Source organism: Strigops habroptila, chromosome 5 (genome assembly GCF_004027225.2).
Source record: "Strigops habroptila isolate Jane chromosome 5, bStrHab1.2.pri, whole genome shotgun sequence".
NCBI classification, from domain to species: Eukaryota; Metazoa; Chordata; class Aves; order Psittaciformes; family Psittacidae; genus Strigops; species Strigops habroptila.
The window spans coordinates 34,862,084-35,006,262 of NC_044281.2; the positions used below are offsets into that span (position 1 = coordinate 34,862,084).

At 42.6% G+C, this 144,179-nt stretch overlaps 2 protein-coding genes and 3 long non-coding RNA genes across 5 annotated transcripts; 2 read left to right on the forward strand and 3 right to left on the reverse strand.

The window, feature by feature from the left end:
- Nucleotides 1–30,675: 30,675 nt before the first annotated feature.
- Nucleotides 30,676–67,536, reverse strand: LOC115609053. The gene is made up of 5 exons (XR_003991720.1): nt 67,388–67,536; nt 65,293–66,718; nt 56,359–63,194; nt 37,039–37,042; nt 30,676–30,686 (listed from the first exon to the last, which is right to left on the reverse strand). It is a non-coding gene; the product is annotated as an uncharacterized LOC115609053 (long non-coding RNA).
- Nucleotides 67,537–67,566: 30 nt separating this feature from the next.
- ADO (2-aminoethanethiol dioxygenase) lies at nt 67,567–70,673 on the forward strand. Its single transcript, XM_030488736.1, has one exon. It carries the CDS (start codon nt 67,621–67,623, stop codon nt 68,371–68,373), a length of 753 nt encoding a protein of 250 aa, XP_030344596.1. The 5' UTR covers nt 67,567–67,620; the 3' UTR covers nt 68,374–70,673.
- A 1,684-nt stretch (nt 70,674–72,357) lies between these two features.
- On the reverse strand, nt 72,358–75,070 carry EGR2 (early growth response 2). Its single transcript, XM_030488563.1, has 2 exons — nt 74,656–75,070; nt 72,358–74,309 (listed from the first exon to the last, which is right to left on the reverse strand). The coding sequence occupies exons 1-2, from the start codon at nt 74,831–74,833 to the stop codon at nt 73,078–73,080; spliced, it is 1,410 nt and encodes a 469-aa protein (XP_030344423.1). The 5' UTR covers nt 74,834–75,070; the 3' UTR covers nt 72,358–73,077.
- Nucleotides 75,071–76,190: 1,120 nt separating this feature from the next.
- LOC115608980 lies at nt 76,191–80,259 on the forward strand. The gene is made up of 2 exons (XR_003991703.1): nt 76,191–76,415; nt 79,218–80,259. It is a non-coding gene; the product is annotated as an uncharacterized LOC115608980 (long non-coding RNA).
- Nucleotides 80,260–95,492: 15,233 nt separating this feature from the next.
- Nucleotides 95,493–99,017, reverse strand: LOC115608365. The gene is made up of 3 exons (XR_003991516.1): nt 98,939–99,017; nt 98,401–98,546; nt 95,493–95,698 (listed from the first exon to the last, which is right to left on the reverse strand). It is a non-coding gene; the product is annotated as an uncharacterized LOC115608365 (long non-coding RNA).
- Between the last annotated feature and the right edge of the window lie 45,162 nt (nt 99,018–144,179).

The following is a 144,179-nucleotide window of genomic DNA, read 5'->3' on the forward strand; positions in this document are numbered from 1 at the left end:
AAGCATGTGGTCCGGGAGGCTTGGAGAGAGTTCTTTGAAGAGAGAAAGCACTGTGTTTCAACTGAGACACCCACCTTCTGCTCTAGGATGATGTACTGACAATGCTAGAGTGCAACAGGCTGCTCTGCTGGTTCCGTGAAGACAGGAAAGCCTAGCTGTGGACAGCAGATGCTCCATCTCCTCTCTTCCACCTCCTTCCAAACAAAGTAGGGCCCACAGCACTGAAGGAGACTGCTGCTTGTAGCAATAACCCACACACTATGGTAGCCTCATCTATCTGAAGATCCATAGAGCATTACTTAGGCTACATGCCCACCACAGCATCTGCCCACCACAGCATCTGCCCACTCCTTATACTACAAGGGCCTCCTAGAAACACCAAGCATACTGATCCAAAAGCGATTTTCATTCTATCTCAGACTGCAACAATGCCAGCACCATGTCCACCCTCCTAAATGCACTCAGCTCATCAGTTAACCAAACACACTTGGAATCTGAAGGGCCAGCAAGGAAACAGGATATCAATTCTGACAGCCTGAATTTTAGCAGTCAAAGATAAAAGGAGGATTATAGAAAGAAAGTGAAACATTTCAACATACATACTTATTTTACAGGTCTGTAAATTGCATTAATCTGCAAATTTTCTCTACAATTGGCCGCTTCTATGAAATAAAACTTAGTTCTGGTGAAAAATAATATATATATAGTGCGACGCTCTGTGCATCATTCATGGAAAATGAGAAGGTATTCAGTGCAGTGGGAAAGGGTCATCTTCTGAATACTACAGAACCCATAAACACATAAAAGTTACATTCAGTTATAAGTATTAGGAAATACACATAAAAAGGAGACCTCCCACTGAGATGGCAGAAAGCTCAAATTAAAAGAAGAGGGAAAGGACAGTCATGGATATTCAGGCACACACTTCTTGTGAGCTCTTCCAAGAACAGGTCGTTTCAAACATACCTCCCCATGACAGGAATTTGCCAGGTCCACAGATAAATTTCTCACTCTTGGACAAAGCCATCCACGTTGGAGAGACTGTGTGGTGGGCAGCTGGCAACAGGAGCACCAAGACAGTATGTTATGCCCTTGTTGTGTCCTACTAATTTTTTATTATCAAGGAGTGCTCTCCTTACGCAGAGTACATGAAAAAACATGCCTGTACAGCAAGGTAGATTCAACCAAAACCAACAGCAGAATGCCTTTCCAAAAAATATGTTCTTTCCAAATATTTTTTACTCTCTTAGTAATTATACAAGTTCAGAAATTAACATAACATTGTGAGGTGTTACCTCAAGAAGTATATATACTTTGGCACTTGTGTTGTGTTTGTATAAAGCCTTGCTGAAAGTTTATGGGTTTTCTGAAATGTGCCATAGGGTAAATCTCTGCTTCAGTCGCATTCCGTTTCTCTGTATGGGAAACTAAACCAAAGTTAGCACTCTACAGATCCGAGTATGATAATCACCAAGTGGAAACTCATCATGTTTGGGAACCCTACACATCGCCCCTACTTTCCAAGACATGCTTTGCTTGGTCCTGGCCAGTCATGGGAAGACAGAAAAATATATATGGTCTGACTTGTCAGCCAGTCAGTAAACCATGTAAAAAAGTCAACCTCCTTTCCCCCCTCATTTATTTCCCACAAGCCTCTCCTATAACCTTTTCCCTCCACATACCCCAAATATTTGAAAGCCATGGTCTTCCCATGCTATTGGATTGCTTGTTTTTTGAAATGACCTCTAGTGTGAAAATGCTTCACAACATTATAACACAAATGAATAGTTTTAGCCAGTCCCCTTCAGTACATATGGCTATTTCCCTCATGTCAATGACATTAATTTAAATAGAAGTTGTTATAAAACAGGAAAAAGGTTTTCCTAGTAAGGTGTTAAAAAGCCAATACCACAGCATGTTCATTTTTAATTACATTCTGTATGTGGTCATTTCAGACATGCTGGAAACAGAGGAATTACTCAATTAACTTTGTTAAATATATTACAGCAGATATATTTACAAATATATTCATGAGACATTGCCACAAATTTATACAGCAGAATGGAAGCCATCAGTTAAAAGGAAGGAGTAGATACTAATCCTTGTGATGGAAAAGCTATTTCAAAATATGAACTCAACAACATCCTCTTCAGTATGTAGTTACCAACATTCAGTATAGCCTTCCTGAATCTGTAGCAAACCTAAGACAACAGCTCAGAGAAGCGTGTAATTATATATTTCATATCAAAAGAAAGGCTTACTCTGAAAAACAATTATAATAATTAGACATTAATACAGACAACTATGTCCATGTTCAGCCCTGGAACAGGTTTGTGCTTGCTCAGAGCTTTCAGATGTGGTGCAAAGGCTGGAGGAGGACCACCATCACTTTGGAACAACAAAAAGCAGGAATTAATAATCCAAGTCCCTAGACTTGAAGTCCTAGACGTGAAGTCCAACCTGACCAACAGCACAAGGGAAAAGGAAAGGGAAGATACAGTAAAAACGTCTTTCAGATCTAACATTTCACAACTGTAATCCAATTTCAGTGCTTTCCGGGGTGGCATATCCACCTAACCTCATCTACCACACCTGCCCATCCAGCCTCATCACATCTGCAAAACACAAAGTCAGCTCTGTCCACTGAACCTGCAGAACACTTAGCCTATGGGAAAGACTGTATCCGAGCACAAAATAAAACTGAATTTACGTTCAAGGAGTCAACACAAGGAGCAAGAACAAGAGGCTTCCAAGCTTTGTGCTTTCCATAGTAACAGCTTAATTTATGAGCTTACCTGTAGCTGCCATACAGTTTGGAGTTCGCTGAAGATTCATAGCTGACCACACATTTCCATCACAGAGGTTCTGTTCTCTTCTTTCTGGGAGCAACAAAAGACGGAGGCCATTTGGAGGACTTTATTGAGCACACATTTCAGTCCTTTAATAAAAGAACAGGGGGAGGGAGCAGAACAAGGGGAAACAAAGCCAGACTTAAATCAGCTTAATAATCTCCAAGCCCATGTGTCTACACCTTTGCATACATAAAAGCAGTATAAAGATGCCATACTAACTGTAAATGGTGGCCAAATCAATAGAGAGTATACGGATCTACATAGGCAAATTCTCAGGGAACTGGGCTTCTTGGCCCAAATATCTTGTTGTGCTGCTAAAACAGCTGATATTCAAGACCACAATGACATGAAAATATCCTGATTTAATTTGGATTTGGCCTTGGTAATCGGCCTTTATCACCAGCACAGCAGGACATAAGAAAACTTACTTAAACAATTAAGTGACCAATGAAACATATTCCGGTCTTACTTTTTTTTTTTAGTAGCCTCTTTATGAAGAAGCTTATAAGAAGCCCTGAAACAGGTGCTCTTAGCGTTTATTATACATGGTTTGTTTTAAGTTTAGGATTTTCCCGTGCTAAAAGTGATACATCTTGTCCACTGAGGCTGCTGCAGACCACTGAGGAGCTAGTGATAGCAGAGTTTTGCAAGGCACAGCACTGTGCTCCAAGGATGTAACTTACTGCCCAGTAGTCTCTCCAGAGACTACCAAGGTGTTTCCAAGGCAGAAATTACCACCTATTTTGCTTATGTGCAGGTTTGGAAGTCCTTTTCCCACCCTTCTGTAAGTGACTTACATTCAAAAACAGAGTCTACACTTCTATCTATATTCAACCCAGCAGCTCTCCAGCAAGGTCCCTGCTAACAGAAGCATTGGTGAGCACCACAAGCTCAGCCTCATCCCAGTGGTCTGCCTGAGGCAGCTGGGCAGGGAGCAGCACCTCCTCAGCTCCTCCACGGGGCAGATGGGGAAGGAGAACAGCCAAAAGCACATTAGGAGAATTGAATTTAGATCTCATTGAGACTTTAAAGCAAACATTTCCAGAAAGGAGAGCAGCGGAGAGTAACATCTACATACACTGCCTGGCCTCCAGCCGTGCCAGCACAGCCATGCCCACAAGGCAAAGGCTGCCCGACCATATCCACACCATGCTCTAAGCCATGACAGCAGCCTGGAACAGCCACAGCCCGGCTGCCGTCTCCTCAGCCCCTCAGGGTAGGAGTGCCCTGCCCACAGCCCGTTTATACCGACAGCCCTGCCTGCTGGGAGGACCCAGCCAATCCTGTCACAGAGCAGGGGAGGTGGTGCCCTATGGCTGCAGAGCAGGAGGCCCAGAGCCCACCCGCTGTGGGGCTGCCTTCCACTGCCTGCCAGCAGTGGGCATGTGAAAAGGCAGAAAATTCCCCCCAAAACAGAAATTAAGTTGTCTGCGTGCGCCCGAGGGAATAAAATAGTCCCTGTGGTTACTGGGAAAGGGGCGCTCTGCCCAAATACACAGGAGCCTGCTATACTCTCTCACTCTGCCCAAATACACAGGAGCCTGCTAGGAACATCTCAACTCCAACTGAACAGTGATGGAGGGGGGGAAATGTATAACAAATGGGACTTGCAAAACATGAAGGTCTGGTCTCCCATGGGTGGGCCCCTTCCCCTCCCAGCTGCTTGAGCCGTGGGGAGACCTCGGGGGAGAAAAAGAGCTCCACTTAAGATAAATGGCTTCACTCAAGCTGTGGTGTTGCTGGTAGAGCCTGTGTGGTCTTGCAGAGAACAGTGGCAAGAAAGGGGAATTGAAAGCCTTGGAGGGGCTCTGGAAAGCCACCTTCTCCGCAGGCTGGCAGCCAGCCAGCTGCTCACTCACTCTTGCACAATCACTCCCTGTGGCCAAAAGCACCCAGAAAGGGCAACAGGCAGCAGACGGGGGTTGTGTGGGCATGGAGGTGTGAGGTCACTGGGTCGAGGAGGGAACCAGGACACCTCCCCTTCTCCATAACCCCCTAGGACACCTCAGTCCATGGCTACACCCCATCCTCCCTGCTAGCACTGAGTCACCCCTCAGAGCATCCTCTCTGCAAGTTGACAGGGTCAGAGGCAATGGCCAGTCTTCTTTAGTGACATTCCATCCCTAAATAAGTTTTCACCACAGAGACTGCCTCTCTCTTTCATCTCTCATCCCAGGAGAAGCAACATGGTGGGGCTCCAATTCCTGCCTGTTAGCTCAAGCTAAAAGGAATAACTATAAACTAAGAATAAATACTAATTAACCTGAATCTTTTTTCATATCGTGATCTGAACCAGACGCTATATCTATCTTTAACTTAAGGCTGCTTTGAGATGCACCCTCTATCCGCAGCAGGCAAAAATAAGATTCCTGCTTTTGACAAAGTTAATTGTGGGCCTCAACAAGTCACATTTCTTGGCAATACTTACCTTTAAATGCTGTGAACTCATGAGGGTTTGAGAGGCCATGTATTTTGAGTGCCTCCAATACAGCAAGTTTTGTGATCAAGGAGCATTTAATCCAGCAACTTTCCCACATCCTGCTGGAAAAAGAGGTGAGTTACTTCTCACAGTGTGGACAGCTTTTGCGGTGCACACAAGCGTTGAATAGAGGCTGTCCCATAAAATCCAGCCAAAGGCTGCACAGGAGCACAGCTGAGATTTAGCCCCCAGTGCAGAGGAGAGTGGGGTGGAAGGCATACTCAATCTCCTGTTGAGCCTGTTAAAGTCTATATTTGGGCTTTATATGGGTTCTAGTATCAGAGAGAGAAAAATAGAACAGGGTTAAAAACAAAGATTTATTTCCCCAAGTATATCAACATTTTCAAAGCTGCTTTGTTTTGATTTTTTTTTTTTTTTTCCTGGGAATAAACAGTGTACAGCTGTGAAGAGCTGAGCCAACAATAATAGTTACCTTTGCTCTCCTAGAAAAAAGCCCACAAGTGTATGCTGAAGGAAAGAATGGCAGCACCATCCCCCAGGAGAGCCTGAACAGCCATTTGGTAGCCAAAACCACTGAGGATTAAGTACCATTCCACCTTCTTGGCAAGTCCAACCACCATCTACCTCCTCTCTGTGTCTCGCAAAGTGGTGGTGTTTCCTAAGGTAGTAAGGTACCAAGCATGCAGAGAAAACCATATAGGACAACCAGTTGTTACCTCATTCTTACCAAAACTGATAGGAATTATATACCAAAGTTTTTTGAGAACCCTGCTAAATTTAATGACTAAATTGTTCTTAAGTCCTTCTATTTAAGATGTTGGCTGGCTGTAAATGTCCAAAGGTACCTAGTCAGTAGGAAACACTGGCCAGAGTTTAAGCTATGTAAACAGAGTCCCAGGTGCTCATGGGTATTCTAGGCATGTAAACCAACCTTCAAAAGTCTGGTCAAGAGTCCTTTCCTTGAACTGAAGGCTTATATTCTTAGATGAGTCCCATAACCAAGACTCCCATTGTAACAAATGCACAGGCATCTCTTTTCCTGGATGTGGGTGGTTTTGATGCCTGCACTAGTTATAAGAAGCAATGTCCTGGAGAATGTGAAATTTAGGAAGATGAGTAATGTACGAAGTGTGGAGGCAGTGAGAGATGATCCACATATTATGTGCTTTTATTTAATAATTTATAAATAAATATGTGCTTTCCCAAACTGCCCCTCAGCTTAGCAATTATATGTTGCCTGTTTTCTTGTCAGTGCTGTTCTTTTAGAATAACAAACTGTTCCCAAAGCCTCACATACAGAGTTAGACAATCAAAGTACTGTGTGTGGTTTTCCACTTAATTCATTCAGTTAGCTGCAATTAAAACAATACAATTCAAAGCCTTGTATGTTTCTCTGAAAAAATACAAAACTTTAGTTGTTACTATTAATACATACAACCTACAAGAAAGAGTTAACAAAGCCCCTTTGTCTTCCCTGTTGTAGTCATTTTCTTATCCTTTTCTGTAGATGCCCTGGCAGTCATCAATATTTCTTTCAGTCACTGTTCTTCAAAAGACATACGCTTTTCATTCAACTGCACAGAAAGAAAAGGAATTCAGTAGGCCAGATTCCCTTGGTGATCAGATCCACCGCAGCCGCCCAGGGAGGAATCAAGGTGAAGGTGCAGCAGTCTCATCAAGAAGAGAATTGAACTTATTTAGAAGGGAAGAGGTCACCATTTTAGCAGGCAGAAATGAAATTTCTGTTCAGATTTTACCTAGATATTTTACCTAAATATTTCATATTTCTGGAAAAGCAGCATCTTCATGGCTACTGATCTCTACTCACCCACTTAATATAAATGACATACCAAGTTTTAGTGGAACTATAGAGCCATTCCTTTTATGGTTTATGGGGCTTCACTAATGAAACCTGATGACAATCTAATTAATATTACACCAGTTCCACCAGTGCCAAAGAGAACAGAGGCTGTATCTTGCCCCACAAGAAAGTGATAAGCCATCCTAATAGAGCAGCTGTGACTGTCTCCCATACCACCAAGCTCCTCCAGTAACTGGGCAGATTTCCATCAGCCAAGAACACACCCAGAGTGTGCAGTGCTCAGCAGCAACATCCCTGCAGTCTGAGGATGCACTGTGTTTGTCCAAGTCTTACAATGTTCCCAGAGCTTTTATGAGCAGGGTACGTGCCAACGCTGTCCCAAGTAGAAGACTACACTCCTGACATGCTACTATTTGGTATGTTAATTCTGTATTTCAGCTCTAACTGTTGACAGAGGCTTTGATTCAGCCTACTCCTGCAAGAGAATAACAAACTGCTGATTTGGATCTGTAGACTTAATTATTATCCCACCAACATAAATAAGAATTTCATGTAAGCTCAGTTCCTGAAGAAAGAACTATTGTGCCTACTTTGATAAGATGGTATGAAATCTATCCAAACATTTATCAAACTATGTGAAATCTTACTGGAAGAATATGTTCTGAGATTTTGTGAATAAAATCCCCCAGGAAGCAGTAACACCAAAATGTGTGTCAGAGCAGAGACTCAAAAAGTTTGGTCCAAGGGGAATTCATAGCTCATCTAGTGCTCACCTTTATTCCTTTATCCTAGTACACAACAGCACAAAAAGGGGATGGCAAAGTAAAGAACCAAAACCAGCATTTCCTTTCCAGAAAGGCAGAACTCTCTGCCAAACCCAGCTACAATTACAGAAACAATTTCCATTATTTTCCTTCCTTCCAGCTACTGTAGTTCTGCAAAGATGTTACACAGTGATGAATGGCAAGAAAGGCAATTCACCAAACAAGATACTTATTCCAAAGTTATTCTTACTAAAAGAAATGCTAATATCATTCTCCTGGCATATGACTTTATGCTTAAAGAATCTTGCAATTTGCATATAATCTGGGTGAAAGAAATCTAGTTGAAAGACCACACCTCCAACTATTGATGAATGTTTCCAGCAAATCTAACAAAAAAAAGCCCCCAACCATCTCTGCTTGGCACATGTTTTTTCCAAATGTGTTTTCTTAGCTTAGGTCACTATGACAGAGATAACACTAGGCAGATAGCAACTGTATGTGTTCTGTAATAAAAATACTTTTCATAAGGCATTTCAGAGAAATTGGATTACTAACAAACTTTTTATAAAGTTAAACTTATTATCAATGAATACCAAGGATCATGTTATTACAGTAAACTATATACAGTAAGGCACTGTCCATGAAATCAAAGAGATATTTCGTATCACTTTAATATACCAACATTATCAACCAACCTATAAATACCAACAACATTTTCATTATCATCTACATTTAACCTTCTTTATGCTTCCAAGTGCCCTTATGTCCTATACCTGAAAACATGCAATTTAGCTCCACAGAATAACTCCAAAAATCACATCAAGGAAGTTCTTTATTGGTTTCACTCAATGACTTCCAGACTAAATCTGCTCTTCTATATACACAGTAAAGGCTTTCTGTAAGTGTCTAGTCTAAAAACACACGGTTGAAGTTAGTAGATCTTTTCAATCCAGCAACAAAGGACCATGCAACTGGAACGCAGCTAATAACTCTGATGATGACATATATACTGGAACAAAAATCAGTGACAAGACCCTCAGTATGAGAAGAATAAAACCATATTTAAGAATTAAAAGAAGATTATGGAGCACACAAAAGCAATATGTTTGTATATGAAAGCACCTCACCTTTCAGACATTTGGCTTCACTAAACTCCCAAGTATCAATGCAAGAATAAGCATAAATGCCAGAATGCCAAGGTAAGGAAGAGGCAGACATTGTAAATCTGTTCACGCTAGTATTCCAGATTGGTGCTAAAATAAGAGTTATGAGCTACATTCATTTCAAGTAAATATAAGAATATCTATACTCAGTTCAGGCCTTCTTTAGACATCATCTACTTGGGAAGAAAGGAAGAAATTATGGCTTCTGTAGAACAGCAGTGAAAGTGACAGAAAGTGACAGAAAGTGAAAGCAAACAAACTCTGGCCCTTCTTCAGTTCAAGTAAAGGAGAGTTATGTGTGTGAATCCCTTAGGGTGACATTCTATCCAGCCTAACATGGCTGCACTTACCCACACTGCAAGCTCCCAGACCAAAACAGTTGCCTCAAGCCTCCAGAAGAAAAATGGTTTCACAACAATATACTGTTATAAATAGAGGTTGGGTGGACAAACTTGCCACCTCTCCTTGTAACAAAAGCTTTCTTACTTAAAAGTTTGCTGGCAGACATGATCTATACCAGTCACACCAGAAGAGCAATAGAAACTTAATAGTGACATTTCAGGCCCATGCATCTTGAATAGTTTCTGTTATGAATGGATAAATATTCTCCAGGCCTACTAGAACAGGGAAACAAAGAGGAGCAAAAGAAGCTCTGGAGTTCTTCAGGGTTTCTGAAGAATCTCAGCATTTCCATCTAGCTTTCCATTCAAGTATTTCTACCTTTGGTTATTGATATTAAATAAAACCATGGATGGACTGAATAGTAATAAATCAGCAGCAGCTAATAAAAGTAAGCTAGACAACATTGCTATATATGAAAAAGTAGATTCGTCCCTCAAGCACCAATGACAAGAGCAGAAAGAAAAGCAGCAGATGCGTGGTGATGCAGACCATCAACCGGGAAGGACTGGCAGTTGTGTAAATTCTGTGGTTTGGTCCTGCAGGTTGAGGCTTCAGCCTCAGGTCCCAATTCCTTACCACGAACCACCAGAGATCTTTCTGAGTAAATGCAAGACCAGCTCCTTCTCAGCAAGACTCCATCAAACTTAAATATCATCCATGCAAAAAGCCTCCAGCTTAAGCATCCAGCCATGGGCATGGTTGTTCAGCACAGCAATTTGTAGGCACGAATCAGCTGGAGCACGACATAGCTGAGACCGAGACCCATTCAGTCTGACAACCAGAGAAAATCCCCTGACCACCTCCCATCACCTCAGGCTGCCTGTCTTGTTGGACAGCCCATCGGGAACACAGCTCAGCTGCCTTCTCTGAATCAGACACAGAGGACTGCAGATTGCTTAATATTGCCTGTATTCCAGGAGCATCCTGGAGACCTTAATCATGCTAATCAGGTATTGGAAGAGGCTTACCAGGAGAGTGGTGGAATCACCATCCCTGGAAGTGTAGGTGAGGCCCTCAGTGATATGGTTTAGTGATGGACTTGGCAGTTCTGGGGTAATGGTTGGACTTGATGATCTTAAAGTCTTTTCCAACCTAGCTGATTCTATGATTCTATTATTCTATGATTCTGTGATCATGGCCCTTGGCCATGCTCTGTTACGCACTTTCCATACACTAGGCAAAACGCAGCCTCTGCATGTTAGGGCTACTCTAAGGAAGGCCCGTCCACTTCTAGCAGTACCTGAAGAGCAGCAGCTTTTCAACCACTCCATGCTCAAGGATGGCCTTCCCAACATGTGAACAAAGCTAACAGCCTCTGTTTCTGAACACTGGGAATAAGGCAAACCTTTATGAGCACCAGTGGCCAAAACCACTCAACCTGTTGACACTGGGAGCTAGGCAGATGAAAAGCCACATGTGGGGCAGCCTCTGCTTTGCATTTTGGTACAGATGTACACAAAAAAAAAAGAGTGAGGGCAGAGCTGAGACAGTGGGAACCTTGGAGAGTGCGTCTGTTACTTGAAATCACACTAAAGCACATTACAGATCTGTTAAATCATTGTGGCTTACCCTGTATTTCAGAGTAAATTAGTAACTTTTCAGAGGGAGTGAAGAAAATACCACTCCACTTTTAAATAATGAAAATGCTAAAAAACCTACACTTAACAGCTCTAAAACTGCAGCAAGTCACCCACCAACACCCACTCCTCTTGTCAGCAGGCTTTTTTCAGCTTTGCCTATTATTTGTGTCGAGCCAGAGATGTTTAATGTTTGCTGTGCTTATCTGCTCAACTTTCAGAAGCCACAGATGTTACAATATGTACCTGTGCCACTGACCTCTTTCCCCATAGCATTTTGATCTAAATAAATAACAAACACAGAGTTTCCAAAATCATTTGGATTCACTGGCTCTGAGTGCATAGCTGTAAAAAATCTGCTTTAAGATTAACATCCAATTTTATTCATGCCTCAGGCTTCACCACAGCATCTATTTTTGTAAGATTAACAGCAAGATCCCAGTTCTCCAGAAATGTAAAGAGTAACAGCCAATTGTAAAAGGAAGATGATGTTTCCTAACCTACCCTTGCTCACATCCAGGAAGGTACATTTTCCTCGCCTTTTCCATGGTGGGTGTAATTTCTATTTGCATTTTTGCACCCACAACATGCAGCATGTATATTAGTCCTTCTGCCTCCCATTAGCTGAAATGCATTTCTGATGAAACTGTGGGTGCCAAAAAATACTAACATGTGCAAAGTGTACCCTTGACAGACAGCTTTTACTCTGGAGGAGTTAAGAAACAGCCATCTTCCTCTACCTTGCACAACAGCATTTTGAATCATCTAACTTGATAATACAAGTATAGAAAATGAGCACTTGATATTTCAGCTAATCCATTTGAAATGAATATACATGAAAACACTTAATTTTGAACATGGCAATTGGAGGACAAATAGAGGGTCATTTTTAACCTAAACAGCAGAAGAAAAGTTGCTTTGGATAGTGCCTTTGTTCTATCTGTCAATTAGAGCTATTGCATCGCTGTCAACTTGCACTCCTTTAGTTCCAGCTTTGCTCCACCCAACACAGATCTGTACAAATCAATTGTCTCTCGCAACATGCACTAACCACTGGAAACTGAAATTAATAAACTGTGAGAAAAGCTGATTAATAAAGCTGACACTCCTCTGCCCAACAACTCCGGGTTTCTCCCCTCCAGCTAGCTGTTTGAGATAGGCAGGCAAAGTGGTAAAAGATTATCAAATTGCAACTGTCATTCCTGACAAAATGCATCTCAATGCTGGAAGGAATTTTAGGTTTTAAGCTAAAACACCACCCCAAAGGGTTCCTCAGAGCCTGTCAATATCTGTACCTTGGATGGAAAGCTACCACTGAGCGCAGTGTGTCCAACATATAGAACCTGCCACAAAATTAAGTTCTTCATAAGAAAGCTCATCTCAGTCTTGATTGGTAACAATAACAAGGAGACAAGATGAGACCATCAGTCTCAATTGTGAAGACAATGTTTTCCTCCCATATTATTCTGTCTGTCATGTTCCCTTCAGGTTCCAAAGGAATCCCTGTCTCATACATCATTATTTCCCACAAAGCTTGAAAGCCTTCGGGGGGGTTTCTTCCTGCCCACTGTACCAGCCTTGATGTCTGAGTACCTTCAGAACAGTGACAGAGGCCTCTGCCAGCAATAAAGGGGAACATCTGCATACCAATTACACTGCTGAGCGCTGAAGAGTTAAAAAAAAAAAAAAAAAGAGGGGGGAAAGCCTTGAAAGTAAATCTGAGCCAAGTTCTAATTAATGCCCTAGGCCCCGATTCACCACAGCACTTAGGCATGTAGTTAACTTTAAGCATGTATTTAGTTCCAGTGAAGTCAAAAGACAGCATCGAAGAGGCAAACTACATTAGCACAATTTAATACTCTTTGGGCTAATTAATCAACCATAAAAATTAACTATGAGAACTGTATTCCTTATTTCCCTTGTTGTGACATTTACAGATAAAAATACTTGGATGTGGCTGGAATAAACAAAAAGCACTACCTTGTTTGCCTGTCATGGGCTGCTCAGTCCCACAGCTGTGAAGGCCAGTCCCAAAGAGCAGCTAAAGGAACTGAGCTCTCTGCACGTCACAGCCGAATATCTATATCTTTTATGTGATGGCAGCATGCAGGCACAAAAAGCACAGCCCTTGTCCTGAGAAGCAGTAATCTAAGAAATTAAAAGTATTGATAACAGATGAGCAAAGCCATCAGGCAGTGGATGGCATATCAGAGACGTCTTTTCCTTTTCTCTGCAAAGAGGCATTTTTTCACTGCAGTGCATCAGCATCAGTTGTGATCAGAGGTGGCAAGGAAGGGCAGCAAACAGGGCTGGGTAACTGAGGAAGGCTGAGGGCAGATGCAAGTTTGGAGACAGAACTTGTGAGGTTACCAAGAGAGGAACTGTTAGGCAGAGCTGGCAGGAGAGGAGCAGTGCTGATGTCTAAAGCACAGGCAGACTGGAGTGTGGTCTAGCCCCAAATGTCGGCAAGGTCTAAACTCTCCTCGATTTCAGTGGAGCAGGACTGAGCCCTGTAAAAAAGAAGCCCAGAGTGCAATCTCCAAGTAGCTGAATAGTCCTGGAGACAACCAGACCTTTTCTCCACTTGGTAAGCACAGCATGGTGAATGCCTGCAAAAACTGCACCAACAATGTGCAGGCTAGATTTGGCCTGAACATGGTCTCCAAGGGCCAAATATGACCAATTTTCAAGCTCCTATTGACTTCACAAAGGCATGTGTACTACTAACCATTCTGTAAATTGGAATACAAAGAGAATAGCTGGCTGATAAGGGTCTTCTTGCTTGGATTTCTGCAAAAACGTAACTGTGGAAAGTTTGCCAAAATGTCATTAATGCTGTACATGGGCCTATAAAAGCTAGTAAATTGAAAGCAGGGGACATAAAACTCCTGGCTGACAACACCTCTTTATCTCATCCATTATGAAAACAAAAAAGAACAAAACCAATCCCCCAGCCAACTAAAACACAATGAGCATTAAAGAAAGTACCAGTGCAGTTTTTCAGATTAACTTTGGATTTCCTTGCTTTCATTGGTTTAAGAGGTCTATTGTTACTCTATTGGTTTTTTTAATTGCTGATACTAAAAATTCTTTTATCTTTCAAAGACCTTAAAGTCTGTTATATAAATACATAATTAAAGCCTCTTTCAACTGGGTATAATTTACTCTATAGTTTACAACAGCTGCACTAGAGCCATTACAGTTTATCATTTAAAAGCCTAATTAGGGGCTTCTTAATTAGTGGATCCTTCAGTCACTAGACTGTGACTGTGTAAAAGACGCTTGGCAGCTATCGCATGTTACAAATCTGCATGAAATGTTTGCGTGAAAACAGGGTGTGTACGAGCCCCAAAAGATATTCATTGTCCCCACAGGTCAGCCCATCTGAACATGCAAACCTCCATGCTACATCTATACCCTCCTCTCTAAGTGCACGGCTGGTCTGCACACAGCCTTTCCCTTGTGCACATATTGGAAATCACCAGCACATCCCGAGGCAAGCCCCCAGCCTAGCTGAGCTGACCTGATATGTAGTCTATTCCGATGTGACCATTCTCATGTTCAAACACAACTGAAAGAGAGGATGGAACTGTGCCCACTGACTACTCAGGCTGTCTTTCACATGGCTTGTCAAGTGCTTTCTCTAGCAAATGCAGCTCCTTGCTGCTGCCACTCTCTCAGCTCTGCACCATGCTGGATTCAGCGGGCAGTTCTTCTGTGGTGCCCAAAGCACTTGCATTACCAGAAGGAAGAAGAGGGGAGCCAGTTACTGCCTTTCATTTTTAGCCACCGACATGTATTTCTCGTTAATCACCACCAAATTAGCAGTAACTGAGATTCTAAGTGCAATATTTGCCCAGAGAAAGAACTCTTTCATCCTTCCCTGCATGTGGCATAGTGCAGGAGAGCAGCTGGTATAGTCTATAGCTACTCTTAACAGGAATCACTCACCAGAACGAGCCTCATATCAGCTTGGGGCTCACAGGACCCACTGCTCAGTGAGCAAAGAGCTTGTCCAGACCATACTCTGGAAGACTAGTGGGGTTTTGTTTTCACCTGCATGTAACACAGGAGCTGTGTCGTTACAGAGGGTCAGATTTGGGGCCTGCCAGCATTTGGGAGCATTGCTTTAAACAATACATGAGCTTTATTGACTGCAGGATAATATAAATCAGCTATTGAAAACCTGTATCATTAGTGCTATTGCTTTGCAGTGGTAGATAGCTGCAGTAATGGATAGGCCTCTCTATCTCATCCTCCCACTGGTAAGCAACATATACAGGACTGATCAATAACCTGCTCTAAGTTACTTGTAGACATGTCAGGTGCAAATATCTCCCTTTCTCAAAGGTATTAAAGACCAGATATTTTTGCAAAATTTAGGCCAGGCAAAAAATTGCTTTGGATGAATTTTTGTAATGGCGGAGAACAGCATAACCAGATCCACCCACCTTGTTACAAGGAAGTTTTAAATAGTAAGGAAATGACTATATGCATGTATTACTTTGCAGGGTCAATAGCTCAAGATGTTCCTTTGCAACAGGATAGATTTCTATTTGAAAAGCATTTTCTGTAACATCCATGTTGCTGAGGATCCTCTGTTTGACAGGAAATAACTAGATTATTTCCTCATGGTGTTGCCACTACCTTCTACAGCTGAAATCCTAAAATACCTTCAAAATCAATACCAAAATCCACTGCCATTAATAGGCCCAGTATTTAATCCTATTGTGTCACAGCATATTACCCACTTAATTTAGTGTTGCCAAATTTGAAGTCAATTGAAAACCTACAGGTCACAGCCTTGTTTGCCCATGGATCAGTGCAAAGGCTAGAGAGGTGTTTAAGGGCCTTCCCTGTGTAAAGATGGCGTCACTTTTTCTCCATCATCGTGATTTCTTTCCCCTATCCCACTCTCTGTGCCACTTGCATGCACACAGAGGGATTATATTCAAGATTATAAAGCAGGTCACAGAGGAGCTGAAGGTTTCACAGATATTATTATGTTACAGCTTCCAAGGATGTTCGTGGGCACACAAAGCTGCAGATGTACATTGTGTCCTGGCCTGCTGTGGTACTGACATCACAGCAAGACAGTCTTTTCAGGGGAGAACAGACAAACAGGAGCCAGGGCTTTCTGAAAGGCGAGTTGTCGCCTTTTGAAAATCCTTGTGGCAAGCTGCCTACGGACTCAACTGAGAACTTCACAGGGACGTCATATTTCTTTGAGCTGACCTTCCAGAAAACTTTGCACTCCAAATTCCTGGAAATCCCTGCACCCTTAACTAAGCACCCTTTTAAACAGGTCCTTGTTGTGCAACACTTACACTGTGTGGCCAGTAAGTTCAGTGGCATCCAAGTGATGCCATGGAAATGATTTTATCTGACTTCATTTTGCATTGACTTCTGTGACACAAGAGCAGGGATGGCCTTTCAGAAGAGTAACATAGTGGCTGGGTTCAGGTAGCCACAGTCATAAAGTGGAGGTGAAAACCAAAGCCAGAGGAGAAAATAACATCATGGCAATATGCTTTATTTTCAATTACTTCTACCCAATTTGCCCACTGGCCTCAAGCAAGTACCGTGAACCTCCTTGTCTCTGCAGCAGGGCAGACATGCTGCACCCCACCATGGAAAATGCTGGGAGAGCAGAGCAGCCAGCAGCTCAGTGAGGCCAAGGACCCTCTGGAGTGCAGGGCCTGCAGAAGCTGAGTAAGCATGGCACTGCCACAGCTCCCAGCAGTGCAGCTCACCACCTCAGCTCCCTCAGCACCTGGGCACCATGGCTGGAATCCGAGCGGCACTTAGCCCACCGCTGTCCTGGCTGACCCGCTCCAGCCCCAGGGCTGCTGCCTGGACCCTTGGGTTCAGAAGAAAGAAATGGATCCTTCTGGCAATCCCTTTTTATGGGGGCAGGATCACGGATTATCATTTTGTGTATTTCTCAGCTGCTCTCCCCCCCCCCCCCTTTTTTTTAATAAATGAAAACACACCAGAAGAGCTCAGCGTCTTCTTTCAGAACTTCTCTATTCCACTGACTTGTTCCAACCTCCATCACAGCTCTTCCCTTGTCAGCAGCTGTACCACTGCGCTATACCTCTGCCCACGCACAAATGCACTGGTTGAAGGTATGAACTGGAATCTCTCTGTTAAAGGAACAAGCAGGCATCCCAGAGACTGACACAGCTGCTATTTGCATGTAAAAGAGGAAAAGAAGGTGCATGACTGAGCCCAAATTAGCATGAGCAAAGCCTCCCAGCACATTTGCAAACTACAGCTTGCACAATGGTGCTAATAGAGGTGCACACTTTCCTCACAAAGATTTCTACCTCAACCATAAGGAAACTTGGCTAACAATGGTTCAAAAAATTTAGCATCACACGAGCTTGTAAGCCCCTGTTTTCCTAAAATTTAGAGAGTACTGGAAAAAGAGAAACTTGGTGGATGCAGGGTGAGCTGGATATGCCCAGGTTTAATTTCATGTCTACTTCCAGCTTGATTCATGAAGCTGGCTACCTCAGCGAGAACCATATTTTCTAAGGCCTCCATCACTTCTGTACCCCTAGATTTTTGAATGTCCAGGAATATTCACAGTTCTCGGTGCATCTAAAAATGACAACCAGATTAAGCAGGGCAAATGCAGATCTAATGCTTCATGTCTTATTTCCACCTTTCAAGAAATGAGTAGCATTAATCTCTTTTTCAACATCAGTTCTTTCAAAGGGATGCTGTGGAGATTCATTTATGCCTGCAAAGTCTTGCTGAAGATGCACATTTAATAAACTATAAAATTTCTGGATTTTAACACAATCTTTGACTCTTTGTCTGGCTATGTACACACATACTTAAGCATCCATGCCTGTGCGCACACCTACTGGGTCATAAAAAAGAGAATTAGATGTCTCAGTAGACTATCTAAGCAGTGTAATTTTAGTAAGAACTGTCCTCCAAACCAAACAGCATTTTTGAGGTCTTGTTGCAGAGAAGCTATAGACTCCTTTTACTTTATCATCATACTTTCATGGAAGCTGTTGTAACAACTCAGTGCCCCCACTATTTCCACAGTAGGTTTAGCTTATCTAAGAGGCTAGAAAACAGTAAATGCAGACATTAATGGTAATAAAAATCAAAGCTAAGCCCTACATGAAGAGAAACAAATTCCAAAATGAAAAATTCGATTACACAGTACCTGTCTCCTGTCTTGACTTCCTCATTATACGTAGAAATTAACCCTGTCATTAAGTACTTTGATCAGGCTGTAAATAAACAGCTTATAACGGCATGAAATCTACCACAGCAAGCAGGCAAATGAACAAGGGGAGAAATACTGACATTTGGGGCTGCTGTCAGAAATCAAGTGCTCCTACTCCCTTAGGGCCAAACTGCTAGAGTAAATGGGGTTACTCCAAGGATTAATTGCTCCCTTTTGGTTCTCACTACTTCCAGAAATTTTCAGTAATAATATCTAAGGGGCTATCATTTGGAGATCAGTAGCATCGTTTTAAAATCTTTGAGAGATTTGTAAGTTGGGCTGTTGTAACTGCTCTTAGGCTAAAACTTGGTACAGAAATTCCCAGCCCATGATGGAGCTGAAGCAGTATCCCCTCTTTAAACTGTTCTGATGTCAAAAGAAGAAAAGCATTATTTAAGTAGGAATAGTTATTATAATCTATCTACTCATAATTAAGACACCAGAGGAGAGACGCGCATGGTCAAATTGGTCCAGGTGTGCATTGCTCAGAAATGAGGAATAGCACCATTTCACATACTCTGGCGCCAAACATTTGTCACTTAAATTTGGAGAATTTCCATGCACTAATACATATTATAAGCAAGATTTCTGGGCAATTGAGGGGTTTGTTTATTTGTCAGGATTTTGGAGCAGAAGTTCCTTTCTTTTGGGATGCATTTAAAGCAATGTAACTTTACTTACTTATGATACTATCTAAATTCTTTGCACATATAGACTGCTACACAATCAGAGGTAGTCAGGCCAACAGGGTCTCCTCCCAGCTCTGCCCCTGGCCTGCCACGAGTTCCTTGCCATCTCTGAGCCCTGTTTTCAAGCAGCTATGCTTCCTGTTGGCTCTTCCCACCCCTTTGCTCAGGAGACCCTCAACACGGAGACGGACTGAGCATGGCCAGGTACAACATCCACCCCTGAGCACTGCCTGGGGAACACTCCATTTTGTCTGGAAAGCACAGCTCAGATGCTTGCTCCTCTCCTCTCTGCCTTCTTAAGTTAGCTGCGGTGGGGTTTCTGGTGAACTGCCAAGTACAGCAGGCACAGACATAAGGGAGAAATCCTGACCCAAAAGAGGCAAAGGCAGTTTCCCACCATCTTCAAGATGGCCAAGATTTTACTTTTAACATCCTAATAAAAGCTTGGAAAAACACTAAGCCACCCTACAGATTATTTGTTTCTGTATGCATTGCTGAACATATTGCAGAACAGACATTATTCCCAGGAGCACTAAAGTCCAGTATTTCCTCTGCTTCTCACAATCCATTCTTTTATCCCATTGCTAAAATCAGCTCCAGGATGTTATAGCAAGACATTGTTCAAAACAGCTATCACCACAATTCAGACAAACTCAGTCCTAGACAAAATATCTCAGGCCAACATATCAGCCAAAATATCACAGGCACCGTTGAGCCTCCCAGCATACTGCTCTCTATAAAACTGCATAACTCTTCTTACTCATGCCCCACATACCAGTTGTGTGCTCACAAAAATGGTCCTTTCCAGATCCACAAATAGTCAGACACTCCTTTCTGTACAGTCATGCCAAGAATGCAACCATGCCACACCAATATGGGTATACACAGGCAAATAATACTAGATAGACTTGGAGGCTTTGATCTCAGGTACAGAGGGGGTGGGCACTTTGAGGTAAAAGTGAGAGGATGAGCACTCACCAGCTGGGCAGAGATCAGAGGGCTCATAGGAGATGGGCAGCAGGGAGGAAAGGCACCCGCAGAAGGCAGTTGCAGAGGGTGGAGATAGCTGGAGCTAGCATTTTTACGTCTGGCTTTAATGAACCAGACCAGGTTCTTTCAGCACATGTGTAGTCCCTAGTAATAAAGCAAATCAGACATTTCTTTTGAATTTGCAATTCTTGTTCCAATTCATTTACGTAAGTTTTGTTGGGTATTTTGCCTACACTAAAAGTTGCAGAAGAGTGTGCCTGAAATTTCTAGCAAACCTAGAAGTGCCTAACAATCATCTGGGCTGCAACTGCACATTACATATACCAACTACCACATCATTATCATTTGACACTTTTATAATATGTCAGCTTCCCTTCTAAAAATAAATCGCTATTATTAGCAATTTTATGTAAGTAACAGCATGCCAGGGATTTCTCATAGGTCCCATCCCTGAAGAATCCCCAGATTCATCAAGGCAATCAAATCTCATCTGCGCAGTCTTCCAGTGATTACTCTTTCATTCACTTCTTCAGCAGTCTGGAGTTTGGTCTTGCTCCTGTTGAACCAAATTCAGCCTTCCTGGTGAACTGCAGCATGCAGAGCAGATTAAGGGCTCCAGTCCTCACTGAGCAAGAAATTTTTAAGCATGTCTTACCTGTAAGTGTATGTGTTGCTTCAGAAATCAATGACATCACCTAAATGTACAGTCAAGCAGGTTGTTAAAACAACTCTCTGTACAGCTGGTGCCATAAACTGGGAAAACTCCCTGGCACAGCTTTGGAGCTGCTCTAGAATAACTCACGAGTAATGTACATTGGCACTGAAACTTGTCAGTCAGAAAAAGCATAAACAAGAAGAGCAATAGCAGCTAGAGGGACACTGCTTTTCAAAACACACTGAATGGCTGTTGGGAGGCAAGACCTGAGCTTTGGTTTAGGTTTAAAACTGAACTTGGGAAGGAAGGTGGCTGCTCAGAGACCCAGCTGTGTCACAGAGGGTATGTGAAGAAGCTGGCCTACCTAAATGACTTTCAGGGGATGGTAAAAATTGTAGTTAAGATGAACCAAGTTTTATTAAAGGTTTGCTTTTACTAAATCTTTGTTCCTGCTGTTAAACTGGATTTAAAGCAGTGTGGTAACTTTATTCCACTAGTAACAAATCCCAGCCCAAGAGAACAGCATGTATCCAAATGCAGTTGGATCTGGCAGGTAGGAACGTCTGGCTGCAGAGTAAGGAACTATTAAGGAACAGTATGGCCCTTCCTCGCAGAAGGTGAGGCTTGGGGCCAGACTCTCGCAGATAAAACCAGGACAGTCAGCACCTGCAGCTGCCATTGAAGTTAATGGGAATTGCTGGTACTCAGCACCACAGAGGCTTTGTCTCTAGGAGAGAAATTTATGATTTATCAGAAGCTCATTGATTACAGCAGGAGTCTGCCACAAACTGTGGGAAAAGACACACCCTTGAAAGGAACCTAAGTTCTCAGTCCTCCCCTTGGAGTACATATATACCTAAGGGCTTCCCTGTATAAGATGATGTACGAACAGCAGCCACACATCTGAGAAGTTGGTGTCTCGGTACACCCCCAGCATTCCCACCAGGAAAACCTCTCCAGACAGTTGCAGATTAAACCCAGGCTATGCGTAAGGAGAACATTGTTCTGACAGGTCCAGGCCTTCCTGACAGCAGGCTGGGATTTCTGGCTAGAAGAACATAGGCTTGTTGAAAAGCATGCTAAATGCAATTACCTTCAGGAGGCAATAAAGCCATACACATACGTCAGGAAAGCCATACACAAAGCATTTCCAGACCAGAATCAGAGAATGAAAGCATGAAGTTCCTCAGTACAAGGTCTAACTCTCTTTCATATCTGCAGGCTTCAGAGGTGCTGACAGGTAAAGAGCATGGGTATCTATAACGTCCCTTCTCAGCAATGTTTATCCTATCACTCTGTCATTGCTCCTCTGCTAAACAGCCAGAAAGTCATGGAGAAATATTTCTTTCCCATTTCATCTGCACATGCTCTCCAGAGATTGAATAGTAAAGAAAGCAGAAAGGAAAATATAACCACTTTCAGAGGCCTGTCTCTGTGACAGAAGTTCCAATTTCTTCATGAAAAGCAATGTCATGCCTGCTTCCACTCAGAGACATCTCTGCTGAGATGCCTACTCAAAGATGCACGAATCCTTTGGGAAAAGGGCCTGGTTGCCCTCTCATTTTCCCTGCAGTCTGTATTTGCATTCTTCTGTTTGCTGGCTAGGATAATGTCATGCCACAGGTTTCTTAACAAAAGAAACATCATTGCTAGTAGCGTAGAGCAGATCTTCAGTGCCTGTAAATGGACAGCGCTCAGCTGAATTTCTTGGATTGCCAGTTACTTACACAACCCAAAGATCCTGCATAACTTCCAAGCCACTGCTTTGCATATTATGCACTCTCTTCCTCAATGAGATTAGGTGTCATGATTTAGAGAACAGAGTGAGTAAGAATTGATATGGTTTTAAACTGGACATCTTTGCTTCCAATGTATAAAAAATATTTTTTTAATTTGTGGCTTGGACACTTGTTCTCAAGTAAACGGCCTAACAGAAACTAAAGACTTCACTGATCTGAAATTGTTGGCAGCTGGTATTTAAAAAACTCTTCAGAGGGCACCTGACAAATTAATTCATCTTTGAAGAAAACTTCTTTTTGGGGGGAGTCAGAGAATGTTATTCAAGTAGTTGATAGAACAGACGTGTTCAGGATTTTCCCAGGAAATATGTGAAAATTCACCAAATAGCTCCAGAAGCAGCAGACTGCTGCAGCCAGGTTCCCTATTCATCTTTGCCCAAAGGCTGGATTCCTTGGTATGAAGAAGGCACAAGCCATGGCTGATATTGCCCTGTACCTGAGACTCTCACAACATCTCTCTTCCAAGTGCTTTTCTCCACAGCCTCTCCTCTCCTGGGCTTATCTCCATTTTCTTCCCTACCTTCACGTATGCATTGAATTTGGCCAAAAAAGTATTTCCAACCACCTGTCATATTTGGATTAAACTTGTTGGGATATCCAAAGCTTCATAGCAGGAAGGGCACACTTGCACTGGAGGCCAGATTTTAGTGGCATGATGAAAACTCCCCCAACTGTTCAGCACCTGCATGGCTGTAAGCCTGAAGAAGAGCTTCGTCACACCTCCACAGTACCAGGTGCTCCAAGGTGGGAACCCACAGTAAGGAGCACAGTGCTGGAAAATCCTGTGCTCTAGAGACCGCCTCAGCCCCAGCCCAGTGCTCCAGAGCAGCTGTATACTCCAGGGCAGCTACTCCAAGCAGTAGAGTAGGAACAACCATCCCCTGCAAACAAAGGCCCACTTCTTACAGCAGCAACAGGCTGAAGCGAAGCACAGGGCACTTTCATATGGACAAAGGTAGGGATGGCATTCCCATTCTTCCTTTTAATGCCAATATGCAAAACCCAGCTACCTATGAGAAGATTAGACCTTATCCAACAGGCGACTTACCTCCTCTTGACAGCTAAGCTTCCATGGTACAGGCAGCACATTAAATGAGATTTCAATGTGGGCAAGCAGGAGGCCAGACACAAGTTTAGAAGTAAGGGAGTTTATTTCTTACTGACCAGCTTGATAGCAGAAGTGCCATGGTCATTCTTTCTAATTTCAGGGACCTTTTAAATAAAGTTCCACTCCAGAAGCCAAGCATGAAAGGAGAGGAATGAAAACTCTTTGATAGATAAGATATTACAAGAGACTGTCAGAATCTTGGTAGGAGAATGAAGTAACGCTCTGGATACTGTCATTGAAAACAATAATGAAAGAGTACACCATTTTCTTAACTGAAGTACTATCAAATCTATGTTACTGCCACACAACATATTTTTCCTCCAAAGGTGCCAATTTCAAGCTATGACTATTGATCTCTATCTAACACTCAAAATTAACTGCGCTACTAAGGAAAAGTGGCACCAAATCGTTTGAGAACATCAAACAGTAAAAAGCCAATGGGGTCAAATCAAGGTCAGATTTTGATGAGTAAGGTGTCAGAAATTTAATCCATTTTGTCTAAGATAATGTATAGAGCCAGTATTGGGGGTTTTTTTTCCCTTTCTTTTCTGTAATTTTTTTTAAGCCAGCTTCTCTCAAAAATATCACAAAACCAGACCTCAACTTTTTTTATGAACTTTTTTCCATGACTGGAGAAAGAAAAGATTAAATGGACTGAAACACAGATGGCAATTATGTCTCTGTTTATTTCCTAATGAGTCACAAGATTATTTTTTGCCTTCTGCCACATCATTTCAGAATACAAGAAAACCTTACCTTGAAGGAGACTTGTGGAGACAAAATAACACTGTTAAAAGTCCCAGTCCAACAAGATACATATAGCATTTAAAAAAAAACAAACCCAAACCTTTAATCACAAGTGAAGTCTCATTCACCTAAACTCACATTCAGAAATGATGGGTAAATCTGTTCCACTAGCTGAGGAATATGGTGGCTATCAAATTCGATAGTGGTCTCATGACAAAATATTCAACAGTTCTCATAGTGACACGTTGCATTTACATCTCAGCATTTAGAGAAAATTAAGTCCAGAAATATGGCTAGAAAAGGCTCCCCCTCTGCCTTCCCACCAGAGCCTGTGATGCCCGTGCACTCTAACCACCTCCCATTTGAGTCCACACACCCCCTGCCTGCCCAGGATACCCTGCAGCCTCAGAGACTAGACTGAACTCGCATCCAAACTGAAACCCGCAGCCAGGAAGCCTGGCTGCTTCCCACACTAGAGGCAGTTCAACTACGAGCACAGTGACCCAGCGCTGGCTGGGCTCTCAAACTTGGCTGTGGCCACTTTCTTTTAAAACTCAGGATGAGTAACTGATTTGATAGTGGCAACACTGTCTGCTTCTCATATCACAGTCTCGTAATTAGCATGCTCTTGAAAGGAAGCAGAAGATACGTATTCATCAGTTCAAACCCATGTCTCTCACCTCCTCAGAAAGTGCCTTAACCACAGGGCTTTGGATAGGGGACTCCTCTCTTATCCTACTGAAATCATGCAACAAAAATTCAGGCTTAAAACCTAAGAGAGCTGAATCTTCAGCCCAGTGATTAGGACACATGGCTGAAAGAGATGAATCCTTTATCTGATGACTTTTCATATGTTTTAGGCAGTAACTGGGGGAGGATAATATGAATTTGGATCTTGTCAGGAAGAGTCTGAGTGTGACCTCCCACCTCCTACCAGAACACAAAATATGCAAAAGAGGATCCATTTTAAAGGGAGAGCAAGACACACGCTCCTCTCTAAAACAGTGCTACCTCCCTGCTGGAACACACTTGCTTTCCACGGTAGTAGGTAAAAAGATCCCTATTCAGGTGATGGCTGGTGCTTCAGAAACACCCATATCCTCAAGGTATTTCTGTTTCCTGGGTCTAGGGTTTCCCCCTTCAGCATCTGGGGATTCCTGCAGGAATAAGGGAGCCTCAGGCTCATCTGTCCCAAGGCTCTTTAAAGGCACGTACAACTGATGTGGCAAAGATAGGGCACAGTTAGGTTGAATAATTTGTTACCTAAAAATGCTTCTGACAGATGGCAAGGCTGTTCTGGAATACTGTGAACATAACAGATTTTGGGACAGGGTGCTGAAGAGAACTGATTTTAGTGAAAAGTTGGATTTTTATCAAAATGACCTTTTCACTCCAAATGCCTGCTTTGCATAGAAAATTGCAAAGAAATTTCCCAAATTCAATAAGAAATTGTTCATCCCAGCAGTTTACTGGAGTTACAGCTTGGATGTCATTTTGCTTCATAGACAATTTGCTGCCACTGAACTCCACGTCCAACATGCATCATTGCCAGATGTTCCCATGATGTATCACAACAGCACAGGACAACAGAAAACCCTCACTCACATTTAAAAGAGCCCTGAGTTTAAGGAAGAGAATGGGTCATTTGCCTAGAAGACCTCCAAGTTCCTTAATTTGACGTGGAAAACAGTTGCTTTTACCTTGTTCACTCCACCCCACCCTCCCTCAAAACCCCACAAGAAATAAAATATTCCAAATCCATTCTAATTACCAAGACATTTTCAGGCTACATTCCTAAAGAAATGAGGCTTAGTTGTTGGCACTATGTGTCCATTTATCTGCCCAAAGATCAGTTCTGCATCCCTTCCCTTCCTTTCTCCTCAATGCCTTTAGAAACTACCCGACAGACAGAGAAGGGGAAGGAACTGTGAGTGCTGGGTGGGAAGAGTAGATATAAAAATCTTTGGTTCTGTTTTGATATTTTGCAACAAAGTACAGATCTACATGGCAGATCAGCAAGTCTCTGAGATTTGAGAGGAAACACTGCCAAAAGATGGTGTTTCTTTTCCTTTAAAAAAGAAGTTGAAACAGTTTATTACTAGGTGTTGTATCGCATCTGAAACTTTCAGTTTCAGTACTTACTTGTGTGACGTATATACCAAGTGGAGAAGGATCTTACTAAAACCTTCCAGGATGAAAACCTTCATGCTAGCCAGTCTAGACATTTTCTAGCAAATACAAAAGTGGGATTAGATGGTGCTGCTATTCTGACTCAAATGAACAGGACAATTAATTGAAAGAAAAACAACCTCTTGAACAAAATCAAGCAAACATTAGCTAAACCCAAGCTTAGTTTGAGATGGTGAAATGCTACAATACAGATTATTGAGGTAAATCCATTAAAATTCCAAGAATTTTTAAAAGCATGTTTAAAGCATGTATTATAGTATATAGTCTTGTGATTATGTTGAAACTTTTTTTAAGTTTTAAGTAAGAACCTAATTTAGCTTTCTAAATTAGGGTGGAAACCAGTCCATTGGCTTCTCCATGGTACTTAGCTTTCTGTATATCTATCTAATAAGCTAAGAGCTTACTTAATTTTTAGTGTCTACTTAGTCCCTTAGCTTACTTTGGGCTCCTTTTCTAAAACGTTTTACTGGAGTGAGATGAAAATCACTGATTTCTGACACCATCGCATAGCTAAGAAGAAGAACCATAGGACATGTGGCACAGCCTTAGGGAGATACATCTGTCTGCCCAAGAAAAGGTTGTTTTGTTTCTTTTTTTTTTTTTAATGGGCTTTTAATATATATTTATTTTTTCCCAATTCCTGGTAATTCTCCTCGCTTAGTTTCTACATACATATTCCACAGAAGAGGTAAAGGTTACCGGTGTATTAATACTACTCCTGTACAATGCTCTATGTTTTCAATTAGGCTTACTCCCACAATGATTTCCATATCTAGCCACTTACTCTTCTTACTTCTTGATAAGTGATGGCCCCTATCAGGAAGTCGGGGGTGAGTCTGTTACTGCTTTGAGTAAACAGCTTAAAGGTCATTTGAGATGTTGGCTTTGACACTGTGGGTTCAATAGCCACCCACCATAGCTGTAACCAGTAAGCTGAGATTAACCTCAAGGAAAGGCCTTTCAGTGGGTCCTGTCATCTCTTCAACAGAACAACTCACCAGTGGGCACTTAATGGTGGAATGAGGAAAATCCTATGAAATTCCCCTCACAGACACCTGACAGAGGCATTTCATCTGACATGAGGATCTAAGTGCTAAGAACTGTGTTCGCACGGGTGCCATAGTTCTCCTAGCTAGTGCTCAAGGACCATTTAATGAGATTTTCCACAGCAGAAATGAAAGCAGCAGAAGACATTCCAACTACATGTACACAACTGACTTTTGCAGGCATGGCTATGTAAACTAGACTGTGAAGGGGTAAGACCCACAGCTAACATTGGACCCCCACTTTGGGTGTCCACCAGCATAGCTGTTACACACAGAACACCACCACCCAACTTAGACTTCTGCAAGTATTGTTTCTTTCCTTCTGCTCCCACAAGATTAATTAGTAGGAGGCATAGCTTTGCCAAAATAGATGCATCCATTGCTGGAGCCTGTTGCCAGTACACACCATCAGTGTGCTTCCATAAGTAAAAGGTCATTATACTACTGACATGCCTGGCCACCTTCTCCCACATGCCTCTTCATCATGAAAGCAGGAAGACAGACAGGTTCAAAGATTCTATCATCCTGCAAAAGGGGAAGAGCTGCATGACTAGATCTAAGATCCAGAGCAAAGGCCAAAGCGCCCACAGGGCTGATACAGCAAATATGCCTTGCATTGACCCCTCTACAGATTGAGCTGTGTGTATTCCATGAGGGGGACCACTGCCCAAGATAGAATCCAAAGTACATTACAAAATGACCACTAAAGACCTTTCAGAGAACTTTACACAAACAAAGGACATTTTCTTCTGAAAATTAGGTACTTCAGGGTCCTAGGCTCTTGTTTCAGGCATCTGAAGATGATCAAAGAGGGTGGAAGAGATGACTCTCACTGAAGTGGCATGTAAAAAGTTACTGTGGATTCAGGCCCGCAAGACTCTATTCTGATACTGCCTCGTGCCTCATCTCTCTTCCCTCGCACCAGTGTGCCACTAAGTGTAACAACTTAATGGCAAGGCATCTCACTCTTCACCCTCCCCAGCCTGAACACAGTACCTCCAGTAACTGAGGCACTGTTGGGTCTTGCAGTGTCAGATCATACACCCTGCTGGAAGACACTGTCTGTATCTACTTTACAAAAATGGATAAGGCATGGCACAACCCAACCCTCCTTGTTCAGCTAGAGAGATAGGTCTGAGTGTCGTCTATACAACAGTGGTGACTGTTGGTAAAAAAGAGATTTACCCAAGTGAGGGGACAGGTTGTGCTGATAAACTATCTCCACTTTCCAGTTAAGAGAGGTACATGCTAGTACATATGTTCTTAAATATCTACACAAAGTGCAGCTTGTGTCTTTTGTCTTTGTCTCTTTGCTGCGTAGGTAACAAAAATTAAAAAAAACAGGCCACTGAAGAACAGCTAAGGGAAGACAGCAAAAATATGCATATACTTCAGAGATGCTGCTGTCTTCTCAGAGCCAGACACCCAGGCCCTTTGCTTCAAGATACACACATGGCAGTAGCTACCAGAACATCCTGATCTTCCTTTCCACCACAATTTGTGGTATCCAGCTATATCTATTGTGACCTCAGGCATTTCTCTCAGATACTCATTCAGAGTGGCATTATCATGGAGGTGCTAATAGATAAAAACCACTTGAGACCACATCCCATTGCTTTTTCCTTCCCTCCCTCCACTCCACAGCAAACAGAGCTCAAGGCTTCAGAGACCTCCGCAAACGCAGTCAAGCCCAACTTCCACACAGCCCTATATGGTATTGTATAGGCACAGTCATAGCTATTTTCTCCAGACACGGGGCTTCATTTTCCAGTACATATTTTTCACTTTGCGCTAAACAGACAACAGAGTGCGAAAACTCCCTTTTTTGGGTTTGACATTATCGTACATACAAGAAAACCATCTGCAGTTTTCAGCTTCAGCTTTTGCTCCAAGTTGGGATCTTTCAGTTACTTTCCCCAATACATTTTCCAGCCCAGACACTAATTCAGTCTACTCCCTGCTCCAGCTGCTCTCCTGTTCTGTAAGTAACATCTGCTTTCTAGCATGGTGCAGGAGTCACTAAATAGCACCTGGGCAGAGTGCTTATAATCCCAGGATGCCATATTAAAAAGCAGGCTCCTAGAATCCAGTACTTACCCAAAAATGACAAGCGCATGACAGCTGCACAGCCCCAGCACTGCGCACTCCTGAAGAGTAGAACAGCACAGGTGGGGCTTTGCTGCAGTCCGATATCACAACCTGTCGTATCTTTCTAGTTAAAGGAATCTGGGTAAAGAAAACACAAGCTGTATTTAAGCAATAATACCTTCTGGGAATGTCTAGCAACAAGTGTTCTGAGGAAGGAGATGTGCCTCTGGCCCTTACCCTCACCAGTCTACAACTCCCAGGCTGACTAAGTTAAAATAGCTGGCTTGAAAGTCGTAATTGCTATTCTCAGCAGTACAATCCTTTTTTTTTTTTTTTTAATGTACTTTTTAACATGCTGCAAAGTTAAACATGGCTTGCATGTTACCATGGATATAATTTCATGTTTATAAGACTGGTCTTTCCTGGCAGTGAAATGCCTGCATGGGAACAAACAGCAAAGCAGAATTTTGTTTGGCATTTGCTCCGTTTATGGTAACAGCTAAATACTTTTTCTATTAACAAGGTTTTGATTTTACTGGAGCTTCTCTAGGAAGAGAGTTACTCTCATTGCCATTAACACATTACAACTCATCCTCCAGTTTGTGTGAGCAGAGCCCTGAACTCAGTGGCACTATTCATGAAATCAGGGCCACAGGATCAAGTCCCAGCATGTTTACGTATCTTCCATGGCTGATATTAGACAGCATACAGTACACGAAAACATGCTACATCTCTGCCTGATGAAGAGTCTACTCCAAACCCAGAGTGCAGGGGCTGAGCTAGAACTAACTTTTATTTAGAGTAAAACCATGATAAATTCTGACTAACCTCAGGCAGTGAAGTTAGGTTTTCATTTGAGGAGAGGTGCAGTTTTATTCCACAGGGTCCCAAGAAAAATCTCCTAAATTGAATTGCTAAATTCATTCATATCAATTTGAAATCAGCTACATTTAAGCAGAAAGGCTAACGGAATAAGAATAAAATCCAGACTGGCAGGAAGGTGTTACAAGTTTAGAACACCTAGTCTAAATGCCTCTGTCACATCCACACCTACTTATCCATGCCCACATCTATCTACAAAACTGTACATCCACTCCTAGCCCTACTGAATAACTTCTGTGGCAGAAGTCTTCAGTAGGACAACATTTCATCCCTCAGTGAATAAGCCCAGGAACAGCACTTGACTGCTCGTTGGTAATGTGTAGGATTGCAACAACTCAGCTGCTATTGCTAGAAGTTCTGAAAATAAGATGTAATTGCGCAGACTAACCTGGGGATTACAGCACATCATGCCCCTCCAAATCATGCAACCAGAGTGTTTACCTGTGTCTGCGTGTCACTGTCATGAAAAGTTCTATGTGTCTATTTTGGTATCAGAGATATGTATCAGTCAAACTTGACTTCAGCTTTTGAAGTGGGTGGAGAGCAACACCACCCCTTTCCTGTGCTGAAGTCTGCAGCAAAATTGCATTTTACTCACAAACATATCTGTAGTTCTGTTGTGTTCTGACTTTTTAGAAAAATAATCTCATTGGACAGACACCACCAGCAAGTTTCTCCACTCTGTGGAGTGTCTTCACAGCCCTCCCACATAGTGAAAATGACTCAGACAAAACTACTAAATTTAGGGCATTGGTATTCTATGTGTTACGCTGGTGTTCATACAAGTAATGCCTTAAACAGTAAATTTCTGAATTAAACATTCAGGCATCTCTTCTGTGCTGCATCTGCCACTGAAGCAGAACGGCAATGAAGGTGGGCTGAGGAGGAGGTTATTTGGATCGTGATTCGGGTTGTGTTTTGGCTAGAGCTAAATGTGAATTTGAATGAGGTTTTCATATACTTTTAGAGATATCTATTGACCCGATATCATGATGTTTGATCTCAAGTGATGAGATCGTGCAAGATTAGCTGCCCTTGGGAGATTCCCTTCATCTCAGGCAAGAGACTGCAGGCTTTGACTCACAAATGGGGATGATTTCTCTCAGGATGACTAGACCAATTCCCATCTCTCAGCATCTAACTCACCCATCTCTCTGAGGTTCCCCTCCTGCAAGGATGGCTCATGAAGCAGCTGCTGAATTGCTGGTTGCAATTCCATGCAATCAATTAAATTGGTACTTCTGTAATTCAATATAAAACTACATAGAGTTGTTGCAATTTTATAATTAGCAAATCACCCCGTGCTTCACAAGCAACCGCCATCCCTGCAGCAAGGGCAAGGCGCTCTGTAAGACAGCACTGGTGGCCTTTGTCTATCTGGACTTCTGCAAAGCTTTTGACAGAGTGTCCCACACATCCTTCTCTCTAAACTGGAGAGATATGGATTTGATGGGTGGACTGTTTGGTGGATGAGGAATTGGCTGGATGGTCACATCCAGAGGGTAGTGGTCAATGGCTCAGTGTCGGGATGGACATCAGCGACAAGTGGCGTCCCTTGGAAGTCCATATTGGGACCAGTACTGTTTAATACCTTCATCAATGACATAGTGGGATTGAATGTGCTGTCAGCAAGTTTGCAGATGACATGACGCTGAGTGGTGCGGTTGACACACCCAAGAGATGGGAAGCTATGCAGAGGGACTTGGACAGGCTCAAGAGGTCCATTGAGGCCAAGTGCAGGGTCCTGTGCCTGGATCAGGGCAACCCCCAGTATCAATACAGGCTGGGAGATGATGGGATTGAGAGTGCCCCAGAGGAGAAGGACTTGGGGGTACTGGTGAATGAAAGATTGGATGTGAACTGGCAATGTGCACTTGCGGCCTAAAAGGCAAATTGTATCTTGGGCTGCACCCAAAGGAGCATGATTCTGCCCCTCTACTCTGCTGTGGTGAGACCCCACCTGCACTGCTGTGTCCAGCTCTGGAGTCCTCAGTACAGGAAAGATATGGACCTGCTGGAGAGGGTCCAGAGAAGGGCCACAAAAATGATCAGAGCACCTCTCTTATGAGGAAAGGCTGAGTTGGGGTTGTTCAGCCTGGAGAAGACTTCAGGAGACCTTATTGTGGCCTGTCAGTTTCTAAAAGTGGCCTATAAGAAAGATAAGGAAAGACTTTTAGCAGGTCCTGTTGTGATAGGACGAGGGGTGATGGTTTTAAACTAAAGAGGGGAGACTCAGGCTGGATGTGAGGAAAAAATTCTTTACAATGAGGGTGGTAAAATACTGGAGCAGTATTTTACTGCAATATTACTGCCCAGAGAGGTGGTAGATGCACCATCCCTGGAGACATTCAAGGCCAGGCTGGATGCAGTTCTGGGCAACCTCATCTAGTTGAAGATGTCCCTGCTTATTGCAGGGGGTTTGGACTAGATGACCTTGAAAGTCCCTTCCAATCCAAACTATTCTATGGTTCTATGATTCTGTGATTAAAGGCAAGAAGTTTTACAGCTATCACGCACAAGCCAGGGCTTTGCAGAGACATGGGCCGTGTGTTCACCACCCAGAAAAATGGACAGCAAGCCCCTGGCTGTGCGGGGAGCAGGAGAAGCAATGAGAGGGATGGGACAAGAAGGGGAAAGGGTGAAAGAGGAGTGCTAAAGCACCTTCTCAGTTAAGGCAGTCTTTCCTCCCTGCTTGCCTAAAATTGCCAACAAATCAGTGTGAGATCAAAGTCAGGCCAGAACCAGGCCAAGAGACCATGCTCTCCTTCAGGCTGACAACACCACCTGCTGAAGCCAGCAAGAGTTTTGTGTGGGTATCTCAGGGCAGGACACAGAAGCAATGACTCATCTATGAAATGAACTTTGCCTCCTTATCTGTTTGCCAGATGTCTCCAGAAGGGCATGGTTTTCTTAAATATTTTTTGGGGTTTTTTTAACTGCTGAATAATCTTTACAAATATAGTTCATGATATGCTACCCAATTAAAACCATGCAATTGCTAGGAGCAGTATGAGCTGTTTACACTGCACATTTCCATCCCATGCTCTTCCTTTGTTCCTCATCGTTGAAGCATAACTTTCATAAAATTAGGTTCATGCAAAAACATTTTCAGATAATCTGCTGTAGCCTCCAGAAACGCTTATGCTGGTCTGATGTGCAGCATTTCAACCTGGGAAGCTGGGCATCCTTGTCTAAAGTTCTGCAGAGCAGATAAAGAATAATTCTTTTCAGTACAACACAGAAGTCATACACCTGCCCCGAGGAAAATTTCTACAGTACAGTGTTTATCCTTGTCCTGACTTCCACCTGAGAAGCAGGGATCTTAAAAATCCCCAAAGTGTCTTAAAAATTCATGCCTAGACCCGATCTGGAGGGATTATTTAATCTCTTCCCTTGCTCTAAGGCAGAATAAATAACTTTGATTATCTTTGAAAAGTACTTGTCACCCTTGTTCTTGCAAGATTCAGTCTAGAAGATTCTACTTTCTCCCTTAAACAATCTGTACTGTGATTTTACTTGTGCAATTAGAACACTTTTCTTAGTGCTTGAGCCTTGTCTCTTTACCTTATCACCTCATTAGGATATTTATCCAGCCAGGCAACTTGAGTGGGTCAAATTACCCAGTTTTATCACCCACATTTTGACTGGGCACCTAGTCAGAGGTTATAATGAAAGATGATGCTGAAAGCCAAGATCAAGAGAGATATCAAGATCAAAAGAATATCTGTATGATACCTACTGCATACTCTTTTTTTACTTAACTAGCTGCCCTATAAACTGGAAAATTACATTAGTTTAAAAGGTAGATGTCCCATCCCTGGAAACATTCACTGTGAGGTTAGATGGGGCTCTGGACACCCAGATCTAGTTGATGTCCCTGCTCATTGCAGGGGGTTTGGACTAGATGAGCTTTAAAGTTCCGTTCCAACCCAAACTATTCTATGATTCTATGCACTAAGTCCTCCTTAGTAAGACTCAGCTAAAATAACTTCATAATAACTTCTACCTTGTGAAACAGAGTTGCCTCAGTATATCCCAAGACGATGATACATTGAGGGGTTTTGCTATATTGCCTTTCCATGCAACACCCAGATAAAGTGTCCATTGCCACTGAGGCTTGGCTACTAAGTGCTTCAAAGAATCACTCAAAACATCTTTCCAGTCCTCCCAGAGCGGTGGCTTAAACTACACTCACCTGTCAAAGAGATTCTGTTCTTTTTCTAACTTGACCCAGACAAGTCTGTCCCTCCTTTTTTCCACACCTTCAGAACAAGCATAGATAATGCTTCTCCATTTCTCCAAGCCTGTCATTCCATAGTGAGCTGTACAAATACCACAGCCCTGTGACTTATCCCAGCAAATTTCTAATGTGCCTGTAAGTATATAATTTAATTCTATGCTACAACATCAGGTCCTTTCCATTTTTCCCACGTTTGTATTGACATTTTCCCACTTTACCTTCCAAAGGTGTTTCTGTAATATTCGCTCTTTTAAACTTTCCAAATTTTTTCTTCTGTGTTTCTTAATTTTTACTTACCTAGGTAACTTTTGCATTGGCCTCTTTCAAGCTGAACGTGAAGCCCTCTTTTCACTAGGCTGGTGTATGGTGCAATGTGATGGACTCCTATTTCTTCATCACCTAAGTGCCAACTCTTCCCAGCAGGCCTGCGTAAGTACATCCACTCATGTGGAAGGGAGGATGTCCTGCCAACCACACCTGAGAAATTCTTACCCTTACCTTCAAAATCTGACATTAGAAAGTGCCAAATATTTTATTTCTGCACTTTGGATGAAAAAAAAAATGTAAGTGGTTTTATATTCCTGAATTGAAATATTTCATTTCAATGAGTTGAACCAAAGCAAAATATTTTGGGTTGGCATCAGTCTGTCTCATCTGTCTAAAGCAAGACTCTCTGACCAAGCTCCTTCCCATGATCCAGCACTACTGCAGTAGATAAGAAGGGGGACTGCAACACACCCTTGGTTAGGTAATACAGAGGTGGGGATGGATGAAAGAAAAAATCAGGATGTAATGTTAACTGTCCCCAAAATACCATCTGCAGTTCAGACAGATGACTCGGACTTAATATTAAGTAACACACAGCAATCCAGCTCAACAAACTGGTTTGAAATGGATCAAACTGACTAAAAGCAAAATATTTCAGTTATAACTTCCTGGTGAGTCCTTGAATCTCAACTTCACAGAAACTTTGCATAAAAGTCACTTCAACACCAAGTATTTTTTAACAAAATATAATTAGCAACTGTGGAAATAGATCAGTCATCATGACTTGCTGCACAGGAAGATCAGAATACTGATTCATACATACTTCATATACATTGAGTTACTTCAGAAACCCAGTACTTTTACATCTTCTTCATACCATGACAGTTCGAAAGGAAGTCTTTGCTCTCCAATGGCTTGCACATGATGCGAAGTGATGCTGATCATGAGAACAACCAGAAAATTCTTTTGAGCCAATTAGATGGCACCAGTCACAATGCCATTAGTCATCCATTCCTCAATCTCAGGAGAAGGAACCAAAATTATCATTCATCTACTCCTGAAGCTGCAAAGACACAAGGGAAGTGTACTATTTCCCATTCTTATTGCAATCATCAGCACACAAAGTGACACAAGCTGCTATTTTCTGCTCTTGTTCTAGACGAACGGTGGTTACTCTCTGTGCAGGTTCCAAAAGAGAGACTTTGATCTCATTTAACTGCTTCATTCTCTTTCTGTTCTTGCCTGATCAATATGTGACCAAGAAAGGAAACGGGACCAGAAAATGCTATACAGTAAGAATATATACAGCCTGATGCCATTAGACTCTGCAGCTTGTAAAGTGACCACAATATGACTGCTGGTTAGCAATGACAGTGACAGAGGAGAGAGAAGTGGTAATCAATGGGTGGAAAAGTGCACACACAAGAAAAATCTCCCAAAAAAGTTGATAGTGAAGCATCAGGAGAGGTTAACTGCAGAGGGTTCAAAGTGGAGGACTTTAAGAACAGATCCAAGAGTAACACTGGAACAGAGAGACAAACTGCCCTGGAGTACCCGATCTAACAAATCACACATCAAAGTCTTCAGGCTGCTGAGCTCAATGAGATACATGCCACTTATCTCAGTAAACTGAGAGGCAGGTGAAGTCCAGGAGGAACAGATAGGCAGGAGATGATGACCAGACCCTATGTCTCCACAGCAGGATGATTTGGGCATTCCAGAGATGCTGGTGTAGCAATCTAGCTTGCTTCCACTCAAAGCAAAAGACCAGACTACCTAGCATGCCTGGTGAGCACAGAGACCTTTGCATATCATGTTGTCCCAGCATGAAAGGTACCCTTGAAACACTCAATAGCTACATACATCTCCAAGGCACAGGCTGGCCACCTCTTTAAGTCCCTCCAACACTTTGTCACTGGAAGACACAGGTAGTGAAAAAGAGGATGAAAAATCAGAAACATCAACCCTTCTGAGGGAGGTGTAAACAGAACAAGTTAATGGCAAAGTAATATTCTAAAGAAGCTGAGGAAATATCTGTGGCTTGGGAAGCCCAGACACCTCCAACATATCTCGGGAAACTCTGCCCAGGTTTTCATGGCAATTGCTCCTCTAGGAGCCATTTGGTTCACTGACCAATTGAAGGACTTTATGGGGTAGATCCTCAGCTAGAGCAAACAGTGCTGCTACTTTCTAGAAGCATAGTGATTTTGAGCAGGAGACAATTATGCTACAGATCTCAGAGTGGCAGGGAGGTTCCCTCAGGGGAACTACATCTGGCAGATTCACAGTGAAGGGCAATGTTATCCACAGCATGGAACTCCAGTTCAACAAACAAATTTGAAACTGACTATAAGTCATGTTAACAGATGGCACCAAATCCAAGTGGCAGAGATCACAACTACTTACATTTTGCATTTTGTCCTTTTTTTTGGTGTGTGTGTATGCTTCAGCCAGAGAGAAACAGATTATGACTCAAGATGTTAAGCTAATTAAACTATAATATACTAAAAGAAGATCTGGCTGTGTTGATAAATCTGGAGTGTGGTACAGCAGGATTCTCCTCTGTAAACACTGAGATACCTCCCCAGGATTTCTCATAATTATGAAATAATTCAGATTATCTCCAGAAGTAACTTTAGATTTGAATGCCAACACTAGAACTAAAGCATGCCTGAGACAGACAAATGAGATACTCTAAACCCATATTTATGTATGTATAAAAAGATGATGGAGAGGGACAACTGGAATAGTAATTGTGTACTGCAGTTGTTGCTAGACCTTACCTTTCTACAGACAGCTGTACTGAATCCAGCTTCATTCTCTTCAAAAGATGGTATCTAGAACTTCCTGATTTGTCTTTCACACTATGCACTAGAAATAACTTGACCACAATGGAACAAAACTCACGGCAGCCCTCTTCTTCCCAGAGAAAGAGAGATCTTCCATAAACTGTAAAGATACATTTTTAACTATGTTCCAGTGCTCATTTATAACAAATGTCTGTTTGCACCATGCTAGCAACATAAAAGGTCTCTAACTCTGAGGTGGCCCCTGCTTTGCCTGATATAGTAAAGCAACACTGATCTAAGAAGTATTGATGTGTTCCACAGGAAGGGGAACAAACTTTCAGTGCAGAGCATCTTCACACCAGTACACTTTTATCTTCCCAATAGGAGAAGCCCTTCAATAAAGAAAACTCCAGCCTCTAACTGACCTAGATACACTGCTGGCATGAGGAAACCAGGAGTGAGGTTTTTGACAGATGAACTTAGTCTGAACTCAGCCCACCTTTCATTAGACTTTAAGATATTTCCACTGTAGCTGTCTATGTACATCCTTCCAGAAGCTACAGCTGCCCTCGCACAGTCAGCAAAACAGAACCTCTATCCGTGTCCCATCATGCAAGAGATGCTCACTGAAGATGAGGCAAAGAGAAGCTTTAGGCATACACAGTATGCTCAAGCATCTGTAGCACATTGATCTGTCTGTGGGCAACAGCTGCCTTTGCAGACATGCAGCACTCCAGGCTCTTTTTATGCTAATTTGCATCTAACTACTGCTAATTGGAAATTAAACTCACACTTCCCTGGCTCTGAGCAAGAAAAGCATGCCTCTTTGGCCTAAAGTTAATGCCTAGTCTAGGCTAATCGTCCCAGCTCTCTCCATCGCCAGCAGAGACAGTATTGCTAGATGATTCACTCTTACATACCTGATGAATCACTCTGTCTACCTTCAGTGATGAGAGAGAAACAGAGCACCCATACACTTTGCTTAGACTAGATATCTAGCCTTCAGTCTGCTCAAGTAGGAGATTCCTACCTGGATGGTCTTTTCTTTTGAATGTGTCCAATGGACGAAACAAATGAAAAAGGAACTCAAACTGTGGCTTCTTAACACAATAACCATATAAAACTATCATGAAAGCAGTAATTAAAACCCACTAATATTAATGACAATAACATAAAAGGTAACTTCTGTAGAACTCAACTGCTGTTCCACATGAAACTCAAGTGTGCCACAACCTACCTGTGTGTAGATGTGTATCACACGTCAGTATGAAGGCCACTGCCCAGTCACATGTTGTACATGTTTTCAAACAGAGAAGAAAAGAAGCCATTAGCCCAAGGGTTTAGAAAAGAGATCCCTTCTGCGTGACCTTCGTACCTGCATGAAACTTTGTGTTGAGGTTAACACAAAAACCTGTAACCCTGCCCTTTTAACATAGCTTTGATTTATTTCCTTGGCTTGGATTCTGCAGTACTTATAACCCTCTGAGAGAGTCTGCTTGGGCCGAAGCTATATAGCTGAGAAAGTTGCAGGGAAGGACAAGGCTCTGTCAGTACGAAAGCAGCTATACTCTTTCCTGCTGGTTGCAAAGCTCTTGCAGGGGCATATCAGGCAGGGCAGCATTGCCTGGAAGCAGACGTAACCCAAGGGATCCACAACATTGTACAGAGGTACAAGATTTGCACGCAGTGACCTTGTGCTCCAGTGATCTTGGAGCAGCTGCCCATTTTGCAGGGGGGTTTCTGCCATGCTCATGAGAGAGGGCAGTTTGAGCTGCAGTGGAATAGGCCCAGGGACAGGATCTGAACACCCAGCTGTCTGGTATGACATGGCCCTTTATCTCCTGCAGGTGAATGGGATTTTGTGCATTTTCATTCTAAACACATAAAGCAGGTAGCTAGATGAAATATGGCACAGTCAGGCTCTGAAAAGGCTTCTTGTAGGTGTGGAGACTGGCAGAGACATACATCATTCTTCATTTAACACTTCATTGATCATTGATTTGTGGATTGTTCTCCCTCTGAAAAATTCTAACTATTCTTTTTAAATGGGAATTTTGACCAGAGTAATTGAGATGCCTTTAAACATAGATTTGGCATAGAGACTGCAATGGCAGTGAGATACCAATCTGGCTGGGCTTGTACCTACCTTGTGGCTGAAGCAGAACAGCAAATGCCTATGTCAGATACAGCTGGAAAGAAAAAGGGTTTTTATTTGAGTAAGCAGAGTCAGGCAGCCAGGCACTGACTGCTCCACTCAGGGTCCCCAGGCTTAGGAGAGCATCCCTCATCAACCAGCTTTTAAAAGATCAGTCACATTCAAGCATATGCCACCAACTGAAGTATGCTTATTATGCAAATAAGAAGGGAGCACTTGGAGAGCAATACTTACAGCAGTTTGTCCTGCACAACTCCTTATAGCATCCTATTTCCAAGGCTTACCAATTAGCCAGGCTGTCTAGACCAAGTTCTGTATGTGCTGCAGACAGATATACCACAAACCAAGAGAAGCAAGAGGACACTGTCTCTTCCCTTCAAGTATTATATAAGTACGAAAAATCAGTGTAGGAAAGATGGGATAATATTATCAAGTGTACATGACATTCGTGACTCACGCCTAGGACAAACATTGCAAACACATAAGTTGACTTTGTTTTCACTTGGTCCACATTTGACCTTGCAATGTCCATTCAAATAGTAGAACAGCTACAAAATGATCATTCGAATAACATTTTTCCATTGATAATATGCTCCCACACTTAAGTTAACCAAACTTTTAACTACCTTTTAATCTAATTTTTCATTCTGGTATAATACCAGAATGGTAGGGAAAAGAAAATATTATATATTTGATATAAACATGTATTTTAATAATTGACAGCACATGTCAAAGTCAACAAATCACAGAGCTTGGACAATGCAATATAATGCATGTTTTCATTCCATGTTATTGGTTTCTTAATTTAGCAAACAGGGGATATTTGACTGCATTTAAAAAAGGAAGTTAGCAAATCAATACTAAATTTTCTGTAGAAGGGAGAAGCATAAAATTACTCAAATTACCACTGAAGAAAATCTAAGCAAACTGGTGTCACAAATCAAGCAATTATACAGAAAGAAGAATTAAATCTCTTAAAAAAATATTGATTTATGATACTGTGTCAAGTTTGGGGCCTAAATATTTGCTATCTTGCAGCTTCTATTCCTTCAACACTTAGATTAATTTTATTCATGTCTTTCTAATAAAGGGCAACTCAGCTAAGTCCAAGTAGCAGACAGTAAGACAATAAATACTCTGTTACATTTGCCTCTCTCCTGAGAAGTAGAGAGCACATTTTATGTCAAATCATTCCACGCACAGAGAACACTGCAATAGTGGACACATACGACTTCACCACGGATTACAGGATTCTACTCATGTGTATACCCTGGAGCAGTCTAATAAATTTAAATTAAACTGCCATCAAGTAGACAGGGGCAGTGTTCTTAGTCCTGCCCTAGAGTACAGCAAGAAACATACTACTCTATGTATTGGCCTTATTACTGCACTCTTCCTGTCAAGAAGCAAGTTTTCCTAAATACCAGAAGCAGATAGAGAACTCTGAAGTTTTAAATCACTAATCCTTATGCTTTTTCAGCTGGACATCAGCAATGACCATTTCTTCAATAACGCACAGTGAAAAGGGTTGGTGTTTTCACTGCAGGACTCTAATCTGATAAGGAGCCAGGATTGAAGCCAAATCTCAGCAAAGAGAAAGAAGAAATAGTATGTCTTCCTCTTTTATTTTTTTCCTCCTTCCTCTGCACAGAGCAACGCAGAACATTACTAAACTGGCCTCTACTTTAAGTTCAGCTCACAGAAATAATTCTTGAAAGCCCATTGGTGGAGAATCTGTTTCCTTCTCCTTTCAGGTTGAAAAGGAAACTTTTTGTGAGTTTACTGTAATGGAGTGTTTGTCTGTATCAGAAACAGCCTGACCTCTCCAGCCACAAGATGAAATACCAGCAGCCCACTCTGTCACTAGTTCACTATTAGGAAATTACATGGGAGGAAAGACACAACATGAAATTCACAGGGAAAAAAAAAAAAAAAGAGAGAAGAAAGAAAGAAAAAAAAAAAAAAAGACATCAGCAGTGGTGGGAGTGAATGAACAAGCTTAATGACAAAGCCCGTAAAAAGGAAAATACCCTCTGGCCAATTGATAATAAAAGGTTATTTGAGGCAAAGGGCCAGATCCTGAGCAGTGTAAAGTGGCCCAGCTTCCCCAACCTCAGCTAAGCAACAGTGATTTATAGCAGCTGCAAAAAGCCCCAGGAGACAGAAAAACCCAGCTATAAAAATGGAATTGGGGGCCCACATTTTGAGAAGCTTCCACTCACTTTTAGCACCAGACTGAGGTACAGAGGTGACTCTGAGGGTTTGTTTCTGTGGGGGAGTTCCTGTGAAGTAAGCTAAAGTGTGAATTTACACTGCATTTACTGCTGGGTCTTTAAGTAGGCTGTAAATTCATACCCTAGCCTATTTTGCAGGGATTTCCCCAAGTAGATAAGCCCTAAATTTGCCTCCTAATCATGGAGGCAGACAAAATAAATAGATGTTTTCAAAACTGCAGACCCACACAAGAATCTCTCTATTGCTTGTAGGGGCAAGCAGGTACTGGATAGCATATATTGTTTTGTTGTCCTGCAAGTGCTTGGTGCCCTTCTTTCTTCTATTGACACCCAAAGCCCCCCTCCAATCATCTCTCAACATCCTTCCATTTCAAGAAACACCTTCGAAATCCTGGCCCTGTCCCAGCTTCATGGCAGATTTCCATATCTTGGCCCCTATTTCCTCCCTTCCCCATTCCAGTTCCACATTTGGAGGTCCATGTTCTCCTTACCTACTTTCCCCTGACCCTCTGGGGGAGCAGTAACACTGTCCTGGTGCAAAGCAGTCTCATTCTACCAGTTTCTTGCCTCTGAACCAACCTAACCATGTTCTGCCAATTCATGCCTCACCCATTCCCTAAAGCACTGGATCCTCAGGTTAACGGATGCCCTCTGAAACCTCCTTCAGAAACATAAGATTAACTCTATGCCAACAAATGCCAAGAACCTGGGCAAGATTGCTCACACTTTCTTGGCTGAAAGATGCTTTTATATGCAGCCAAATGGGAGGCCAAAGGCCTTCAGCAGGAGACAGAGGAGCAGAAATTGTGAAGGTACATAAATACCAGAGAACAGCAATTGCATCAGCAATGTGACACAAGTAGAAGAGAAGGTGGATACTCTGGAAAGATTCTTCTGTGTGAATTATTCATTGAGCGGAAATAATTTCTCTTTCTTTTTCATCTTGCCCCGTTCAGAAAGAAAACTGCATATCTGAATATGGGATATCATACAGTATTCTCCACATATGGTTCAGCACTTGCTTCCCACTCCCAAACAAGACCTTCAGACTGGGCCAGTCACATTAGAAGAAAGAGTACAAAAAGATGGGGTTTTTTTACATTCTGAAATGTGAAAATCTGAGGTTTCAGAGATGATTACGGATGTTATGTTGGTTTTACATCACTGACTTCAGCAGTGCAATCGACCATCGATTCCAAAGCCACAGCAGCAAGGAGGCTTACCTGCTCCCCTGTGGGCTGGCTCCAGACATCATATGTCCACTACAACTAGTCTCAATCTCATGCACAGCCAAGATGACACAGTATTAGTACCAGGTGGAGCTGGACAGAGAGTCACTCTTCAAGTCACAATACACATAGCAATGGCTGCACCAGGTCCCTCCTGATTGCTCATTCAAAGGCTGTGCTAGAAAGTAAAAAACACACCCTACGTGATCATGTTATGAAATGTTGTTTTATTGCACATATGCAAACTCAGGCTGAACTTCCGCTGCGAAGACAACCTTAGTTCAGACACTTCACAGTTTCTGAACGCTTGGTGACCTGAATATATGTTAATCAACCTGAATGTTATTAGCATACCCATACACTGTGTCCTGCATTTTGGATGCCCTGTACCATTTTAAAAGTACTGGTGTTTCAAATGAAGGATGGCCCCCCACAACTAGCTTTCGTCAGCCTACAGCCTCAGGCAACTCATGCAGAATCTGAGATAGACAACAAATGACTGGAGAACAGGGAGAAAATTATGAAGATATGGAAGAATAGTGTAAAAAAGAAAGCAGACAATGAGGGTCTCTGCATGAAGAGGGCTCTGAAACAAACCTGTACATACCAGTATTTCTCTCTGAGGAACAACAGGAAGACAGAGGGTGTGAAGGGAGTAACGCTGTGTTTTCATAGAGGTAAACTGTAATAGGTTTCCTTAGGTCTCAAACCTATTACAGCTATATTTTTTTACTCATATGATATATCATTTGGGATAATGTATCTATAAATGTATGAACTTTTGAAAGAATATTTTATGGTTTTAATTTTCAGGGTATAATTTCTTTTGTTGTAGCTTCCACAGGCTATAGATTTCCTGTCTAACATTTCTCTCTTGGTTTTTAAAACTCCAGAGCCAAGCTTCTCTAAGTCCTTACTGAGTCTTCCACTTACACAATAACAGGGATAACCACCAGCATATTCCCTAAAAAAGAACATCTCAGAGAATTCAGTCATCAGAAAGCACCCAGCAAGGCAAAGGAACAAGGCCCTTCACATTAATTTAACAACCTACTATGCCTTGAAATCATTGCCAATACTAATCTGTTTATGTAGCAACTAAACAAATGTATATGAGTTTCCTATGCAATAACACACTGATTAAACCTTGGAACATTTTCATCAAGATATGTCTCAAACAAAAATAAGACCTTATTAAACCTCAAAGGAAAGTCTACACAAACACACAGCATCAAAAAGCCAGGAGCATGTAAGATTTTGGACAGTTTTAGTCAAAATTCAGTGTTTTCTTGTCAATTGTTTCAGTTGCAATGTTTTCAGAAGCATAGAGAACTGTCCTTTGAGAGCCAACCGGTAAAAAGAGCATAGCTGTCCTTCTCACACTGTCACATAGTAGGGAGGCCTCTATGCCCTGCTAAATGTAAGAGATTTTAGAAAAACAAAACCAGGAAACAAACTGGGATTTGGTCAAGAGTTCATGCTGGCTGAATCACTGTGGTATGGAAACCACCAGCTCCAGAGATGGAAAGTCCGGAGCCATTCATTCCTTCAAAGAAACTAAAAAGAAAAGAAAAAAAAGAAGAAAAGAAAAAGGCATTAAAGATCCATTTTGCTTGCTGGCAAGCTCCCTCAACACCTGAAACACAGGCAAGGCTACCTACAGATAGGTTCCTTGACCTTTTTCCTCCTCATCTCCCTTCAAGCACAGCCAGCAATTTGATCTGCACCACAGTTTTTCATGTTGGGTGTAGTGAGACTTGTTTAAATGTCACTCTCTGATTCAACATGTAGAAATGCCACAGGGTCATGGCACTGCTTCTTCCCTCCACATCCTGCACCTATTGCCCTCTTCTGCCTTTCCCCAGCAAAAGGAAAAAAAATTTACATACTTTACAGATTGAACATGGCCAGTTTCTAAGTAGAGATCCATTCAGTCTGCTCTGGGTTGCCTTTTGTTATGTGAGGGCTTCCAAGGAAATATTGCTCAGAAGCAATTAAGGCCAACTGTTCTTAGACAAAGACCCACAACAATCAGCATATTTAGTGAGGCAACAGAGTCAGTTTGAAAGAGGCCTGGAAAATCTTAACACTGTTAAAATTTATCCTCACAACTGCTAACGAGATCTAGTAAAGATGTTTGTGTTCTGCTCGTGCATTTTATTGTCTTTCATAAGGCAAAATCTTATTAGCAAATCATTTTAGCAAAGCTGAAAAGCCAAACTGTTGTTATGCCCATTGCTTGTAGCAAGGATAACAGTTCTGGACAATAACCCATTGTCCATACATTTTTTGCTTTCCTTGTTTTCAAAGTACTGGCATACATAAAGATGCTATACTTAGGTATTAATACATTTGTCTTGGCTAATCACGTTATTTGACATAATCCTACCACTAAAGCTAAGAATCCTATCAGCTTTCTGGTAATGTTCAGACTCACCAGATCGCTCTTTCTGCGGCAGCCTTTTTGGCTGTGCTGGGTGGGATGACCAAGACCCCTAGCAAGAAAAGAACAAGCTGTGCTGCAGAACAAGAGGAGAGCTAGTCCACTAAGTAAGCATCGTAAGCTGAGGAAACCCAAGATAGTTCTGCAACATATTTCCTTCCACAGACTTATCTACATCATTTATTCTCCCTGTGCCTCCGCTCTGTAAAATGGTACTTTTATATAACAGGCTCTGTGAGAATAAATACAGTATGAAGTGGCACACTGACAGGGAACATGGAAATACCTCTGAATCTATGATAACTCCTCATTACCCACCAGTCATATTTAACACTCAGAAATGAATGATTCCAGAGAATGTTACAGTGGAAGTGACTCACAAAAGACTGAAGAATCAACACTGCTTCCTGAACTGAATTCAGTTTTGTGAGTGTAAGTTTTAAAGGGTTCATTTACCATAGTGATTCCATTTGGAAAGCAGTCTTTGAAAATTATAAGCAGCTTTCTACAGTGCAAACCACCAGCTAGCAGCAATGTTATTTCACAGCACTGGTTGCAACGACCAAGGAAGCCTTTCAACACAGCAAAGCATGTTCCAGGATGTATGGAGAAAAAGATCTATAAAAACCATGCATGAAAACTTGGGATTCTTGTGCATTACTTTTGCCATTTCTTAATGGAGCTGGTGTTACAAAGTGCTTCTAGCCCTATCAAAATTTCACAGGCAACACGTCAGGAGGGAATCTACCCCGAAATACTAAATCACGATAACCTTTAAATAGGCACCAACTTTTCTGAGGATTTCTTTATCCTGAGGAGAAAACAGATAATGCAAAGCTTTAGCTAACTTCACTGTCACCTTGCATATGTCTACAAGGCATTTTTGTCCCCCCTGGAGGGAACTTACTCCGTGGGTAATGTTATTTCATTGGACGAAGCCATCCAACAATCCTTCTTTTAAGATGTATGTCAAGGGAATTGCGTCTTTTTTATTTTTTTAAACACACCTACACAGCCTTGCATCAGTCATTCTCCCTTTCTCTTTCCTGGAGGGCTTACCCTGCACTACAGCTCCTGGTGACCTCACCAGATGCTGCACCCCTTTGGGCTTTCACTGCCCTCATCCACACACTGTCATGAACTAGTGCACTCTGAGTATTCCCTCTGCCCTGTCCCACATCACTACTCCCACCCTAAAGCTTGGCAGGTTGCACTTACATTAATGTTCAAGTTTGGAGCAGCAGCGTGCTGTTGAAGCTAGCCCCTCCAACGCCCGCTTACCGTGCTTTGCTTTACATCACAGAGCAGTCCCTGAGCATGCAGATGAGATTCCTTTCAGATGCAACTAAGCTGGAAGAGGTACCCCGGCAGCACAGGCAAAGCACGCATCATGCGGTCCAGGGGACCTCGCTAGACCTGCAGCTCTCCAGGCTCACTCCTACTTGCTACTATACTTATTTGTGGAGAAACTGCCCTAGAGCATCAGAAGTTCATTTTCCTTCAGGGAATCTCAACAAACCCTTTCTACTCTGTACAACCACCCAAATCCCACATTGCCCATCTCCACCTTCCCCAAAAAGCTTGATGCTTGTCTTTTCAGATATTTACCCAACCAGCACCTCCAGTGGATCATATTTGAACTGTTACCATTTTGGACTAGTCTTTGTTAAAACTGTCATCATTTAGGCCCTTGGTCACCTGCCAGTATTCTGTCACCCCCTTCTTCATTTTTTCACCTACTTCTATTCTTTCTTTCTTTCTTTTGGACTTTCTTGTTCTGTTTTATTATTTTAGTTACAAATAAAGCTTGAACTCATCACTAACACCAAATTAATCTGAAATAATTCCTTCATCTTCTGTGACTTCTTTGTTTTCATGTGACTGAATTTCTATCTGAAGAAGTTCTGAACTTCTACCAGTGCAAACTGGAACGTCACGTTTTCTATAGAGAAATCACCTTCTCTTATTTCTCAGTTAGCTGCAGCATAGTCTTTTTATTTGTGGGCCAATCCAGGACCCGCTGAACTGAATGGAAGGACCTCAGCTAACTGGGAACAGGCAGTCCTCTACATGCATTAATGAAATCATTCAAACAACTGATACTGTTTATGATAAATTTCATGACTATATGACATTCAGAGATAACCATGTATGTTCTGTGTCTTTTGTGAATTCATTTTTCCTATTACACAATCTGAGAAAATACTGGTTTTGTTCTAATGTAATTTTAAGAATCAAATTTATATACAAGACCTTTAGAAAACAGAGACCCACCTCTAAATGCAAAGAACAAACATTTGCATTACCTATTCATATTAAAATATGCAGAAATTTCCAAAGTATTCAGTCAACTTATAAATTTTTATAACTTCTTCAAATTGTTAACATTTTTTTAACACACAGCATTATTTCAGCTTTGTGGAAGGCTCAATAACAATCTTTCTGGTCTGAAGAAAAGGAAAGAACATTATAATAAAGAATGCAGAATAAATAAAAACAAAACAGTACAAGCCGTACATCCACACATACAAAGACAACTTTCATGGTGAGCTATAAGGAATTATAATAACACAATGTGCTGCATGTTGATTTCACCAGTGAAAAGAATTTCTCCAGTTATTGAAGACTTTCCTGGCAGAATTTCAGAAAAAAAAAAAAATAAATCTGACATTCTCTCAATCTGACTTCTGTGCAATGCAAGTCATGCACATTTTAAACACCGTTGAATAATACCGCCTTTCTTCTGCAAACTGTTAACAGCTGTAGAAACTATTATAGCCTGCTTAAAATCATGTCTCTGTAGTCAATACTCTCCAGACACTTAGCAATACTAAAGCTATTCCTGGGGCTAAACTAGAATTGCTATGTGAATACGAAGTTTGATTTATGTTGAAATGAAATAACAAACATCTGATCTTTCCTTTTTAAAATAGCCATTCATATAAACACAAGTATCAGCTGCATAACTAGAAAGTGATGTACCGAATTTACAGAAATTAGACAAAGGGAGACCACCCACAGTCACCTTCAAGAAGAAAGGATTTGTCAGAGGGTGAAAGATTGCTGGTGAAGATACTTTGCCCAGTTGTGGCTACCCTAACGTCCTCATGGTGAGGCTATAGTTTAGGATAGTGATGTTTCGTTAATCTAGTTCTTAAGTCTTCTGAAAGACACAAAATTGATCAGCAGTCCAGTACCATATCTTGGCGATGCTCATCATCAGCTGCTCTCAGACTGATAACAGGCACGGTGGACTGCCCCATAAATTCATCCAGACGCACCCAAGAGGAAGTCCAGGTCTCTCTGTGCCAATGTTATTCTTTCACATCCCAAAGCACAGGTGGGAACAGGAGAAATGCTCAGTTGCTGTTCCTCTGACATTTTTGAAATGATGATTGCGAAAAGAGAGGAAAAGATGCAAGCGGAGCAAGAGCAAACCTTAAAATACATTTAAAATTTCAGATATGTTCTATGGATTCACGTACATTACTAAGATGTGCTGAAAATGCAGGTTTGACTCCTTGCTGCAACAAACTGCTAACAATGTTCCTTTATGTTTTTATCTATCTTCACCTTTCAAGAAATGAAAACACAAAAGTAAATACAATAAGACTTGTGGAGGGTTTGTGATCTCTGCTAAAGATAGCAATTAATTTGACCAGTAACAATAATAAAGTGAGGGTTAGGCTAACTTGAAGTTAAGACACTGTTCCTCCAGAAGAGTACCATAAAATGATCAGGAAGATTTTAACAGCCTCAAATTAATGCTCCAACATGTTTTTAGATTAATTTTAACTCTTCAGCTGTTAAGGTATCCGGAAAGCTGAAAGATGAGCTAATTGTTCATCTCATTACTAGTTTTTCTTCTGTCAGTAAATTACCTTTCTAAAGCATTACATTTGCATCTCCTAGTCAGAGCTCTTGGAGAAGTTTCAGGATCCCCACGTTGCACAGGAATGCCTCCACCTTCTCCAGCACACATGCAAGCACCAGAATAGCCTGTCTGCCCTTCAGCTGCCCCAGATTTCATAAAACAGAGCTTTCCACACACAGTCCCAGTGCTTGGCTGGGGAAAATGCTACCCAGTCATGCCTGTGGCAAATTCAGTGTTGCTTTCCAAAAAGCTGCTGTTACTAGTTCCACCAGCTAACCTTCACTCTAGGGACAGCTTTCACTGAAAATGCACATGGACCAGTGCAGCTGCCCAAGGACAGGAACTCACGCTCACTAAACCTTGCATTGCTACCACTGCTGTAATGGGACTGTGCAACACTGAGGACTCCAGAGGCAAAACAAAGCTTGAAATTCCAAATGCAGACCTAACACACAGCAGAACTGCTGTAATTCTCTCTGCTTTTGGGTCAAATTCAAGTCTTGAGACCACCATTATTTTTAGGAAAACTCCCCTGGACTTGGCTCAAGACCCCACTTCACATATACACAGGCCTATGCCAGGCTGCCCCCAACACCTCTGCTTTTCTTCCTCCCTACTCACTCTCTCACTCCCTCTGCTTTTCTTATTCCTTTTGTTCTTGTGTGTCTCCTTTTCTTCTCTGTGCTTTGAGCCTTATCCCATACTGCCCACTGGGCTAAGATCCCTCTCCCTGGGAGGGCTTTGGATGTCATGCCTCCATAAATCTGGGATAACACTCAGATTCAATGGGAGTAGAACTGATCCATATCATTGGGTCTCTCTTGCCAAGTGTCCTCTGCCATTCCTCCTGCCTCTCTGATCAGTCTCATCCTGTCTTTACCTAGTATTTGCAACTCCACTCCCTTCTTCTCCTTACCTGTTGGGCTACATTTCAAATTTGCTAGTTTTGCCATACCTAGACTGAGCACTCCTACAGGCAGAGTACAAAGTTACTGGATTTTTTTTTTCCTTTGTCTATAAAATGGTGTGCTATTTAAATGTTTTCCTATAACAAGGGAAAGAGGTGATCTGTTTAAAACACTAAAGCATGTGGAAGGAAAAGGTGTGCACATAACGGGGAAGAAGACCCACTATTTTCTTAAATTTTAATAGGTACCTAAGAAATAACTTTTTTTTCCTCAAAAACACTGACCATGTACAATGCAAAAAGATATTGTTTAGGGAAAAAAAAAAAAACAAACCAAACCAAAAAAACAAACAAAGAAAAAATAACCCAACATAAAAAGGCACTGAGGTTTCTAGCAGCCATCATATCCTCTGGCCTGGGAATTTCAGCAGCGATCTGACTCTTAATTAAGCACAGTCACAAGGCAATGCTGCAATGACTGTCCGCTGGGGACTGCAAATGAAGAAAAATTGATGTTCAAATCAACCAACTTCCAAAGTCCCACATGTCAGACGAGGGCAGCAGGCAACCAAACAGCCTTACAAAACTTAGACAGTAAGTACAAATCAGGCAACTAGGAAATTCTCACAGGTATCCTCTTAACCAACCTGATTTGCTAAACTCAATGGTCAGTAATTCCATTGAACAGAGTAAGAAAAATTAGGCTGTGGGTTACAAGGGCAGATAATTTACAATGGGAGGTTCACAGTGGACCACATGGAAAAATAAGCAGCTTGAACTACAGACAAGCTTAGAGAGAGGGTGAAGCAATGGCTATTTTGAGAATCCCTAATGGGCCCAAAACAGCATTCTGCTACAGAGTGCTAATAACATACATGAAATGCACTAACAGCTGCGACATAAGCAGAAAAAGTCAAATAACTTTTCAATAAAAAAACCAAATTTCAAGTGATTTCATCCACCACAGAAGAGAAATTAAACAGAAAAATCTCCAGCATGAAGGCACACTGTAAATGTGAGAACAGAGCTTCCCAGCGATGGATCAGGAAGATCTGATCCTTGGCACTAATTCTGGAACAAGAAATCTTTTAGACAGTTACCTCCTTACCTGCCTATGTGTAGAAAAGTCACTGATAACTGAAAAACTCTTAAGCAATTTTCTGTGATGCTTTTCTATTACAATAATTACACATTGGCTGCTGAGAACTGAACGGTATCTGGTGTCATTACCCTAATACTTGTAACTATCCATCCAGATCTTCACAGTGCGCCTCTCATAGTGGGGAGGGACGATGAATACAGGGCAAACAATACCATTAACACTTCCAATTTTGGCTGGTATCGCTGTGTTAGTACAGTCCACAGGCAGGTGCTATCATTTATGACAAGCCTGTTGGGTAACAGTGACAGGAATCTGTCAGATGCTGCCCACACGTGGGCCGTGTCCCGCACAGCATGCTGACCTCCTCCTGAGACGTTTCATTTTAAAATTCTGCTGAACATGTTACAAGTACCAGCTGGCAATGTGCGATGTATCGCAGAGAAAGGGAAAGGCATAGCGGTCAGGACAAACCAATAGGGAAATAACCTGCCAGGGCAGCAGTGGGCTTGCCGGCACACGTGCTTGTGCTTGGTTGGAGAAACAGTTGGATCTTTGTGACAGAGGGACGCTTGGCCCATCAAACAAGGCAGTGTGCAAAGGCACCTCTGCACTTCTTGTGCAACTCTCTGACTGCAGTTGCCAGAAGATTAGTGCTGTCGTAAAAATGACTTTAAAGCAGCCTCAGGCTTTGCAAAGAACAAATGACAAGTGCCTTTACTTTCACAAGATTGTATCCACACCATGTGCAATCCTTTTCCCCAGGAAAATGCCCTATGCCAATGCATAAGAAGATGCATGTTGAAGACCTTTGACATTGCCTCAATACAACCACACAGACTGCTGTCTGATCTCCCCTTGTACAAGGAAATTCTGAGGGACCTACGTATTTCTGCTTTCTGCCTTCTTTACACCACTTGAGGTGCAAAGCTGATGGACATGACCAACCAGTTAGACTTCCTAGGCAGGCAATAAAATATTGGAGACTCTCAACTAGCAGAAGAGTCTTTACACACACAGCCAGGACAGCTCAGAGCACTTCTGTTCCCATGCGAGAGGTTATCAGACCCACAGAAGAGCTTTAAACTTTAAGCTGTTATTGGACTACCCACCAAAGCCTGTGAGACAAATGCGTGTGCTCCCCCTCCCTGCCTTGCTGCAAGCAAGCTCTCCACTGCCAGGGAGGGATTGATTGGAAAGGTGGCGATACCTTCAGCTACCCAAATAGGTTTGGGTAGCTGGGAGCTTGGGTTCAGTACGGCATGCAGTGACATAATTCCAGTATTATCTCTTTAACAAAAAGCAAAAAGCCTCTGAAATTATTATTTTTGCCTTTGGAAATTATATTAAGACCAGTGCAGAAACTGGCAGCAAAGAGAATATTTATGAATATCAACAAAGTGATTCACCAGCCCCTCGCTAGCAAGTGATATCATTGCACCACATCTCCATGAGAATAGCAGAAGAGAAGCATTGTTTCACAGGACAAGAAAGTGATGTATTCTCCAAAAGAAAAGTATTAAATCTGCAGGTGTGTATGACAAAAAAGACAGGGGCAAATTGCCAATGCTCTGGGCAGTGAGTTAGGTGCCCAGCACCTCTCAGATGCTTGTAACACTACTGAAGAATACCAGACCATTTCCAATCTGGACAGGGATAAATTGCAAGCTCTGGATATATTGTATAATTACCTCACAGTCCAACCAGATTCTTCTCTACCTGTTCCATCACTCCTCGCTCCATCTCTCAAGTCACAAACAGTAAAATCCTTTCTTGCTCCCTGCTTAGCAGCCATATAGTGAGCGCGCTCTCACATTCTCTTACTTAACTCAGTCCCACACTCGCTGCCACACAATATTGCCTCCACATCCCAAAACGGGCTCTTGGTCTTGCAGGGATCTATGCACCTTAGCAGTTTGCCTGCTCCACCCCTTTACCCTGCCCAGCACCATTACCCAGGGGCTCTGGTGCTTCTCAGGTCAAAAAGCACAGTTCTGCTGCACATCCAGCTGGCCTAAGGAACACCAAAGCTCTTCTGGTACCTGTGCTACCCTGATTCTTACCTTGTGGCTCACACTGAAGAGAAGCTGAATGCATGTATGAAGCTGCTGGAGAGGCAGAAAGCGAAGGAGTTTTAGGTTTCAGCATGTATGCCGCATGTTATCTTAAGGAGTGACACGCTGGATAACAGGGGGTTTTGAGTTCTTAAAACCATACCTTGTGTTGGACATGACCATACTCTCTGCAGTTGCTCTGGGCAGTATCATCTTGTCAGCACCTCAAATCCCTAGGCATGCTGCATTCTGCCACAACCTGTAATTAATGTCCTGCCTCTTGCAAAGCAGGCAGCAGTAGGCTTGCAGCTATGTAAGAACTGAACTAATGATGACAAACCAACATCACCCAGATTAAGAGGATTTTCCTTCTGTTAATCTTACCCCTTCTCCTCAGCCTGCTCAGTATGTCAAGTGGTCAAAGTACTACCCCTCCAGTTCACCCAATAACAATGCTGCTTCCTCACCTACAACTCTCCTCTCAAAAAGCCTACACTTACAGCACCTAACATTAGCAGCCCAAGCATTTGAAAGGCAATAAAACCAGTGCTGCTTTCCTGCCCAGTCTGTTGCCCAGCTGTGCCAGAGACAAGGGACACCTCAAATTCAGGGAACTGCCAGAGAAAAGAGTGGCAAAGTTCTGAATCACTCAATTTCTCCAAAACTCCTCTAACTCTTTGCAGGAAGACTGATGGGCCTCCTGCTATACACATCTGCTGGCCCAGAGCACGCTGGAGGCTACTATCAAATCAAGGCTTTAGGAGCAATGACAGAACAGCAGGCACATCCAAGCAGCACTGGAGAAGTCATCTTCAAGGAAGAACAAGTCCCATGCCATGTAACATGAAAGCAAGGTGTAAGTATTTATTCTGCTATCACTCCTAAACACCCAGGGACTGGCCTTTCACTGCAACTCATATCCTCCAGTACAGTAACCTCAGTTCCCTGGAGTCTGGTGCTGTAGATGCATAGACAGGGCTTAGAAGCAGCTCTGGAATTCCTGATGTATCCAGCCACACCTGGTGCCAACCAGAGCAGCACAAGATTCCTCATGCAATCCATCTGCTTCACTGGGTTCCCCTAAAAAAGCAAGCCAGCCACCCAGCTCAGTCCTCAGTCACACCCAAACAGCAGCGCAGAAGGAAAGCTGCTCTCTATTCCAGCAATGCCCCCAGGCTCTGGTGCACTGACCAACAGTGCCTGTCCCAGAGAGCCTACATCTAAGAGGACAAAGGCAGGAGACACACACCCATGAGGAACTTGACGGCATGATTTATCTGTGAGGTAGGGCACAAGACAGATCATATTCTTGATACAGCTTCAGTGTTTCTGTGTATTAGACAACATCATAGGGGAATTCAATCAGCAACAGAAAATGGAAATGCCCCCTCCTTTGGCCAAACACACAAAGAAAGTACTGGGCCTGATTATCCACAGGTGACACTTACTTAACATCCATGTAAGCCAAACAATTTTCACAGTTACTCCTCATATACTTAAATAAGAAGAAAATCTAATTTTCCATTTGGCTTAGGAAAACATACTGCTTTTGAAGAAAACAATCATAAGTAACCTGTTAGCAATTATTTTAGAGAACATTTCACTTTGGTGAACGTATTCCCTCAAGTTACTTCTACGATCTAGATAAGTAGAACCTGTTGTACTAATCTCTTTAAAAATTATCAATTATCATCAGTTAATGAGTCCTGCGTTGCAGTGTTTCCATCCAAAGAGCCTCCTTGTTGTGCACACATGGCACTCTGTTGAAGTCATGGAGACATACCCCAGACAGAACAGACTGGAATAGATCACAGATACCCATTTGGTATCAACTACCCAGAAAAGTGAATGGTTCTTCTGTGTAGTATAAAACCTCATGTACCACAGGAACAGAAGCTTAAAGGCCACATAGTGCTTTCACTCTGTGTGTGCATCTTCCAGTGATGTCAACTGGATGCGAACTTCTGATTCTCAGCCACAACAACTTTTGCCAGGAAGTATTTTCAAACATACCCCACTAGCTCTGGGCTCGCATTTGTGTCCCAACAAAATCAGATGTCTCTCCACACCATCCACACTTCTACATGATAGAGGGGGGAAAAAACATAAATAAAAAGAGGAGATTGCATCAGCAAAATTTACTTTATCAAATAATTCTGGAGGACCTTTGAAAGGTGAAAGCATTTTTAAATCTTGGCCTCAGGAATAACATTTTCTGCCCTGAGGAGTTAGAATGGGATGGCCACACTTCTAGACATAAGGACAGCCGATAACTTGTGGTGAGATTACCACAGTTTAAGAATTTAACAACATGAAGATGGCTTAAGCCAACAGGTATCATTTCACCACAGGGCACAAGAGCAGGAAGGCTGAAGTTCAGCTGGAGTGACAGTGTGTTAAGCTACAGCAACATGATTGCTTCTGATTGTCTCTTTTATATTCTAAGAGCTAAACTATCCTTGTTCCGACACTTGGGTCAAAATATTGCAAGAAACGCAGGGCACAGAAGAAACGTTATTTTCAACTTGTTAGGCTTCCCACAGAGTTTTCAGATTCTGCACATAGATTTAACCAATTTTATCATTTTGGTTACATCAGAACATCTTTATATCAAAACAACCAACTTCTTACCAAACCCTTTTTTTTAATTCTACTTACATATCACACCTGTGAAGTAAAATAGCTCAGATTCACACGTAAATATTGTGATGAGATAATGGAAATAAAAGCTAATGAACCACCTGGGTTTGCACACAAAATAAGCATCTGTAATTACAAAACAGCCAACGTGCTGACTTTGCCTTGAGTTACATTACACACTGGCCCCTTCAATCCCAGGACTTAAAATCACCTTTGCTCTCTCTGTCACAGGTCAAGTACAGCTCAGCCAAACCAGGAGATTTGTGCCAAACAGTCTGTATTTCCAACAATTAAATATTGAATTCTCCTCTTATAAGTCACTTAGGAGTCATGCTTGCACAATTATTTGCATACACAGCCACTTTATTTCAGCCCTAAACACAAAAAGCTATTAACAGTTGGCCAGATTCTGCTCTCATTTGCCCCATTGCAAACCCCTGTTATTTCTACTAAGATCAGCGGAGCTGAGTTTCATACCACGCATGGGAGAGCAGAACTCCTTTTTCATTGAGGCAACTCACATCGCCACTGAGTTGCTATGCCTGTGGCACACATGGCCTGGAGGTTTCCATTCTGCTGCACATGCTGCCTCCTCCTCTGCTTACCATCCTTCTAACTCTTCTGCAGTCCCACCATATCCCTTGTGGGCCTTTATTTTAAATGGACCTTGTTTCACAGACAGACTGGAGCAGGCTACTTATACCCTGTAATTCATTGGATTGACAAGAAACACACCAGCTGAGTAACACTGAACAAAAGACAAAATTGTTTCTACAGTGTATTTACACACAATAAAATGAACCAATCAAGCAAACAAACTGTACACAACGTGCCCTATTATTAACTGAAACCAGAAGAAACTCTCTTCAGTACTTCCAGTGCTTATAAATGCATGCTTATGTCCTAAATAGCCCAGAGCTTCCAGCAATTACTTAGTCTTCAGAGCTTTAAGCCAAGTTTTTTCCACAGTGTTTACTCCCTGGGGCCCACAGGAGGTAACAGATAACTGGTCTCCTACCCTGTTTCTTCAGAGCCCTCCACGCTGAGGGCAGATTTTGCTCATTCTCCCTAACTGACAGATCATCTGGTTTAACTTCTCCTTGGCTCCTTTTATTTGCTATATGTGCCACAGCTACTGTCACACCCGTAGGCATGGTACCATTCCCAGTGCACCACCTTGCCAGCAAGGGACAGATGGCTAGGTGCCAGGAGACACCAGTAACTGTGACACTGGGAAGCAAGCACTCTGCTGCCAGTCAGGAGGCAATTACAAAGGCGCGTGAGCTTGCACAAGCAGCAGTCTAAGAGAAGAGAAAATTTAACCCCACTGTCCCTGCATGCCCACAACAGCCGGGTTAGGAGTTACTGTTCTGCTCTTCTACAGATACAGTGATTGGAAGTTTGCAACCATTGCTTTGTGCTCTTACTTCTTTCTGGTAATATAATAAAGCAATTCCCAGTTATGAAAAACGTGACTGTTTGTGACCACGATGAGGTATGCCAGGAGGTACAGCCCTCAGTACATATACAGAGAGCACTGGCCAGACAAGCTCTCGTTCCGCCCAGCAGGCAGTCTGACCTCAGATGAGATTCACACGCCACCCCATGCAGCAGCATCCTGCAGGATTATGTATCTTTCTGGAGATGCATTTTTCTGCCACCTCGAATGACCACATCAATAGCCACATAGCCTGAGAGGCAAACTCCCCCAAACAATTCCCTTTGCATAAAGGGAAAAGTAATTGATTACACAAATACAAGGCACAGTGAATCACCCCAGCGTGACTACTGATCCATGTCAAAAAAACAGTGCTAGTTTCAAAGGCCCTCTTCTGCCACCCTTCCACTGAATAATTTGATGGAAAAAACTTGACATGTCACAGCACAGTATTTCTGATGCTAATTCATGTGTCTTTTTCTCCCCCTACTAAAATTCACGGAAGCAGAAGATTGTCACATTTTTTTTAAGTGGGAGATGCTAAGAACTGGGTTGCAACTCTCTGGTAAACCTGGAAAACAAGGCAAGGGGCCAGCTCCTCTGTGTGCAAACCCCCAGTGACTCAACTGAAGCATGCATAGATGAGGTGAGAACCAAGAAGAGAATTGGATAAGCCCATTCCAGCTGTGTACAGCCAGATCTGTAAACAGATAAACTGGTCACTATTTTTGAAGCAGAACATTATCATCTCAGTAAAGCAGCAGTATGACTCTATGCATTCAATGTTTTAATTCTCAAAGCTAGGGTAAAAGCACATGAAATTTACAAAAATAGCTCTTAACTGCTTGGAAAGGACAACTCCAAGGCTGCCTGGGCAACCTTGCTTGTATAAAAAAATCAGTGGCTGGACACTGTAACATGCTATTTCCTTATAATGCAGTTTACTATCAGCTTCAGATCCTTCCATTCTGCCTCAAATACCCATATGCTGACACGGCATATATGTGGTTTACATGTACGTTTTATTTAGCACAGAACAAGGCACAGCACTGCATTTAACATTCAGTTTTAACATTGTATATACACAAACACAGATGCAGATAACTTTGAGAAATCAAGTACACACGTGAAAGGAGGTTTTTTTAATACTCTCACAAGCATTTCTCACCATTACAGGAATCCCTTCCCAAGACCCCCTAGTAGCATCAGCACAAGTCCAAAAGGCCAGACGAATGAGGCCCTCGCTCCCCCTGCACACCAGGAAGAACTTGCCCCAACACTCCATAATAAGGATAAGCTTTTGCCTTTAATTCAACAGTCACCAGGGCTACAGCTTACCACAGGAAGACAACAGAAGAGATCAAGGGCATCCCCAGAGACTTTGTTAGGCGAAAAAAGTGCACAAGGTTACTCAAACATTTTGTGGACTTAAGAGTTCTGTTGGCATCCTCATACAGTGTCATATATTTAAGTGTACACATAAAAATCCAAATACAGTGATAATCCTGCCAGGAGTTCCATGCAAACAGCTCTCTGAAAGCAATGTCAATTCCTCCTATGTGCAAGGCCTTGCCTATACAGGGCTCTCTGCAGGATTAGGACTGTACACTATGTACATATATGCTGTTAAAGTGTGTTTACATAATATGTAAATAGATAAAGAAAAGTACATTCACACCAACTACTGAGGAAAGAAAACAAATCATTTTTCTACTGCTAAAAGTACTGAATCACTTACCATCTGGTTTGGAAGGAAAGAAAAAAAAACCTCAGTCCAATTCAGCTATGAAGAAAATCCTGTCTAAAAAAAGTAATCACATGCTAGATCCCTCTAAGTTCAATTTCCAATCATTTTAACATGGAGAGTTCTGTTTTCTAGGACAAAAACAAAAAAATCCCACCAAAACCAAACCAAACCAAACAAACCCCACAAACAAAAAAATGACAAAACTAAAATACCCCACTACCCCCACCTCCACCCAAAAAAAAAAAAAAAACAGTAAGAAATAGGTGTGGCTTGTTAGGCCCTGATCCTGCAAGCTCTAAATGCTTAGCTACAGGGAATAGCGGAAGCTATTTTTCAGGAAAAAGCTGAGTCTCTGCATCAGTTTCTGCTGGAATGCATCCTAATTTTCCAAGACAAATCTGCCATGCTTGCCATCATGCTGCAAAATGCAGAATTTAAATCTAGATACTAAATATCTGAACTAATTTCCTTTTATGCCTTGGTAATTTGAGGGATTTTTCCTCACTCATCTGAAGATGCACCTATGCACACTGCAGCATAGTGCAGAAGCAGTGTTACTGACAACTGCATTATTGACTGATAAAGAACATGTGGTCATATAAATACTCCGAGTGCTAGAGCACAACCAGCAAAGGTCATGTTTATAGCTCTGGTAAGCATTGCCATTTCCAAACTTGTGACTTTTCATTTTGTCCTCAAACACACCATTAAAATTATTTCATTTTTAATCTACCCTTCAAAACCTAGCTTACACATAACACTGATCTTCCAAATGCGTTCGTATGTTCCCTTTAACAGTTGCTCATCCACAGCTGTACGTCGTGGAGTCAAACTGCCCTGTTCCTCCTTGTTTCATTCCCTGCACATTCAAACACCAATTCACCTCTGTGTGCTGCTTCTCTGGAACATCCCCCTGACCTCACCCACCAACATTTCACCCATACTGGCATCTCTTCCTTCCTTTTTTCCTCACCATTTTTCTCTACTGACTAATCGTCAACATTTTCTGATTTGATGTTCTTGTATTTAGTATGTTTGTCTCAGAAGTAGTCAAATCCTGGTTGATAACCACAACTCACAGAGAGATCAATACTGCTGTGTGTGTGGGCTGCTGTAACAGTCCTGCAGGTCCTGGCCTTTCTCTTCTGCTTCCCTCAGTCCACCTCCCTTGTTCAAACACTTGCCTAAAACTTCCTTCCTCCTCCTGGAGGCCTGGAGTTTAATACAGACCCTTTACCTAAGGGACAGAGGATTTTACTGGATTTACTGATTAACCTACAGACACCTGAACACACTGACATTTTCCTGTCCCACTAAATACCTTACCCACTAAATTTTACTGTTCATCTTTTTTTGCTGAACACCAAGACTTTCACATGAAAAAAATGTATCTATTATTTATTTGAAATAGAAAAATATTCCTTGACTATTCCTTCCTTCTTAAATTTAGCACTATTGATTAGCTCTGTACAGATTCCCACTGGGATAAATTTGATCCCAAATCATTAAAAAAGGAAGTAGTTCTCTCTCTTGCTGAAAAGAGATTCCTAAAATAATGTTACATGTATAACCAAAGGCAATCAAGTTACTATAGCTTCATGCGTTACTGCTTATCACCTGTATGACTACCATACCCAGTCCTCACTCGTGACTGCGAAAAAGAAAGGCTTAGCTTAAAGACAGTCAGTGCTAAAGCATTTTTGGCAGTGAGGGAAGGCTATGAGTGAGCACCAAGCAGGTTACAGTGACTCAGCTGCACAGCAGTAAGTCTTTAAGCCACAGACACAGAATTACTTTAGGCCTTGCTAGTAAGGTTGCCTAAAAATTGGTGTATGATCACTACTTAGCATAGCACAAGCAGTGGTAGATCCCACACCTCACGTTCTCTGGGACCCCATAGTTAGTCAACTATCTACTTGCAACTCTGAGTCCAACTGAGCAGAACTGCACACTACCCTAGTACAAAAGTACTTGTATACCACACCTATCTCAGAGCAGGCAAAAGTAAACATGGCACTGAAGTCAGCAGTAACAGACATGCACAGAGAAACATAAGGCTTTCCCCGCAAAGGAGCAGCTTTCCTCACCAGCGCCCAATGAGCACTCTGTAGAGTCTTCATACGCTAACCAGGTCCTTCCCCTGCATCATATCAGCAAAACCTTCCCTTGCCATTTGAAAGCCAGCTGCTAAGAGGAAGGCTGAATACTAAGGGAGCTGCTTCCAAACAGAGGTGACCTTGCAAGCTTTCTCCCACCCTCTGTTCTTTCACTGAGCAACCAAATGGGACCCTCGGGATTCTCTGATGGAAAAGTAACAGAAAATTAACAGAAAAGTAACAGAAATTAAAAAACCAAACAAGTGCAGTTTGGCACTGATGTAACCGAGGACAGCGGGGCCTTACGGGTCTGGCAGCCAGTGACAGAATCCAAAGGACCTACAGGGAAGTGGTTTCAAAACGTTGGAGAGGGCCATGCTCCGACTCCAGGAAGTTGCCCAGTGCCAGTGGCAGCACACTGCAGGCATCTCCTTCCCAGCATGCCTGGAGCCACAGCCAGGTGTGACCCAGCATCAATACCCAGGACTGCCGCCACAGCAGGACCGACTCCGGGTGCTCCACTTCACCACTAGCCAGGACCTGCCAGGGAGGAGACAAACCCCTCATGCTAATAAGGCATCAGGATTACAGCCAAGTACAACTTTCATTCTGTACTAACTATCCCAGGAAACAGATTTCAACTTTCCCCACAGGTAGGGTCAGCATTTAAATTAACATTTAAATTAATTAATTTATATCAATAACATGATGACTTTACGCATTTTAATGCTTTTGAATGCACTTACATGGACTATCAAATAGCAAATTATTTTAATAAAACTAGAGATAAAGATATGCAGGGAAGAAATTGCAAGTAAACTTTACCACATCTTTTCTGCTCTCAGCTGAAAAACTAAAAGTGATGGTCCAAACTGTAGTGTCCCATACATTGTAAGATTCCCTTTTATTGATGGATCAATGATTCCCATTTATTTCTAATCACATTCTTCATAACGTAGTATCCATACGCATTCCTGTTGATGTTTTATTTTGAAAATTATGCCAGTAACAAGGCAGAGCAATAATACAGCTTTTTGTGGACTCAGAATTACATTTGCAAATTGAACTGTACGTTTCTTTCATGTCAGTAATTACCAAAAATTTTTTTTTTTACCTTCCTGCCTGTATCTGAGCACCCAGGACTGTGGACACTTCAACAATATTCTTGAATATATTTTTAAGTTTTAGACACAAAGGTCATATTTTTTCCAAATTATACATGCAGATTATCTTTAGAAAGCATTAAATACACATGATAAACTTAGAAAAGTCAAGTAGTAACTCTTTCCACAACCATTAGGGGATTTCTCCTTCTCTATTTTCTGTCACCGCTTCATATAACTTCAAGAAAGTGTCTTGAAGCTCCACAGCTGCAACAGCTAAGAGTGACACCACACAAGCGGTTCCGGCCAGAGATGCCTTCTTGCAAACCACATGCTGAGAAGGAATTGTGTGAAGGGAGGGCAGTTTCTAACCATGCTGGTAAACATCTTCTTCCTCACATCCAGGATCAGGCCTAGACAGTCAAAGAGTTCAGAAGGAATAAGGCCATGATGAACTCACAGCACCCATCACCACAGTCTAACCTGGGTGGCATCACAGACATCAGCATGGATGTGATTTGCAGCAGTGGAAAACATGAAATCAGTGGAGCTAAACTCAAAAGATCAGAATGAGGTTCATTATCTCTGCAAATTCATGCACAGGGAATTGCATGCTGCACAGCCTCTCCTACTCTGAGTCACTCCAGCTCCTGCTCTAGGCTGTTCAGAAGCAAACTGTCAATAAAACTCATTAATGATGTGCTTTATATAGAAATAGTGCATTTAACTGAGAGGCAACAACAAATGAAGAGTGCAGCGAGGGGCAAATTACATTGTTAATGGAATACAGGATGTGTGTCAGTAAAGAAGTGGTAAAGGTGGGTGTGAGTCTTAATGTTACATAGATCTGCTTGAAGTTTGGTATATATATGAACCTAATTCCCCTTTTGATTTTAGTACAGTTAGATCTAGCACTCCTGTTTCTACTGATATATAAATTCTCTGATGAATAACTGATAACCAACTTTCTTTTACGTAAACCATTACTGGAGAGCCAGCAAATATTACAGACATGTTATTTGTCTTCTCTTTTTAGTCTTGTTCTCATCTGAATCATGTTTAGCTAGCATTCATATCTATCTTCTTGACTGGTGGTAGCTATAAATATATATATACACACACCCTTGCAGAACCAGTGGCAGGAACAGTGCAAAAGAGATGTTCTTTGCCAGTGTCTTTTTTTTTGTCTTATCTAAACACACATCTGCAGTTGTTGGCAACATTGTAACAGAGAATGGTTTCTGTACCCCCTGTCCAAGTTCTATACCTTGTAAAATATTCTACCATTGTAACTAACATTTAATTATAGCTAACAACTGACCTTCTAAGCAGACAGCTGTCATGTTTGTCCATTCAAGACTGCTGTTTACCTGATGCTTACAGGTAATTCTGACTTCTTAAACCAAATTAGGAGGATCTGGGAAGCAACCCCCAGAATAAAATGAAAATGAGCAAGGGATATTTCGCAAACCTGGGGGGAACTGTAATACATAACAGCAACAAAGACTTAAGAAGCTGAAAAACTGTCAAACCCACAGGAGAGTTCAGGTAGAAAGGAGAGAAGCCCTGAAGTGTGGGGTGGTGGGCAGGAGAAAATAGCTGTAACACTTCTCAACATATTTTCTTTCCGTGTTGTGGGGAAAACACACAGCAGGAGACCAAAACTATGACCTGAACCTGACCTCCCTCACACTGGTTGTATCATGAAACCACTGGGCTGAACCTTGGCCATTGCATCACTGACACAAAGCAGTCTCAAAGCCCAGCCAAGCAACTACACCATGGGTTGCTTTTTTTCTTCATGTGCACTCAAGATAGTAGAGGCCAGCTAAGAGTACGGCCTTTCAGAAATAAAAACATGTCAATTTAACTGTCAGTTGGCTGGACAGCTTGTTTTTCTGTTAGTGTTAGTTGTTCGGAGGGTGGGGGGGTAATTTTACTGCACTGAAAAATGTGGGTGTGATACGGCATTTAACTGGAACATTAAGTGCCTAAGACATATTTTTGTCTGTATCTGTCAGAAACGGAAATCAATACAGTAGCTGAAAACACTAAGGATCATAAGGTGATCGATTATGCAAAATATAAAACTGATCACCAGGAAAGATGTTCTTAAAATCTTAGTAAACATCCTTATGCATAGGACGCATGATTATAGTTTACAGAGTGATAAGCACTAAAAGGGTCGAGTAACTCACCTAATTATCACTCAGCGAGTCAGGATCAGGCTGAAATGAGAACTCAGGATCCTGGTTTTCCATGCTGATCTTTCTTACAACTGCATGCTATTCTAAGCGCTATGTCCTACCAATACTAAGCATCTCTGTTTCCAAAAACAGCTTATTTTTGTGCTGAATAGAAAAAGAACCAGTGTGTTCAAAGTGAAAATTCTAGTAATCACTTGCACACATGAAATGCAATTGCTGAGGCAGGACACAAACGGAGAGCTTAAGTCAATCAAGAGATAATTTATCATTATCACTGGTAACTTCCAAAAATTCCAGTCCATACCTCCATAATTAAATTGACTGTCCCTGCAGAAGCAGCCTCAATAGAAGAGCACACTGAACATGGAGCCTTCCAAAGCCCTTGGCTTCTGACAAAATTCAACTTGCCAATCAACGCAGCAGCGGTGAGACTGTTGGTGTCCTCAGCAGTTCACTCCAAAACAGAAAGGCTCACAGGCCATTAAAGACTGTACCTCTCACCTCAAGATGTCTGCTCCCTCATCCTAAGCATCCTACCAGGCAGACCTGATCCTGCAAGGTATAAAAGCACTCACCTGATCTTCACCCTGTGCTCCCAACATAGGCACTGGAGAGAGAAATTACATGAAACACTGGGGTGTGACTGTGAAACAGCTGAAGGCTACAATGCCTTGTAGCTTCAGGTGGAACTCAAAATCAGAACTCAAATGAACAACCTTCTCCACGAAGAGGAAGCAGTAACACCATGACCTAAATTTGCATTCTGTGCTCTAAACTCATTTATAGAGGGAGGGAAATAGGTTTAGGAAGAGAGTTTCAAGTCACCAATCTTTGTTTACAATATTCAGTATTTCATCGTCTACTGGGCCATCACATGCCCACATCATCGGTATTTCTGATTGCTGTACAGTATTTCTGATTCATGTGAGGGTGGTGAGGCACTGGAACAAGTTGCCCAGAGAAGTTGTGGCTGCTCCATCCCTGGCAGTGTTCAAGGCCAGGCTGGACGGGGCCTTCAGCAACCCGGTCTCGCAGAAGGTGTCCCTGCCCACGGCAGGGGGATTGGAACTAGATGAACTTTAAGGTCCCTTCCAACCCAAACTATTCTATGATTCTATAATGGTTCTATGATAATATGTAAGAATACTATAAGGCCACATATATCTTACTTAAGTTCAATGCATAATTTAAGACTGGAGTTTGCCTTTAACCAAGAAAATACATTGATTTACCTTGGTTTCTAAATTAAATTTTTTAACTTGGTGGGCTGCAGCCACTGGAGTACTACTTGATTATTATCATTCAGCTGTTTTTCAGAATCCTAACCAGCTGGGCCTACCAGGGTACTTAGGTGCTCTACACCTGCTTAAATAATTGAACTGAAGGTGGTATTTTTGTGATCAGAGCCTAACTTTGTTTAACAAATCCCAGCACTAACAGGTTAATTTCTGACTTCAAACCCAAGTATTTTATAGGCGTGATCTGCTTGCAGAGTCATGTGTGTAAGAAAGAAGGCAGTAAGATTGTTGCCACAGATATAAGTGGAATAAAACATTGCATGTAATGCCCTGGCAGAATAAATGCTATACCCTTTCTGTACATCAGCCTGAAAACAACCACATGCTGGCTCCACCAGGTTGGAACTGAGCCAAAAGATTATCCATCCTTTCTGTCACACGTGGATTCTCCGAGGATCAGCATCTGGAACTCCATGTGCTTGTTCTGTTCATCTGTGGTTAAAGGTAATAAATTCAGATACAATCACACTCAAAAGTGACGATAAGGAGACACACCAAGGACAGTGCATGCCATACAGCAAGACCTCAGTCTAATACTCCAGTGGGAGAGGCGGTGTCAGAAACTAAGTTGAAATTTGTACAATTTGCCAAAATAGCTTAGCTATAGCAAGCAATTCATGACAATAAACAAACTGGTTACGTAGCCCATTATACGTCCATGACACCGTACTTGGCGCTATCGTGCTCGGTTTTACGCGGCTGAACTACAAGCCAAGTAAAAAGCTCCTTGTACCCCTTCTCACCACCCCAGAGCTATACGGGACAAACATGCGGCACGGGAACTTGCTCACTACTGTGGCTTCCCGGTCCCCGGCAAGCAGGGCACCACGCAGACCCCCAGGCAGGCGAGACCGCCTGGCTGCCAGGAGCGGAGCGGGGCCGTGCTGCGCCTTGTGCCTGGGACCCCACAGCCAGCGGCCGCCGCCATCACTTAGGCCCCCACCACGACGCCGAGCTGCCGCGGGCACTTCCCGCACACCTTCCCCTGGCTCGCCCCCCGCGGCGCTAAGATGGCGGCCACAGGCGGCGCCGCCGCACCCCGCCGGCCCCACCGTCCCCCGCGCACCACCCCGCGGGGCGCAGCCCTCACCAGCCGCTCACCTCCGCCGGCCCTGCTGGGAGCCGTAGTTCTCGGCCCTCCACGGCCCCCGGCTCCACGGGATAGGGGAGCAGCGAGGGCTGTGGGGCCGCGGCCACGGGCAGGACTACGAGCCCCGAGCTGCCCGGTGGCGCGGGTGCGCCTGCGCGGCGGGACCAGGGGAGGAGTCGGAAGCGGGGAGGGGAGCGCCTGCGGCGGCCGGGCGCGGCGAGGCCGGGCCGGGTCGTGCGCCGCCATGCCCCGGGACAACATGGCCTCCCTGATCCAGCGGGTGGCGCGGCAGGCGCGGATCACCTTCCGCAGCCCGGCGGGGCCGACCTTCGGGGAGAACCTGCACCGGCTGCAGCAGCTGCTGGACGAGGTGCGCGCCGAGGACTTGCACTTGGCGCCGCGGGGGCCTTCGGCAGCGGCGGCGGCGGGCGGGGGGCTGCCGTGGTCCGGCGTGGTGCCGCCCGTTAGCTACATGCACATCTGCGAGACGGAGAGCTTCAGCATGGGCGTGTTCCTGCTGCGGAGCGGCGCCTGCATCCCGCTGCACGACCACCCGGGCATGAACGGCATGCTGAAGGTGCTCTACGGCACGCTGCGCATCGCCTGCTTGGACACGCTGCCCCCCGCCGCCGCCGCCCCGCCGCCCCCCGCCGCCGCCGCCGCCGCCGCCGCGGGGCCCTGCCACCGCGCCCTGTACCGCTCCCGCCAGCACTACACGCCGGCCTCCCCGCCCTGCCTGCTCTCGCCGCACACCGACAACCTCCACCAGATCGACGCCGTGGACGGGCCCGCCGCCTTCCTCGACATCCTGGCGCCGCCCTACGACCCCCAGCACGGCCGGGACTGCCACTACTACCGCCTGCTGGAGGGGCCGCTACCGCCGGCGGGCGCCGAGCCGCCCGGGCTGCCGCGGGAGGTGTGGCTGATGGAGACCCCGCAGGCCGCCGACTTCTGGTGCGGCGGCGAGCCCTACCCCGGGCCCCGCGTCTGCTTCTGAGGCGGCGGCGCGGGCCCGGCGGCGGCCGTTGGGACCGTTGGCTCTCGCCCCGCGCCCGCCGCACGGACCGGCCTGCCGGAGCGGCCCGGACCCGCGGCCGCGCCCCGCCTGGTGTGCCGGGACCGCGCTGGGGCTCCTCGGGAGCGCTGCGAGGCGGAGAATTCTTCCCATGGGCCTGGCGTGCTTCGCGAGTCGGGGAAATAAAGCGCGTGTTTGTGTCCTTCGGGCTCATGCGGAGAAGTAGCGGCACGGTTAAACTTGTGCTCAGCTGCGTGGCTGGGGAAACAGCATCCTGTGTACATAGTTAGGGCCGCGCATCAGTGAAGGGGGTTCGGGCTCTGGCAGGGAAAGTAAATGCAATAAGTATTGTTACGGGGCGCCCTGGCGTCCCAGGGGGAGTCCCCGCCACCAGAGCAAGCTGCACCGGTGTGGGATGGCCAGCCTGCGGAGCAGGGGCTGGCCGGGCTGCAGCCTTTGGGGACACCACCGCCAGAGCAGTTCTGGACAACAACTGTACCTGCCAGCAAAAAACAAACCCGGAACAACTCCTGAGCCAGGACCTGCTCCAGCCGGAATCCCCAGGGCTGGAGCTAAGGGAATTCCCACTCTGAAGGGACACTGTTAGGTCCAGAGTTACTTTCTAACAGGTCTTTCAAGCGTTGCGTACAAGATCTTGCTGTTGCAACTAAGAACTACAGGAGTACGTCTATGCATATTTCCTTCAGCTAGGAGGAGACTAGTCAGCTGCTAATTACCCTTGCTCGGAACCTCTCGCGCAGCAGTGGCGGAGGGTAGTGGAAACTGGGCATTTTGAGAGGAAAAACAATTCTCCACTGTTGCGTCGAGAAAGCTATTTTAGAAACACGACGTATCTATGAACCCTATATATACAGCGGTGCGCATACTCTAGGTACGCACAGATGAGGTTTGACCTGCTGTTTTCTCTTTAAAGCGTGGCCTGTGTTTTTATATGGACAAGTGAAGGCTTTGGGCTTTTGAAGCCTTGCGGTTTCCTTCTTTATACTATTTATAAAGACTACTTTTTCATAAGGCTTTTAAATAAACGTAGCATAGAAGAGACACCGTGAATTTTGCCTTGCTATGATGGAGCCAGTCCGGAGATGCAGTTTGCCCATGGCAAGGGATGCAATCTTTCTAACAAGGGAGAACCTTTCTCTGCAGGTGAAGTACTCCGTCTGTACTGCAAGGACTGGCCTCCTGTCAGCCTAACACACACTTAGCACCACAAACCCGTGCTGGGGCAGCCTTGGCCCTCTTGGGCACGTTGTGGGAATTTGAATAAGACAGCGACTTGCCAATCTCCTAAGTGATGGACCAGCCTGCTTCAGAAATCATTCCACAACTGGCTTTAATTTTCCTTTGTGTATTTATAAAGCAGACTTGTTTTTCCTGTACAGTGGCTTGTATGTGTGAATTTTTAAGTTATTCTGGTACGGCATTGCCTTTCTTTGTTTTCTTTTTCTTTTTTGGCCTGCGAAAGAACGAATGTAAAACACCGTCAGCATTATGCATGCACAGATTAATTCTTTTGCAAGGAAAAATTGGTGGAAATTATTTTTGGTGATTTCCATTTATTCTTACAGCACTTTAAAGTGTCTGATATTTCTGCAGCTGGCTTACCTGTTTTTCCTGGAATTCCCCTGCAGCTTAGCGTTAGTTAATATTTAACAATTCTCCATCGAATGTAGTCCTTAACTATAAGGCAATGCCTCCCTGTGTTACAGCCTGGTTCTAACCCTCACCGATGCTAATGAAGACCGTCATTCTTTTTCAGAAGTTCACAAAGATAGTGCGATGCATGCAAACAGCTGTACTGGAAAAACAGACTGCAAAAAGGAACATTTCTTATCTCCTCTGCTCTGTCCTCCCATTAGGTCTTTCTGCCTGGTTTTTAATTTTTCTCTCTGCGTATAAAACCTAGTCGAGATGTTTAATGGGATAGGACTTTAACGCATCTGTCCGTAGAGGACGGCATGGTCCCCGAGGCTGCGGAGTGCCACCAACCACTGTGGCAAAAACTTCTTTTTTAGTGAAGGTGTTAGCATCAAAGTATTAAAGCTGAGGAAAATGTCAAAGAAAACCTGAAATGCATTAAAGAAAAGCCTCTTTGTGTAACTTCTTGCTTACTCAGTAAGTGAAACTTCATATTTTCTGGATATCTGTAAGCGGAAGGTTTAATGTCGTTCATTCTCTCTGCAATCCAGTTACTGTGTTTTCACAACAGCAAAATTACTGTTATTGCTGAATTATAGAATAAATACAGGATATCTCACCACTGACCAGTCTTTGCTTTCCTTCACAAGTACAGCAGTCTTGAACCAAGCATGGCATAGAGTGCACATTTCTTTTGCCTAACGGTCCAAATGGCGCGACTGGCCTTCCTCAGAGAGACAATGCTTGACACTGGCTTCTCAGCCCAAGTCTTCCACCAGCACCCTGCAGACAAACCCAGGCACATGCTTTTGAAGCTTGCTGTTACTGCAAGGCAAAGGCACGGGTGTAAGGTTGCTGATGCTATTGCACAATGTAAGGTTCTCTTGTAGCTGCACACTAGTCACCGCAGTTTTTCAGTTCGGCTCATTTTCAATTTCTGTGCTGCTTATCTCACTTTGCTTTTGACTGGGGTTTTAATCTGGGAGTGTGGCTGTAGGCAGGAGTTCGAAGAGTGTGAGCAGAGCCTTGGACCATATGCCTGGGTAGCTGAGATCCCAGTTCTGCTCAAGACGGTCTGGCTGTGGCCAAGATGTGGTAATCTGTGGCTGTGGCAGTACCTCTGGAAGCCCAGCAGGCTGAGAGCAGTGAATCCCTGTCCACCTCCCTGTACCGCAGCCCACTGATGCCGATCAACCTGTGGGGTTGTGCTCCTGTGTGACATCCCTCCGGCAGCACACCATGGTCTCTTTTTGGGGGCCAGGAGCACATGGGATCAGGTAGCAAAGCTGCAATCCACCAAGAGAGGCAGCAGGAGAGGTGAAGGCTTACTTGCTCTGCTGAGGTGATGGCAGGGTGGTGAGCAGAGAGGCTCTGGCATCATTCTGTGACTTCTCCATCCAACACAGACTGGTCCATGCCTGGCTTTGAAAGCCTGCTTTCTGTCCGATTCAAAATCAGACACAGCGTTTCAGCCACTACTGACCACCTTTCCCAAGCAAAAAGCAGCTGTCCCAAAAGCCAGTGCCAGTTCCCATAGACAGCGACCAGGGTGTTTCAGACAGAAAAGCCTGGTGCCACTGGAGCTTTGTGCAGTGGGACCCGGCACCGGGGCAAGCAGAGGCTGGGAGCCACTGGGCAACAGCTTTTCCCCCATTCCCTTCGGTGTTGGGCTGTGGCGTTAGCGGCGAGGTCCATCCCACATGGCTCATCTGCGTGGTGCAGACCATACCAGGGATCTCTGCGGCAGCGGAGCGAGCCCGCCGGGCCCCGACAGCCCTGCACCGACGGCAGGGCCCAAGGGTGGGCCCTGGCAGGGAACGGCCAGGATGGCATCTTAAAAACCAATAATCAAAATAGGTTAAAAAAAGTAAAACCAGCGCGGTGTTGCGGCAGACGGGTGCAGCAGAAAAGCCCGGCTGTGCCGCGGGGTGAGGGCCGCCGCCTGGGACCCGCGCAGCCCCGAGGGCGGGCGCGGGCGGCGCCGCCGGGAGCCACTTTGCCCGCGGGGCGGCCGTCGGAGCGGCAGCGCTCACTGCTCCGCAGCCCGCTCGGGGAGGTTGCCCGGGGCGGATCGTAACCGCGGAACACAAAAGAAAGTGAGTCAAAAAAACCCACCCCGCTCCCCGGTTAAAATCGTCCCGTCTGGTCTCCGAGGGAAATCCCCGCGCCCGATTCGCGGGTGTCAGTACGCCGGGGCCGGGGCTGCTGGTTTTCCGCGCCGGGGCGGTGCGGATCGCCCAGCGGCACCCGGGGCCGGGAGGGGGGCATGCCCCCCCGGGGCGGGCCAGGGGACCTACGGAAACAAAGGTGTCAGTTTAGCATAATTAAGAGATTTATTTGTCGTCTTTTATAAACGTTGTAAGCACCTACCCTATTGTCGAAAAGTTTATTTACAGAGCGGCTGGAAAGAAATCCTCTCTCCTTCCAGCCTCCGTTAGTGGTTGTGCATTATTCGTGTTACCTGCTGCGCGCCGGGCCCCGGCGGACAACGGGCGTCGGTTCCAGCCAGAGTATTTACATCCCGTCCCAAGTCCTACTACAAACGTAACACTTTTAAGTCACCAAAAAGAAAACCAAAACCCCAAACCAGTGCGTACAAAAATATAGTCTCTAAAAAAAAAAAAAAAAAAAAAAAAAGAAAAAAAAGAATCCCAATATTAATAGGCAGAAATGTACAGCCATACTAAAACCAGGGAGGGCAAACTTTCCGGTCTCGGTGTCGCCGCTGTCGTCGGAGCGGATCGGTAAGGCACCCCCCACATGCAGACAGGGGACCGGGCTCTACACCACACAAGGCACCAAGGACACCTCACCACGACGGCACTGCATGCATCCATCCATCCTCCCGCCGCAGCCCCTATGTACACCCGCCGGCCGGCCGACCCGGCCCGGCCCGGCCCGGCCCGGGGAAGCCCGCGGCGCCGCCGGGTGCTAATCGCGCCCCGCCGGGCCCCGCTGCGCGCCCCGCCGCGCTCGGCTGTGGCTCCTCGGCTCGGCGGCTCAGCGCTGGGTCCTGCGCGCCCCGCGCCCTCAGGGCGTCCGCGTCCGCGCCGCGCAAGGGGCCAGGGTGGCGGCGCCGCTCCCGCCGCCGGGCTGCGGGCACCCGCCGGCGGCGGCGGCGGCGGCGGCTCCTTTCCGCTCCTTCTGGCGCAGGTGGATCTTGGTGTGCCGCTTCCTCTCGTCGGAGCGGGCGAACTTCCTGCCGCAGAAGTCGCAGGCGAAGGGCTTCTCGCCGGTGTGCGTGCGGATGTGGGTGGTGAGGTGGTCGCTGCGGCTGAAGTTCCGCATGCATATGCGGCACTGGAAGGGCTTATGGCCCGTGTGGATGCGGATGTGCCGAGTGAGCTCGTCGGAGCGGGAGAAGCGGCGGTCGCAGCCCTCGGCGGGGCAGGGGTAGGGCCGCTCGTGGACCGGTGTCTTGCTGGGCCGGTTGGGGTACTTGCGGGGCCGCAGGATGGGCCGCAGCGGCAGGTGGTGCGGGCTGTAGGCGCCGGCGGGCAGCCGGGCGCCCGCGCCCTCGCCCCCGCCGCCGCCGGGAGCACTGCCGGGGGCGGCGCCCGCCGGGGGCGCCCCCATCGTGAAGTTGCGGATGGTGGAGAGCGGCGTGAGCGGCGGCGGGACGCGGAGCGAGTCGAGGGGGCAGGGGAAGGGCTTGCGGTCGGGGCCGGCGTGCAGCTCCCGCTGGCACTGGGGCGGCGGGAAGAAACCGCCGTACTCGGGGATCATGGTGAAGAGCCCGCCGTCGGCAGCCGCCGCCTTCGGGGAGGGGTAGGAGGGCGGCGGGGGGAAAGGCAGCGCCCCGCCGCCGGCGGCGGGCAGGAAGGCTGAGGAGGGGTCTTGCGGGTACAGGTCGCCGCAACCCGAGTAGGGCGGCGGCGGCGGCGAGTAGAGGTGCTCCAGGTCGGCCGGCTGGCCCTGCGCCATGGTGCAGCCGAGGGCCCCGGCCAGCGGGTTGGGGGAGGCAGCGGAGGCGGCGGAGGCGGCGGAGGCAGCGGTGGCCGAGGAGGCGGCGGAGGAGGCGGCGGCGGAGGAGGCGGCGGAGGAGGAGGAGGGCGTGCTGACCCCCTGCAGGATCCCCGCGCTCACGATGTTGATGATGCCCTCGGGGTAACAGCCAGCGCCGGGGTACTGCGGGTCGATGGAGAATTTGCCCATGTAGGTGAATGTCTGGTTGCGGGAGGCCGGGGCGTTGGGCGCGAAGCTGCCTCCGTAGGGCAGGTCCAGGGTCCGCTTGTCGCCCATGTCCACGTTGATCATGCCGTCTGGGGGGGGGGCAAGGAGCCGGTCAGCCCACCGCGCCGCCACCCGCCGGACGGCCCGGCAGCGGTCCCGACCGCCGCCCGGCCCGGCCCGGCGCGGGGCTGCGGCGCGCACATGTTGCGCTCCGGCTGCGGAGGCTCCGCGCCGGCCTCAACTTTTCCCCCCGAGCCGGGCGCGGAGGCAGGGCTGCCGCGAGAGCCGGCGGGAACCCCCCAGGCAGGGCGGCGGGCGAGCCCCGGGGGGCCGCGACCCCCGTTCCAGTCCGCTCCCCACCCTCCCGCCCGCCTGCTGCCTCGGGACTCCGCCGCCCTCCGCGGCCCGGCCCGCACCTGTGCGGGCACCTCTTACCTCCTGCCACACCGCTCATCTGGTCAAACGGCCCTGCCAGGTCGGCATTGGGGAAGATCGCGACCGAAGTTGGCAGCGCGGCGGAGATATCATCCGCGGGGTAAATGCCCTCGGGGAGCTGGTGCACAAACCCGCCGAGGGTCACCGGGATCTTGTCCACCGCCTTGGCGGTCATCATGGGGGCGGCGGGGCTGCCGGGGGAGCGGCTGCTCCCGGCCGGCGGTGCGCGCTCGGGGCGGGGAGGGGAGAGAGAGGAGGGGGCGCTTCCCCCTGCCTCTCACTACCGGCGCGGGGGGACGGCGGGCAGCCGGCGCGGCGCGCAGGGGGGCATGTGCGGGCGGGCGGCCGCCCCGTCGCGGCGGTGCCGGTGCCCGCGGTGCCCCGGGAGAGCCGCGCTCCCGCCGCAGCTCGCGCTGGAGGACAAGTCTGGCGGTAAGTATTTATGGGGGCCCCCTGAATGCCCGGGACGTCACTGCCCATATAAGGACTGAGGAACGGGGCCCGGCGGTCACGTGGGCTCCCGCATGCGGGACCCGCCGCCCCGCGCCCGCCCCGACTCCCCCCCTTTCTCCCCCCCCACTCCCCGCGCTGCGCGCCCCGCGAGGGCGGCCGCGACCCGCCCCGGCCGCGCTCAGCCCCCGCCGCGCCGGCAGCGCCCCGCCGCCGCCCGCCGCGCCGCCCAGGGGGGTATTCCGGTGGCGGGGCCCTTGTCCTAAAAAGGCTCGGATCCGGCCCCGCCCCGCCTGCCCTTTTTAGGGCTCGTTCCGGAAAATGTTAAAAAGCTCGGAAAAGCAGAGGAGGTCCCGGGGCCGCCCCGCCGGACCCCGCTCACTTTCTCAAGCAGCCCGTAACCGCAGAGCGGCGGCGGGGCAGAAAACAGGCGCATTCACGGAACCCGGCTGCTCCCTTCTCAAACAAAACAAAACAAAAAAGATATTTTATTTTTTTTTTTTCTGCATTACGGGTGGAAAGAGCCGCCGAGCGCAGCGAGCGCGTCGTGCTTTTTTTGGAAAGTGTCTGATCTATATATACCCTCGCGAAAACGGCCCCGCCTGCTCCGCCGTCGGTGGGTTGTTATTGTTGCCGACGGGAGCGGCGGGGACGGGACGAGGCGGAGGGGGGGGGGAGGCTCCTCCGCTCCACCTCCCGCCGCCCCCCCCCTCCGCCTCGTCCCGTCCCCGCCGCTCCCCCTTGCTGGGACCGGTGCCATTTCCACTCCCATTTTTTTGCTTTTCTTTCCCTATGATCTCCTCCACCCCGAGGGTATCCAACTAAAGAGTGCTTAAATTCTAGCTTTTTCTTCTTTTTCCCCCTCCCCGAGTACTAAAAATAATCTCCCTTGTGCCTCCCTTCCCAGGAGAAGCCAATCTTTCATATGCTGTTCCCAAGCTCAGAGCTTGCAGCCCCTACATCTTCTTGCTGATGAGGGTGTCAGATATAATGATTTCTGAGAGCTGTATCCCATGCTATGCTCATGTCACTAATCTCGTTACTTAGGAATATTTCATCTCGTGGCTGTTTATTCCTGCCTTTAGGAAAGCAACTCTCACATATGGTCTGTAGCGTGCAAGGTCCCTTTTCGGTGGTCTGCAGAAGTAAAAATACCCCACTTGATGACCCAAGCAGCAGAAAGACATGGCAACATATGAGCGATGCTACAAAAACACACTCCTGCTCCAAAGCAACAAGCCAGAGGATACATGGGAAGGCTAAACTCTCTTCACTTCAATTTTTAACTGCAGATACCACTGTTTACAGAGGTTAGCACATTACAGCATATGCCACAGACATGCAGCATGCTCGGGTGTCCCTGTGACTCATGCACTTACCTCTGCCTTGGGTGCCAAATGCTGTCCCCAGGTGTCTGTCCCCCAGGCCCCGCCTTGTCCATGCAACACCTCACACCCCAGCTGAGAAAGGCACTTTCAGTTCTTCCGCTTTTGTTTCACTGCCATTAGTGATGCTCCAGATTTGCTACTTGTCTGGTTAACGTGAAGCCCAGGCTAGACAGGAGCATACCTGAAAAAGTAAAGGTTTTGGGGGCAGTTGTCACGCTTGTTAAGGAATAGTAGACATAAACCTACGTATTTTCCTTGATGGGTGATTGGGGAAGTGTGCCCAGTAATTAGTAAACATATAGTACTTGTTGTTTTTTAATGTAGATTTTGTTACCAGTCCCTTCTAGCACTTAATGTACAGCCAATACAGTTTGGCATCTGAGATTTAGTTGAAAGGAAGCTCATGTTCCATTTCAGTAGGATTCTAGATTATTTTCGTTTAAAAAACCCATCTCAATTTAAAAGTAAAATTGTGACAGAGAGACAGAGAGAGAGAGAGAGACAGGTTCTGGGAAATTTGACTGAGAAGTAGGAGCGGTTGTATTGTACCTTTCCATTACAGCCGAGCTATAATTGGGCTAATAGCTACTATGAAAGAACAAAATATTGGAATCTGTTGTGCGCTAGGGTGAGTTACTTTACATGAATTTGAGAAACAGGTAATTCTAAGTACAGTATTCTCCTTCCTGTAAAATGTTGCAGATGTATCAGATACAGGTTTTAGGGATACCCTACAACATCTTCCTGTGTTATTTGAAAACACTGCATGTCCGCTGATGCCACACTGGAGAAAGAAGAACCAAGGTTTCACATCCCACCTTAACCTCCCCACATCTCAATCCCACCTTTGAACTAATGTGGTAAATTTAATGTTCTTCCGCTACACAGAAGGATTAAATGAAAGATGGACATGAATAAAATTTAATGTACCTCCTGGCTAACTTCACCTAAGGAATACTACTACTAGTTGACTTTGTTGGTTAATTTTAAAAGGCTTCTCAAGAATGGGGTAAATTGTGCATGATTTCCAGTCTTTATAGGGACAATCAAGTCACTTGACTTCTCTCAATGAGAGCTTTGCCTTAATGGCAGCAGGATCTGGTGCAGAGCAATTTGGAAGCGTAGTTAGTGCTTGGTCTTCAGGAACATGTTGACAGATGAAATTCAAATGTTTCTGGTCCCCTTTCAGATACTCTTGCTGTAGTGTTTGCATGTGCTTAGAGCCTTTGATCCCCATTTGGCTCCTTATATAACAGACTCCAAGGCTTAGACCATCCAACTCGCACTGACGTCAATGAGCCTTAAACACAAAAAATCCTACTGATTCCTGTGGTTCCTATAAGCCACGTGGTTTCATATGATGGACAGATTGCTGGTGTAAATTGCCCAAGCCCTGCTCACACCAAGAAGAAGAGCTGCGCCTCATGCGAGTATGACTTGTCTGATTGGGTATAGCCTTGACTGAGGAGGCTTCAGAGCTGAAGGGCAGAACTTCTCTGTTATTCCCAATTTCTTTGAAACCAGCCACCTTCAGATTTATTGTGTTTACTCTTTTAACAAGGTGCTAGCTGACACTGCACTGGGTATATTTTCCTGCAGCCATTCTCTACCACAAGAACCTGAGACAGGAGCTGTAGAAATAAAATTATCCTTACCTCCATACCTCAGCTTGAGAATGGCTGGGGAAGAAAAGGCAGCTCATCATCTGTGGAGCTGGCAACACCATTTAACCAGCTTAACATCACATTTGAGCCATCTCTCCAGGGGGTTGCTATGCTTGTGTAGCAAAACTCAACCAATCTCACATGCTAACAGCAGCAATGCTAGTGGTCCTACTTGGGGAATGCACCCTGCCACTGCCACTGTGCCCCCTGCTGCTTTGGGGAACGTTAGGGTGGCCCCTGCTCAGCAGGTGCCCTCGGGAGCAGGACTTGTTCCTGGACAGGAGATGAGCGACCCTGTCCTCTCACAACAGCAAGGGATGTCTGTCCTAAGTCTGGGCTAGATTCAGGTTGGGGTTGGTGGGGTTTTTTAGTGTTCCACATAAAAGAGAAGTTCTCTCCAAAGCTGTATTTCACAGTTTCCTACATTTGCCTGTTTTCACTGGGGGGTACAGGGACTTGTCATGTTCTCACAGGAAGAAATGCTGATTTACTGTGCTGTGTTGACCCCGACTGGACACCAGGTGCCCACCAAAGCTGCTCTATCACTCCACTTCTCAACCAGACAGGGAGAAAAAACGTGACAAAAGGCTCATGGGTCGAGATAAGGACAGATCACTCACCAGTTACTGTCACAGGCAAGAGACTTGACTTGGGGTAATTATCTTATTACCAGATATCTTATTACCAAATCAGAGTAGGATAATGAGAAATAAAACCAAAACTTAAAAACACACTCTTCCAACCTCTCCCTTCTTCCCAGGGCCAACTTTCTTCCCACATTCTCTACTTTCTCCCCCACAGTGGCACAGGGGATGTAGAATGGGGTTGTGGTCAGTTCATCACGTCTCTGCCTCTCCTTTCTTCCCGGAGGAGGACTCTTCACACTCTTCCCCTCCTCCAGCATGGGGTCACTCCCATGGGAGACAGTCTTCCATGAACTTCCATGGATCCCTTCCACGAGGTTCAGTCCTTCATGAACAGACTGCTCCAGTGTGAATCCCCGCCAATGTCACAAGTCCTACCAGCAAACCTGCTCCAGCGTATGCTCCTCTCTCCACAGGTCCTGCCAGGAGCCTGCTCCAGCGCAGGCTTCCCACAAGGTCACAGCCTCCTTCAGGAATCCCCCTGCTCTGGGATGGGGTCCTCCCCGGCCTGCAGGTGGATCTGCTCCTCCATGGACCTCCATGGGCTTTAGGGGCACAGCCTGCCTCACCATGGGCTGCATGATGGGCTGCAGGGGAATTTCTGCTGTGGTGTCTGGAGCACCTTCTGCTCTCCTTCCTCATGGACCCTTGTGTCTGCAGAGCTGTTTCTATCACATATTCTTACTCCTTTTTACGGCTGCATTTGTGTGGGGTTTTTTCCCCCTTCTGAAATCTGTTATCCCAGAGGTGCTACCACTGTTGCTGATGGGCTTGGCTTTGGCCAGCAGTGCATCCATCTTGGAGCCGGCTGGCATTGGCTCAATTGGACATTGGGGAAGCTTTTAGCAGCTTCTCACAGAAGCCACCCCTGTAGCATCCCTGCTACCAAAACCTTGACATGCAAACCCAATACCTTTTGTTTTGCCAGGGGTGCCTGCCAGATTCCCAGGCTGCAGGCAAAAGCCACTTCCCTGAAATCTCCCATGCCTGCCCCTCACAGTCCTGATATAGGCTCTCAGCCTGTAAGGGCCAGTCACTGAAACCTGGTACCCAGCCAGGGAAACGTGCTATAAACATGAACCTACAGAAAACAGCTGCCTAACTGCTGGCGTGCTACGGAAGAGCATGGTTAAAGAGTAGAGGAGAAGGCATCCCAGTCTGCCCTTAATTACAGTACCTTAACCACACTCTGCAGTTTTCAGCCAAGGCTGCTTGTTGTCTTGGGATGAATGCCTGTAAATTTGAAGTAAGTAAACGACTTCATTGTGAGGATTTGGCTTGGGAGAGCCTTAACAGTATCCTGAAGAGTTATTTAAATGTCAATAACGTTTCTAATTTGGGATATAGGAATTAAACAAACCTCTGTGGAATCAGCAAGTTACTAGTTTAAGTTTGTGCGGCTGTGAACAAATATGTGTGACAGAGAAAACTTCTAGTCAAATAAAAGCAACAAACTCATTTGCCCAGAACCTATTCTCGTTATTAACTGCGCAGAACATTTCCCGTACATGGCTTCTAGCACATTTATTAAATCTGTAGCCTTACTTCTTCTCACCCCTTTCTTTCCTCACGTAGCACAGGGGAAAACGGACGCTGCCGCGGCCGGCGGGAGGGAGCCGGGAACGTGTGCGGGCTCCACTGCCCTCTCCTGGGGGAAGGCGCTCCCGGGAGCCGGCGAGGACACGGCCGCTCAGCAGAAAGCCGTGCGCTGACTGAGGGTGCTGCTGGTGTTTCACCAGGTAACAGCACCCCGAAAACTTCACATCACAAGCGTGCTACCTAGAGACACCAAAGCATAGTCCTGTAGAGTCGGGCATGCCAGCCAGGGCAGCAGGGTTGCCTGACGGCTGGCCCACAGGCTGTGATTCCTGTAGTCTCAGAAGTGCCAGGACAGAGACCACACACCTGAGAGAGGTGCTGGAAGCAAGCCACAGAGGGGGCATCCTTGCTAAAAGGCTGAAATATTGGCTCTGCATGATGCTTGCTGGAACAACAACAGCAACAAAAAAAGGTTGCTTCTTATAACAGGGAAAATAACTCCAATACGAATATCATTCATGAGACAGGACTCTCAAAATTATGATGTTTCTAAATAACAGCAGACTAACTGCTAAGCTCTACTTTCCAGTCCTTTCTTCCAAAACTAGTTTCACTTACCCTTGTATTTCCTGCTCTAATGCATCTCCTGTGCTTTGTGTAAATACTGCCTTGTCCCATGGCTGCCCTGGGCCTTCAGTCCAGAGAGAGACTAATGGAGCACACCCCTTAACAGTGCAGGTGGCCTTCTTCCTTGAAAGACTGAAATAAAACAGGCACAGAAACTGTCACAATTTCGGTTCTCCTGTCAGTCCCACTACCTAGTGTTTGAGGACTTTGAAAGCTTGTCAGAAGGCTTTCTGGACCTACTCAGTTTTATAGGGCTGGATACAGCTTTTCACCCTCAGCTGAGCAGTAAGGCCATGTATGGCATCTCTTTTCAGCAGACCAGAAGAGAAAGGAGAACTCAGGCAGTCTTTTGAGAAGCAGGAGAGCTCTGTGGGGTGTTTCTCAGAAACTTCCCACCCCTCCAGGGAAGCTGGAGCATTCACAGGATTTCTACATTGCCAAGGACTCATTTGCCTTTGCCCTGTCTATGCACCAGTCTCAGAACCTGTTTAAATTTAAGTCTTATTTCTCTGTGCTTTGGTCTTAAACCAGTCTGCCTTGACCCCTGAAAACCTCAGCACTTTGCGCTGGGTAAGTCAGTCTGAGCGTGATTCTGGCTTTTCCTTAGTTTTTATCATGATTTATTTTCTGCTCCTGAGGACATGTCTGCGTGCTCCAGTCTCACCAGAAGACCATCCTGACTGTGAACTCCTGAGGAGAAGGCTGTTCAGGTTCCTCTTCAGCGAAGTTACCCCATGGATGGCTTTCTGTCACGAACTGCCAACAAATTTTATTGGAGCAGATTTATTTTTTTTTTTAAATCCCACAAGAGATTTAAAATAAGCAACATGTTTTGCTTCAAAATTTGTAGGGCTACATCTTTGAGCAATTAGTGTAAGTTTTCTGATGCTATAACCCCTACAAGTCTGAGTGAAAGTCTTATTGGACATGATTTTATGTAAGGTTTGGTAACTTCTCAAGTCTAAAACTCAAACTTCTCCTGAGGGTGAGCATGGTCCTTTTCTTTCTGTATTTGGTCTGCTTCCACCTGATTTGCAGGAGTTTGTTTCAATCTTTGTTTTGTTTTCTCTGCTGCAATGTATCGTCTTTGTTCTTTCACCTCCTTTCTCATTCATGTCTCTCTACTCTCTACTGTCCAACTTTTTCAGCTCTCCTTTCTCTCTTCCCCCTCCTGCCTTTCCTCTTCCTTGGTAGTTCCTTTTCCTTCTCCCTTATCTCAGCAATTGCTGCCAACAGCTATATTTGGAATAGAGTGGGAACAAGCTATTCTTGTGACTTTACTTTGAAATAACTGAGAGGAGCAGATGATTTTCTTTGAACAAATAGAGGATACATTGAGGAGAAGGCAGGCTAGTGAAGTCAAAATGACACTGTTAGGGAATACCTGCCCAGCAGGTTTGTCTTTCCCAACTCTTGAGATGACTTAACCAGCTATTAGTTCTTGTCTGCTCTGTTTTACTTTTAAATCCTCCTTTTGTGCAAAATTCCTCTCTCCAGGTTAGTAACCTGAGGTTCTAACAAGGCCTAGCTCATCACCACAATGTCTGGGCACTCAATCATCAAGAGGAATGACTGCCACCTAAAATCTCAGATGCCAGAATTAGCTGACACAGGATATATACTAGTTTAACACTTGAACTCCATGCCTTTGTATCTTCTGGTGTAGTGACAGGATACTGTTATAGAGTCCCACTTGCATGGGATAGCACAGAAATACGCTGGGAGGAACAACTTCCTATCAAGGAACATGATTTCTCCATGTCCTCTTACGTTAACTCCTTCTCTTCACCTCCTATTCCTCACCACCCCTGCCATTTAAACTGCTGTAAGAAATACATTAACAAAACCAGTGAGAAGCAGAGCTATACAAACAGGAGAGCACAGAACGTATTTCTCCTTATCCCCCATATTTCTGTGTTTATACAATTAACTCCCACATTGGCAAACCAAACAAGAAATGAGGCCAAATGAGAAATTCAGCATCACAGCTTAGTATTTTGTGCCTGTGCCAGAAGAAGACCGAAGTCTATTTCTCTGCTCCCAAGTGAAGCCAGTTCTATTAAAACTGTACTGTTGTACACTTGTGTGTGACACTGCTTCATACAGGGAGATATATGAAATTGCACACAGAAAGATGCATGGACAAGATCTTTCCTTACAAATTAAATGATCAAAGGAGGGATGGCTGCTATAAGTTAGACAAGAAGCCAGAAGAAAATGATTCTTCTATCCATTGATGACTTCCTGGGATTTTATAAAGCAGCTAACACAAATGGTCATGATGACATAGGGCTTCCACTATTGTCTCTGCCATAACTGTTAATACATTCCGTTTGCCAGCAGAATACACATCAATACCAATATCTTAGGAGGGCAGGGCTGACACAGCTCTAATGTTTTTCTATCATCAGACCATCTAATAGAAAAACAAATCAGTCTTCAAGCAAACATTCTTTTCCGTGTCCACACTGCTACTACTGACACCACACAGCAGATCTTGAATGTGCCATGTCAAACAGAGGCTAAGCAAAGGAAAAAAGGAATGATCCAGGCTAAGAAGTGACATCTACTGACAGCACTACCACTAATCCCCAACAGAGACTGCCAAGTGTCTCTTTGGGCTTCTGTCCTTTAAAACTGAGCTCAAAGGGAATTTGGTGTATGCAAGCTCAATGGCTAAGCATATTTCGCCGGTATCAGATGAGTTTTTGCAATTCTGTGCTGCCATAGAAAGTGAATGTATTTTTTTTATATGTTTCCAACTTCAGGTCAACAGACAACTTGGATGTATTTGGAAACACTGCTAAATCCATGAACTCAGAGAGGATTTAGCCCTCCCCCGTTACCTCTCATGCCCTGTCCCATACTCACCATGCTGGCAACTTGCAGTTTTCCTCTCAGTCTCCTCATTTCCTCATGCTCAGCAGAGCTGAATGACACAGCTGCAAAGACCATCTGAAAAATAATCTTTAGGTTTAAGGTTCCCAGGGCAATACACGGGGGAGAGACCCAGGCCAGTTTGCTGAAGAGGGAGCTAGTCCACAGTTGTATGGCCACAAACAAGTCTGCACTCACTGGTCCAGGGACCACAAATTGCTTCCCGGGCTCTCAGGAGTGCCCATGTGCCTTTGCTTTTTATTATTGAGCAGATGCAGATGTGTCTAAGGCTCAGCTGCATCTGCATAACTAAACCCCACTGAGATTTGAAAAGTAGGCTTTCCACAACCTTCTTAGTCTGGACCAGCTAAGTTGAACATTGTGTGAGCCTTTTTTATCACCACCCAGAGGGAAGGGATTTTTATACCAGAGTTAGAGTCCTTGCCCACGGTGTATGATGTACTGGATTCAGCCCTCTTTTCTGCCTAAATGCAGCGGAGCACATTTCTTCCACCACCTTGTACGATGATGCCCAAAACCATGTTTTAGAGTCAGTCTGGGGCCTGCCTGTGTCTTTCTGATGCAGACTTTGAACTTTACATGAAGTAAGCCAGGTGGACTGGCTCCACAGCAGAGGTTAAGGTACCTGCCTGGAGAAGATCCAAAATCCAGTAGGAAGACACAGCTGGTGTCCCTATTTCCGCACTCCAGCTTCGAGCAGGTTGTGAGGAGCTGACAGGCTGTGCATCTAGAGGAGGGTTAATGAGAAAATTTTAAGTGTCTGGAGGAGGGTTAATGAGAAAACTTTAAGTGTTCTGTTGCAAGTATCAATTTGCAGTTACAACCACAACCTGCAAGTACTTCCCAGGCACCCAAGGAGGGACAATCACTGTTGCCATAACCCACAAAGGACAGGGGAAGAAAAGGTGTGAAGAAAGAGCAGCACCAAAGAGATGATGTTTTTCACTTTTATTCATACAAAATTATCAAGAACAGGAAATATTCACCCTGTGATGTAAAATGGACCTTCCTTAAAGTTAGGGTGAATAATCATCATACCATAAACCCCTTCCTGTGACCAGGCCCTGGTCCTCATGGGGGACTTCAACCATCCTGACATCTGTTGGAGGGACGGTACGGCCCGGCACAAGCAATCCAGGAGGTTCCTCGATTGTGTGGAAGACAACTTCCTCTTTCAAGCAGTAGAGGAGCCGACGAGGAGAGGTGCCATGCTGGACCTTGTGCTCACCAACAGGGAGGGACTGGTTGGAAATGTAACGCTCCAGGGCAGCCTTGGCTCTAGTGATCACGAGATGGTTGAGTTTGAGATCCTCAGGACGGTGAGAAGAGCGTGCAGCAAGCTCACTGCCCTGGACTTCAAGAAAGCAGACTTTGGCCTCTTCAGGAACCTCCTTAGTAAGGTTTCATGGGATACAGTCCTAGAGGGCAGGGGGGCCCAAGACTGCTGGTTGGTATTCAAGGATCACCTGCTACGTGCTCAAGAGTGTTGCATCCCGACTAGAAGAAAGTGCAGCAGGAGGGCCAGGAGACCTCCATGGATGGACAAGGAGCTGCTGAGGAAACTTAGAGGGAAAAAAGAAGCTTATAGAAGGTGGAAGCGAGGACAGGCGGCCTGGGAAGAATACAGGAACATTGCCCGAGAAGCTAGGGACCAGGTTAGGAAAGCTAAGGCCCAGCTAGAATTAAGTTTGGCAAGGGATGTAAAAGATAACAGGAAAGGATTCTATAGATATGTAGCAAATAAAAGACAGGCTAGGGACAATGTAGGCCCTCTCCAGAAGCTATCAGGAGAACTGGCTACCATGGATTTGGAGAAGGCTGAGGTTCTTAATGACTTCTTTGCCTCAGTCTTCACCAGCAAATGCTCTGACCACACAACCCAAGTCTTGGAAAGCAAATGCAGGGACTGTGAGAATGAAGACCTTAGGCCCACTGTAGGAGAGGATCAGGTTCGAGACCATCTTAAGAACCTGAACGTGCACAAGTCCATGGGACCTGATGAAATCCATCCACGGGTCCTGAAGGAGCTGGCGAATGAAGTTGCTAAGCCACTGTCCATCATATTCGAAAAATCCTGGCAGTCAGGTGAAGTTCCCGATGACTGGAAGAAGGGTAATATAACCCCCATTTTCAAGAAGGGGAAGGTGGAAGACCCGGGGAACTACAGACCAGTCAGCCTCACCTCTGTGCCTGGCAAAATCTTGGAACAGTTTCTCCTGGAAAACATGCTAAGGCACATGAAAAACAACGAGGTGGTTGGTGACAGCCAACATGGCTTCACTAAGGGGAAATCCTGCCTGACCAATTTGGTGGCCTTCTATGATGGAGCCACGGAACTGATGGACAGCGGCAGAGCAGTTGATGTCATCTACCTGGACTTGTGCAAAGCATTCGACACTGTCCCACATGACATCCTTGTCTCTAAATTGGAGAGACATCAATTTGATAGATGGACCACTCGGTGGATAAAAAACTGGCTCGATGGCCGCACGCAAAGAGTTGTGGTAAATGGCTCGATGTCCAGTTGGAAACCTGTAACGAGTGGTGTCCCTCAGGGATCGGTGTTGGGACCGGTCCTGTTCAACATCTTTGTCGGTGACATGGACAGTGGGATTGAGTGCGCCCTCAGCAAGTTTGCCGACGACACCAAGCTGTGTGGTTCGGTTGATACGCTGGAGGGAAGGGATGCCATCCAGAGGGACCTTGACACGCTTGTGAGGTGGGCCAATGCCAACCTTATGAAGTTTAACCAAGGCAAGTGCAAGGTCCTACATCTGGGTCGGGGCAACCCCAGGCACTGCTACAGGCTGGGCAGAGAAGAGATTCAGAGCAGCCCTGCAGAAAAGGACTTGGGGGTGTTGGTTGACGAGAAGCTTAACATGAGCCGGCAGTGTGCGCTTGCAGCCCAGAAAGCCAACCGTATCCTGGGCTGCATCAAAAGAAGCGTGGCCAGCAGGTCGAAGGAGGTGATCCTGCCCCTCTACTCTGCTCTTGTGAGACCCCACTTGGAGTACTGCGTACAGTTCTGGTGTCCTCAACATAAAAAGGACATGGAGCTGTTGGAGCGAGTCCAGAGGAGGGCCACGAGGATGATAAGAGGGCTGGAGCACCTCCCGTATGAAGACAGGCTGAGAAAGTTGGGGCTGTTCAGCCTGGAGAAGAGAAGGCTGCGTGGTGACCTCATAGCAGCCTTCCAGTATCTGAAGGGGGTCTACAAGGATGCTGGGGAGGGACTCTTCCTTAGGGACTGTAGTGGTAGGACAAGGGGTAATGGGTTCAAACTTAAACAGAGGAAGTTTAGATTAGATATAAGGAAGAAGTTCTTTACAGTGAGGGTGGTGAAGCACTGGAATGGGTTGCCCAGGGAGGTTGTGGATGCTCCATCCCTGGCGGTGTTCAAGGCCAGGTTGGACAGAGCCTTGAGCCACATGGTTTAGGGCAAGGTGTCCCTGCCCATGGCAGGGGGGTTGGAACTAGATGATCTTAAGGTCCTTTCCAACCCTTACGATTCTATGATTCTATGATTCTATGATTCTATGATTCAGAATAGTGCTTGTGCTGGATCACACCAAAAACACCAGGTCTGCAGCATGCCTGGACAGGCTGACCAGGGTTGACACGGACTTTTCAGGCCTTCTGATAAGCACACTTACTATAATATGATTTAAAGTTGACAACATGTCTAAAAACACACACAATGTCAGAGAAGGAATGAAATGTTGCTTCCCTTTCTCTCCCCCAACCTCATTACAGGCAAAGGAAAAATAATGTATGGAGAATAATACCTCACTATCTAAAGAGTTTTTCTGGTTTCTAAATCTAGTGAAGAGTCATTGTATATTTTGACAGAAAAATGAATCAAAATAATAAAGTGAATACAAAATTATATTGCTGTCAATAATTTAATTTACACAAAATAGCACTGTGACATGATAATTGTTATATATGATGCAGCATTCAATATAATATTTGGAGAATGCATTATAGAAAGTCAACATTTAACTACTAAAATCAACTTACATAATCAAAGCTGTCAGGGAATCTTTACAGTTTTATATTAATTTGAATGTAATTTACTATAGAGGTGTCATTCTTAGAGGTGCTTACAATAGTTAATGATCTCTGCATTTCCATTATAAAATCCTATTTTCAAAGGTTTATAACTTGGTCTTAAGAACTCTCAGCCCTCCGGCATATCTTCCCTTTCCTTACAAAAACTATGTTAGACATTTTAAACTTTTCTCTCAGAGCAGAAAGTGTGGTTACTTTCAAAATTAATTTTGAGGATTTGCTAATTTGCTGCTTGCTATCCAGGGAACTCAGAAAAAAAAGGGTTCTTCACAGCAGAAGACATTACAGTTACATTCTTTTCTTCCACTTTCCTGAGTGTATTATTACCCCTTAGACCATTTTTCTTGCTGAAGTATCTAAGTATCTTCCAGTATTACATCTAAACCTTCTCTGCATTGTTCCTTCTTTCCTTCCAATGTTGCTGCCATTAAGCTTTCTTCTAGGTCCTCCTCCTCTTCCCAGACTTTGACTCCTGGCTGTGTTCTGTGTCTTCTCACAGATGTCCACACTCACTTTGGCAATTGCAACTTCCACCACATCCATCAGATAATGGGTCCTCCTGGCTGCACATTTCCTCACCCTCACTCCCTTTTTCAAGCTGCAGTCTTAATTCACTTTTCCAACTCATTAGAAGTCCAACAATTCGTTTTGCTCTATCAATCAAGTACGTTTTTCCCCCTGATCTTACAGGCTTGATTCATACTAGACATCACCCATCAAACCACCTAGACTTGCTCTGTTGGCTGGTGATTTTCAGTTTAGCAGCCACGGGAACTACACAGCCCTGAGGCATTAAAGCTAGGCTTTCTGTCCAGGAGGTAGGACATTGCAAACCAATTGTCCACAAACACACAGTTACAGGTCATTTAAAAAACCAGAATTTGAAAGGCAAGTTGTCAGCACAAAGCTATGATCCATAATAAAAGCAAATCCAATAATTACCTTGTCTGCTTTGGTAGACCTGTTCCAGTTCATGGGTCTAGTTTTCACAAATCCTGCTCAGATTCACTTTTTTTCATCCATGTCAGTCAGCTGTCAATTTGGAGCCCCTAAACCCTAGCTTTTATGTAATCTCAAGTGTTTTAGACCAGACATGTTTGAGCCAATATGCACAACTGTATCCAAAATCTAAATCATCACTACCATGTAAACATCTAGATTTACACAGAAGTAGTTATGTCACTTGTCCAGGATCTCTTTATTTCCATGCAAGAAGAGGTTTTTAAAGTATTTGTGGTGCTGTATTCCAGCCATTCTGCCGTTATGTGGCCACTTTCGTCCAGTGTCAACACTTAGCCAAAACAGTCACTTCCCTTTTTCCATCATTGCCATTTTCCTTGTTGGAAAAAATGACTGTATTACTTTCTAATTGAAAAAATGACTGTATTACTTTCTAATCAGTCAACGACGTCACAAATAAGATGGGAATCGCCTTTCCCTTATGCATACTGAGAACAGATCTGTAGTTTTGGACAAAAAATATCTGTTGCTTACATATCACATTACTGGAGCTGGAAAGAAACACTATTTCATAGGCATAATGTTTTGATGATGGACTTGATTCAAGAAAAATGTGGTCATATTTAGACTGGATAGAACTGGTGGCTGACTCATGATGGCTTAACTCTGTAACTAGGGCAGATAACATGGAGAAATACAACACTGGGAGTATTCTTTTTGATCCTTCAGATTGATAATTTAGTAGTACAAAAGAACTCTAGAAATCACTTCTTTTTCCCCTAGTGGTTACTCAGCTGGACACAAGCCGGATGACTGTCTGGATAAATCATATTCTACACTTCAGATCTTTATTCTGGTTTGGGGGAAGAAAAAAAAACCAAACCAAAACGAAACAAAAAAAAAAGCTCCCGCTAGAAGATTGGCTGTAACAAGGACTACTGGATGAAAATTTCCGGATGTTATTTCGTCATTCTTTGTGCTGAGAAAAAAGAACTAGAAACTTTAAAGTTGTCAGAGAAGTCCAGGATTGTAGAGATCTCTTTTTCCTGCAGAATCAATACAACCTCATGAGCACAGGACCAGAGAGGACATTCTTCCAGACTGGATGATGATTCTTGCATCTTCACTGTTCCCCCCAGAAAAACGTACCAGACCAGTTTATCTCCATTCAATATTTTTACTCCTTGAATCTGAATGAAGAGGTTTTCCTCTGATGTAGGTAGTGCTGCCCGCTCTCCCGAGGTTGACGCCCACTTCATTCATGTATTCCTAGTGCAGCAGGGATGTTAGTGGCTACTGGCTTACAGCCAACATCCCACACATTTCCTCCACAACACAAATGCCTTAATTCTGACCCACTGCCTTTCAAGTAGATAGTGAAAAAATCAGTCACAAAGAGCTTTGCTTTTATCTGTATTTCTCCTTCAGAAAGATCTGGTGGGAAAAAAAAAAATTAAATAAAAAAAAAATCAGACATTGTTCTTTTCTTTTTCAAGGTCCATGGTCAGCAAGGGTGAGATTTGGTGCCTGAACCCAAAAAGAAGCTGAAGGCATTAGGACAGTGGTGATTATAGATTTGGGTAAAGGGAGTTTGTAAGCAGGGTAACTGCAGAGGGGGTAGACCACATTGCCTGAGGTTGTGCCAGCAGCCACACCCAGCACCTACTCAGCAGCTCTTCCGCACACCATTCCTTCTGAAGCAGTTCAACCATCACCTACTGTAGGACCCTGTGTTTTTCAGGAAGGGCACTGAAAAAAGATCAGAAGGGACAGTAACTTTTGGCTCCTTGATGAAGTTTTCCACTCTTCGCGCAGAAATTAAGAACACTGCTGATATTACCTGATAACTGTGGGGCAGTATGTTCCAAGCCCAGCATCTGAAGGGGCAAGAAGAAAATAAATGTACATGCTTACAAACTGGGCACGTTACAGGCCTGGCACAGCCACCACTGCTGAATTTGAGTTGTGACAAATTATGCAACACACATGCATTCTTAGACCCACAAAAGCCAAACACATACATGGTTTTAAGACCAGTGCATGCAAAAAAAGGACGTAGTGGAACAAAGCTCTCCATGTCATAACTCCATTGTACACAACCCTAAGGGAAAACAGCACAGACATTTATTAGAGGTCTTATGTTTATTAACCTAGCCAAGCAGAAGTGAGGAGAGGTACAGTGACATTCACAGAGGAACATGGAGCCCAGAATTACGATCTGATATAGTAGGAGGGCTGTAATCAGAAGCCAGGGAGAAGAAAAGCATTGGCAAACCATTCAGTTGATTTCCAAAGGTGCTGCTGGGATAAAATAAAGATAAACTATTCTCCAGGTTAACAAGTTATGTAGTCAGAAATATTTGAGGGAAGAGGTTATGAAACAAATATAAATCCAAAAGGTATAGGGAAAGAAAACCCCAAAGATGACGACAATCTGGAGAAAATCACCAGCAAGCGCAAGACAGATGGCCAAATCTCATTATACAGATAGATAGAAAGATGGTCTTCTTCATTCAGTAGAACAAGAAAGTCTGGAAGACTAGAAATAAGAAAGATACTGAAAGTGGAAAATAAGGAATTAAAGAAACCATTACACTGACCTTGAATAAATAAATTTTCAAGATGGCACATATGCTAATCTGAGGAGCAGGATGGCTAGAAGTTTGGAGAAAAATGAGAAATTTCACTCCTTGGTACCAGGGATAAAGGTAGAATATTAATGGAGGTTAAATGTATTTGGTACTGTTCTAGCTGATTACAATCTCAGAAAAATTACATGGAAACCGATGTTGCTTTATACTGAATTTAAGGAGAATTGCAAAATATACAGATGAACTTGAGGAACAAAACTAAAATAGCAAAAAGAACATAGGTTAAAATACAAGCTCCAGAAAACTGACAGCAGGAATGATTTCAGAAAAAAAGAGGATAGGTAAATTGGATAAAACAGAGGAAAGGGCTGGCACCCATCATTGTCATGACACTTGCATTACATCTCACTTCCAAGTGCAGAGTCCAATTTGAGAGAAGGCAAGAATCAGAATATTCTCTTTATGGAGAAAAAAAAGGCTTCTTTCTTTTGCAAGTTCTTGTGTCAGTAGCCATTTTATGGGACTGCCAATCATGGCAGATCAACTGAAAAGCCAGATCATTTTCTAAAGCATCTACCTTCCTAGAGAAAGATTTTAAAGCTGACTGTGTACAACCCAGCTGCTGCTTTTAATCTTTCCCTGACAACAGTAGTTGTTTTATTACTTTGACAGTCATTTTTAGCCCATGAATAGTACCACAGTCCTTGTCAGATAGGAAAATTCTTTTGATCTACAATTTCATAAGGTTTAGCAATGGACAAAAGGACTTTTCCGGTATACTTGACCACACACTTGCTGAAGTTTAGGCTTAGAGGCAATAAAAAGGCACTGAGCTACCCATTTTGAGAAACACAAAAATCCTTTTTGACAAGTAATGACTGCCAGAAAAAAAAAAAATGTAAAAATACTACCTATTAATAGAAAATTAAGAACAAGGTTACCCTCGAAATAACTTTGATGCATTGCCAAAATAAATTTTAAATTTCACACTGTTCTAATGTAGTGTGATCTAGAGGATAAAAAATATGGATGCAAGATAGGCATTGTATATGAGCACAAAAAAAGGAAGGCATTTCAAGTTGTCTGTAATAACTAAGAGAAACTGGGAGAAGACTCAGGCAGACACAGAGCAGTTTTCCAGCATAATGGCTTGTTCTATTTGCTCTACAAGTAAGAATTCTGTTTTGTGCAGTCTGAAAAATACTGTATAAACTCAAAAATAAAACATATTTCCAAACAAGAATAAAAAGCCATTCATCAACCATTTTGAGTGAAAAAAGTATTTGAAAATTACTAAACCTGTAATTTTTATTAGTACAGGCTGCAGTACTTTAAACACACATATGTTTAACTTCACACACATGTGCATCCCATTTTCTTCTCCTGTTTGCACTGGAACCCATTCTATTTTTCCTTATGTATAAGAAATTAAAACAGAAGGCCTTTGTGATATGAAAAGTGTAAGGGCAGTGTTTCTAGGGCAGCTATCTATTTAACAGCTAGTCAGCTGAGTACATATCTACCTATGGAGAATATTCAGATCAGGTGCTGAATTGAAATCTCACTTCAAGTTCTTTCTAAAATAAAAGTGCAGCAGAGTTTGTGCGCACACACACGTGTGTGCCTGTGTATTAGTAACTGAACTGATGAAGCTGGGGTTGAGTTTCCTTTGAAAACTCTAAGTCCATTGGCATTGCCAATTTCCATAAAAATATTCCTTCCTAAAAATCCACACCAAGCTTAAAATTTAAGCAGAGTGAAAAAAAAAAAACCAACAAACCAAACCACCCTTTTTCAGTTGGATGAAGTTAGAAATCGGTCATCTTAATACTTAAATGAGATTGGCTAGACGGAAACTAAAGGAGGATTAAAAAAAGATCCTCTCCCACCCCTGCACTGTTCAATTGTTCACATATTTATAGTATTTCTTAAATAAGGCCGTTCCAGGAGACAAAACCATTGGATTTCAAGCCTTTTGCTAGACAGCTTTTGTTTACAATCTCTTGAAATTTCCACAGAATTCCCCAAAATCACATTTTCTGGCAAAATACCAGCCTGACTCCTACAGTCTAACATTTACAACACAGTATTTTCAGATAAACCACTGTCCTTTGGTTTCATTACATTCTCTTGGCAAAATACTGAGATGTCTCTGTGCAATTATTAAAAAAAAACAAAAACAGAGGTCCTCTACAACCAGCCAAAACTGACCCCAGTATCACCGACCTTCAGAAATCAACTCTCAGTGCAAGCAGAGAACTTCACCTCTGTTTCTCCAGTTTTCTAGATCTCTAAATGAAAGATTTTTTAAAGGTTCATCTTTAGCTGCCCTAAACTCTTAAAGTTTAGGGCAGCTCCACCATTTTGGAAATAATGCACAACTGAGCTCTGCATATGCAAGACTCTTCTTTCCATTCTTTCTTCCAGATTAGGAAGACTCAGAGGAAATAATTTAGCCTCTGTTGTTTGCTAATTATGTTCAGAAGTTCCTACAGAATACCAGCTTCTTGCGACAGGCCATGCCTGGTCTTACAACCGGCCTAGCATTTGCCCACTCATCCCTCTTAACTGAGTTATTCCCTGCCCATATCAACTCTTGGACTTTCCCTTTGAGATCTCAGTCCACTAAAGAGGGAAAGACGGACTTGCTGCAGGAAATATGGCCCCATGTTTCTGCATTCTTTCTGCCACATCTTGCAAAGTGCTTAAGATAAATACACTGTGTAATAAAAATGAATGAAAATTTGAAAGCACAAGCAGAGCTGTGCTCTAATAATCCATGCAAACTGCAGTTAATGAAGATGTCTTCTCCAGTGACTGTAAATAATTCAAAAGAGGTCTGACTCCAAACCCTACTGAAGCCAGGAGCAATTGCCCCCCACAAAGTAAGATGAAGCTTTTGGACTGCTCCCAGCACAGCAATGTCTGGGGAGTTCCTGCCAACCCAGGCTGCCACTGTGCAGCTGACAAGCAGATCATTGCATGTACAAGGCAGCAGCTCTACAAGGCCAGCAGGAACTTTGTGCGAATGAGACTGGTAATGCTTTGGGGGGCAAAGACTACCCCACCATTCTGTTGTCTATAATAATGTTTATTTAGCTGATGATTTATGTCTGCAAAAGCATCAATTTCTACACCAAATATTCATTAAAAGACTAGATCCACTCTTCCTGATTTTCACCACTGACTTTAAGAATATTTCATGTAATAAATCTGAAGTAGGTATGAATAAACAAATATGGCATTATACTAAGCTTGTTAATTACCCACCAAGCTACACAGTGTTAGAAGTACACACAATACGGGGAGTTCATCGAAGATGAGTTTGCAAAAGAGAAAAATTATTATCTACATGATCAGAAACCTCATTTCACTTTAAGCTTCACATGCTTTGGATGCTTTGGCTAAAAATGTATGAATAATTTCCAAGTTGTGATTGTCTGATTTAGCATATGATATCTTTGTATGAGATTTTAATGTTCTACACACTGTAGCTAAGAACAATCAGACTAAATTCTTTCTTGTGCAGTGTTCTGTCTCTGTTAATTTGTAAAATACAGCTATTCCTCCATGTGTGGAACCAGAGAAACAATACAAAGCTTTTCACCTTGTAAGAGGAAGAAAGAAAGAAAAAAAAAAAAGAAAGTTCCCTTCTCAATCGGGAATAAAGGGTCCAATCTCTTGGCATGAGCACACTGACTCAGATCATCTCTTGTAGAAGGACACAAATGTTGTCCTCTGAATTACAGTTGCAGTTGAAGCTTTTCTGCATAGTGGAGCAAATCATAAATGTAAGGCCCTCATTAGCAGATAAAGGTTTCTCAGAGACAGAATAGTGGCCAGGAAATAATTTTATTCCTGGACACCCAGCATTTCAGCCATCAGCCCCAAGACAAAAGGAAAGGAAAGGCCAAAAGATCTGCCATTAGGCTGTGTTTGTAAGGGCACTCCTGCAAAACCTCTTCCATGCACTTAGAGAACAGTACCTGCTTTCATTCAGGCTCATCACCCTTACAACTCCTCATCTTCCTCCTTGATGTGACAGTCACTTCTGCAGCAAGCACATTCCCACACATTCTTCAGGAAGGAAGGATGCTCGTTTTCTCCTGTGTTCATTTACCTTGTGTGAAGTACCAGCCAATATTCAGTACTGCTGTACCAAGGAGGATGTTGCAAAACGCAGGTCAGTGTTCTCTCAGTTCCATGGTAATCTAAGAAATAAATTACACTGATGTAAAAAGAGTTTAAACAACCAAAGGACTCCCATAGCCTATACACTCTTGCACCCCATTTCTCTGTCATTCTCCCAGCAACTGGTCCTGGCCAGGATGTTGCAGCATCATTCTAACAGTTGGCATGAGCACCGCTGATTCACTTTCCTCCCAAGTTCCCATCTTCTCCCTTGTATCTGAAACTGCTTCATATTACTGGAGATAAGGAAGCATCCTCCCCTGGTAAGAGATGCTGTATATATAAGGAAAAGGATGAAAAATAAAAAATAAGTTCGTAGCATTTGTGTGGGTTATAATATATATACACACACATATACATCGCGTTTGTTTGGATCTACCTGTTATCCAAAATTTGTAACATGTAACTAAGAGAGCATTTGGCTTGCAGTTTGGGGTAGGTGGTTTCTCGTACAAACATATAAGGCTACATTTCAGCTATCAATAGTTTTGTTTGAACACATAGCACTGTAACAGTATGAAAATATGTGTGATAAGCTTTTACAGGTGATGTTCTTAAGCCTTGTGTTAGTGTATTAGTGTTGCTAAGCCCAACAGACTAGAGTAGTATCACCTTGGTTAAAACTCATCAATTTTCTATAAACAGAAAAAATGTCTGTATCCCTGATAAACTGAGTATTGATATGAGACAAAACCAAGTGTTCAGAAAATTTTCAAGAAATGAGGTAATATTGTGATACATATTAAGACCTTTCAGAAAGGAGAACATTTATTGCTAACAAGCTTCCAAAGCAAGCTGGATACATACGGCTGCTGGATTTTTATTTTTTTTTTTAATCAATAAATTGTGGAGGAAATTGCAGAGTTGATATTAATCTCGCCCCTTTACACTTCTTACTGTGAAATTTCCTCACGGTCTATTTAAATTTAATTTCACAAATATTCCTTGAAAGTAGAGGTTTTAGAAAACTGAAATGACCTGGGTGCCCTGTACTGAAAGGTGAAATGGGCTATATTTAGAATTACCTTTGCAGAAAGGGAACACCTCAATAAATGCTCTGCATGGCCATTTGTGACAGAGGGTTATATGTCTGCCAACGCAACCTACATTTTTTATGGTAATAGTACAAGCCAGAATAAATATTATCTCCACTCATGTGACAGACCTTTGATAAAGCAGAATTGGCCTGGTTGATTAGGAATACGTGTCAAACACAGATAATGGGGGAATCCCTTTCAGCAGCAGCACACCACCTTAGCAACCGTAATGAGACCAATTTAATGAGCCTTCTGGTTTACAAGAGATATTAATTGCAGTCCTGTCACATAAGGTACAATTCAGATAAAATACGTAAAAAGGAGGGAAATTGGATTTCATTCCATTTTTGTCATGATTATAAATTTTCTTGCAGGATCATGAATCTCCCCACTGATGATCTAAATACTCTGGGTGGCTGACAATGCTGCCGTAGAACAGTGTGCATTGTTATGAAGGATGTTGAACACTGGAAGAATGTCAGGCTTTCCATTGCATCTTTCTGCCATCATGATTTTTATTTTACTCTAGGCAACTTTCGTTTATTTGTTTTGTAAAAACAAAGAAAGGCGGCACCATTCCTCTGTATCCAGCCACAAGGATGTTTCCTCAACTCTCACTAGTATGATCATGATCTTATACATATTTCTGCAAGTGCTCCTTTTGATACTTACATACAAGTGTTGCGCTGGATTGGAGTACAAATTATCTGCATGCAAGTAAATCAGAACACCCAGTTCAGTGTTTCAATAATTGTATCTTCATCCAATTACTATTCATAATAGAATATGTGTTTGTGTATTGTATGAGCTTTGTATTGCCAAAGAGAATGCTCTCAGGCAGGGCTCCTTCAATTAAGGAGATGGTAGACCTGCCAGATGATAGATGCTCTTGGCTGCTGCACGGCAGCGAGGATGCTCTCCCACACTACATCTTCACCCATGAGCCAGAGCAGCTGCAGGCTGATCACCTGCATGTGGCAGATGTTAAACAGAGTGTGCTGCCCATGGCTGTGTTGCAGCACTGAACAAGTCTCAGCTACCAAGTTGCACATCTGCTTGTGTTGAGGATTTACGATTAAAATTAATTCTAAAAAATACATTGTTACTTCATTGGACATAATGTCCTTCTGAACATTGTCTTTTAACAATGAGTAAGTATACTTGCAATGAAACGCAGTGGCTGCAAAGCTCTGACTACAATATATTCAGCCTTAAATATTACCAAATCATATAAAAATTGGAGAGATATAAATTTAGTCCTTATTCCTAATCCAGCTGTCAGGTTCAAAGAGTTCCGTTTGCTTAAAGATATTGCAACAGCAGTTTTGCAGACAGCCTTGTTCCTGAAATGCTGAACCTTAAAGCTGTTCATAATCTTAAACCTCTTGTCCCCACAACGCCAAGAACTTCAAAACCATGACATGTACAACCTGTGAACCTTTGTCATCAAAAGCTTGATTTTTTTTCCCTCATTACTGAGAAGGAACTAAGTGAAAAAAAAGCACATATGGGGTATATATTCTACAAAATATGTTAATGGAAATTTTTCTTTTTCAGCAAGGAACGAGGACACCCACAAGGACAAATAGATTCAAGACAGTTTAGGACATCGTAACAACAGAGAGACTAATGCCGTTTGCTTATGAGAATTCAGGCAAGCCCAGGCTCACCAGCAGAGTGGTTACCTTAAGGGACTTCAGTGACATGTCAGGCAGCTTCTAAGAAAACTTTCCTTTCGCACATTGGTGCCAGCAATAAAGTCCATCATTTTGTGCACAAAGCCTGCATATTCAGGAAACTTGGTACTGAAATTCAGCCAGCCATACACATACTGCAGAAAACAAAGCATGGTGTACGTCTGTCAGCCCAATTAAATGAAACATTGAAGCACACTTTTTAAAGTCTGGTCTTATTCAGCAAAGTATTTGCATGTTTTGGACACATCTCTGAGTGATAGTGGTTCCTAAATTCCACCCTCAAGAAGTGACTCAGGGCCACATATGTCCCTGAGATGCAAATATGTACTAAACCTGGATTCTCAAAAGTATCTTGGAATCCTAATTCACATTTTGAAAGTCCCAGACAGAGTTTATCTGCATTTTAGGAACCTTCATAATTTTAGAAAATCTGTCCAAAGAGTTTAATTTGCTTCTGAAAAGAGGTGCTTTAAAAATTATAAATATGCTATTCACAGTAATAGAACCTCAGCATGTACTCCCATACCTGTTAGACTAGAAAGCAAGTCTGACACTGGAAAGAGCAGCTGTTTGCTGCTTGTATGGAAATACCGAGATCATTCCAGGTGACCCTGTGCAAAGATAAAAGGAACAACAGGGGTTTTGTACGCAGTATTTTCTGATTGTAAGAAAAAAAAAAAATCAAACAAAAAACAAATGTGAGAATATTCATTGGTAAAATTATTGAATAATCATTTCATTATTTTAGTTTTTTGGGTTTTTTTAGATTTTCATTAGGGGAAAATAATGATCAGGTAAGACAGTGCAATATATCATTTCATACCCTGCACCCTGACAATATCCTTTTTGATATTATTAATTTCATTTTTCTGAAAAGTACCAGTACATATAAGCTACTTAATTAAATACAGGAAGTTATAGTCTAGCAACCCCCTTCCGCATTCTGAACATGAAAGAGTACACTAGAATATTGATAGTCCAATGAAATATTTTAATGTTGGAAAATATATTAGTTTTCAGTAATTACAATGACTCAACAAGAAAGAGAAAGAAGAAAAGAATGAATATATTAACTCATTTTGGTTGTCTTTTGTTCTGTCACATCATGAGCAAATAAGAGCCTCATGTATGTAAAAGCAGCATTTGCTCTCTCCTGCAGGGAGATCACTTACCCACCGAGCTGGGACAGACTCTTTTCTGCGACCTTTGTGAAAGTCGCCCCCGCTCCCCTGCAGTTAACACGTTCTGAAGATTATCCTTTGTTTCAGTGCCTTTGGTCACATACTAGCAATGGACTCTGCTACACTGGAATTAATCAAACAAACTGCTCCAAGCTTTAATCTTTTATACAACAGCTAGCACAACAGAGAATGTCATCTCATGAGTTCTGCATTTGTATGCATTCAGCAGAAAAAAATGTGTGTGACATATTGCCTCTACTGTGATCAACATGCCTATTGATATTTTCGCGTTGTTCCATGATAGCTGCTTCCTTAAACAAGCACCTATAAGTAAATAATAGCAAGGACAAATCTGTCTTCTTATATTGAATTTCAATGACCATGATAAAACCTGGGAGTATCCAGAAAACAAGCCTTCCAGTATACAGGAAAACTAAGTTTTCAAACCACCACCAACTGACCTGCCAGACAAACACCTAGACTTCTCAGGATCAGTGTTCAAAGGCCACAAAGTGGTGCTCCCCCACTCCATAGCCTGGGCAAGGCATGTGTGAAGGTGTCAGATGCATCCTAGTGGTTCTGTATGGCTTTTCCAGGACAACAGGTGAGCACATATCTGAGACATCCTCTTGACCCTTCAGTTTGCTCTTCCTGTATGGCACCAGCTCTCTGGGGCTCTACAAAAAGCAAAAGCTCCCAGGAGCCCCTGATGCAAAGTGGCAGCTGCAACAGAGTAAGACATCTAGTTACTGGTTTATACAATCCAGCCTTCTAGCAAACATCCCAAATCCACAGTTCAGGCCAAACCCTTCCTTCCTTGCCAAAGTAAAGGGTTAAGGTCCAAGTCAGAAGTGCAGAACAGTTCTGGTACCCTGGGGTATGAGATTTCACATGAGTTGGGGAGTGTGTGTGAGAAGTGTTGTTAGCTAGTCTCCTCTTGGCTACTGTTAGAGGAAGGTGCTTGTTATTTCAGGGGAAATTAGAATACTTTAAGATCACAAAGTGCTTAAAATGCGACTACTTCAAAAAGACAGGCTACAACTGAAGTTTTCAGCAGGCTGTCAGAACCCCACCCTCAGCAAAGCAAAAAGAAAAGAAACGGGAGCTCAGCATTTCTCACAAAATAGGGCTGTGTAAAACCCCCAGGCCAAAAATACTCTTCAGAGATCCTTGGAGAGCATAAAAGATCAAAACTTCAACCTCAGCCCTGTGTATCTGAATTGCTAATAGACGTTCAGTACTGTCTCCATCTGCAGCATCACACAACAAGAATTAGAGGTAATAAAGTTTTTAAGGAAAGGGAGTGTTTCACATTGCCAGAAGCATCTTCAAGACTCAGAATTATGATATAGCATTTTCGATCTTACCCTGAACAAGGTTTTCCAATCACCAGTTTATGAACAGCTGCACCAATACTGAGCTGTTCTTATGTGCTAAATAACAATGGGACATTGCAAAACTACAAAGGCTCGTCCTGTCCATTTAACCAGCATGTCACATGGAGACAAAGCATAATGCAGCCCTGTGAAAAGTCCACCCACAAACTTCATTTCACACTATAGAACGAGGCACTTGGGTTCTCTGTCTTCCTTCTCTCACATGAGTTCACATGGCAGCAACTTAAACATTTTGGAGACTGCAGAATACAGCTTTCCACAAAGTCACCTGCTTAAAAAAAAAAAAAAAATAAAAAATTGCAGGCTAGCTTGCTATTTCTTTCTTGTTCAAAACTCTTGTGTTCAGTTTAAAATGTAAGTCAATACTGAACAATAAAACAAAACAGTTGCTGTTGAAAAGAAAAGCCCTGTCATCTTATTAAAACCTAACACTACCAAATTTGAATCCACAGCGCTTTGAAGTGAATATAAAATGCTATTACCAGAAATACAATTTTTTATTATCGAAACATACTGCCTTAAATTGTAAGATAAAATCTAAAAAACACCACCGTACTTGTTATCAAACAGGAGATATTTATTTTATCAATTTAACCAACAACGAAATGTCCATTATACTGACACAGTGGTACCAAAAAGGACAACCCCCTTCCCTGCTCACACACACATGCTGACATACAAACACACACTCTTCTTACCCAAAGCTGGCAGAACAGCCACACAGCTCCAAAAGGAGGGGCTAAAAGAGAAACAGACCCAAATATTAACTGTCAGAAAAAGACATTCCTCAGCAAAGCTATATTTGGAAGACAATATCATGTTGTTGCTGCAGTGTGTTGATGGGATTACACAACAAAGGCAGTATAACAGCAAACAGAAATTAAAAGGAAGGGATAGTGAAGTGGATTTAAAACTACTATTTTAGTTTATTTTTCCCAAGAAAAGTGGTAGGAATTAGTGAGGACTGTAGTTATATAATCAAATATTCCTGGAAGAAGTCCTTTATATAAAAAATTGAATCATTTCTATTTGGTTTTATTCAGATGTTATAAGCTCCATAACACTCCATTTAAATTTATGTTTAATTAATTCTCTGCACTGGAAATTACAACAAACTTAGAAAAAATTTCTTAAGGAGACTGCTGATGACTCAGGTTTCCCAACACCGCCCATCCTTAGCCTTTCTGAGAACTCATTGACAAACTTCTCCACCAACATCCCCCTGTAGCAGAGTCTCAGCACTATAAATTGCCAGCATTTACATTTGGTTTTAAGAGTCATAAAAAAAATTGAAAATATCCTTCTGCAAAGCCAAAGAAGGGTGACAGCTTTATGTTAAAATGGTATGCAAACAACCAATCAGATCCTGCAACGTACTCAACATTTTCACCTGCCATAAACTCAAGGTGCTGTCACGGTGGATCCAAGGACACAGTTTAGGGACTTTTGCCTGAATACACTTCTGGATATTACTCTAACAACAGTTACACCCAGAAACTTCTTTAGCTTAGAACAGTCAGTACAAAAAATAGTATTTCCCATAGCAGTCTGAAGAAGAATAACTTCAGTGAGCAGTCCTGCTAAGTCACTTGCCTTGGTGCTAAGGGCCCTGTTTTGGTCACTAAGTTTAAGCACTGGTGCTGCTTTTTTAATTTTGCCAGATTAAGGACTGCAGGAGTGAACAGACATGCCAGTCCTCACAATCAGGATAAAGAAGCCATTTAAACGTCATGGTTAAATGAGGCCTTTAAGACCCAACTTTCCGACATGCAGGTGAGCACAATGAAATTATGGTAACAAACCTTATGCAGGTACAACTGGAGCAGGATACAGTCACAGAGCCAGCTGGAAGCTGCAGAGAGCCAGATAGGAGATCCTCCAGATTGCATAATCACATTCTCAAGAAAAGAAAAAGAAAATTTTGCCAGGTGCCAGTCTTCCTGAGCTGAAGTCATTGAACAAAAAACCCTGCAGGAATGAAAAACAGCTTACCTAGCTGCTTCTGAAAAATTAAGCTAGAAGATTGTGATAGGAGCAGGATAAATGACATTTCTGCTGCCTTCTTAGGAATTCTTAAGCTAAAATAAAATAAAAACACAGCCAAAAAAACAACAACAAAAAAAAACCCCAAACAAAGAACAACCAAACAAAACAAAACAACACAAAAAACCCCCCCAAAAAAACCCCAAAACAAAAAAAAAACCACCAAAAAACCAACACCAAACCCCAAACCACAGTAGTAAAATAAATCAACAAATTAATCACCATTGACTGATTTTCCTCATGATTACATGGCCCACACAATTCGTGAAGAAAAACTGTTCCTCTGCAACCAGGCTGTTATGACACTACCTTGCAAATAAGAACTCTCTCTCTCTTTGTTGCAATGGGTCTTGACATTGACTTTGTCATGTTAATTTGCCAAATCAAATCCCAGTATTTGCTTGAATTGAAGCAGCAAAGAGATATGAACATCAACCACCAGCTAAGTCCATGAAAAACAAAAGCTGCCCTTTTATGGTCAGTGGTGGTATCTCTACTTTTCTTCCTTTTAACAAAATTAATGGTCAGATGTAAGAAAGATGCAGACTGTCTAAATTGTAAGTGATCTTCTTGTTTCTGGAATAAACAGGGAGCCTTTGGAAAAACAAAGAAAAAGGGAAAGTGAAAAAAAAGGGCGGAAGAGGGAACCCCACTGAATCATTTGACAGATATTGTTTCTTAAAGAAAGCAAGCTAAAATTTTATCACAGCTGAAGTAAATTTGAGACAGGGGAGCAGAAGAACTGAGAATAGCCTGTAAATGGGAGCCAGCATGAATGCAGGGACTATGTACTGCATACTGGTATCTGCAGAAGCTGCAGGAAGCAGACGGAATGGGTACAGGGGCACGTCTGCCAAGCAAAACACAGAAGAAACAGAAAAATATAAAAATCCGATATTATATTTTGTATGGGTTTTACAAGCATCTTGCTGATGCAGACCTCAAAGATAGAAAGAGGATGATTGCTGTCTCACTTTGTAAATGGGAATTTTGATATCTTTGGAAGACACAGGAGTGGTCCAAAAACTTTGGGGAGGGCTTTCACCTACCTTGCTTTACCTCCATCTGTCTCACATACACCCTCAGTCTCATGCTGGGTTACAGTCAGCTGTTTATGTTTCGTGCTTGATTAGATATGTAAGAGAACAGGATTTTGTTCCAAACACAGGAGGAGTCAGGCATGAAGCTGCAAGAGGAGGTTGCAGGGAATAAGAATGAAATACTCTGTGCTGGCTTGCTTCATTTCATGGGCTGCACTTTGTCTCAGAGGCTAGGGTCTTGCTTTGTATTTCTACAGCTCAGGGTGCTGATCTTCCAGCAGGAGTACGTCAAGCTGTTACTCTAAGCCACCAGCAATCCCAGTCTGCTGTTTTTAAGAACACCATTGCTGCCCCACCACCGTTCCTGGGGCAAGATACGCCTTTGCTACAGACAGATTGATTACTAAGAGCATGAGAGCTAAACAATATATACATTTACACAAATTACATATTGTGTGAACGCAAAGCTTTGGTTCAATCAAAGGCAGCAGCCTCAGAGGGAACCAGATAGGGACATGAATAGGTTGAAATTAATGACTCCCAGAGATACAGTAGAATTCAGCATCATGTTGCGTCGCTGGCTAAGTTCACGAGCAAGTGTCTCAAGAAGATAACAAGCATTTAAAAGTAAAATCAGCTGCAGCACAGCAATGGGCAAGAAATTTGATTGTAACCTGTAAATCAAACATCAAAGGTCTTACAAGGCCACTGATCGCAGGTGGACACTTAACAGAAATGTGATACTGTACACCTGATATAAAAAACCTCTCCTAATCTCTTCTTTCACATGCATAAGTGACTCATGATGCATGTAAATGTCATACCTAGTAAACAATTAATTTAAAATCGTTTATGTACAGCAGAAAATGTATTTTAATGGTATTTTTCTAAAGGTCAGATAATGTAAAGAAAAACAGATAAACAGGAGACAAAAACTTATCGAGGTAATAATTTGAGTGTCCTACTAATAGCTTATATAATATAGTGGTATTTAAAAAAATAAGCACTACAGAAGTGAGAAGGAATAAGTAGCATGGCAGGGTCAAGATCAAGACTCAGGAAATTTCCATTAAGGCAGTTCATCCCAAGTTTACTCCTGCATAAAACAGCATAAGAGAGCTTACTCCTGGGTAGAATATACAGTGTACAAGTATATCAAATGATTATAACATAAAATTGTAATATTCTTTTTCCAGTACAAACGTGCTAAACTGTAGAATCTGGCTCCAGATCTGATTTTCATTCCCACTAGACTCTGGGAAAGGCCACATCCTATGTTTTGACCGAGTCATTTCAAGACATAAAATGAGAAGTAGTTATGAAATTCACTTTCCAAAACCCTCAGTACCCAGAAGTCAGAGGAACTCTGAACTTAGAGGACTACTCTATTCTATAGCTTGCCAGACAAGCTTGACTTCGAAAGTTGCTATCAGGCCAGGACAAGTTGGGCTTTCTGATGTATATGGGACAGTGCCTGGTGTCACATGTGTACTTATACCTTAGACAGGCCACACTGTCAAAAAATGCACATGCATTTTCTCTCCATCCCTAGACAGCACAAGCAAATGCACACACATACACAAGGGCAAATTCAGCTTAGCAACAAAAGCTAACAGAGCATGTAAAGTAAAGTTATTATTTGCAAGCCTCTAACAGGAAAAATATCACTCCCCTGGCTTTCCTAATACCATGCTGGTGTATACACATGCACATACATGTCTGAGAGTTTAGAATAAATTCAAGGCATATTTTGCCCTTTTTATTTGTTAGTGTTTCTGACCTACACTACAGCGCTGTTAATTCTAACATTCCAAGATGTTCTCTCTTTCAGAAGGAAACAGCAAGACGTGTTAAATACAGTGTACGCTTACTAGCTGTGTAGTGGCTTCTCGAACAGCAACAACCATAATAAAGTTGTCAGATCTTCCTTCTCACTTCTCATTTAACACTATAACTTGTCTCTACCATCTCAAGTTATTGTACTTGGTAAGAGTCACAGCAAATAACTCCTGTAATTATCAGCATGTTTATGCATCCCCAGATACAGCTATCCCCCGGATTTCCAAGAATATTCCCAAAGAGTTCCATATGAAAAACAAAATGTTTTAAACCACAAAGAAGAATGCCAGTTGCCTCCTTGCAGCCTGGGCAGGCTTTAAACTGTAGGAGATTTTTTATTCTTGCCCAGCACTTCCTCTCCAGAGCAAAGAGCTTGGACACGCATCTGACAGTAGGAGTGGAAGGTTTCAATCCTCCAAGCTTTGAGGACACCTCAGCCTCCTGCAAGAATAGGCTCAATCTCACCTGGTAGATTCCTTCCCCTGGTGCCATGCACTTTATCTGACATTGTGCAGACACTGGTTGAGTCATCCAGCAGTCATGTGGCAAACATCTTGGAGATGTTTAGGGGAGGGCACTGATGCATCTTTATTGCACCACACTGCCTGAGCAGCCAGGACCTTGTGCTGCTGTCTGCACTGGATCTACTGAAGATGTTGATCAAGGCCTCTCACAGCCAGCTCAACTCTTTGCCATGTCAGGGTTGTACCTTTTTATAGACTAGCACACGTAGAGATCAGTCAAATTTTAAACTTCCTCACAACCTTCAGCAGGTTATCATTGCTGAGTCCTTCTCCAGTGAGCATCACTACGAATTCAGAAGCTGCTGAAATACCTATTTGCATCTATTATGCTGTTGGGGGGGTTTAAAGATGCATCATGGTCCACAGTTGCCATTCCCCTGGAGCATGTGCTGCAATGTTTTGAGAGTTTGCCAAGTGGGCCAAGCCCACAAGGTTCCTAAATTCCCATTAACATGTTCTGCCACATGAAACAGAACAGCTTTTCCTGGGGAGCTGCATGCAAGGCAGCACCTCAGTGGGCAGGTTTACCACACTCCCCCAAACCTTGCTACAAGCATCCAGATAACAGTGGTCTGAGACAGGCAATTGGGTTGTGTGGATGAGGCTTGAGTAGTCCACAGGATGCAGACTTGGGTGTAGGCCTGATGGTTGATGAAAATTTTTTCTCAATCTGGTGCATGGCCTCTAGCAGCCTGAGGAACAATTTGACAATGCCATTTTCCTGTCCAAAATGATGTCAGAGTTGGTGCAGATACTTTGTGCAGCAAAATAACATTGCGTTCTTCCCACCTTACAAACTGAGTAGATGAACTATTCAAGTTACCCCTTCCAGCCTTCAGAGTAATCCATCAAATAAGAGACTTGTAGATGGAAAGGTTGTCCAGGAAAGAGAACTGGAAAAGACTACTGAAGTCAGAAAGGCATTTGCCCCAGGCCAAACTGCTTTTTTACCTTTTTATTGCTATCTGCTGCCACCACAGCGACCTAGGGCATTCCTGTGGCACTTTCTAATCTTGTGGCTTTTGATCTTTTACATTAATGGTCTCAATTTTATTAGATGATGCTGGAAAGTTTCATAACTTGGGAAAAGAGGGAAGAAGCTGGATGGATGCTTTGTGGACCAGTCAGAACTACAAGAGCTTGCAAGTCTGTTGGCTTAAAATGACAAATGACACAAAAATATATGATTTTTATGGATTTTTCAAATGTTATGCTGAAGGAGAAAACGTACTTTCAAAGTATGGTCTCAGATACTACAGGGAGAGAAAGGCAAATGAGGTATACAGGCAAGGAGAAAAGCTCTGATCCTAGGAAGTCTGAGTAAAATTACTCACAAGGTCAGTCATACAAACCAGTTCCTGAACTGCATATATGTGGATCACAAGCATACAACTTGGAAAAGATACATAGCAGTTAAAATATTCTTCTCCAAAAGGTTCCTACACCAAAGCAGTCAAGGGTCTTTATTTGCTGGATAAGGCTTAAGCCTTATCCAGCAAATAAGTGGTGAGCTCTTAAAAATTATAGTAATTATTTTCAACAAAAGAATTATATTAAGAACAGAAATTAAAGGTAGAAGCAGGTTCCTAGATACCTATAATTCCAGCTGTAAAATCCTTTAATCATGTTACAAAATTAGTTTTATTTGCTATGCTATTACACAGGTTTATGCTGCTTAATTTCTCTGTTCACGCACCTTCTGGAGAAAGAAAAAGGAAATTAAAAACAAAAGCTGATAGTAAACGTACATTATGAAATATGAAGAATCATGGGACCAACTGACCACTCCAGTGATTATAAAAACTGTAAACTATTCAAAGAGAGCAGTTTTCAGTGCTCTTCATTAGTCTGATTACCTCAGCCATTAACATTTGGCTCTTATTATTATGATTGTGAAATACTATTCACACTAATGGACAAAAGAAGGTTGACATGGCTAGCTTGATTAACTCATCAATAATCATTTGGAATAATTTTTCTTCATTCACTGGATGAATCATTCACATGTCCTTTAATAATGCACATTGTTGTATAGTAAATTAGCATTAAGATTTCCCACTTCTGGGAGCTACACTCTACTTCAAAGCATTGCTCAAAAGAGATCTCAAATGTGAATTTCACATTAAAAAAAAACAAACCAAAAAACCAAACAACAAAGGAATATCAGAAAACAGTGACTTCTTTGTAATTGTTCAGTACACGAAGACACATAGCCCTCAGGTTATGCAACTGAGCTCAACCTTTACTCCACCAGATACTCAATATGTAAAAAATATACTCCGCATCTATTTGCATTCTTCTCTGGAGAGTAAAGCAAAACTCTCATTCCTCCTAAGGCAAATACAAATTTAGATAATAAACTGAATGAAGTTATCTTTACCTAAACAGGTAAGCATATAACCAAAGCCCACCAGGCTGTTTGTGCATCTAACCTTGCAAACCTCCACCCAAGCAAGGTTTCATAGTCAGCGTATCCACCTACTCCAACTCTACACATGGAATTATGTCCTGACAGCTCAGCCATATTTCCATGCAAAAATCCCTGACAAGTCAGCTTCTTGCTCAGGTTTGTCTGTGCGGGACAGGAGGAGGTGAGCCCCTCCCAGCGTTGAGCCATGCCATGGTCACCACAGCAGGTGATGATCTACCCTCAGCTCTTTTTTATTTCCTAGACACTATAGCATGAAACTGTTCTGTACATCTTTTAAAGCCTTCCCCCCACCCCTCACCCCCCCCCCCCAGTATTTTTCTTTATCTGTCCTTAATAGCATCACACCAGTGAACACACTCACTACACCATCACCAACTTCACAAGTTGGTTGATGTAGAACAGGCCAGGACCAGCACTAGCTCCCAAGGGACAATCCTGTGATGTTTCTTCATTGAGCAACCCAACCATTTATTCTTGATCCTTGTTTTCTACTTTTAAATAACTCATTTATCCATGTGAAGAACTTCCATCTTTCAAGTTCAGTTTCTTTAGGAAGCTTTGGGGAGAGGCCACACTAAAAGAAATCTAAAACTGGGGAAGAGGAGAAAGGAAAAATAACAAATCACTTCCATTTCTTTGTATGCCACTGTCCCTCATTCAGACACACATATCTCGGTTACAATCTGCCATGAAAATAATCTTTCTGAAGACTATTGCATTTTCTCTTTTTGTAAATGGTCTTTCTTAAATAGCATATTTCCCAGTTGCTGTTACACAATTATTCTTACAACAGCAACAAAATCACCAAGCATCATTTCATTAATTCACCCACTGAAAAACTGTTTCACAAGAAGAAAGTTACCATTGGGGATGGAGAAGGAGAATAACATTTGTTTGATAGTAAGAATTAATTGGAAAATAAACTGTGTAATGGATGCTTGTGGAGAAATAAATAACATAATGGAATATTTGGGGTATTTTCCTATCTTTATGTACAGCAAGTAATCTATATAAATCCTCCACTCAGAGATGAGAATGAATGCTACATAAATATTAAAATACTTTTTACAGGTACAATGGGAAACACATCTTCCTGTGCTTTACAGCTGAAATAGTGCTTATCTGCTCTTTTCTCCCTGTGCTTTATGTAGCAGCTATTTCAGCATGCCATATCTGCCTGCTGAGTGAGGAGGGCAGCTGTTCATCTGGTGCACATTTCCACCGCAACAGCTCCGGCAGGAACATTTGCACCTCCAGCCAACGCTATTGGCATCAATGTTGCCAGCGGGATCTGCAAGATTTCCGCTCTTTCATACACCTATCGTATGACAACACTTGAATTGTGTAGGTTTGTCATTTCAGGAGACACAATTCAAGATCTCTCAAGCATATTCTCAAAGCTCAAAATGAATATAAACAAAGGAAATGACGTGGTTTTATGATCATTGCTATAAAACATTTTATCAGCTGCAGGACAGTACCTCAAGCTGCAATATATAGTCATATGAATGATTCTTAGTTAACCAGGTAATTCTTTTAATTTTGCTAGTTTTTTATTTATTCTAGCTTCTTAGCCATCGTAGACCAATCTCTGTTTGCATCTGGTTTGGGGAGGGATCTGCCCTAGCGGGTGGATATTTAAGCCTACAGAAGAAAAATACTTTTTTGCCTCCATCAACTACCAAGATTTGCAGAATAAGAAATATTTTCATTTTCTCCTTTCTGCTGCCCTGTCATTTTTCTGAAATCTGAAAGATGTGTGACTTGAAAAGCCACCACAGAGGGGGAAAGCAAACAAAGTGAAATTAAGACTTAGACATGTAATCAGTGGTTCTGAATAAAAGATCCAAGGTACTGTATTTCATGCATTTAACAATAAGAACATTTTCCATCAAAATCTACACCCTTTACCCAAGGAAAAAGTAATTTTGTTTTCCAGTTGGATATGGTTTTGGCTGAGAAGCTTTCATCAGTTTCACTGGGCCAGTCAGTGTCTGTTTGCCTTTTCATCATTCATTATAGGAAGAAGTACTTACATAGAAATAGTCCTCATGCAGTTCAAAGTCTTTCATGTTTCAGCTAAATACACTTCCTTTTTTTTTTTTTTTTTTTTTTTTTTTTTTGCAATTGCACGTTTGCAAATCTTTTCTGGGGCATATTTTTGTACACAGATTTAAGTTTTGTTGTTCTCTTGTTCCCAGAAAACTGCTCCTTTAACTGCCCTTAATTAAAAAAGCCTTTGTACTTTTGATCTATATCATCTTTTCCTTAATAATTCAGGTATCATAAAGGTAACAGTGGTTCATGAACCAATTGTTTTTCTCAATTATTTTACTTGAGAAACCAAAAGTTGTCCTTTTACTCATTATCTTTGTCAAAACTGCATCAACAGGGGAGAACATGTAAGTAGAAACTTTTGGAGCAGTAAGAATTGAGAGTATGAGAATGAATAAAGACAACTGACATTACTTGCCTGTTCCAGCACACAAACATGATCTGTCTGCTACACACAGTGGAAGCTATTTATGTACTGATGAACCCGATACGCATTAATGAGTTCACTTGAGTTGTGCAGTACCATTATATGATCATAAAAGACATTTTTGGAAACAAACAAAATAACTGGGAAAAAAAAATCCTTGAAGTAAAATAATAACAGATATTTTTTTCATTGTATTAATTCAGATGTTCCCATCTGTGAAAAATCCAGTGCCATTAACATACAGTTTGTTAGAGTAACATACAGTAGGTTAGAGTAAGTGGTGAGAAGACTGGGTCATTAGGTACAAAGAGGAAGACCCGCAACTCTTCAATTACGTAGCTGTACTGCTGACCCACTGCCATATAAAGAAAACAGCCCATGAGGTCTAGGTGGACAAAACCAATCAAATCGTGTTTCCAAAAAACATCTAATTTACAAAAAGCACACCAGTATAGGAAGGGTGGGATATAGTTTGGATGTTACCTTTTGGCTCCCAAGATCTAAAAAAACCCCACCAAATTGACAAGAACACAGAAATATATCCCTCTATATTTTATACAGAAGTACATATATTTGGCTTAATCATGTTTAAAAATAGAGGAGATAAGGACCAGTGGCTTTTCTCCCATTTTGAAGCATGACACTACTTTACTATTCCAGCACCCTTCAGACATAGATCACATGTGACGAACAGTTCAGATTTCACTCATCTGAGTGAAGTCCTGAGCTCTGCTCTATAGGAACTACACAAATGCCAAAAATAGCTGCTTGAACTAGAATTAATCACAGCATCATGCCCCATTCCCAAAATGGCTCCTGTGACAGGAGGTCTGAGGAAAAGCATCTAAGGGTTTTGAAGGAGCTGGATCAGAGTGCATATTTGATTTATGTAAAAATAGGATGCCATGTCACCTGCAACTATATGTTAATTTATTGTCCTCTTTAGATTGATGTGGCTGTGCTATTAACAAGATAGAGCTCACTGTACAGTATCAAGCATACTATCAGCATTAATCAATTAACAAAACCGCTCACTTTCTGAAACCCCTCAGTATGTACAGATTCTTTGGCATAAGACAGAGCATGTGTACTTTATTTTGTGTATTTAATGTAATGATAATTGACTACTTCTTAAATTAGTATCTGCAGCTTCATTGATCTCCCTTTCTCTGTCACCTTTTTTCTTTTTTTGTAAGCATTCATCTTAAAAAATCAAACCTTCGAAAATTTCACAATAGCATCCTCAATTAAAAGGATAATGTTACTTTTCAAATAATATCTTGGCAAAGTAGGTGCCTTTTATGCACAACACACCAACCCAATTTCCATGCTTTAAAAATTAACCTACCTTTCACTGAGAAATGTAAAGCCTATGCTTACATACAAAGTCCACCTGATTTTGTAGCTTGGTTAAAAAAACAACGACAATAACAATAAGGTGGTGACATATTAATCCAGTTTTATGATGCACTACATAGAGCTTGAGTAAACAAAAATGATCATGAAGGGAAAAGTTTAATGCTAAAAAGTATCCAACACAAAAGCATTTTCCACTAACACAGTTCTCCCAGCTCCTGAGGCTGCAGGGACCACCTGGCCCCAAAGTACCACTCACGGCCCTGGGGAGCCACCACCACTCCACCAAACACTGGACTGGGTGCAGTAAATGAACACCACACCAACATCCCAATCATAGAATCATAGACTCAACTAGGTTGGAAAAGACCTTTAGGATCATCAAGTTCAACCTTTACTCCAGGACTGCCAAGACCACCACTAAACCATATCACTGAGGGCCTCATCTACACTGTTCCTGAACACTTCCAGGGATAATGATTCCACGACTTCCATGGGCAGCCTGTTCCAATACCTGACCACCCTCTCTGTGAAGAAATTTTTCCTAATATCCAACGTAAACCTCCCCTGGCACAGCTTGAGGCCGCTTCCTCTTGTCCTATCACTTGTTACTTGGGAAAAAAGACCAACCCCCGCCCCGCTACAACCTCCTTTCAGGTAGCTGTAGGGAGAAATAAGGTCCTCCTCCCAGACCCTTCTCTTCTCCAAACTAAACAACCCCAGTTCCCCTAGCCATTCCCTATAAGACCTTCTCCAGCTTTGTTGCCCTTCTCTGGACCCGCTCCAGCACCAGGTCCCTTGTATCCCCAGGAATCCCTGGCTCATGCCCTTTGCTGACTGCTGCTCCACCATGCTGGCCATGGGATGACAAGGGAAGGGAAGCACCAAGAGGGCAAGGGGTCTTCAGATAGCTATACCATGCCATTATCTTTGCCATTTTCTTAGGTTTCATAAAAAACAAACTGCAGCCAAACTGGTGAATTTTATCTGAAGCACCCACATGAGCCCTAAAAATGCAATTAAATTCTTTCCTATAGTACTTTGTTCTGAGTAAGTCTCTAAATCTCTGTTACTGTCTAGGATTTCATTGATTTTTAGAATTTATGTACACCAATAAACAAGTAGTTGCAAAAGACTGAAACAGCTGGGATATAACATGAGTCATATTAATTGGCAAAACATGAATACTATGAGTGACAAGTGTTTTACAGCCAGGTTTTTCTGACAATGCAGAGTAAGTGCAAAGAAGGGCCAAGACTAGAACTGCCAGAGAAGGCTTCCTCTTTGTGTGTCCCAGGCAACTCCTGGAAGAAAAGTCTTGCTGATTGGCAAGACCTGGCTCTCAAGGCTTCATCCTGCCAGCTTTTAGCCCAAGCCTCCCATTTTGGACTATATAATTATTCAGGTTTGCAAAAGGCAGAAGACTCCTCTTTGTGTATGCACACCCCCATCTATGGAGGTACACTGGGAGACAAAAATAAGAGGTGCTTCACAGCCACAAACTGTAATTGGGCTCTGCATATGCAACCAGGTAGGTGAGACTTCTCATATTTAGAGCAAGTGGTATTACCAGGTCTTGTGATGTTACTAAAAGCCACGTGTGGTTTGGTGCTTTTCCTCAGGGTGCTGCTCCCTGTTAGAGGTATGTTGTTCCGGAAAGATCCCTGCATTCATTTTTTTTAAATGCTGCCAGGCAGCAAATTTGGACTTGGTGCGAAATGTTAGAGACTTTTCAGAAGCAATGTGGAGCATGGGCAAATAAACCCTCAAACAACTCCATTTCAAAATCTTAATGATTTTTTAAGTTTGCTTTTTCTCCCCTGCCTCCCTCTCCCCCCGCCATTATTTAACTCATGATGTCAGCAGAATTGAAGACATGGTGGTGCAGAAGCTTAGAAGAGCAGTTGTTAGCACATCACCTACCACCCATGCCTGCATACTTGGTGTGGACATGGGCCTGTATACAGACTTATAGATGCTACTGCTGGCCTGTCTTATCTCTCTTCCCTCCCCCGAAATGTCCTAGCTCAGGCCCCAGGACAATAAAGGGCATGCAGGCTGCTTTTTTACTCTTTGAAACACCCCCAGAGAATCATTCCCAAGCAGAGGAATGCTCACTATGGCCATACCCAGTTGAGCTAGAATAGCAGGTCTGCATGACAAAACTCTTCTTAAAGCTACCCCATTCACCACTGCTACTTGCTTGCCTTAGGTTTCTTGCCTTTCACTTCCTGCATGTGGAGAAGGTGTGGAGCAGAGCACTTGCGAATCAGGGTGAAAAACACCAAAAGAAGGGCTTTTTGCACAAAGATTGAGAATGCTTCCCATTAAACATACAACCACCTAAGCCGCTGACTGCACCTTCTTCAGGTTTCAGTAAGCCTAGCTGTGCTGCTCTTCGAGCCATTTCCACCCACAGTTACCCACCCATCCACCCTTTCTTATGCATATAATAAACCAAACAGTAAGCATGCAAAAAAGTATCCTTTCACCGTGTCACTCATAGTTACCCTGTCACAATTGTGAGTCTGCCTGTCATAATACAGATGCTGCAAGTTTACCTGAGTGCTCAGAGTTAGTAATTTCATGACTGGAGGCTGTGAATTGCAAATAATGCAAGTACTAAAAATCATAGCCCAGTGCCAGCTGCCCTGTAGGAGGGACTATAAACTCTGCAGCCAGAGTAAACAGCAGGATACTTTGAGTGACCACTGCTTCATCCTCCCACGTATATCTTATTCATCTTGTCTCCTTTTGATGACATTAAAAGCTGCTGAAGCATAAAAAGAAATATTAATCTGCAAGAGAAATATGAAGAGCAATTTAATACTCAGGCAAGCTAACAGATCTCGAATGATGGCATAGCTGTTACTGTCATCAACCAGCTTTCTAACTGAACCAAAGTTTTGGTAAGTTACGATTGTCAAGGAATACAGAAGTAGAGGAATATATGGAACATTTATATGACTTTTCACATGACCCAAAGAGGTGCAAAATTAGCTGTGCTGTATTGGATAGTGAAATAGTTGCATTTAAGCCACTGTGCAGAAGACACGAGCAAAGCTTAGAAGAGCTCCCTTGTTTTCCACAGTTTTGAATATCATCATTCCCCCTTCTCAGAGGTTATTGAAAATTATTACTGCTTGACTTGAATTGTTGGTGCAAATACAAAGGAGAAATGAGATGCCGAACTGCCCCCATTTTTCAAGCAGCCAGGCAGGTGTTTCTGAACAAATAGCATAAAGTTCTGCTGCTAGACCTGTAACAGGGTTAGTGTGGACACGTAACAAGGGACTCCTTACAAAACCCCTCCACCAATCTTTGTCAAAGAGCCGATTCCTCTGTACTCCGGCACAAATCTACTGAGCTTAACAGGTCTAATTTTCAGGATACACCAGTAGGATACCCAAGGGAAGCCCACAGTTACCAGCTCAGTTAAATTCTGGTAAGGAAAAAGCCCATGCAATCTTCAGAAGAAACCGAAACAAAGGCTCAGCAGCCAGCCATTGTGGCTTTAACTAATCAGAGAGAAACCACCTGCAGGAATACCCCCTTTTCTGTTTACTCCCAGCAGAACCTTCCAAATGATGATTAATCACTGAATAAACTGAACAACTGACAATGACATAATGACAAAGGGAAGGCAGAGAGGGGCACCAGCACTGGTGGATGTGGCTCGAGCATGGGTGGGTGGAATGGCCAAAGAAGATGGATGGCCTGAAAATGCTTGACACTTCAGTATCTCCTATGTAGCAGGAGGACAGCTATGCTAAAGGGAGCTGCCAACTTCAAGCAAATAATGCTCTGCACAACAAGCTGACACACTTCCTTCAGCTGTCAGCAGCAATGCAGAGGGGCAGCTTCCTCAGGAACAAACTAATGAGGCTTTTAATTGGGATGTGAAGCCCTGATAATAACAGAAATAAGAGATACTGTAAATGACAGGATAATCCATTACAGTGGAAAGCATTGTGAATGTTTTACTGATTATATCCACAGATTATCCTACCTATGTCCCTACTAATTTGAAAAATGATGAATCATAGGGATCAAACAGGACTCAGATGAGTCAATTAGACTAAGTAGTGATATCAAAAGCTCATATTTTCTGCACTTAGGAATCAAGCATACTTTGCCTAACAACAAACAAAAATGAGCTGTGTTTTACACTCTCAGTTGACCATGTCATTAGCAACATGGAAGAATACTTCTTTAAATTTTCCATTTTTTTTTCCAATGTTCTTGCCCCCATAGAGTCTTTTCTGGCAGATGTTTATTAGCAGGAAAAACATTTGAAGGAAATGAATTATTGTCTTGCAACATTCTGCTGATTCCACCTCTAATTTTATCAGTTCAGGGTTAGTTTAGGCATTTCAGCAAATGTCAATGTAACGAGAAAACTTTGACTGCTATTAGCCAAACTCTGCACATTCAGTACTCAGACCAAAACTGAGTTCCAGTGTACAACTGGGGTATCACTTTTTCTCTCCTTACGCACAAAATGCTCTCTCTGAAGTTGAAATGCAACTGATATAGGATTGAACCTTCGGGATACATTCACCATACATTGCGGTTTGGGCAGTTTTTTTACACTAATGCAGAATAATTAGTTAAACCTTCAGGAGATACATCAGGAGATACATGGGCATTAAGCACCTTATTGCCTTTGAAAACATGGTTGATAGATCACCTGATTTGAAAGATGCTTTTTACTGAAGAAAGAAAGATTGTCTGGCTCAGTCTTGTGCCAGGTTTGCAGCAGATGAAGCAAGTAGCAAAATTCAAATAATGTCAATAGGAGCAAATCCTTTTCCACTTATCTTGTGATTGGCTTTGTTTGATCTTAGGAATGTAGCACAGGTACAAATGAGGATTTGAAATAACAACAACAACAAAAAAAAGTTTTAATTATTTGATTTTCTGCTTTTGAAATTCCGTCCCTCCCTCCCCCCCCCCCACCTCCATAAGGAAAAAGAGAGAAGAAAGGGAAGTACTGGGCTAAATCAAATCTCAGATGCTTTTATTTTAGATTCAGGTTCAGTTAGAGCATTTTCTATTTTGAAATACTTCACTGAAAGCAGGAGTATCTACAGGTATCTGAAAACTACTGCGAATATTTTTTTATATCTCAAAAAAAGGCATTTTTTTAAGAGGAAAACATTCACAAACCACTTCAGCTATGCAGAATATAAAGTAAGTCCGATCTCATTCCAATTACGGCAATTTGCATTTTCTCACTGATTTAACAGAAAACAGACAATTAAGTTGAGAGCTACTGCAATGGTGCATCTGCACTTCCAGACTTTAGCCTATGTCAGTATTTTTATACTGTACTTAGCCAATGGTTTAGTAAAATTTAGTTTTCCCTACCATTTTCCATAAAATGTCTCTGTAATCAGATGCAGCTTTAGAAATATCTTAGCTTTGAAAAAAGAAAAAAAGAAAAACAAACAGACATTTAAGGACAGAGACATTTATACAAACACAAAGTAATTTCTTGGGGGCTGAAACCATCATCCAGCAGCTTTTATCATTACAAAACTGGGATCTTGTCACAGTGCCCAGAGAAGGACTTGCTGAGTGTCTTTCTGTAACAAGCAAAGCAGAGACTATTTCTTCTGTACAATACTCTTTCTTAGCACCAGAGGTGGATTAATTACACGTAATAATGTGCATTTCTATGCAGTAAGCTTGCAGCTGCCAAATACATGAAACTGTACTGGGCTCCGTCTGAGAAGCCTCCACCACCCCACCTCCTCAGTAGTATGAGCATTTTCCAGCCTTCCTGTTAAAGCTGCTTTACAAGAGAGGGGCAGAGAAAAGTGAGAGTATAAATTGTAGTGTAGCATTTAAAGTACATCTTGGGGCGCAGTCATTGCTCAAGGACTAGTTGTGTATTCTGCATATGACATCCCAGGTTCAGCTCAGACACTCCTTCTTCTGTGGCCTAAACCCTTTTTGAAGACAGGGTTTGGTTCCCAGTCTCACTTATGGACTTTCAGAAATTTTATCTGCCTTTAATTACAGTGTCACAGGACTGCCAGTACTTCCCAGGAACACTGCTACATACCCTGGAAGAGCTCCTGAATCTAAGTGTGTACATCTTCAATTTTATATTTTCATGCTGCCATATTTGTTCCATTCCACCAGCATATCAAATGCTTCCACATGACAGCTGTCCTGCATGTTATCACCAGCCAACTGCACAAGCATCTTCATGTTTCACATTAACTGTTTTTATCAGTTAAAATTCACATCACTCACAATAACTGGTCAAACTTCTTCACTCAAAACCATTCCTTCTCTCTCACTGGTACAAACAGTCGGTGCTAATTCTCATCAAAGTTCTCCCACATCAACTGGATTCTCACCCCAAACCTTCCAAACTCTCCAGTAATTCTGAGGAGTCTTAACTCTTAACAAGAATTGAGTTTGTGAAATCATCTAGAAGTCTTGGACCCCAGCATTGTATCCCCCAACTGCTTTGCACAGTCCTTTATCCAAGGACAACACATTAATTTGAGATCATTCAATGTTAAAGGTACACCTTTTCCTACAGAAAGGAATACTTCATTTTCATCTCTGCCCAGACACTAGTAACTGTTGCCAGATTTGCTAAATATATTCTCTACACTGACATCTTTCTATTACAGCACAGACTTTTCCACAGATTTTTGGAATACCAGTCTATGATCTCTGCTGTCCTCTCTGAGAGATGATCATTACTCACAATCACACTAGCTGCACTAGCTTCTTGATGCTATTTTTCTTTACACTCATACTTCTACATCTGTATTTTTGATCAACACCCCCCCTGCGCCCCCCCCCTCCAGTTCTTTTTCAGTGTCTGTTTCCAACAAATATTTTGCTTATTTCCTTTAGATTTTGTATATGTACTTCTTTTGATCCAAACAGGATCAGGAGATGAAGATAAAATGCTTTGAGGAAAAACTTTCCCTCTGTATTTATTCTCGCTTGTTATTTTGCATAGCTCTCTTCACTTGGCTCTTCAGAAAGAAGTTCTGGTGACCTTTGAAATGTACAGATAATTTTAAAAGGCTCAGCCACAGACAAGGTTAGAAAATTCGTGAACAGGCAGAGAAGAGCAGATAACTTGCTTTGTTACTGTTCCTTCATTTTCTTTAGATACTTCTTCTCTAAATTCTTATAAAAACATACATCCCAGTGAGTGAGGAATTAGTAGAAGAGAAATAAGAAAGTACAGACAGTGCATTTTCCCTTCAAAATGTTTAAAACATCTTGTGCTGTTTCTTTGCAACAGTGAAGATTGATGTCTTTTTTAGGATAATGCTTCAAGGAACTACATTACAAAAAATACCAGCTTCCTCTCAGCTAGTTCTCTGCATGTGGCAGGATATTGGAGAAAATCAGCAAATTTGGGATGTTAATGTTCAACCAGGTACAGTGAAGGGTGCAAAGCACTTAAAGACAGATCAGCTTGACAAACTCTGCACTCCAGCCTATTTAGCCAGGCATGTACTTTAGTTGTAAGTTGCCTTGTTTAATTAGCTGCTGAGGTGTTCCATCTTCATCCCTAGTGCCTCATGCCTCATAGGATGCAGACGCAATCACTGCTTGGGACTATGACGGAGCAGGGGTTGATTGTTCTACAAGATGTCCCATGGATGGGGACCAGACACTGTTGATTAACCATTAACTTTGCAATTCTTAACATCAGGTTTTTTTTCTTTCAGTGATGCTAAGATAGACACTTCGGAAAGATCTGAAATGTTGTGTAGATGACAGATTGCTTTGTGTATTTTAAAAAGGGCTGATCACAGCAGGCTCTACCACCAGTTTGAGAATGAGAAAAACATAGAGATGGTGGAACTTCTATGAGACTTTTCAAAAAATACATACACACACACAAGCACATTTTAAATGAGTATAGAGATGTCTCCACTGAACGTACTTCTAATAAAATATGTATAGAGGTTTAAAGCATACCTTGCTGAAAAACTGCTGCAAAACCACTTCTTAGCAATCAGAAAAATTCATTAGTCCATAGGTTTATGTTGCTTTTACAGAGGGGAAAAAGAGAGACTTGTAGAAAAAAACGTAGACTGCTCCGAACTAGCTGCAGAAACCACGCTGAAGTAAGTGTGCTCCTTAAAATACGTATGTCCCATGTTCACTGCAAAACCACTTGGAATCTTTTGAACCATTGCCTCTTTCCATCTTGAAATACCACCACAATTTAATTCTCAGATGCTTTGAGAGGATTTCTAGGAGCTCTGCTGTATTTAGTTTTCTTTATGAGCTTAGGTTATGCATTTAGGTTATTTCGGTTATTAGTTAGTTAACAGTCTAGACTTTTATACCTATCCTTTGCTCCTGACTCCAAATAACTATATAAGTAACCAATTTTCATTAGCGCCTCTGAAAACAACTTTAGTCCAGTGCTGGCTATTACAGTATTCACAAAATGCGTCAGTTTTAACTGTTCAAATTAGTAAGCCCATTCTCCTGACCTCTGAGCTTTCTTTTTCCACCCTTAAAGAAAGCATTGCAGAGAAGGGCACAGGAATCAAGCCCTGATATTGCCACAAAGCCTTTAAATTTCTTCAACCATTTCAATTTGTGGTTGGGCTCACTGAGACCACAGAAGAGCACAGACCTCTGGTGGTGATTGGCACTTAGTGCTGGGCAGAGATCCACATTTTATGATCCTATTTACTTGGGTTTGGAGCATGGTGGAACTGACATCTTGATTTATAACAGCCCAAGGGAGATTAATTCATGTCAGAGCTCAGAGCTGACCATGAAAATGGCCAGTATGGTGTTTTAATCAGGCCATGTCAGGTAGAGTCTCCAGACATCTCACCCCTATTGACTAGAGAAATCAAATGACAGCACTGAAAAGGTACTCATTTGCCTAAAGGGAGTCAGCTTAATTTTCTCAACTTAGTATCTCCCTTCATTTGCTTAGGAAGATGAGGGTATTGCTCTGCTTCCTCCCAGATGTGTCAATAATTCACCAGACAGCAGGGATGAAAACACTGCCATCTTCAGCTATCCATCGCACACCTCTGAGCAGCAGCAGCACCAGCCCTTCAGCTGTCGCAGCTCATACCCAGTGTGCCCACTGAAAGCAAACCTGCCAAAGAGCATTTCACCTATTCAATTTGTCCCACAAGCCATCAGTTTCACAAGCTTAGTGCTTAGTAACAGCTGTAGGACACTCCAGAAGCTACTGCCTTCTGGCATAGCACCTGCCATGCAAGCACTTCCTACTCATTACACAGCACACACAGCCCTGTAACTTCGTAAGGATCTAAGGTCACAGGCAGGCTATCCGTACAAGTGAGGAGACCCCATTCCCTGAACTCTTCCCTCTTGCCTCCCTAGTCAACAACAACTGGAGTGTACTGAATTTCAGGACACACTGAAGAATCCTGCCATTTACCAAGTCCACACAGAGGCAATTTTTAAGAAGATTCTTGAAAGTTTTTGCAAGGCACAGTTATTTTTTGCCTTTTTTCCCCCCCAGTCCTTTAACTGACACAGAATGAAAGTTGTGTGATTTACATGTGCCTGGAAAGGATGGAAGCAGCTATTTTTAACTGTATCACTTGCTTTTAATTCCATCATTCGATTAGACATATATTTTAGCTTCAGGAAACTTTCTTTTCAAGAGGTGAAATGCCAGCACAGTACACTAGCAGAATCATTAGCTGTCAAAATAAAACAGGCTTCATATTTACAGAACAACAAGATCAACTACGCGCCACAGAAATAAGATGGCAGTGCACTTTTACTTATCGGCAGCTAGTGCAGTGTTTTCTGTATTAAATTTAATAGGCATTTTACATGGGATGTCAGATATTTTTGTCTCTGCAAATAGGGTTCTTTCCTTAAAAAAAAAAAAATAATAAAATAAAACAAAATTTAGGTTTCCTGCTGCTTATATAGGGAAATCGTTGAGGAACAGCACAGAACTGCAGTCTTACACTAGCAATGACTAGGTAGTCATCATTTTTAAAAACAATGTCACAAAAGCTATTTCGACATTGTCACTCTTAAGAATAATTAGTTTCCATCAAAGCAACAGATTATCTGTTCATGTTGTCCACTGGGTCATTACAATGGGCAACCAATACAGATAAATGGTATCTAATCTTTTCTGCTCTTCTATTGGACTGATTGATGGTTATAACTTCTCCGATATTATAAGGCAGAAAAATTATGCTGACATTTAGAAGCAAAAGCGCAGAAAGATAAAACTAAGTACAAAGCACATCCAACACCATGGGGAAAAGAAAAAAAAAAAAAAAGAAAAGAAAAAAAAAGACAAATAGAACAGAAAAACAAATGACAATTAAGCCAAAAGAGAATTATAGAGGGGAACAGCTATACGTTGTGGGTGGCAAGGAGCTCAATTAATTATAGAACATGAAGGGAAATCCAGGCATTTCCATTAGATGTTATTAAAAGACATATTGACTGAGCTTTCTTTACATGTTATGCCTTAGAGAAGACAAAAGGATTTCCCTAGTATTGATTTGTTCCTGGAACTGGTTGACTTTAAGACATGAAGAATAACATAATGAGAGGTGGCTGGGTAGCAAACAAGAATGAACGAATTGCTGCCACTGACACTCACATTTGTGAGCTTCCATATATTATTGCCTTTTTCAATTTAGCATTTTTTCATATTGCTTGTCAGAAACCACTAAACTGCAAGACATGCTCTGAACTGAAAACTACAATCATAGAATCATAGAATACCAGGTTGCGAGGGGCCTCAAGGATCATACAGTCCAACCTTTCTTGGCAAAAGCATAGTCTAGACAAGATGGCCAGCACCCTGCCCAGCTGAATCTTACAGGTGTCCAGTGCTGGGGAATCCACCACTTCCCTGGGGAGATTATTCCAATGGCTCATTGTTCTCATTCTCAAAAATTTTCCTCTTGCGTCCAACCAGACTCTCCCCAGGAGTAACTTGTACCCATTACCCCTCATCTTTTCCATGTCAGTCCTTGTAAAAGGGGAATCTCCATCTTCTCTGTTGGCCCCCTTTAAATACAAGAATGTGGTGATAAGTTTGCCCCTGAACCTTCTTTTCTCAAGGCCGAACAAACCCAGTTCTCTCAGCCATTTCTCACAGGTCAGGCTTCCCAGTCCTTCAATCATCTTTGTGGCCCTTCTCAGGACCTTCTCCAGCCTGTCCACATCTTTTTTGTGGAGTGGGAACCAAACCTGAACACAGTATTCCAGGCATGGCCTGGCAAGCACCGAGAATAGTGGGATAATGACTTCTTTATCTCTGCTGGTAATGCCCTTATTGATGTAACCCAGCATCCTACTTGCTTTCTTTGCTGCAGTAGCACACTGCTCACTCATACCAAGCTTGTTGTCCATCAGGACCCGCAGGCCCCTTTGCACAGAGCTGCTCTGCAGCCAGGTAGATCCCAGCCTGTGCTACGGTCCTGGACTGTGCTTACCCAGGTGCAAGACCTTGCACTTGTCCTTGTGAAATTTCATAAGGTCCTTGTCTATCCAGGTCTTCCTGCAGGGTGGCTCTCCTTTCAGAAGCATCCACTTCCCCAGTGGTGTCACCCACCCACCCAGTTTGGTGTCATTGGCAAACTTGTTCAGGGTACAGCTGGGCCCATCTTCCAGATCACTTATGAAGATATTAAACAGCTTTGGGCCCAATATGGATGCCCAGGGGACCTCACTAGTGACAGGTCACCAGTTTGAAAAGGAGCTATTTACCACCATCCCTTGGGTGCAGCCTGTCAGCCAGTTCCCCCCCACACCACACAGACTACTTAATCTAGACCATAATATATCTATTTCTCTATGATGAGGCTGTGGGAAACCATATTGAAAGCCTTGTAGAAATCCAGGTAGACAATGTCCACTGCACTCCTCATATCAGCCAAGCAGGTTACTTCGACGTAGATGGGATCAGGTTTGTCAAGTATGATTTGCTCTTGGTCAATCCACGCTGGCTTTTCCCAGTCACATGCTTCATTTGACTTGTGATAGCTCCCAGGAGGAATCATTCCATAACTCTTCCAGGGACTGAAGACTGATGGGCCTATAAGTTCCCAGATCCTCCTTTAAGCCCTTCTTGTAGAAGGGGGAGACGTTAGCTGCCTTCTAGTCTTCTGGGACATCCCCAGTCTCCACAACTTCTCAAAGATTATGGAGAGTGGCCTTGCAATGACATCAGCCAGCTCTCTTAACACCCCCAGGCGGATATTGTCAAGGCCCATCGATGTGTAGGGGTCAAGCTCCTGTAATAGTTCATATACAGACTACTCCTTCACTAATGGTGGATCTCTGCTTGCATCAACCTGGATTTTTGTTCCCAAGGCCTGAGGCTCAAGATCTCTTTAAACAATTTTAACTGTTGCTCATATAGGCTATATCACTCCTGAGGGACAATTACAACACATAAAACAGCTGACGTAATGATATTTCAAATATTAACCCATGCATATCAGGTTAACACATGTTGTGGTTTAAAGCCAGATGGCAAAAAAGTACCACACAGCCACTCACTCACCCCCCTCCCTTTTGCCTCTCCCTGGGCAGGATGGCAAGAAGAATAGAAAGAATGTAAACCCCACGGGTTGAGATAAGAACAGTTTAATAGCTAAAGTACAATATAATACTACTAGTAATAGTAATAATGGAAATAACAAGGGAAGATAATATAAAATTAAAAGGAGAAAGGGAAAAAAACCCCAAACACAAGTGATGCACAATACCGCTCACCACCCGCTGATCGATACCCAGGCTGACCTGAGCAGCGATCTGGGCCTTCCGGGTAACTCCCCGCCACGTCTATATACTGGGCATGATGCGCTGTGGTATGGAATACCCTTTTGGCTAGTTTGGGTCAGGTGTCCTGTCTCTGCTCCCTCCCAGCTTCCTGTGCCCCTCCTCACCGGCAGGGCATGAGAGACTGAAAAGTCCTTGGTCAGGGTAAGCGCTGCTCAGCAACACCTAAAACATCGGTGTGTTATCAGCATTGTTCTTAGACTAAAGCCAAAACACAGCACTGCACCAGCTACTAGAAAGAAAATCAACTCTATCCCAGCTGAAACTAGGACAACACAGATACCTGCAGCTAAATAGCATGATAGAACATAAATCTTCAGAATAAATTGGAAAAGTATATGCTTAAGTTCCAAAGCCTGTTTCAAAATGACTAAATTATATCATGTGATAACTTGAAAAGAGAATTTCCTATTGCAAAGTTCTGCTTAAGTCAATGTAGTGCTATAGATTTTGACAGTGAGTCATTTTGTTTCTTTTCTTTTACTGTATCCCAAGGCATTAGGATATACTTGAGCCTGGTTTGTTTTATTTTAAATAGAAATTTTCCTACACAAGTCTCTGACATAGAGAAAAATACCATGTTATTTCTCCAGGTGCACAATAATTTGATAATAACCTTTTTAACTGTAAAAAATTTGCCACTAGTATTAATTTACAAAAGACAAGGATTGAAATCTGAAGCTCTAGTGCTTTTGTCACAGTTTAATAAATGTTACTCTCCAAAATTTTGATTCTTTGTTACGTTTTTTTCTTTTAGGCTGTCAAATAACTTCAGGGTTGGGCTAACTATGATTGAGATGGATAAAACAGATCAGTCTTTCACTTAACCAGTAGTAAATAACAAAGCTTATCCCACTTCTTCAAAGCAAAAGCAAATCCAAATCTGCTCTGAAATTTAGAGCTAATCTAGGCTGCTAATAGAAATGCCTTTGAAAAAAGCAGAAACTTTAATGTGGCACTGGCTGGAAGGGACTTGTGCCTCTGAAAAGTGCAATTATCTCCCCATTCTTTTCTGTTCTTTTCTCCATGAAACCCCCTATCTACATAACCTGAGGGTTTTTTACTCTTATCACCAAGCACTCCTATGAACTAGAAGTTGTGCAAAATCCTATTTTTTTTTGCTACCTGTTCAAGTAAATGGAATAATATAATTTCAAGTCTGAGTATCAGCTCTTCCTCTCAATGACTCAAATAATAATACGTAAGTTTCTTCAATAAGCCCTCTATTTTTAGGAAATAATGGAATCAGAATAAAAAGATGAAACTTTCCACAAATGGAGACCCAGATACAACACAGATTAAGTCAATCAAAATCCTTCAAGATTTTTTTAAACATTTCACTTTGATTTTTTAAAATCAATTTAAATTCCTACGTGAAAACACACTTGGACTAAAAATTTAACTTTTAATTTTAAAAATATCCAAAGAAATAATTCCAGAGTTTCAAAGCTCTTCTTCTGTATTTTTTAAACAAACACTGTGTTAATAATCATCCTTTCTTTTTAAAAAAAAAAAAAAAGGCAAGCAGCTTTCATGTCATACTCTCATTTTCTGAGGAAAAAAATGATGAAATAATATTGACTTCTACTAATAAACAATGGGACCTTTAAACCTGTAATGCTTTGCGCAATTGTGCAAATTAAGGGGGATCTATTTATCACTCTCCTTGTGATTAGTAAGTTTCAAGAGATGATAATGCTCTGATGTTACATGTGATATCGCTGAGTGAATGAATGTAAAGTAGGAGGATAAGAAACTGTTTTATCTAGTTTTTTCTTCCCTTCTGTTGTCTGTTTATGCTGTGACATTTTCTTGTTTTAGCTCTCTTCTGCTTCTTTGGAAATTAAATGAGATACAGTATCTCAGAGACTACTGGCACTTATGGATTAGTGAGACTAACGTAAAGCAATTAGCTAGGGGGAAAAAAAGAAACTAACTGCTTGAATTAAAAAAAAAAAAAAAAAAAAAAAAAGAATTATAAAATGTTGCAACAAAAATCACCAAAGGTGAGGTTTGATAAAGAATGCCGGGCCTCGGAAACTCAAGACATGAGAAGGTGCAGGCAAAGCTTCTCTCTTGAATTATGGGGACAAGAAGAATGGATCAAGGAACGGTGGGGCTGTAATGACACTGAAAGAACGGCAGCCTCATGTATTCATCCTCACCAGCAATCTGCCAGCTGGCACCAACATTTTCTAAACATATTCAGGATACTCAGAACAAGATGTTAAAAGCAATGTATTGTACTCAGTTTGTACCAGGGAACCACAGACGTATTCCACCTGGATGCCAGAACACTTAAGTCTCGTGTGTTGTACATGGAAAACTATATTTGGAAACCCATTCCGGCAACTACATTTCTTTTGAGTTGTTGGCTGCCTGAACTCAGCTTTTATCAGTTTGAAGAAGAATGAGTCTATCTAAAGCTCATAAAAAGGAAAAGGGTATTTGTGCTGTGATATCCCTTTGCCAGCATCTATTCATGTTTATCACACAGGTACATAGACTGTGAAATCGGAGATCCTATGAGAGAAAGAGCTACAAGTATAGGTACGTAGTTTCCTATGCAAGTTGTTAAACTAATCTGAAGCTCTAGCTTGTCATCTACTTTAGAAAGAGCTCTGTTTAAATCACTGATATACTATTTATTTTGATGAATTAATTTGGAGTTTAATCTTGTATTCAGAATGCACTACTCCACACTGTTCAAGTTTAAAAGGTAATTTTGCAGTTTTATCTAAAGAGGGACAAATAAGCAACTTGTAGAAGTGCACTAGGGAAAAAACACAAAAAGGTTTTCTTTTCTACAGATTTAGAGATCCAAATAAAAAGTCACCACTAAGTCATGTAAAATTGTCTAGGCTGATCACAGACTCCTGACTGTCAAGCAAAATATCATGTAGCAAATTATAGGCAAAACTTTTCTTCTGTGTCCTGTACAATGGTAAGCAAAACAGTACTATCTGAGCCATACTTTTGATGACTGCATGCCTGGGAAAGATAGAGATGCAGGGGCAGCAGACTTCACAAGTCTCCATCCTCTTGTTCCCTAGCAGAGCTGATGAAAGGCAACATAGTGCATTTGTATGAGTATCCATACAGTGGATCATCTAGCCAGTCTTGCCCACAGGCTCAGGAAGCATTAGATTCCTATCATCCAGGTTTTCAGGTTAGTATACAAAATACAGAGAGAAGAAGGCTACCAAGACGCATACAGACTGTTTAATTTTAAGCATCTGACTTAAATGCCGTAAATTATACTCCAAGGGCATCCTTCTTCAACTACACATGCAGAGAATTTGCCTGTCTAGGCTCAAATCTAAGACACAAGTGGCACATGCGTGTTTCCCAGAGCACCCCAAAAGAAAGACAAGGTCCTACTTACAGCTGCTAGCCACTTGCACAGACAAAGTCACACCATCTTTTTTTATTTTGAGACTCAGCCAGGACAATGGGTCACAGACAGCACTCCCAAACAGGCTGGTACAAGGACCACAGAGCATGGAGAGAAAGGGATTAGCAGTTCCTTCTCCTTAAAAGTACCAGCTCTAGATCCTTCATATAAAGACCTTTAATGGTCCAGATTTCTCTCTAACCCAAATTCTTAACAAGCACAGACAGCCAGAGAGCCCAGGTGAAAGTCAGGCTGGCCTAATGTGACTCCAGCTGTAAGTGCTCTGAAATATATACAAAGTGAATGCCTGCAGGAGATGGCATGTATATCAAAACCTGTAAGGACTTTTTCCACCTGTCAGAATAGTGCAAAACCTGCAAAGAGTATAACTTCACCAACTCCAGCACATCAGTTTACAGGGAGACGGCTTAGGCACAGAGTCCCCAGTACCTCACTGTTTCAGCTTTCTGCAGGCCAGGGTAAAGGGCATAAAGAGACAGTTCTGTGATTTCCTCCTAACTTTGTGAACAAATGGCTCTCTCAAGATCACCATTCCTGCCTTCAGCTAGCACTGGTTGTACTGTCATTTGCAAAAGGTCAAACTAGATTCACCTGTGACTAATTCAATGAGTAGTTTGATTTTTACATTTACTGCCACACTTCAAAGCAAGAATTAAGAACACACTGTAAACATAACTCTTCCCATCAAACTATTCCATAACTTCTGATTACAGAAAAAATTCAAGTTCCTTGTTTGAAACCAGATGCGTTTTCAAGAGCTCTCCTACCTGATTTTGTGCGCACACACTTCAGAGGTATCTGCGTGCTACATGCTGAGAACAGCTTACATGTTGCAGTCACAGGGGAAAGCGTTCCTCAGTTCCGAACTAACAGGCACCGAGCAAAACTTGACTTTTCAGGTATGAAGGATATAAATATTTCTGAGATAGGAAACGTAAGTGCTTGACTATAAGAGCAACATGAGACAAAAGGCTAATTCATTTGTAATCTAAATTTACATAAGACATGCTTAATCATATCTACATCTAGAAAATTTTGAGAAATACATACATTTTTATTTAAAGTGGCCCATTTGAAAGGAAAGATGGTTTTGATCAACCTTTTTAAGCTTAAGACAAAAGGACTTCTAAACAGAGAGAGTGGGTACTTGAACAGCTACAGAACTTTATCTTACCAACCAAAGCAATTCAGGGAAGCAAGTGTTCAAATCAGGATTGACATGAGAAAAAAAATTAATTGAAAACATTTATTACTTGTAGCTTCTACTGCTCCATGACAACTGTCTCCACTGAACCAAACTGCTCTCCTTGCAAACAGAAGTATCAGCCATGCAATACTTGTGTGTGTAAGAGGAACCATCCTGGTTGGACAGGGCCTTGAGCAACCTAGTCTAGTGGAAGGTGTCCCTGCCCACAGCTGGGGGGCTGGGGGGTTGGAACTAGATGATCTTAAAGTCTTTTCCAACCCAAACCATTCTATGATTCTATAGCGCTTCTTAAGTGCAATTCACAAACCAGTTAGACTCTGGGATGTTGAAAATATGGAAGACTGAGAAGAGTGGCAAGAGAAGACTGCAATGATTTTATGTTTTATTTTTTCACAGGAAAGTAAGATCCAGGTCTAATATTTTAATACTGTATTGGTAGTCCTTAGACCCCTTGCAGAAGTTTTGTTTTTCTATGATTGACAGACACAGAAAGCAACTGGAAGAACGTTGTGTACAGATGGAAAATGTATCACAAATTGCCACTTAGCCACAGACATGGTATTAAGCAGTATTCCAAAGTGAGATCTGTATCCTTGCATTTCGATAACTAAAATCCTACCTACTTAGTAAATCATAACATGACAGAAGTCATTAAGTTCCTCAGGAGTCATCAGTGTTCCTTGAGTAGATGCTGTAAGGGTTTTTTAGCAATTATTTTTGCAGTGCTATCACTGGAACTTCACAGACACTAACACAACCAACCTATGTAACATATTAGTTGAAACAAGCCATAACATGCTCAGGTGTAATCTACACAGAAAAGACAAAAGACTACATCAAACATTTCATCACTGTTCCCCCAAGTAACACTATAATTCAGAATGTCCCAGAGCATGTTTGCAACAATACATCTAAACAGAGAGCTTAGCCCACGCTCAATCTCAAACTTTTCTTCACACACCCTGCATAAAAGCCTTAAGTCTAAATTCACAGAGCTTGCTCTCTTGCCTGCTGGGAATATTGAACTAAAATTCAGGACTGGGGCTCCTTGGTGTTCTACATCATGGAAGGTGAATGCAAAAAGTAGCCAGACTTGAATTCTGAGCAGGAAATCTTGCCCATATTTGCACATTTGAAAATAAGTTCTAAAAGCAAAACCTACCTAAATGAACAATTCTACCTCCCATTCTCTTTCTGTAACTGACCCAAACTCCAGCCTTCCATTTGAGAGGTTCACTAGAGACTAGTGTATTGCCTCCTTCTTTACATCTGCTGAAAGTTACTTTTTTCTTTATCCACTTATTTCAAGTTGTGCAGAATGTCCAGTCAGACATATATTTATTGCGAGACAGGTAAAAGATAGCAGAATTACAGACTGACGCATTGCAGGTTATAATTGAAAGACTCAATGGAGAATCTCACAATTAAATAAAAGAAATACTTAGGATGAAGCAGAGTTTGACAACAGTCATTTTTGTCAAAGCATCATATTTGAAGCAGTGGAAAAGGCACTGTCCTTGGCACTGAGAAATTTTGTCCGGCAAGAGAGAATTGTAACTTTCTTACCCTACAACTGAAATTCTGCAGTTACCTCCGCAAAGCCATGCTGCTCTCAGAGCCTGGACAGTTTTCAGAATCATCCATTGGCACAGAATCAATTCCAGGACATTTTCATTACTAGAATAGCAATACAGACAGCTCCCTCCAAACACTGGGGTACGATCTATAGCCAAAAGCACATTGCTGGAATTTACCTGGACTAAGTAACTAACCTTTACAATGGAGAATAGGGAGGGCTCCATCCTAGAAAGCCACAAGACATCTCTCCTGTGACTGCGCTAGCCACTATGCTGCCTTGGTACATCTTGGTATCTATATACAGGGGCTGCAGTAGAAGCCCCGAGAAAGAGGGGGCTGCTGTGGCTACATGCAACACATCCTTTTACAACTGGGTATCCTCAAGCCCCAGGAAAGACATTTTGCAGTTCTGCAGTTGCTTCCCCTGTCCAGCAGCACCAACTTTCTCCCTACGCATGAAGGAAGAACAAGCAGCATGTCTCACATACTTTGAAGGAAACTCATTCAGTCTTGCAGAGAGGTAAGAGGACAGGCAGGTCTTAGGTATCTGCTAAAGTGGACCTTGTCCAGTTGCCCCATGTATAAGAAAGAAACAGTCAGAACCACAAATTTCCCTCTATATGATTTTGATTACATAGCCAAGAGATAGTTGATGTGACTTTCTGAACACGTAACATGAGCCAGAAGCAGCTTCAGATACATGTACACACATAGACCATAACAACTTCTTCGACCTCACCATTTTCTGTAAAGAGACAAGACCATTTGATTGCATAGGGTAAATGAAAGTCTGTGACTATAAATGAAGCCAACACCTAACTTGAGTTTGGAACAAGATGTTAAGCTTCAGTCAGAAGACCCCTGGTCTCTCAGGTCTTACATTCAATGCATATTTTAAAGGCGTATTTGCTCTTAGCCATCAGGCATGTACACATACAGCAACATCAGAAAAGATCTGATGCTTACAAATTAATAACAGCTTTAAAACCGTGCAGTTTTCCCTGATGGAAGCCTAGCATTCTGTAATGGGTTGCACTGCTGTTAGGGGAAAATATCTACTGTTTTATAGTAATTTAAGTTTCAATGAAGGGTATTTTTCACTCTAGTCTCTTTAACAGTCACTATATGAAGTGCCAGAGCTTGTCTTAAACCTGCTATTTACTGAAGTGAAAAGATTTCCAGGTATGAGGAAAATGCAATATTATCTGTTATAGATCAAAAAATAATAATGCTTGTGATAGGATATGATTTTTTATTTTTCACATATATAAGTCTATATATTGTCTAGTATTGTTTCACCATTGTCTCATCATCAAGATTAACATTAAATCAAACAATGAATTATTCATGAGGTGTGAATAAATGGAATTAGCCTTTCTAGCGTTCACTCTGTAAATCACATCTTCTGGATAAATGCTTCCACACACACACACCCCCTTTTTTTTTTTCTTTAATGTCTGAACACTAGAAATAATGACCTGGCTTGCAGCCTTGCCAGATTAGCTCTTGTTAGGGTGATATTTTTAGATGAATACAGGTCTCATCAACCAAGAAATGTCAGGTCTGCTATCATTCCTGTTAGCTTCCTAACTTGCAACAGTTTCCCTGTCCATCCCTAAACTCTACCTTCACCCCTAGTAGCCATGGTACCTGGAGCTCAGATGATTTGTTGAGCTTGACTCATTATCTACTGTGTTATAACAGCCGTTAGAAACTGAATGACATTCAATTAAAATGATATTAGCAGCTCAGGAGTGATTTTGTTTAATTTACTCCTACTCAGATGTAAAAACATTAGTGACTTTTTTAATTGGACCTCATAATGTCTAACTCCTACTCAAATGCAATGAAATTAAAGACTTTGGTGGCTAAATACCGCTTAATTTACTCCTACCCATCTATAATGACATTAAAGATGCTTTAGGGTAGATATTGTTTCCAATCATTTATATTCAAAAGAAATCTGAGCTTATAGGTACTATTATTGAGCATATAATAAAATCATACAAGAAATGTATCTATACGGTAGGGGATAGTTGGTTACAAGTAATATTAAAAAGTAATCATTCATTTTTAATGCAAGGATATTAAAAAGTAATGTTAAACACAAGAATTTGTGAAGTTTTCTGTTCTTCACAGCCTCTTCAAGGACACAATCCTTTCCTTTTTTAATTCAGAGTGTGGATTTACATGAAACATTTTTCTTAAATTGCACATGGTTTTAAAATCTTTCTTAAGCGGTATTTATACGATAAATCCAAGGCTGACTTGTGTCATTACAGGAATAGACAGCAAAGCATACTTTTCAGTAATGGGGTTCACTTTGCTCTGTAACTGTTTGTAATACAGCTTAATGGATTCTTCTAAAGTTCAAACATTTTAGAGGATCATGTGGTTCTCTATCACATTTACACTACATCACCTCCCTTTTAAGTATGACTTGTCCTATACTGAGTTGATGCTGTTTGCTTCTAATACAGGTACCTGCCCTGTATTTTGTAACATCGATGAGGCTGGACCATCAAATTCTTCACGCATCTTTTACACAAAAATTCCCTTAATTTGGCCTTTAGCATATCTCTCACTTCCCCTTCCCAGCTTTAAAAAGCAAAATCATTATTTAAAATGCCTGCCTTCACTTAGATAAACCCCTAATTATTAAAATGAAAAGAATTTAGAAAATTTCACTTATGCTTGTATTATGAAGACAAGCCGTGCAGACGACAGATTTGCTCTTCAGATGGCAGAACAAGATCTCTCCTTTAATCTTGTACTCTCACCTAGTGTGTGGCTATGGCAATGTTCAAATGCAAAGGCCTGTTCCAGGTAACGAGCATAAACCATTGCCAAGGGAGGCAGGAGATACATCTTCTCTCTTGGCAATACACAGCTAGCACCCTTGTCCTGCTGACTGGTGGGTGGTTCAATGACTGTCTTTCATTCTGTTCTTCAAGTGATGGTGCCTTATACCAGCCTCTTCCCATTCCAAATGGAACACGAAAAGCAAAGCCTGTTGGAAACCATGATCCCCGATTCATTTTCTGATTCTGAAGCAGGAGCCAATGCGCTACTTCTGGATTTCTCGTGTTGCAAACTATTTTAAAATAGTTTGCTAGTTTATAATGCTTACTTTGTAATAATTTTAAGGTTCTATCATAAAAAACTGTTTTAATCCTGGAAAACATTTGCATGCTATTTTGTAATTCATTCCACTTATATCTGCAATTTGGACATGGGAGGATTAAGAATAATTTTTCCCTGGCCAGAGGCTTGCAAGGGGTGAAGCATTGCAGGCTTGAAACACTAAGGAGCTTCAACACTAGCAACATTAGGAACTATATAAGCACTTTAAGTTAAGCACCAGCTAACACAGATCCTTCATGTGTCTTCTGCTCTGACCTGCAACAGGTCACGCAACAAAAGGGACCACTCTGCTCAGCTGGAGCTGGGAAGTGTATTCCCTCACGTGGTTCCTTTGGATACTGCACCCAGGTGAACAGTACTCTGGCCTCAGCCACAGCATCTTGCCACGCTCTCTGTCCTGCTCTGTAGCCTGATTTGCAAGATGGACCACTCTGGGAACTTATTCAGTATGAACCACAGACTTCAGGTGGTGAGTTTGAGAAATGAGTTCACTGTGGGGTCTTGGGCTCAGAGCATGAGATACAATGAGACTGGCATAGGTATTTTGCTATAGCAAAGCCAGAGCCTTCAATACTTTACACCCTACATGTTTATGCCACGCACACATGGAAGTGTGGTGTCATGACTAAACATTTCAGCAGGAGCTTGGAGAAACTCTCCACGATCCCTCTGGTGCCTCTCCTCACCTCCCAGACCAGAAGCTGCCAAGCTCCCACAGTGAAACACTGAATTTGTGCGTTGACCTGACGCAGACGTGAGTATTTGGGTCTGGAAAGGGTCTGCCACCATCCAGAGATCAGTGACTAGTAGGCTGTGTGTGCTACCATATCCCATGTTATAGCTGCGTATCTGCGTGCATGTGCACATTTATTTCAGGGCCATAGCTACTCCTATTTTACCCTTGCTGACAGGATTATCTAAAACTTGTCTGGGTTGACACGTTGGATGTATACTGTTCGCATTGTGGAGGAAAAAGGGGCACCCTAGGTGCAATAGAAGCTCTCGGAGTAACAAGGTTATTACTATAATTTGCACATGGCTCAGCTATCAACAGAATAATTACAATTTTATAATATTAACCTGCTACCGATATTTAGCATATTTACTGTAGGTATGATTAATGTAATTGTTTCCTCTTAAAAAGTGGTCAACAGGGACCACTGAGCATTTGAATTTCTGTTGTCACTACATCTTTCTCTCACTACTTTTTTTCTGGCATTTCCTCCCCTAAAGCAATCTCTGAATAACCTACTGCCAATGGGTACAACGCAAGGGAGGGGAAGGACAGTTACAATATGGTGAGTAAAATGAGCATTGATGGATAATGTCTGCAACAGGGAACACCAATAAAACACTGTAGAAAAGAAGGTGGATATTAAAAACAGTGATTAACTGATCAAATTATGACATTCCAGGAACACCAAAGTCTGAAACATGCAAAAATATAAAGGGACTTCTACTTGGCTTCTATGTCTCAGACATTAAAGGAATCATTAACAGAATACAGTTCTCAACACCTTGCACATATATTAAAAATTACTCAATATCATCAATTCAGGTGCAAAATGACAAATTTCAAGATATGTAGCCAAGAACATATTTGTCTGCATGGGAAGCCTCTCAGGGTGCAGCACAATAAAGCACAGACTCTGATTTAATTGCAGTTTTCTGTGTACTCCCCCTGAAGCCAGAAGCATTTTTGAAGTCAAGGATACTATGACCAACATGAAGTCCTTTAAAGGATTGAGACTTAAATGCCTACACTCTGCAGAGATGCTTTATATTAACAAGACATTTTATGTTAACAAAGAGCAAGAAAGAGCACATATCTTCAGCAGGGAAAAAAAAAAATCCATATAGCTGCCCTTTTCTAAGTGAGCATCTAAGACGGTCATATTTAAAATGCCCATTGACCTTCATTTAGTTCTCCGGCTCCAGTAACATGGGCTATAAGCAGATCACTTCCCATGGAAGGCAGCCTCACCAACCACAGGAAAGACCAGTCCAGAATGGGCTAAAGAACATCAACTCTTTGCCACCACACTGCTCTTCAGGCAATCCCATTTAATCTTGATAATGTGTCTGCAACACATTTACAAGGCACCCTAATTCTCATTCTTGACCCATTATATAGAGCACTCAAACAGCCTATATCCTCACCTATCCAACCTCATTTTATAAAGCCATTATTTAATACACGCACTAATAAACCTCATGCTTATATATTTTCTAGTTTTCCGGAAAAAAGAGAGCTTTCTTTATTTTCTATCTCTAACATCTATTTCTAACATCTCAAATAAATGAAATGTTTCTGGTGCAACTAGTTCAGAATTGTTTTGGGAAAGAGGAAGATAGCCTCTAATTTTCATGGTGGAAATTTTAATAAACAGCACCCTCAAGAGGATTAGAACTCACTTCCTTCACTATTTGAGAAAAAAAAATCAGTTGCTAGGCTACCACTTTTGAATACAGCCAGAATAATTTCCAAGGGTTATTTAAGGCGTTTAACTACAGAACAGATCCTGTGCGGGAATCCATGTATGCACTAATACTCCCAGTCACAAGTGCTACTGTGGTGGCCCTGAGGCACGTGGTTTAGTGTGAAACTGGGGCTCGCCAAGATCAAACAGGCAATCAGTCCCCATTGTGAAACCATCCTTTAAGGAGATGACTTTGGAAAGGGATGAGGAGACAGACTGCTCTCAGGCTTCCTGTTGCTCTGCACATTTGGGAAAGTCTTTGTGAGAAAAGCTAACGCAGAGAGAGGTCTCATATTTTGTTCTGAGGGTGACGAGTCCCATGGCCATCCCGGCTCGTGAGCTGAAGGCATGAGAGCACACCTAGACTGTTTTCTCACACTACACCAGGATAAGATGCAGACACATGCTGTAGACATTTGGGAAGGAAGCATAGCAGCTATACCCCATACTGGGTAATGGGAGGACTGACTGGAACTAAGGGCACACTGCCAGTGCCGTTCTTCCCCAGGACACTCAGGAGGTCATTAACTGGGGGCAGTGTGAGGAAGATTATAACCTCTGCCCCTATAAATCTCAGCCTGAGCCAAGTCGTCTTCAGAGTCTTGAAGGAACGCAACTTGTGTAGTTTGTCTGGATTTAACAGTGAAATCTTAAAAATCATGTCTCGGAACCAAAATTGGATGTGCTGAGGAACAACCACAATTTGCACAGCATCAGAAAAGTCACTCTAGTTCTTCATTCTACCATATGATAGAGTGTATATATTTTCTTTGCAGAAGTAACACCGTCCAGATGCCTCTTCCCTCTTCCACTCATTCTTTACAACTTAACACATACATCAATACCACTAAAACTGATTTGCTGGCTTCTTAGTGTTAACTTCACTGAAAAGCAAGATTTCCAAGAATACCAGAACACTCAATGTTAAATACAGCAGTAATTTACAGACTGAATAAATCTGATTCCCATTTGGATGTTTCTCTACATGTGTTGACAATGCTCAGGTACAGGGGATTAGATATTTGATATTAGGTTTAAAAAGAATCCTGCAAAAATAAAGTAAAACCTTAAGAATGAAAAGTTAATTAAATAATTCAGAATAATTATTTTACACTTAATTTAGTAAACTGATTTCCAAAGGAAGTATGTTGGGTTCTCTACTGCAAAATTGCACTCAGAGTTTGCTATATTGGCAAATGCTGTTATTTAGCATTTTTGGTTTAATTATGAGCACTTTCTCTGTGATTATAATTTTTTAGGATAATTTTTATGGATTAAAAAGATACCCTTACCATACAAAAAGTCACTGTGATCTAAGGAAGCCTAAGCAAGGGTAGCCTTCTGAAAAGTAGCCAGATTCATGCCTGATATTGTCTCAGAAAAGTGTGAATTCCTAGAGATGGAGTACCCAGCCAGATACAGATGTGACTGGGACTGTCAGAAAGCACATTTAATTCATCTGCTAAAAGGAAGCAGCTTTGTCAAATCAGACCTGACAATTCAGAGCTGTTTTCACAGTTACACTTTGGCATGAAGAACTATTTTTAAATTACTTTTTCAAAACATTTTTATAGCATTTTTATTACTTTTTTTTTTTAAATCTAGATGCTTTTATTAAAGCTAGAAATGAGATGGCACGTATATGCTGAAGAAAATTTGGACAGAAGTAACTCAGATCTGATCATTATTCCCTGGAACAACAATAAATAGCTGTTTATCTGTGATCATGCTACTTGGCTGTAGCATTAACTTAGATCAAAACTTTCAAGATTCACATTAATGTGAGCTCCACAAATTATCAGCTATACACGCATGAATGGCTCTGGTCCCATTATTCTGAGATAATTCATTTCCTCCCATTCTCCCAAGTTTTACCATCCTATCTTAGCATGTCTGGCCAATTTTCTGACATGAAAGCCTTACTCAAGCATACTGATTGCTTACTTTACTTTACTTGCCATGTACAGCAATTTTTGTTAACTATTTTAAAATCCATATATATAGATGTCTCTATATATAGGCTACATATGAATAAGAGAGGCTAATACATAGCAATTACCTCCATCTTCTAATTGCTTTACTAATTTTATTTGAGATAAAAATGGGCAGGAAATTTCTGTGTAATTCTTAATTAAGGTTTCTTTTTCACCCTTCCATAGTAGTATAATATACTGGGATAGAAATACAGCTTAACTTACATTTCACACTCAACCATATTCCTTTTTATGCTGTAGTTAACAAAGGTGTTCATGAATCAGCTGAAAATCTCTATTCATAGCTGGATGACACTTTTTCTTCAACTAACAACAATCCTCAGTTACAAATGCCAAACAGGAAGAGCACATCTGTGAAAAACAAGCCTCTTAAACTGAACGAATGAATAACAATGACGTGTGGGTTGTGCTTTCTATGCAGCAAACTCTGGGAAGACCTTTCTGTGAACAGCTATCTGATAACAATTGAAGACGCTTTGGTGTTCCTACTCGCCTCCCACAGCCCTTTGTATCAGCAGCTCAGCAGAGAGAGTCTGACAGCAAGATTCCTTTGTCATTTGAAATTGCAGGTACTGTAACTCGGCTCAGTGCTGCACAAAGGGACCTCTACTGAGTGTCTATGTGTTTGTACAGAAAAGCCAGAAATTTCTCAATGGATGGTTCTCAGTGTGCTGCACAAATGGTTATCTATGAGTTACCCCAACTAAATGGCCCTCTGCTAAGTAACCTCTCATTACCTTGGTCTCCCTGATTTACACACAGCAGCATCCCTATTTCCAAATAAACAAACTAAAGCCATACAGCACCTATCTAAAGCCCTAGCTATGCTGTACAGAAAACCTATGCTGCGTGTAGTTCCTCTCCCACTTAGCTGCAAAGGCGAGGAGAACAAACCACCTGTGCTTAAAGCATCATTAGGTTCTCAAATACCGTGCTGAAAACCATAATGTACAAGTCTATAAAAATGGAAATTACAAACAGAATAAAGTTCATCTTCACATCCAAAGCTTAGTGTAAGAGACATTTCTCCATCATTCTTACAGGCCCACTAGAGAGACATTGTATCTGAATATAAATATATAGAGGTATGTCTGAATATAAATATATAGAAGTATGAACATAAGGAAATCATTCTCAACTTGCAAGCTGCAGTCTGCCATGAACAATCCCCCCCTCCCTTTTTTGCATCCACAAAATTAAGGAATAACTAAAAGTATTTGCAACACTTCATTCATCGTATCAGAGACTGCTGCAGATAGAAAGGACAAGAATATTAGCACTGGCAAATTCACATTGCTCTTTTTCCTCAAGCCCCACACAAATTATTTATTTAATCCAGCAACATAAAAACAAGGAACTGTCAGAGTTCATCCCTAAAAGAAATCCCCTTTGACTCATAAAAGGCAGACCTCCCTAGCCCAGAAGAGCAGACTGAAGCCATGCAAAGCTTCTTAAAACAAGAAAAGGGACATGCATTTTAGATAGACGTAACATACACTTTAAATTTTGCAGAATCTTCCATCTCAGCAGAAGGCAAGATCTCAAACACTTCAATGACATGAGACACAGGATCTTATCTGCTCACTTTCCTTCTTGCCAAAACAGGCTACAATTTTCCAAATACATGAGACCATATTTTCCCAAACACTTAAAATCCTAATCACTGGAATCAGTCTGACAAGTTAATTTATTTGGACTTCTTCTACCTCATCAACATGCTAGAGCTCCAGGCTGTAGCATAATCTCAGCATTTTTCTCTCCTGAAAAACAGAAGTTACTAAGTGGAAACAACTTTAAGTGCTCTGCAGCAATTGCCACATTCCCAAAGATGACTTCTTCTCACTCCTTCCATCAAAAATTGAGCAAAATAGAATCTTTCTTGCCTCTTAGGGGTTCCCATCCATGGCTTTCCATGCCTACACTTGACGCCATTTGTCCAGCTATAATGAAGATGAAAAGATGAAACATTGTTTAAAGTCACCAAATCTCTGATTTGGGTTTTATCCTATCACAAATCTGTGAACGTGAAGGAAAAGAGCTTGCTTTACAGAAAAGACTGGAAATGCATGTTAGACGTAGCATGCTATTATAGCGATGAATTGCACTGTCTAAAAGTCAAAGCACAGGTCTCTGGGGTACAACCCACTGTTCTGTTCCTACTAGATGTAGAAGGGACACGTGTATCCAGTGCTTCTGATTTCCCCACCTGTAAAAATGTGAGTAAGTAACTGTTTAAAGCAGATGTTTCAACATCCATTGCCTTAGCATTTGCAAGCCTTTATATGTCCTAGGCTAGAGAGTACTCACAAAAGCTGAACGTAGTATTAGTTTAGATCATATTTTCTGCATTTTTGTCCTCTCGTTCTTAATTTTGAAGGACAACTGCAATTGCAGTTCATCCATTTAGGCTCATCCTAAAGTCATTATTTGTTATGATGCTGTTCCTGCCTTCAGCTACAAAGAAAATGACTATCCCTACCCCCTCAGAGGCAGGATTAACAGCCACAGAAAATGAGTTATGGCTAGTCTAACTGACAGGAGCTCAGAAGCAAATTCATTTTCAGAAGTCCACCTAAGCCCAGGAAAGAATTCTGCGTCCTGTGTCTTCTTAATTCTTTCTCACAGCTGTATAAAGAAAGTATACAATGCGTTTTATTTCATCACCAGTCTGCACATTCAAGACATGCTGAGAACTATTGGTGCTAAAGGTAGCGTGCGAACTAAGTGGTGTGAAGTAAGTCGTGCAACAATATATAGTGCTTGTGCACTCACATGTCTTTTTAATTTTTTTTTTTAACATAAGCAATGTATTAAAAGTATCGTTGGCACAGGTGGATCATTTTCTTTATAGGTGGAAATATCATTATTTTACTTATGTCTCTGTCAATCTCCAACTAAGCAGGCTAGAGGGGAAAATAGGCTAATGTTTAGTGAGATTCTTTACAAATACATTTGGACAAAACCAGCAGTAACAAGCCTCATCATTTTTTCTTCAATCCATAGTTTCACCTTTCTTAACAGAAGAGGTGCCAGATGGAGCTGCATGAGCTTATTTTGGCTGAATTTAGTCTAGAAGATTCATAGATCCTGACCTGAGTGTTTTTAATGCCTCAGTAGATTGATGGGTATGCTCATCCACCTTGCTCAGAACTAAGCTGTTATCCAAGTAGACTATGACCGCTATCAGCTTCTGCCCACTAGACACTACTGAAGAAATAACCCTTGAATCAGCTGAAGACAAGACATTTTGGAATAAAAATATAGACTGGATGCTGATATACTGCACAGTGCTTATACAGATTAACACCACACAACGATGATCTCCAAGCAGCCTTCCAAAGTGGTAATATTTCAGTTTAGAGATCAGTGTACAGCTTCCAACTAAATACACTTCGAAATCACAAGCCATGTTAAAAAAACACATGGCATTTTGAAGAGGTCTGGTTTTTGAAGTCGTTGTAGTGCAAAAATGTACTTATCTACCTGCAGCTGCAGCAAAAAATTATAGTATTCTCCATGGTTCAGAGTAATCAATAAAATGAAAACTAAACAAATTAAATTCTCACGAAAAGTGAGAGAAGATATGAAGTAAATAACAAACACACAACAGCTGCAGCTTCTCAACGTGGGACTCCAGAACACACTGTAAGTGTACTTCATGTCATATATAGTGAGTGACCTGTACAACAAGTCATTGGGAACATTCAGCTTGTTACAAATGAAGCACATGTGTTCTGATCTGTTTTGCATCCAGCTCTGAGTGTAACTACACACACGGCTGAAGATCCACATGTGGACTCCTGCCACTACCAACAGCTCCACTGAGATCCATCACACAATAAAGAATTTCCTGCACAGATCCAGGCTGTAAGATCCATGCCTTAGTTGTTCCTTGCCACAAATATAAACAAAACAATCAAACATCTCAAGGTCTACCTGGAGAACATGTCCTTATGTTACTTCAGGAGCTGAAGCCGAAGGATTTAAAGGGTTTTTTTGAATTCTGGAAAGTGTTTATATGTTTAATGAAATACTTACAAATATGAACTTGAGTCTTACTGTCTTCCATACCTCCTCTACCAAACTGGAGTAAATGCTTTGCTGGATTAGGTCATATAAAAATTTTGCATATTAAAAAAATAGATGGAAATACGTATTACATTTATTTTAACACAATTGTGTAATTTGAGGTTTATAGAGCCATGCATAAAGCATTTGTTATTCTACCTATAACAAAACTGATCTATTAACTCTGACAATATTTTTAGTACATATTTTGTTACAAAAGCATTAAGACACGTTATGAATCATTCTGGCATTATGAGAGTTAATAGAATACTATATATTTTTCAGGATTATTAATATTTAGTGTCGTTCAGTAAATTAAAAAATCAAGTTTAACTAAGGTTAAAAATATCTGATGATACAGTACATAGATGATTGTAAATGTATATTAATGAAGCTTTACACAATTGACTGGGTATCTTTTCGTTAATCACTCACAAAACCATGCCAAACATATATCAAAGACTTCAGCTCCTTTTTCATCCAATCTTCCGACATTTCATTATTATGGTTACCTGATTAATGGATGCAATAATATATGTGGCATGATATGATATGTTCACATTAAATTTTAATCAAATATTACTAAATTCAGAAAACATTAAGTAAATCATGACTGATGAGGCAATATTGCTGTACTGTCATATTGATGGTTAGAGAAACTCACTATGGAGAGTTACAGATTAAGGAAGAGAAGTAAATCTTATGAGGAAATAGAAGTATCTCAAGTTTAACTAGTTGGTTCTTTTAAAATTGCCTTCCAGCCAAAGGCTGA

Excerpts from the sequence above, each read along its gene's own strand:
- EGR2 (XM_030488563.1), bottom strand. The coding sequence starts at position 74,833 with ATGATGACCGCCAAGGCGGTGGACAAGATCCCGGTGACCCTCGGCGGG. Across the intron at positions 74,310-74,655 it reads GATGAGCGGTGTGGCAGGAG|ACGGCATGATCAACGTGGAC; the intron begins GTAAGAGGTGCC and ends CCCCCCCCCCAG.
- ADO (XM_030488736.1), top strand. The coding sequence starts at position 67,621 with ATGCCCCGGGACAACATGGCCTCCCTGATCCAGCGGGTGGCGCGGCAG.